Below are 123,665 nucleotides of genomic sequence, written 5' to 3'. Positions count from 1 at the left end.
AAATCTTCTTTTTTAAATTTAAAGAGCTAGAGCTTAGATATTAAGCATGAAACATCTTCTAGTGGGTGTCTACCAAGTTTGTTCAAATAAAAGTCTTGGAGTCAAAATTGGCCCCGCCCAAGGGGTTTTTGATTTTACTTATATGCATGTCGAAAAATACTTAAATATCTTCTTTAAAAAAAACCAATAAGCTAAAGCTTAGATATTTAGCATGAAACTTCTTCTAATGAGTGTCTACCAAATTTGTTCAAATAAAAGCCCTGGGTATAAAATTGGCTTCACTCCAGATGGTCATCGATTTTTCTTATATGTACACATCTTTTGGAACTGTTGTTGTCCCTTAGCAATAGTAACAAATAATGTTTTATAGTTTACAATATTACTAGTTCCTTGTCATGGAAAGGTTTTATATTTAGGTGAGCGATTTCATGGCCATCATGACCCTCTTGTTTTGTATTGTGTACATTTAACTATGTTGACATTTTTATTGATTTATTAATATGATATGTGTTCATATATATTTAGACGTTTATAATTGTGTTGATTTATTATTTTAATGTTAATGTTCGTATAGATTTAGACATTTGTTTAATTTCATGTTAAAATTTTAATGCGTAGTTAGAAAAGTTCATAGATTTAGATTTACATGAAAGTATATATCTTAATATTATTTTTTACAGATTTTTTAAATAATAAAGCACGTGACGTTATAATTGTGTTCCTTGTGTATATGTAGACTGGAATGTTATGATAGGTAGCTAATATACATCACATTAAAGAAAAACTTCTGTTACATCATTATCATCACATAAAAGCAAAATTTCTGTTACATCATTATCATCGCATTTAAGCTTAACTTCTGTTACATCATTATCATCGCATTAAAGCAAAACTTCTGTTACATCATTATCATCGCATTAAAGCAAAACTTCTGTTACATCATTATCATCGCATTAAAGCTTAACTTCTGTTACATCATTATCATCGCATTAAAGCAAAACTTCTGTTACATCATTATCATCGCATTAAAGCAAAACTTCTGTTACATCATTATCATCGCATTAAAGCAAAACTTCTGTTAAATCAGTATCATCAATTAAAGCAAAACTTCTGTTACATCATTATCATCGCATTAAAGCTAAACTTCTGTTACATCATTATCATCGCATTAAAGCTAAACTTCTGTTACATCATTATCATCACATTAAAGCAAAACTTCTGTTATATGATTATCATCACATTAAAGCAAAACTTCTGTTACATCAGTATCATCGCATTAAAGCTAAACTTCTGTTACATCATTATCATCGCATTAAAGCTAAACTTCTGTTACATCATTATCATCGCATTAAAGCTAAACTTCTGTTACATCATTATCATCGCATTAAAGCTTAACTTCTGTTACACCATTATCATCACATTAAAGCTAAACTTCTGTTACATCATTTTCATCACATTAAAGCAAAACTTCTGTTACATCATTATCATCACATTAAAGCAAAACGTCTGTTACATCAGTATCCTCAATTAAAGCAAAATTTCTGTTACATCAGTATCATCACATTAAAGCAAAACTTCTGTTACATCATTATCATCGCATTAAAGCTAAACTTCTGTTACATCATTATCATCGCATTAAAGCAAAACTTCTGTTACATCAGTATCATCACATTAAAGCTAAACTTCTGTTACATCATTATCATCGCATTAAAGCAAAACTGTTGTTACATCAGTATCATCACATTAAAGCATCACATTTAAGCTAAACTTCTGTTACATCAGTATCATCACATTTAAGCTAAACTTCTGTTACATCAGTATCATCACATTAAAGCATCACATTTAAGCTAAACTTCTGTTACATCAGTATCATCACATTAAAGCAAAACTTCTGTTACATCAGTATCATCACATTTAAGCAAAACTTCTGTTACATCATTATCATCACATAAAGGCAAAACTTCTGTTACATCATTATCATCGCATTTAAGCTAAACTTCTGTTAAATCAGTATCATCACATTAAAGCTAAACTTCTGTTACATCATTATCATCGCATTAAAGCTAAACTTCTGTTACATCATTATCATCACATTAAAGCAAAACGTCTGTTACATCAGTATCCTCAATTAAAGCAAAACTTCTGTTACATCAGTATCATCACATTAAAGCAAAACTTCTGTTACATCAGTATCATCACATTAAAGCAAAACTTCTGTTACATCATTATCATCGCATTAAAGCTAAACTTCTGTTACATCATTATCATCGCATTAAAGCAAAACTTCTGTTACATCATTATCATCGCATTAAAGCTAAACTTCTGTTACATCATTATCATCACATTAAAGCAAAACTTCTGTTACATCATTATCATCGCATTAAAGCTAAACTTCTGTTACATCATTATCATCGCATTAAAGCAAAACTTCTGTTACATCATTATCATCGCATTAAAGCTTAACTTCTGTTACACCATTATCATCACATTAAAGCTAAACTTCTGTTACACCATTATCATCACATTAAAGCTAAACTTCTGTTACATCATTATCATCACATTAAAGCAAAACTTCTGTTACATCATTATCATCACATTAAAGCAAAACTTCTGTTACATCATTATCCTCAATTAAAGCAAAACTTCTGTTACATCATTATCATCAATTAAAGCAAAACTTCTGTTACACCATTATCATCACATTAAAGCAAAACTTCTGTTACATCATTATCATCAATTAAAGCAAAACTTCTGTTACATCATTATCATCAATAAAGCAAAACTTCTGTTACATCAGTATCATCAATTAAAGCAAAACTTCTGTTACATCACATTATCGACAATTGATTTTTTTTTTTAAAAAAACATCTTCTAAAGCACACGGTACATTTTGACAAACTTTCAGAGGAGTCAGAGGAATAATCCTTGTGTGTCCCTCTGCAAAGTTTATTTTATTTCAATAGTTTCAGTCTTATTGACGAATAGCTCATATGCGCTAATAATATAATATAATCGCACAGTATGTCCGTCTGTCTCTGCGTCCCCACTTAATTCGTGTCCGGACTCTAACTTTGTCATGCATGGGGGATTTTGAAATAACTTGGCACAAATGTCCACCACATCAAGACGATGTGTCGCGTCCAAGAATGACATCCCTACCTCGTCCGTCTGTCCGTCCGTCTGTACGTCCTCACTTAATTCGTGTCCGGACTGTAACTTTGTCATACATGGAGGGATTTTGAAATAACTTGGCACAAATGTCTACCACATCAAGACAATGTGTCGCTTCCAAGAGTTACGTCGCTACCTCGTCCGTCTGTCCGTCCGTGTATACCCACTTAATTCGTGCCCGGACTGTAACTTTGTCATACATGGAGGGATTTTGAAATAACTTGGCACAAATGTCTACCACATCAAGACGATGTGTCTTATCCAAGAATTATGCCCCTACCTCAAAGGTCAAGGTCACACTATCATTTTGAAGTTTCACATTATCACAATTACAGTAAATAGGAGCACACAATCCTGTCCGGACTGTAACTGTGTCATGCATTGAATGATTTAAAATAACTTGGCATAAATGTGCATAATATAATCACACCCTCTGTTTGTCCGTCTGTCAGTCCCCACTTAATTCGTGTCCGGACTGTAACTTTGTCATACATGGAGGGATTTTGAAATAACTTGGCACAAATGTCTACGACATCAAGACGATGTGTTGGGTCCAAGAATTACGTCTTTACCTCACATTATTGCAATTAGAGTAACTTAATTCGTGTCCGGACTGTAACTTTGTCATACATGGAGGAATTTAAATAACTTTGCACAAATGGACGATGTGTCGCGTCCAAGAATTACATCCCTACCTCGTTCGTCTGTCCGTCCGTCTGTGCATCCCCACCTAATTCGTGTCCGGACTGTAACTTTGTCATACATTGAATGATTTTAAAATAACTAGGCACATCAAGTCCAAGAATTATGTCTCTACCTCAAAGGTCAAGGTCACACTATAATTTTGAAGTTTAACTTTATCACAATTAGAGTTTATAGGTACACACTTCGTGTCCCGGCTGTAACTTTGTCATGCATGGTAGGATTTTAGAATAACTAGGCATAAATGTCTACCACATCAAGACGATGTGTCGCGACTAAGACCCATGTCCCTACCTTCAAGGTCAAGGTCACATTTATAGTTTGAAGTTACTCATTCTCTGGAGAAGAGTTTGAAGATACACATTCATATCCGGACTGTTACTTTGTCATACATGGAAGATTTTAAAATAACTTGGCACAAATGTCTACCACATCAAGACAATGTGTCGCGGCTAAGGCTCATGTTCGTGTGTCCGTGTGTCCCCACTTACACAACAATCATGTACAGACTGTAACTTTGTCATGCATTGAGGGATTTTGAAATAATTTGGCCCAATGTCTATCTCATAACATTTTGTCGCGTCCAGGAACCACGTCCCTTCTTCAAAGGTCAAGGTCACGCTTATATTTTGAAGGTTCATGCTATCAAGAACAATATTCAACAATTAGTTACTTTCATTCTCTTTTCTTTTCATAATACCTGTATGCTTAAGAAACCTTTTCGGGGGCATTCGTCACTTGGGTGACAGCTCTTATTGAATATAAAACATAATATGCATACTAGTACTTTAGATGTAACAAAATAAAATATTCTTTCGTCTGATATTGTCAGCCGACTTAGAACATTTCGCCTACTTCGATCCTTATTTTTAGTTTACAATTAACATGAACTACAAGATATTATCTTAAAATATCACTTAAATTCATTCTTATTGATTTAATTCTCGTGACCCTAAAGTGCGATCGTTTGTCTGATGTTAAAAAATGCATATATGTACCTGTGTACCGCAGGTTGGACCCCAAAGTACGCAACACATTTTGTACGTTTGACCACAAACTGCTGTGTTACAGTGCTCTTAGTTTGAAAAGTCTTAATGTTTTAAACTGCTGTGTTCAGAATTTGGATATTTTACTTAGAATATTGCCTATATAATCTCTACACATTTTATACTTATCTCTAGGAAATATACTTTTAAAGAAACCAAACTTCTAAAATCGTCTCATCGGAAACCTTAATGTTACTTGTACAGAGTCTGATATTTGGTAAAAGGAAACACCATATGGCACTATTCAAAAGTAATATAAATCATGCCCCTCGGGGTCAAAATTTCCCTGCTACGGAAGAAATAAAAAGAATTACATGTACGTAATAATTTGACTGCAGTCTTGTATATAGTTTAAATAAATGTGACTGTTATCTAATGAAAAGCGACGTTACAAACGTGCACTGTTATAAAAGAAAACATACTTAAAGTAACATTATTCCCATCCAAGGGTATATAGTGAGTGAACGGGTGAAGATCATAATAAGTTTTCATTTTGCCATAATTCCTTTTAATTTAATAATAAAGTTCGCATAAACAATAAATAATGCACAGATCCAAACGAAACTTCTGTAAATATCCATTAGAATTTACCTATGACGCTTAGTTTATAAAAAGAGTGGGGCAGTCTTTTTATATTTTAGGCATATTTATATTTTTATCATCAACATTTTCCAATATCAACTGTTGGTCAAACACCATTTTGACAGTCAATCTTTTGAAATATAAAGTCAATTCAGCTGAACTTGACTATGAAAATATGAACATAATGTCATTCTATGTCTTCTTATGTTAAACTACAATGCTAGAGCCCAGTAAATAACTACAAAGGTAATATAAATATATAAACTAAAATCGGGGAAATATTTGCAAGGTAAAACGAACATGTGGTTTTATATCAATTACATCATGATAAACACAGGAATTTGTACATTTGTATCAGACTTTATTTCTGGTTTAAAAAGCATGTCATGTACATATAATGTTCAAAGAAAATGTAGTAAATAAAACATGTTTTCTAATTGTTTATTTTTATTCATTAGTTAGTTCAGAGATTATAAGATAATGATTTGACCATGATAACATTTGTCATGATATTCAAACAAAGATCGTATAGGATAACAGCGGGTATGTCTCTAAATCACAATTTAACATTGTATAGATGAACAGAGATAATATGTCGTATCACAATTTTGTAGAATTTTAATATTTGGAGTGCTTCTTATTTTGTGCCAGGTGCCTTTGTTGTCAGTACATCACATTCCCCGGTGTGTGCTAGCTCAACGCTGTTTAAACAAAGAAGTAAATATATATAAACAAACTTTGCTATACGATTCACCTCCTCATGGCCTAATAACGCTTAATTTATTTCAATGATGGTTAAACTATGCAGATAAAGTTACGTTACAACTTGAAATACGCGTTCTTTACCGAATATTAAGTAATATATGACACAGTTTGAAATAACACGCTTCACACTCTTCCCTTATCAAACAGGGCGATCAAACGCATTATTACACGATATATGCACAGTATAAAAAAAACCGAATAATTACACTTAATAAACAAATAATGTCAGGAAAATTACTTTTACGCTAAATGTGGTTCAAAATATTTTTATCAATTCTTTCAATTAATCATTTCTTGTGATTATATTCCATGCATTTTAACTCGAATCGTTCATTATTCTACAACAATGCACTCAAAATTGTTATCTATTTTCTAAGTATATAATATTATGACAGAGTCTGAAATACGCGTTCTTGACTGAATTCAAAGTAAAGCGGCTCAATGAAATGATCATCTAATCACATGAGTAAAATAAATGAGTTCTCACCACGTATGACACATGTTGAAATACAGCTCGAAATACACGTCCTTTATGTTCCTTACACGAAATATAAGTTGATGATTATGGAGAACGCGTACTTCAAGCTGTGTCATTAAACTTTATCCCAAAATAAACTATTTTATATCTCACTTAATTGGACGTTTCAAGTTAATTGTTTTACTTGAAAAAACAATTAATTCTATAAATTTCAAAGGTGAACATATCAACGTGATGGAAAAATATTTAAAAAGCACAACTAACGAGACTCAATGAAATGAGCATCTGACACTTGACATAAAAACAACAAGATTATATCTTGGGTTAAACATTGCATTGTGGTTTATAATTATATTCCTTAGTTAGAATTGATGTATACATTTCATTCCGATCCCCTTTTTATTTCTATTTTAAATTAAGATTCATAAGCCAAACACAAATCTTTTATAATGGAACATTTCAAAATTTTGGAAAACTTACTTTGCGCATTTTCTATTGCAGTCGTTGCCGTAGGTGATACCATCAACACCACACACTGGTAGATAGATGAAAGTACAAATACATGGGATGTCCTCATCTTTAGGCTCAATCTGCTCGCTTACTGTGTCCTCCTGGAGTGCACCAGTACATGCACCTTCTTGGAACAAGTCTACCCCACTTATGAAACAAAAACAGTTGTAAAATAATAAGTAAATTGTGTCTTGTTTTTATATTTTTGTAAATGCAACAAACATCTCGACATCACCGTGTATATCTAGTAACACGGGGATATCAAAATAACGCAGGAATTGTACAAAAATTTCGACAGATTTGTGTAGTTCAACGGTTCAAACGGTAACACGACCGACATTTCATATAAGAAATCAAATAGCTTTGTTGGCAACTAGTTTAACTATAGCAAGTAAGTTTTTGTATGAAAGTCAAAATACTACTTCATAAGTCAGTTTTAAGCTGTTTATGCATTGCTTCAATAGGGCATTGTTTAGTTTTGACTTATATAACGGGTCAGTTCAACAATATTTACTCTTTCTCAGAAGGAAAAAGTCAAAGTCCTCGAATACTAAAGTAGGATGGTTTACCACTGAACGGTTCATGCATGCATACATTGCTGATATTATCACAGAGAGTTATTGTGTTTTCATTTTAAATGTCCAAAACTAACAGAGTTTGAACTCGTACTGTAAAAGTTTGTTATTCCTTTATATGTGACATATTAGCCAAATGACACAAAAATAGATGTATATTTTACTTACGCACAATCTAACAGACAGTGATTATTATACGTGTTACCATCAACGCCACACACAGGTACTAATTGTTTCGTGCAAAGACACGGCACTTCAGCTGCTTTTAAAGTTGGTATGGCAACTAGATAAATATACAAAATATGTGATACGTTATGCATGTAAACATAAACAAATAGATAAGTCATTAGAAAAAATATAAAGGGTTCTTTCTCCATCACATTAACGACTACCATGCAGCGATGTTGGACGACTACCAGCGATGTTGAACAACTTCTAGCGATGTTAGACAACTACCAGCGATGTTTGGCGACTACCAGCTATGTTGGACGACCGATGTTAGACGACTACCAGCGATGTTTGGCGACTACCAGCTATGTTGGACGACTACCAGCTATGTTGGACGCTTACCAGCGATGTTGGAAGACTACCAGCGATGTTGCACGACTACCAGCGTTGTTAGACGACTACCAACGATGTTGGACGACTACCAGCGATGTTGGACGACTACCAACGATGTTGGACGACTACCAGCTATGTTGGACGACTACCAGCGATGTTGGACGACTACCAGCGATGTTGGATGACTACCAGCGATGTTGGACGACTACCAGTGATGTTTGACGACTACCAGCGATGTTGGACGACTACCAGCGATAACAGTGTGATTAGCGTATATATCTTATCACTGCTACATTTGCAGCGTAAGAAGTTCAAGTGGTCAATGTGGGATATATAACGTTTCGAAATTTCTAGATATTGTGCAAAATGGTTCATTTGGACCCATTTTAGAAAGTATTCACAGTAATAAGTTCCAAATTTAAGAAAAAAAATCGAACCGTGTTAAACAAGTGCAATCACGTATTTATAAACATTTATTTTTATGGTCATATCAAAAACTCATGATAAAAAAATAAAAATTAAACAAAAACATGTCACTTAAACTACAAACCGTTAGCAAATAAAAGAAATGCAAACATCAACCAAAATATTTATCAAAAGCTACAATTTTTCAATATATTTAGCATTAAAAAAAGTTACTATATTTTGATCATATATGGTTAATTGATATATATGAAAAGAATGTTGTTTTTTTTATTTTAATTTTATTTTTTTTTTTTATTTTATTATTATTTTTTTAGTTTCATGTAAAAATACAAAAAGGAAAAAATTACAGTAATGCAATAAGCTAACCTGTGATTCCAGCAAAACAAATGACTGCAAGACAAAATTTAGTCACCATCTTAGATCCGTAGCTTATAACTAAGTTTTTAAATGTTTAATTCGGATTAAACAGTTTATGCTCTTGTCTGAAATTTACATTTTATATGTTTTGATATTTACATGAACTCAATACGTCAGCAACTGAGTAATTGTTCATCTTCTGTTAAAGCAGCTCAGTAATAAATTGATCAAAAACTGCAAATGTTTACAAAATGGCAAATAAAATGTAGTTTTTGTGTGTAAATACGTGTTATTATTTATATGCGCAATCTTATGCATATTTCTTGCTATACTTTCTATCAGATCTCCACGGCATCACGGGCACTTGTGTTGTCAGAATGGCTATTAAATAATTTCTATAATGAAAAAATTACACCTACTATAACGATCTTTAGTCCTAAAATACCCTATATGTATAATGATACGTGTAAACGAAGTCACAGTGATATTTATTACGTGTAACTTAAGAATTAAAATAAAGTATCAATACATGAGGTGTGTCGCTTTAAAATTGGCGGCGCTGATACTGCCTGGTACCGTTCGGTTGTTGAGAAATTTGAGGTTTAAACTCTTTTAGTCTGACAGGATTGGACTTTGAACGACCAATAGATTTATAAATGTTTGTGGCAAACTAGTAAGACTTCAAAGAAAAAATAATAAAAATCATACTCATTGAAGTACTTTGTACTGATAAAGCTAAAAATGACCTGTTTTATTACAGCCACATGTTGATAAATACTCAAAAATATTGTGAAAAGTACATAATCATATATCTTAAAACGTTATCTATGACGTACTACAGTTCAAACCTTATTATGTCTGATAAATTTACAATGAAAACAAACTAATAAATTTACTTTGAAAAGAAGACGAAATACCTTTTTCGATTTTCCAATATTCTTTAAATTCAAACTTTTATCATCTAATTACAGAACAGGACAGACTTTCTTATTCTTAGCCAAATATTTTATTGCAACTTTTTTAATACATAAATACATGTAAGGTTACATGAATTATATAAAATCAAGAATTCATAAAGATGTAGTGCACATGTTAATACAACAGTAGCAACAATCCTCCCCATAAAGTCGAACTTATATATCATATTTATTCCGGTTCTTAACTACAATTGACCAACAATAACTGAAAATGATAAAAGGGAATAAAATGATTAAAAAAAATATATATAATAATGATGATAATGATAATTAATAAATGAAAAATACCGAAATTATATATACTGTATTGCACAGAGCAATGTTTAATGGTCCATCTTTTCTAACTTGAAGGTATAGATGACAATTTTCAAATGTACCATTTGTAGTAACAAAGAAGAAAAAAAAATCGCATACATTTAAAGTTCAAAATGAAAATAATTATGGAAACACGGGCACTAGACTTATATATCTAATCACATATGATGTAGGTGTTGATAATGAATGTACATGTATATACTTTAATTTGATGTAAATCCTTGAAGAGATAAGAAAGTTAAAGATCCTGTAATACAATTTTTCTATGGTTTTATATCATAAATATGATGCTCAAATTAAGATTTATCAATTTTCTAGGTTCCAAAAAGCATTATAAATAAAGACATTACCTAATATAACATTTTGTGTAAATAAAGGGAGGTAATAAAAACTTATTTTCTATAAAGACTAAGTCAAATTTTTCATACAAATATTTTATATTTTTTAATGATTACATATAATGTGTACAAATATGTGCAGTACATATTTTACATATTCTTCGATGTTTGAAAATTTTTTTATTAGCATAATTATACACATATTTTTTTAATGTGGTATACAACCTTAATTACAACATACAGAATCTTTAAAGAGTTAATAAGAATTCTGTGGAAGAGATTATTCTGGGAATATGAACGCTAGATTTACCATTGTCATATTATTATTGGTACGCGTTTAATTTTTGAGGCATGGAGGAGCACGTGACCTGTTTTCGGTACATGGAGGAGCATGTGATCTGTTAACCGTACACGATTGGTTAATTGACCTATTCGAAAACCTAGCTAAATACCGTTTCCCGGTACGTTACGGATTTACCCGTAGATAATCATTGTATACACACCGGTCTCTCGACACAATGCTATGGAATTAGTCCGAATTACACCTAATTAAGAGCGTAACACTATTACGTAGTATGTCTAATTTTCTATTATTATTTTACCGTTTAGGTTGGAAAAACTTGCATGATGTGTTTGAAAATTATCAATGTTTCTTTAATATCTATCTGAAATTTTACAAACAATAAATTGTTTATAGTGAAAATCCACAGAATTAAAACATTCGTTTGTGGCATCTGCCATAATAGATAGAGATATTTTCTGCGTAAACTTGTGTGTTTACTTTATTTTATTTTTTTTGCACGGAATTATTCATACAATGGTATTTAATCATTTTCTTAAACAGAAATATTGTTTTATTTTCGACAAAGACCAAAGATCTTCTTCTATTGATCGATTATTGTCAACTATATTCCTGATACAAACGTTGATTTTTTTCTATTTTTTCCCCAAACAATGTTGAAAATAGTTAAATGAAATATCTTTAAATCATTATAAATGTTCCCCGCAGGAAACCATTTAACTTGTTATTATGTTGGAGTTTGATGTAAATCCTATATGACATGCTTTTTAACACCGCACTTTGGGGTCAAACGCACTTTAGGGTCGGAAAAATACCGAAATTATATATACTGTATTGCACAGAGCAATGTTTAATGGTCCATCTTTTCTAACTTGAAGGTATAGATGACAATTTTCAAATGTACCATTTGTAGTAACAAAGAAGAAAAAAAATTCGCATACATTTAAAGTTCAAAATGAAAATAATCATGGAAACACGGGCACTAGACTTATATATCTAATCATATATGATGTAGATGTTGATAATGAATGTACATGTATATACTTTAATTTGATGTAAATCCTTGAAGAAATAAGAAAGTTAAAGATCCTGTAATACAATTTTTCTATGGTTTTACATCATAAATATGATGCTAAAATTAAGATTTATCAATTTTCTAGGTTCCAAAAAGCATTATTAATAAAGACATTACCTAATTTAACATTTCGTGTAAATAAAGGGAGGTAATAAAACTTATTTTCTATAAAGACTAAGTCAAATTTTTCATACAAATATTTTATATTTTTAATGATTACATATACATGTAATGTGTACAAATATTTGCAGTACATACTTTACATATTCTTCGATGTTTTAAAATTGTTTTATAAGCATAATTATACACATATTTTTTTAATGTGGTATACAACCTTAATTACAACATACAGAATCTTTAAAGAGTTAATAAGAATTCTGTGGAAGAGATTATTCTGGGAATATGAACGCTAGATTTACCATTGTCATATTATTATTGGTACGCGTTTAATTTTTGAGGCATGGAGGAGCACGTGACCTGTTTTCGGTACATGGAGGAGCATGTGATCTGTTAACCGTACACGATTGGTTAATTGACCTATTCGAAAACCTAGCTAAATACCGTTTCCCGGTACGTTACGGATTTACCCGTAGATAATCATTGTATACACACCGGTCTCTCGACACAATGCTATGGAATTAGTCCGAATTACACCTAATTAAGAGCGTAACACTATTACGTAGTATGTCTAATTTTCTATATTATTATTTACCGTTTAGGTTGGAAAAACTTGCATGATGTGTTTGAAAATTATCAATGTTTCTTTAATATCTATCTGAAATTTTACAAACAATAAATTGTTTATAGTGAAAATCCACAGAATTAAAACATTCGTTTGTGGCATCTGCCATAATAGATAGAGATATTTTCTGCGTAAACTTGTGTGTTTACTTTATTTTATTTTTTTTGCACGGAATTATTCATACAATGGTATTTAATCATTTTCTTAAACAGAAATATTGTTTTATTTTCGACAAAGACCAAAGATCTTCTTCTATTGATCGATTATTGTCAACTATATTCCTGATACAAACGTTGATTTTTTTCTATTTTTTCCCCAAACAATGTTGAAAATAGTTAAATGAAATATCTTTAAATCATTATAAATGTTCCCCGCAGGAAACCATTTAACTTGTTATTATGTTGGAGTTTGATGTAAATCCTATATGACATGCTTTTTAACACCGCACTTTGGGGTCAAACGCACTTTAGGGTCGGACCCCGAAGTGCGTTACGTACTTTGGGGTCGGACCACAGAGTACGTTACGCACTTTGGGGTCCAATTTCGACCCTAAAGTGCGTTAAACAGGTACATATGCATTTTTAACATCAGACAAACGACCGCACTTTGGGGTCATAAAAAATTAATTTTAATTATGTTTTAAATAATATATTGTAGTCAAATCCAATGGTAAACAGAATTCAAGGTATTAAAAAGACGTTAAACATGTGCCCTGAATTATAGTAGAATCAATAGGGATTTAAATGGTCTTGATCAGTAAGTGAAGAATTTTCATCAAATGAAGAATTTGTATCAATTATTAAGCTCAAAATATATTTTCTCAAATTTTCCATTTATTTTAAAAGAATGTACACCTTTCATTAACTCCAATTTTTTAGCTTATTGCATTTATTTACACATTTTATAGAAATATGATAGATTTAGCATAGTCAAATGTATAAATTCTGGGAAATCTCAGTAAGACATTTCAGAAAAAAGAGTTCTTGATAACATGTGGAAAGAGCCATTTATTTAGCTAAATGTGACATACAAGAAACTTGACTAGGTGTAGAAGTCTTTAAGTAGAAGTCCGTACAGGCAGTACTAAAAAAATCATAAACTATTTAAGTAGTCGCACCTTCAGAATAATGTAAAATTCTCACTGGGGCTATAGAGGGGATTGTGGTGAATCGATCACACCAGGGTTAAAAATAACTTAAAGGCTCATTAATTATGCTTTTATTTGTTTTTCTTAAAAGCATTTTTATTTTGATGTTCTTCTGTAACATCAAAAAAATACACATTGGCCAATTACCTGAACCATCTTTTTCATCTGTTGATTTTTGGCAGGGATGAGTACAGTTATAGTGAATTAGTATTTTATATGGCAGTCAAATACTACATTGTTTTGACTACGTTTATGACAAATAATTTCACATTTATCGCTACTTTATTCAGGTACAGTACCAAGCATCTTACATTTCTCTGATACCATTATTTTAACACTATAAAATTCATGTTTGCTCAGGCCTCTTTCTAAAGAAGTATGTAAGGTTTCCCTTAAAATAGCCTCTGGCGAACGGTTGTTACGGAGCTTTACAAAAAAGAAAAAACCCTAAAGTTTAAGTTATTTATAGTCCGATCGAAAAAAACTTGATATTTCACCAGAACATTGCAATAGAGTATATTTATAGTTCTTTGGAAAAAATATTAACTGCACATCATATTTAAATACCAAAAGTTATCAAGTAAATGACTGACAGAACGGGATATTTTTCGCGGCATCTTTTAATTTTAGGAATACTTCCACACTTTATGTACTAGAGTACTTTGTAAGACCGCCTCCTTGGTCGAGAGGTTAGAGTCGAAGACTTCTAATCCAGTTACCACTCTGGCGTGGGTTCGATCCCCGGTTCCGAGATGCTTTGTTAGTTTAGCACGGAGGAAGGTAGTCTAGTACTGGTTTAACTCTCCAGGAACGATGGTTAGGAAACTACCTGCCTATATGACAGAAATACTGTTGGGAAAAGGCGTAAAATGTAACAAACAAACAAAACTTTGTTATATGAACACAATTTTTAGATATGTCAAGTGGTAAATTTAATGAAACTTTTATCACTTAAGCATCAAACAAAGTATCGACCGCCATCTTGAACTGCACCTCAAATATTACAATGTCGCAGATCCGAAATAAGTCAGTACTCAGTATTTAAGCAGAACTCAGATGACACCTTTAGACCTCTGGAACTCAAAGTGCGTTGATATGTAGCATATTAACGCACTTTGGGGTCAATTTCTGGATTTTGACCCCAAAGTGCGTTGGACCCCAAAGTGCGATGCGAAGTTTAACGCACTTTGGGGTCGAACCCCAAAGTGCGTTTGACCCCAAAGTGCGGTGTTACAATGCTTTGAGAAAAAAAAAATTCTAGAAAAAACAAGTTCATAGGGGATATAATTCTAGAAAAAGTCAAATTAAAGTGATTAATAAGAAATGCCCGATGGTCAGCGAGGGCAGATGCATTGGCAATTAACATTCCTTGCTTGCTTCGTTTGGGTATTTTTCATTATCATTGCAGATAAACAGCTACCTAATATGTAAAATATATAATGATATCATCTTAAATATATATTTGAAAAATGTAAACATTTTCAGTGTTTGTTAATGGTGAAATTATTGAAGTTGTTGACCATTTTTGCTATTAAGGTGTAAATTTTACATGCATGTTCATTGGAAATATGAAAAATGCTGTTATTACGCTGTCTGAACAAGCTTTGAAAGCATATGATTGTTTGTTAGGGTTATTCGATAGAGTATATTTAGATATAAAAACTAAAATGTCACTTTTTAATTCTATAGTGCTACCAAATTTGTTATACAATGCAGATGTTGGGGGTATTAAATAGACAAAATGCATGCTAACTGTTGCAGGTATAATACTTGGTGTACGTCAGAAAACATGAAATGACACCATCAATACATTATCTAATGATACACCATCAATACATTATCTTATGATACACCATCCATACATTATCTTATGATATACCATCAATACATTATCTTATGATATACCATCAATACATTATCTTATGATACACTATCAATACATTATCTTATGATACACCATCCATACATTATCTTATGATACACCATCAATACATTATCTTATGATACACCATCCATACATTATCTTATGATATACCATCCATACTTTATCTTATGATATACCATCAATACATTATCTAATGATACACTATCAATACATTATCTTTTGATACACTATCAATACATTATCTTATGATATACCATCAATACATTATCTTATGATATACCATCCATACATTATCTTATGACATACCATCAATACATTATCTTATAATATACCATCAATACATCATCTTATGATACACTATCAATACATTATCTTATGATACACCATCCATACATTATCTTATGCTACACCATCAATACATTATCTTATGCTACACCATCAATACATTATCTTATGCTTCACCATCAATACATTATCTTATGCTACACCATCAATACATTATCTTATGATACACCATCAATACATTATCTTATGATACACCATCGATACATTATCTTATGATACACCATCAATGCATTATCTTATGATACACCATCAATACATTATCTTATGATACACCATCAATACATTATCTTATGATACACCATCAATACATTATCTTATGATACACCATCAATACATTATCTTATGATACACCATCAATACATTATCTTATGATACACCATCAATACATTATCTTATGATACACCATCAATACATTATCTTATGATACACCATCAATACATTATCTTATGATATACAATCAATACATTGTCTTATGATACACCATAAATACATTATCTTATGATACACCATCAATACATTATCTTATTATGATACGCCATCAATGCATTATCTTATGATACACCATCATTACATTATCTTATGATACACCATCAATACATTATCTTATGCTACACCATCAATACATTATCGTATGATACACCATCCATACATTATCTTATGATATACCCTCAATACATTATCTTATGATATACCATCAATACATTATCTTATGATACACCATCCATACATTATCTTATGATACACCATCATTACATTATCGTATGATACACCATCAATACATTATCTTATGCTACACCATCAATACATTATCGTATGATACGTTATCAAAACAGTATCGTATGCTACACCATCAATACATTATCGTATGATACACCATCAAAACATTATCGTATGCTACACCATCAATACATTATCTTATGCTACACCATCAATACATCATCTTATGCTACACCATCGATACATTATCTTATGATACACTATCAATACATCGATACATTATCTTATGATACACCATCAATACATTATCTCATGATACACTATCATTACATCGATACATTATCTTATGCTACACCATCAATACAATATCCTATGCTACACCATCAATACATTATCCTATGATACGCCATCATTACATTATCTTATGATACACCATCAAAACATTATCTTTTGATACAACATCAATACATTATCTTATGATACACCATCAATACGTTATCTTATGCTACACCATCGATACATTATCTTATGATACACTATCAATACATCGATACATTATCTTATGCTACACCATCAATACAATATCCTATGCTACACCATCAATACATTATCTTATGATACACCATCATTACATTATCTTATGATACACCATCAAAACATTATCTTATGATACACCATCAATACATTATCTAATGATACATCATCAATACATTATCGTATGCTACACCATCAATACATTATCTTATGCTACACCATCAATACATTATCTTATGCTACACCATCAATACATTATCTTATGCTACACCATCAATACATTATCTTATGATACACCATCAATATATTATCTTATGATAAACCATCAATATCTTATCTTATGATACACCATCAATACATTATCTTATGATACACCATCAATACCTTATCTTATGATACACCATCAATACATTATCTTATGGTACACCATTAATACATTAACTTATGATACACCATCAATACACTATCTTATGATACACTATCAATACATTATCTTATGATATACCATCAATACATTATCCTCTGATACACCATCAATACATCATCTTATGATATACCATCAATACATTATCTTATGATACACTATCAATACGTTATCTTATGATATACCATCAATACATTATCTTATGATACACCATCAATACATCATCTTATGATACACCATTAATACATTAACTTGTGATACACCATTAATACATCATCTTATGATATACCATCAATACATTATCTTATGATACACTGTCAATACATTATCTTATGATACAGCATCAATACATTATCTTATGATACACCATCCATACATTATCTTATGATATACCATCAATACATTATCTTATGATATACCATCCATACATTATCTTATGATATACCATCCATACATTATCTTATGATACATCATCAATGCATCATCTTATGATACACCATCCATACATTATCTTATGATATACCATCAATACATTATCTTATGATATACCATACATACATTATCGTATGATATACCATCCATACATTATCTTATGATATACCATCAATACATTATCTTATGTTACACTATCAATACATTATCTTATGATACACCATCAATACATTATCTTATGATACACTATCAATACATTATCTTATGATACACCATCAATACATTATCTTATGATACACCATCCATACATTATCTTATGATATACCATCAATACATTATCTTATGATATACCATCAATACATTATCTCATGATACACCATCAATACATTATCTTATGATACACCATCAATACATCATCTTATGATATACCATCAATACATTATCTTATGATATACCATCGATACCTTATCTTATGATATACCATCAATACATTATCTAATGATACACCATCAATACATTATCTTATGATACACCATCAATACATCATCTTATGATATACCATCAATACATCATCTTATGATTTACCATCAATACATTATCTTATGATATACCATCAATACATTATCTTATGATACACCATCAATACATCATCTTATGATACACCATCAAAACAATAACTTGTGATACACCATCAATACATTATCTTATGATACACTATCAATACATTATCTTATGATACACCATCAATACATTATCTTGTGATACACCATCAACACATTATCTTGTGATATGATTTATGTCGACAGTTATGATTATTTATAATATTTCAGAATCAAATTTGGATTCTGATAATTCATGTAAAAGTAACAAATTCAACATTCCCTTTTTATTGTCTTTTATTTCTCTAAAATAGGTTATAAAATATCATTGCTTATACTTAACAATGGGTATCATTTTTGGGTTTTTATTTAGCCCCAAACCCTTTGGGTTGGAAAACCGCCCCCCGGGAAAAATATCTTTTGGGAAAAAATTTTTTTCTTACAACATTTGGGCCCTGAATAAAAAAAATGTCCCGGTTTTGCTTGTTTAAAGGGGGTTTTAAAAAAATTTATAAAAACCCCAAGAAAACATTACATTTTTTAAAAATTTCCTTCCGCGACATATCCCCTTTGTATCCCTTTTTTGATCGATCTTATAAATGCACCAACTAAAATTAAACCATTAATAAAAAAACATTTAAAATTAAACCATTACCCACTTTTTAATTCCCCACTAAAAATGAACATTTTTTTGTTGAACATAAAATGCTACAGAAAAGGGTTTTTTTTTAAAATTTTTTAAAAAAGTTTAAAATAAATAAATTTAATATTTTTCAAATAAAATACAATAGCAAATAATTATATGTACGTTTATTCATAACTAAGCAATATTTTATCAGTGAACACATGTCATTTGCAATAATCCTAGTAATACTCGTAAATGACAATTTTGTCGTATGCCGTACTCAAAGATAAGTTTAGCTAGGTAGTTAACTATACCACAGACACTGTTTGACCATCAAAAAAGAAGCCCTTTCCAACAGACTAAACATTGATTGATTAACAAACTAATCGACCTATGTGAAGACTTTTATTCCACCTGTTTTTTGTAGAAACTTAAGTACAGTATAACTAACAGCTTCCTACCTATTTGCAGAAACCTTAGCAATATTTGACATGTAAACCGCTGTTGATTCGAATCCCGACATGGACTTTAGATTCTTCATGTGAGGAAGCTATCAAGCTAGTTTAAGTAACGTCGGTGCCCATTCATGCGTGAAATAATGCACTGAAGGTTCAGCGACCAGTAAAACTGGAAAGACGCCGTATGACCTTTACTGGGTTGGTGCGATGAAAACCCTAACAAAATGAAAATAAAAATAAGAAAAGACTTGTAAAGATGAGAAATAATATAGGTTACCTTATTGACAAATCACCAGCAGATGTATCGGGTGCCTTCCATGAAAATTTTACAGATAATTTGTCCTGATTATTGATGTGGGTTATGCCAGCCTGAAACAATAGATGTACATTGTCAAACTACGTCATATTTTGCCACTGAAACTGTTCGGGGAAGTAACCATTACGTGGAGTTTGATACATTGTTTATATTATTTAGTTTGCTTTCGGTCTTAAAGGCAAAAAAACAATATCTGGTAATATTACTTTATTATGCAAGGAACGAAACAAACATTTATAATTGTCAATTATTTGTGCATTTTATTAATTTATAAATATTTTTATGCATATGCTATATACGTGAGTCTGATATCAAGTGAAAATAATTATTCACATGTTTATTTTAAAGATAAGTATAAGCATTATTTTGATCTGTTTTATGGGGCATTCACTATGCGAAATATCATATAGAATAGTCAATTCCTGACAGCATTATTGAAAATAGTAAAGTGCCTATTGTTGTAACTATTGAAGTATAGATGCATCATTTTAACATACTTATACGGACATATAAAATAAGAAAATGCACCTTTCCGCAGACATGTTTTTGTATACCCGTATCGAGATTTATGAATTCACCCACACCTTCCTCTTTTTCTGAGACATCTTGTGCTGTTCCAACTTCTATCAAGAATCCTCTGAATTTAATGTTCTCGGCTGAGTAGAGTTCTCCTTAAATGCCACAGAATAATGCTTTATGTTATTTACACGTTCGTTTTGCAATATTGGTGTTAAAACCTTAGAAATAATGTCGGTGTTAAATAGCCGATAAACAGCACTTAGACCGATGTTATTTCGATTCTAACAAGATAAAATAAGAAAGATCACTCATGTTATTTTTTCAAGCGGAGATAACTTCCAGTGCCGATTTTCGTATAACGCTGTTCGATTTCGCACCCTACTGTTGCTACGCTGCTTACGGATTGGCGCGCCGTTTTGTCAAAATATTTGATCAAATCTGTGGCGTTAGTGTATGTGAGATATTATTTCAGTATTGCATGAAAAGAAAACATTATAAGAACTGAAAATATAAATAAAAATGCATTTTTATTTATGCTTTAAAAGGCTTTGTAAGCTATATAATCGAGGCAGAAAACATAGCCGCATATACAAGTTGTCCCTAACGAGTGTTTATTGGCATTTTAACACTGGTTTTTTTTCTTCTATGTCTATAGTGACAAAATCACGAGGAGTGTTAGAATGTTTAATAATTTATCATTATAAGGAATTCAAGTTACACGCTGAAAACAGGTGCCAAGTTTATTACGAGATAACAGTCTGTTTTGATATTCATACAATAGAAAATATATTAAGAGCATGAAGCATTTGTTAAAAATAAAGTACAAACAATTTTATTATACTACTTATCAAGAGAAAGTATAAATGAACGTAATAGAGTAAGTCCTAAAAGATAATAATTACCTGTTATAACATCGCCTGGTTTATACGACGTTACGGAAATGTTAAGTTTAAAAGGATTGTCACCGGAAGTTACAGTTGGAAGATGCCCTGGCACCATTTCTTTACATGCAATGTCAGGTGCTCCATTAGGGAAACCAGTTGCCATGCAGCAGAAACCAACCAGCAGAAGAAACTTCATGTTATAAAGGAGTCCCTGTCAACATGTAACAGTAACATTGAACATTAATACATATAATACTAATATTAATACGGAATTAGTGTCATAACTTTTATGATTTGCCTATATTTTTGGTATGAAAATGTGTTCAAAACAATTCATGGAAACATATATATAAAACAATCATGCCTTCAGTTTTCTTACGCATTTTTCTGACACTTAATTACATAAGAAAATTATATAAATGTGACATTGTAGTGCGTTAAATCGCTTTCGTTGATTTTAAAATACTTAATTTCTATCTGGAAATTTAACAGTTAATTTATAATTATCTACTACACAAACTTTTCTATCTCCAACGTTTCGAGGGGATAAACCATAATGACGTCACTTCCTGTATGCATAACATAGTTAAAGATAAGACATGTAAGAAGATAAATATGTGATATATATAAAAATAAACAGTAACTCCTTGATAAAGAGGGGTTTATCCCCTCGAAACGTTGGAGATAGAAAAGTTTGTGTAGTAGATAATTATAAAATACTTAAGTTTGCTTAAGTTTGCTTAAGTTTGCTTTGTACATTTTCCCGGTTTTCATACAGATGAATAAAAATGTTATAAAGACGTTAAAGTGAGGTGTTAGAGTGGTACAAGGACATTTTTCAGTGGGTTATAATGATATATCTTTAAATTTTGGTAATGAAATATGTCAAGGATGAAATTTTAAAATTTTGCTTTAAGATTATCTTGACGATAATTTTAATAATAAAGTTAACATAATTATTAACTGATGAAAACATGTATTATTTGTTATGATGACTGGATAAATCAATTAACAATCATTATTTATAAAATATTAGCAATAAAAAACACATTTACATTTTGTACCTGGTAATGAGAATACCATACCGTGTCATATCACATATAACACCACAATAAAACACCTCTTTTTTCTTTTTAATTTCCAATAAGTACTGAATTTCTGAAACGTGTTTACACTTGGGTTCTCGTAAAAAATTTGTTCCTTACAGAGACCCACATTTAACTTTTAACTAGATAAAGCATCATATCATTTTTCATCATGTAATGTTACAGATATTGTGTCCGGATTTTTACTTATAAAAATTATGTTGTTACTGAAATAAATTATTGTCATAGATACCAGACAATGCAGACATGTATAGAGCAGTCATTATATATATAATTTTACTTACCGTTATTATAGTGTGTCTTCAAATAAGGCTTAAACTTACTATCGTACATTAATATAGAATATTTATTCATAACATTGCTGGGACCTTACGAAATAAAGGACAACAATTAGAACTCCATATCTGTGTCAAAGTTCTAATGTATTTGTAATATACAGGGTGTTTCATAATATGTGATACACTTTCAAAGAATTGTTGCTTTACTGATTTTATAGCTACAAACAAAATGCTTATACCAAAATAAACTACACACTTCACCATTTTGAATGCGACGTAAAATACTGGAATACGTTAACGTCATGACGTCATGTATGACATCATTATTATCTGTTATTTTCAAATTGGCGTTGTCCATGGAAAAGTGTCAAGATATCATAAAATTGTACTATGAACACTATTCTATAATATCTGTAACTAGAAGAATGAGGAAAATGTACCCTGCCGATAGAAGGGTGACCAGGCTACAAGTAAGCAGAGTAGTTAAAAGATTTCAGCAGCATGGAAGTGTACTTGATCAGAGACACAGTAACCAGTGCTATTTTTTTCCAAGACCAAGACTGAAATACCGAGACAATCAATAGTGACCGCTATTTGTCTCTTCTAAAATACAAGTTTCTGCCTGCACTCCGTCTGAAAGGGGTTGATATGACACAAACATGGTTCCAACAAGATGGTACCGCTCCACACACGGTCCAGAGAGTTCTTGAATGGCTTAAAAACATTTGACAAACGATTTATCTCTCTGAAGACGGAATGCACTTCGCCACCCGACTCTCCAGATCTCAGTCCTTTGGATTTTTTTCTTTGGGGCTATCTCAAGGACAGTGTCCACAAAGTGCAGCCAAAGACAACATATCACCTTAAACAGTCCATAAGATGTGAAATAAGAAAGATTACTGGTGACATATGCAATAATGTGATGGAAAACTTCATGAAACGTGTGGAGATGGTGCGACGCCATAATGGACGTCATTTTGAGTATATGCTACAAATGGGCCCTGTTTTCAAGCGTAGCTAAAAATATTATTGGTAGGTTAAATAAGGAAAAAACTACACTTTTATAAATGGACAGCATTTCCCTTTAATATGGTACATTTTTCAATATTACTGACATTCTTACATAAATGAAACATTTGATTAAAAGTGTATCACATATTATGAAACACCCTGTAAGAGGTCAATTATATAATATTTATCAGTATATCTTGTATTACTTTGCAGCTGTTAGACGATGTTAGCATGGAGCAACAGTTAGCTCTTAAAAAAAAGAAAAATACCGGAATTTCAAGCGTAACACTTTTTGTGCTAAAATATTAAACTTATTTAAATGACAATATAAATTGTGTAAAAATGGAACATCGATCTGGTGTAAAAATGTTGACTGATATTTCCTTTTATTTGGACAAATGTTATTATGAAAATTCGTATTAGATCAGATTTCTGATAGGTTGGAGAAAATAGAGTCATATATATATATAGTCTTATGTAAAGTCCCATCTATACAATTTTTATGTTTATCAAGAATAAATCATACCTGTCATGTATCGACATCCTTTAAGAATAACAAGAATGTAATTCACAACCCTACATCTACACACACCCACTAGCTTTTATTATTTTTAAACCTACAATGCCAAAAACTAAGATATTTAACATGTGTAGCATGGTCCGGTATATTACATGTACTACAAACGTTACATAAATCATGACCCTGATGTTAAGAAATGCCCCGCCTTTGGGTAATTTAGTTTATTGCTTAAAAATCTTCTGATCAAAAGCTACAGTGCTCAGAGTATATTTTAATCGGTTTAATATGGTGGCTGATTTGTGCCATTTCGCGTTTTCGCCCCGCGACCCCGCCAAGCGAAAAGTCGAGAATTAACAAGTTAAAATGGCGGGGGCGCGGAGCGAAAACACGCTAATTAGCGGGGGCGCGGAGCGAAAAGTCGAGATTTAATTGTAAAACCGCGGGGCCGCGAAGCGAAATATTTATTGTTATAGGGCGCTAATAAGCGTGCTGTTGTTCGCGCCCCCGCCAAATTATTCTTAAAAACCTCGACTTTTCGCTCCGCGCCCCCGCTAATTAGCGTGTTTTCGCCCCGCGCCCCCGCCGTTTTATTTCTTAAATCTCGTCCCGCGACCCCGCGGGGCGAAGTTTTGTTTCTTAATTCTCGCCCCGCGCCCCCGCTAATTAGCGTGTTTTCGCCACGCGACCCCGCCGTTTTATTTCTTAAATCTCGCTCCGCGACCCCGCGGGACGAAGTTTTATTCTTAATTTTCGTCTTCCGGTTTTTAGTGGGGCATGCGCAGTTTGTTTTACACAATGTGTTAACACAGGCAAGAATGCATTCTATCTGTAACTTTGTGACATTTTAACAGGTTAAACAAAAATTCAATACAGTATAGATACCGATTAACTTTTGATTTAGAGATATTTTCTTCTATTATTCTGTGGAAATCGAAAACACGAAAATTAAGAAATAAAAACTTCGGCCCGCGTGAGCACGGAGCGAAATTTAAGGAATTAAACAGCGGGGTCGCGGGGCGAAAACACGCTAATTAGCGGGGGCGCGGGGCGAGATTTAAGAAATAAAACTTCGCCCGGCGGGGTCGCGGAGCGAGATTTTAGAAATAAAACGGCGGGGTCGCGGGGCGAAAACACGCTAATTAGCGGGGTCGCGGGGCGATATTTAAAAATAAAACTTCGTCCCGCGGGGTCGCGGAGCGAGATTTAAGAAATAAAACGGCGGGGTCGCGGGGCGAAAATACGCTAATTAGCGGAGGCGCCGAGCGAGGTTGCAAGAATGAATAAAACCGCGGAGGCGCGGATTGAAAAGACGAGATTTAATTACAAAAACGGCGGGGCCGCGGAGCGAAAACACGCTACTTAGCGGGGTGCGGAGCGAAAAGTCGAGTTTTTAAAGAATAATTTTGCGGGGGCGCGAACAACAGCACGCTGATTAGCGCCCTATAACAATAAATATTTCGCTTCGCGGCCCCGCGGTTTTACAATAAAATCTTGACTTTTCGCCACGCGACCCCGCTAATTAGCGTGTTTTCGCTCCGCGCCCCCGCCATTTTAACTTGTTAATTCTCGACTTTTCGCTTGGCGGGGTCGCACATTGTGGTTATCTACTAAAGTTTTATAAATCATGCTTTGATCAAAATCGGCCAGGTCCCTGTTGGCAGTTTTATAATTTAAATGGCTTGAAAGTTTGGATAAAAGCACATTTGAATTTTGTGGCCAAAGCTTAGATATTTGGTATGTAGCTTTTCCTAGCAGAGCTCTTTTAATGTTTTAAAATTCATGCATGACCTCATTTTTTTCTTCTGCAAGAATGGTGATCTAGGAATAGGTAAGTGATCTAGGATCACTATTTCTTCTTGTAACAATTCCGACCATCTTTACTTTAACAAATTTTTACTCTTATCAGTCCTATAGTCGTGGGCTCTAATTATTACAAACAACTTTCGGGTGTTAAACAATATCACCATGCCCACCAGCATTTTTCCGATACACAATAAAAATCTCAAAGCTCTGTGATAAACTGCATATAAAGATGAACAAGATTTTGTATACATGTATATTCCAAATGGGCGCTTCATAGCGAATAATAAGAACTACATTTTAATGATATAATTTTGTAGACATCAATCCTTGTAAGTCACTTTGAAAGAAGTACAATATCACCCCAATACAAGATGCAAACACGTTCATCATCAACACACTACTATTTTGTCAAGTAAATGTTTTAAAAAAAAGGTGTTGGGACATCAAATCAATCTACACTTAACAAATCTTGTAAGTGTGCATGTATAAATGGTTTCATAGGTGTATCAATATTTGCCCGATCATGCTGAAATTTTCAACAAATACATAAATGAGACATGTTATCATTGTTATTAAGTATTTTTTATTCAAGATACAAATTTAAGATTTAATTTCTAAAACATGTGAATGCGTGTCGAAAGTCGATGTTGCAAAAGGATGTCCATATACTGTGTGTGCCCACCCTGACTATAATTACAGCCCGGTAGTGTCGTCACATCGATCTTACATACCGTTGTAGATAATTTTGGGGTTGGTGAGGAAGGTTACCAAAGAAATTGTTCTGTTCTTAATGATTAGCCTTCTTAGGTAGTTTGGTGTACACCCATGCCAGGCGCAACCTACAAATGATACATACAAGTAATTACTAAATAAAAATATTCATTTTATGTTCGTCATTGATAGAAACTGAATTTAAACGATTTTGGGCTTTTACAATGCAAAGTAATATAAAATTACACAAATAAATTTTGTTACCAATCTCTGTTTGGTGTACACCAGCGTTGACCAATCATAGGGCTATACCATGGCACGCTGTTCTATAGCTAATCTACCCATGAGGTGTTTTTCTGATATGTGGATCTCTTTCGTATCCGAGAATATCATGTGCAATCTTATTCACCCATTCTCACATTTTTCGTGCATTGTGTTCATGGTTGAACGCACCTCATAATTAAAATTGACATGCTTGAGCACATGAAATGTGTGGAAATGCAGCCAATAGTCAGAACACAAAATTTTGTAAAAATATATTGATAAACGAAGAAGTTATAAGGACATAAAAGGTGCACACTTATAAGATATGTTAAGTGTATAAACACGATACAGAGATCTCGATTTAATTGTTGAAAGCATGTTTGAAGACATTCCACCGTTTATCTGAAGTCAATGAAGGCATTGAAAATAGACTGCTCACATACATTTTTATCTTTGATACTTGTGAATGGTTTACAGTACTACGTTTCTGACGGAAACCATTTTGTTTTTCAACTATTCAGTTCATTTTAAAATGCGTTCATACTGGTTACGCGAGTGATACTTCTCTATATATGTTTAGCTACTAATGATATTGGTAATTGGTTTATTATATTTTAGATCATAGAACCAGAAATTAAAGCATACTTGAGGAGTCATTTAACAGCCTCCGGAGGTAAATACATGTATACGAGTATAATCGGCACAAGGTGTCTTTTACCATGTTACAGTTCAGTGTTACACGACGTAAAAAATGGGAACTCTGCTTTCACACAAGATCACGGCAGTAAACCGCATTGAAATTACAAGACCACAGTTCACCCATGCTGTTTACCAGTACTAGTTGCGGAACTGAAACTTCTGTACACGCCAGAGGTACAGTGTGCTTTATATAATGAGAACGCCACCCTAGTGCGAATATAATGATTATATTGTGCTTCCTTTATAGAAATGGGTAACAGAATATTTTGTTTTGTTTTAATTAGGTTTTACGTCACACCGACACATTATAGGTCATATGGCGACGTTCCAGCTTTACTGGTGGAGGAAGACCTCAGGTGCCCTTCCGTACATTATTTCAGGCACGAACGGGAACCTGAGTAGAACCACCGACGTTCCGTAAGCTAGCTGGATAGCTTCCTCACATGAAAGAATCCAAAGTCCCTGTCGGGATTCGAACCCACAGCGGTGAGGGGCAAGTGGTTTGAAGTCAACGACCTTAACCACTCGGCCACGGGCGCCCCTATAGAATACAATATACAACTTTAGTGACAATAATATATACATGCCCCCAATATATCGGAAAATCATTAATTATACTCAATATTGTAATACGAGTTAAACCATGACTGCATAAAACTGATTTTGGCCAGAAATAATAAATAAAATAATAGCATTAAATGTGCAATTAGTTTGACTTTTTTAATGACACGTCTTTCTGATTAATAGATTAATAATTTTACATAAATACAATAATAAAGTTATTTCAAACATCTACAGCTTAATATATACTACTCAACTTTTGCTAAGCACCATATGTTTGAGTGTGAATATTTTTGGGATAATTTAATTAATGTTAACGCCGTGCAAAAGGTTTTTTTATACCCCCACCACAATATGTGTTGGGGGGGGGGCTATAATGAATTCGCTTTGCCGCGTCGGTCCGTCCGTCTCCATTTTCGTGTCCGCTCTTTAATTCCTATATCAATTGAAGGATTTTCTTCAAACTTGGCTCAAATGTTCACCTCAACAAGGGGATGTGCAGAACCCATGTTGCCCATGTGTTAGCTCAAGGTCAAGGTAATAATTGAAGGTCAAATATCAAACAATCAAATATTAGACAGTATGTCGTGTCCGCTCTGTAAGTCCTACACTAATTGAAAGATTGTCTTCAATGTTGGCTCAAATGTTCACCTCAACAAGGTTATGTGCAGAACCCATGTTACCCTTTTGCCGGCTTAAGGTCGAGGTCACACTTGAAGGTCAAAACTTGACTTAGAAAATGTTCTGAAATTTTAACATGTACTTGAATATTTCTAAAACTAGAACATATCATCATTTGAAACTTCAAATATATATGAAGTGTCGCAAGTAAGATATGCTCTTCAATTAAGAAATTTCTTCAGTTTTAACATGTACTTGAATATTTCTGAAACTAGCACAGGTATTTGCTCAAAACTTTAACGATATATGAGGTGTCACAAATAAGATATGCAGGTCAAGTTCTATAACTCTAGATTGCAATTTGACAAAGTTATGCACCTGTTTAAGTCTTTAGATTTACATACAATCAATACTAGACAATATGTTGTGTCCGCTCTATAAATTCTATCATTTGAAAGTTCTGATATATATGAAGTGTCGTAAGTAAGATATGCAGGTCAAGTTTCATAACTAAAAAAGTGTGTGGGGGGAAGAGGGTGGTGGTAACTATGGATTGTGTTTTGACAAAGTTAAGTCCGATTTAAACAGATAATTGTAAGTGTTGTTTATGTTTTTGTCTTGTTATTCATTTAAGTTGCATTTTTTCGAAAAACGCTTAACCATTATATATATACGGGCTCGTCAGGTCATAGCAAAAAACATCGTCGTTAAAGCCTAGGTTTTTGTGATAAGTACAATTCATGTTGAGGTCGACACGACCTTTTATAAACACTATTTCTTCGAAATATGTGATGTTCTGCGAATTGTGTTGTGCTAAATTAACGATAAAATGTTTCAAATATTCGATGGAATAATTAAAACGTTGAAAAAAGTTTGCAATGTCTAACAGTAAGATATTTTATAAGCTATTTCCTACAATTCGATAAGCCCGCCATAGCTTTTTTGTCAAGAAAGATACTGTGTCTCGGGCAGACGTATGATATTTTGACGTTGCGCTAAACGCCCTATCACCGTGAAATGTAAGAAATCCACCAAGAGTAGTTTATTTTGCACGAAAGACTAGCTCTTGTTACGTTACGGGTTGATATTTTTGTAAAACACTTTTTTCAAAAAATCCTATATGTAGAGCGTTTTCATGGTTTGAAGTTTGATATTTAACAGATCGTCGTTCACTTCGTCAGGGGGAAAAGTTCTGCCAGGCTTGATATAATTTTCCGTTTGTAACAGCTTAGATCATTGGAAGCCTAAATTAATCCTTCACGGAACTACATTTTCCGTTTTTCAAAAAAATGCACCTTAAATGAATAACAAGACAAAAACATAAACAACACTTACAATTATCCTTCATAATCGGCCTTCCGCTCTATCTCGGAAATGCCGTTCGCTCGTTTTACCGTACACCACAATTTTGAAGTGGAGCGACAGTTTGCCGGGCGTGCTGTACAATTTGTCTTTTTTTCACCAGAGATAATTTCTTTTATGTATTTGTATTTGTGCCACTAAAGTTATTCCCTTAACCACCTTTCCAAGTCGTCATGGTGAGGGTATGAATCGCATTCAGCGATATTTCTAGTTTATTGTTTTTTTGTCTTTGCTTTTTTACTAAATACCGTGTGTGTTGTTTTTTTTACTAAATACCGTGTGTGTTTGATCCGTGACTATCAAAAAACAGCTCGTATGCGCCTACTCATACTCCCTTTTAGGTTTCTGATCGTTCTAACGGGTGTGGCTGCATGGACCAACATGGCTCCAAGATCCTGGATTGTTCTGGGTTGCAGCTGACGAGCTGAAATTCTAACCTGCAGCTAATTCCACATGTGTTCTATTGGATTTAAGTCAGGTGAGTGAGCTGGCCAGTCCATGCATTCAATAGACTCCCTCTCTAGGTAGTCCTGGACCACCCTGGTCCTATGGGGGCGAGCATTATCGCCCATGAGAATGAACTTGACTGATCGCCGACTGCTCCAGCATCCAACTTAACCTGGTTGTCTAAGATGTTGTCTATGTATCGCTGACCTGTCAATGTGCCTCTATTTAGCACAACCAGGTTCGTCCATCCCAGCTGATGCCTCCCCGCACCATTACTGACCCACCTCCGGTCATGCTCAGAAATATTTGTAGCCTGAAAACGTTCACCTCGTCTACTCCAGACTCTAGCACACCTATCTGTGAAGTCTAGGCAGAACCTGGACTCAACAGTGAACAGAACGTGTCTCCAGTGTTGCATGGTCCACCGTGCATGCTCCATGGTCCATTCCAAATGGACCTGGCGATGTTTCAAGAGGATACTTTTGCAAGGTCTTCTCGACCGCAAATTACCTTCATGCAGCCTTCTACATGTAACTGTCTGCGTGGAACACAGACCCCTGCAGCATTACCAAGGTCATTTCGAAGTGAAGTTGCTGTCAAAACCTGAAAAACTGAGCCAAATATGAACGGCACAGTGAAATGGGAAATTATTAATGTTTTGACGCATTAAAATAATCCTCCTATAAAATATATTGTAGATTAGTTTCTTAATAAAGTGGTCCGTTCGTTTGAATTACACCAAATGGAGTCAAACATTTGAATGAACTTTATAATACTCTAATATATATGCTTTCTATATGCTGGTTTAAACTTTTATATATTATTCATATAAAAATGAAAAACTGTATTGTCAAAACCCTTCAATAGTTTCGTGTTAAATCTCTGATTAAGCCATCAACCGATGAGTATTTTACCGTGCTATTATTATTATTATTTTTATGTGTTTCACGCCAGCGTGACGCGCCTACTCTATAAGAATATGGTGAAAACAAAATACACGCATGAATGACACATATAGTGATGCACTATAAATTGAAAATGAAATATTCAAAGTGAATAAATCGGTTTTGTATTATAGGATACTCTCACAACAAGCCGATATTTGAATATCCATGATATCTTTATAAATTTAGAGACGGGATTTAAATCATACGCTTGTACGGTATGATAACGCCTATATTTATACATACATACATATTCGACAATGAGACGATGTATTTCAATTCTGTTCAGGAATTTCAGGATATTAGTTGTAATTCTAGTATGCTGGGTGACACTGAATTGTGTATTAGTAGGCACTGGATTTCTGGTCAGTACCCTTCTATTTTTATTTATTTACTGTTTCGTATAAAAAGATAATGTGTTCAAGTTTACTAGTTATTTTCTTGTTTTATCTGAAAGACCTTAATATGTTTGCAATCGTTCTGATCTAGTTTGAATTCAAGAGAAATAGATAATTAAGAAGAGAGCAATAGAACGCGTGACTACGGTAAATGTAGACTGTCTTGGTGCTACAGAACGCGTGACTACGGTAAATGTAGGCTGTATTGGTGCTATAGAGCGCGTGACTACGGTAAATGTAGGCTGTCTTATTGCTTTAAAGCGCGTGACTACGGTAAATGTAGGCTGTTTTGCTGCTATAGAGCGCGTGACTACGGTAAATGTACGCTGTCTGAGTGCTATAGAGCGCGTGATTACGATAAATGTAGGCTGTCTTGGTGCTACAGAGCGCGTGACTACGGTAAATGTAGGCTGTATTGGTGCTATACAGCGCGTGACGACGGTAAAAATTTATGTAGGCTGTATTGGTGCTATATTGGTGATATTAGCAAGTCGTTATCACTGCTGCCATTAAATGACTGTATTACAAGCTTTTTTCCGTTCGTTCAAAATAGATAATCTTTATTTGCTCCAAAAGAAGAACGCATTCTTTACAATAAAACAAATTAAGAAACAAGCAAAATATTAACTGTATTAATGAATATCTATAGTTACAGAATGAAAATTATGTAAATATATTAAACTATCTTTTTACACACATGTAAATATTAATGTTGGTATTTTGTATAAAATCAAAATAAATATCATTACATAATCGATCAATTAAATAGTTTATCAATTAATTTTATAAAAGAAGTATTTAATTGAATTCTTCTTTCATCTACCACATAAAAAACGTTTAGGCTGCTAGGCTGCTAACTTCACAAATTTCGAGGTGTCAAAATAAAAGAAACAACAAAAAAGTTCAATATTTAAAAAAAAAATAAAGATCGCGATACTGAAATAAGACGTGGAATGGTCTAAGTATGTGCTACCGATTCATTTTTTGTTCTCGTAAGATCAGTCGTAAAACAATTTCTTAGTCACGTGGTACACTTGCATTAATAACTCCTATTGACCTATAGGAAATTAACATTACAAACTTAAATATAATTTTATACATGAAATACTGAGAATCTATATAATAAAAAAATAAAGTTTCTAAATTTATAACATAAGGAATAAATGTTTGAATAATGATTTTATGATAGAGGTGGATGTGGTTTTGCCCTATGACAGGTAAAGGTTACCTTATTGTCCGTGAACTTTTGTCAAAAATCTCCCTTATATGGGCTGTCACGAAAATCTCGAGAAAATAGGGGTAAATCAATTAATCAATTATTTAAGAAAACATCAATAAATAAGATCAAAGCACAGAAGGTTCAGCTGAATTTGTTTGGGTGGTCTCAGAATGTCAGAAAGGTGAAGGTTATGAGATTATAAACTATTTTGTTTTTGTATAGTGTCACCAATGCTGTTTCCAGTGTTATAACTGTAGTAAATTGGCTATAAGGCTAATTGCAACACTGATATTCAATTCAATGTTTATTTGGCTTAAACAACTAATAAAAAAAACTTCTTTGGGATTTGAACTCCAGACCTTTCACTACCTTACCGAGCGTGTAACCCCTCGACCACGGTGAAGTTATAAGACAACAATTTGAAGAAAACCACATTATTCTAAATTAGGGTTTGCAACCCTTATTAATTTCACGGTAAACTTATTATTATTATTATCTTTATTTCCTCCATAACTGAAGAACATTTACATAATACATTATATATTACAGTTCGTACAAAGGATCATAATATTATATACAGCAAATATAAATACAAGATTTTTATGTATAAAGAAAATGCATCTATATAGCATGTACAAAGGAATAAGCTACTTAGTTGTATAGATATCATGTTCATATGTATATATCAAGAGCAACGGACATGAGCTTGTTTAGTGCAACAAAATCGCTTAGGTGAAGGCAGAGGTAAAATCCAAATCATTTAAGTAATTAAAAGTTACAATAATTTCAATTTTGAGGAAAGACAATGGATAATTTTGGGGAAAATAAATGTTATAATATATAAATGATTGCAAAATTATCAAGGCCATTAAAGTGTGTTTAAGCTAGGCAAGGTGTTGTTGTTTTATATATGAATAAGGGCACTTACGCAAACTATCAATTATTGACTATCTGTATTCTACATTGTCTATGATTTAAATTAAGCAATAGTGAAAAAAAAAGAATTCTTATGGAAAACAACACTTGTATGTTAACCTTAAACCGAAAACGAAACATTAAGATGTGTAGGTTGTGTTGTGAACAAAGAGTAATGATATCACAAAAATGTACATTTATAATAAGAAAATTCATAAAACAAACATAAATAATTGAAAATATATAACATTCAGTATTAAATCTTTATGTACACGTTCATAACTCAATATAACTTAATGCAATAAAGTTATTCGCCATCTGCTAATATCACAGTTTATTCCCTGCGGTCTGGAGACCGCAGGGTATTGGTACGCGTTTAACTTTTGAGGTATGGAGGAGCACGTCACCTGTTTTCGGTACATGGAGGTGCATGTGATCTGTAAACCGTACACGATTGGTTAATTGACCTTTTCGAAAACCTGGCTAAATACCGTTTGTCGGTACGTTACGGAATTACCTCCCTCTAGGGAATTAGTCAGAATTACACCTAATTAAGAACAAAAAACTATTACGTGATATTTCTAATTTTCTATAATTATTTTACCGTTTAAGGTGGAAAACGGTATGAATGATGTATTTGAAAATTTTCATTGTTTCTTTAATATATGTATCTCAAATTTTACAAACAATAAATTGTTTATACTGAAAATCTACAAAATTAAAATATTCGTAGTGGCATCTGCCATTATAAATATAGATATTTTCTGCTTAAACTTGACTGTGCGTTTACTTTTTTGCTTGGAATTATTCATAAAATGGAAGGCCTATTTAATCATTTTCTTAAAAAGAAATAATTGTTTTATGTTCGACCTTCTCCGGTCATCAACGGCCACCAGTTTCCAAAGACCTTCTTCTATATTGATCGATTATTGTCAACTATATTCCTGATACAAACGTTTATTTATTCCCCTCTCCCAAAACAATGTTGAAAATAGTTAAATGAAATATCTTTATATCATTAAAAATGTTCCCCGCATGAAACCATTTTACTTGTACATTGTTACATAGTGTTATAGACACTTGCTAGGAACACCTTAAAACATGATACTCTCAGGCTATCGTTCATGTCAAAAGAATCAAAACCACTAAAAATTTCTAAAAGTTGTGATTCTAGTGAAAGGGTACAAAACATTTCGAATTGTTGTATGCCTAAAATATGTGACAGGTTAGACCGTAATGTAGATCTGATACTCTCCATTTTCTCACAGAAGAAAACAATGTGTAACACAATATAGTCAGTGGGTAATTCACATTTATTACACGTTACTTCATAGTTTCTTGAGAAAAATTTAGAAAGAAGTCTGAATGCATAAACACATTGAATCTGATATGTTTTATACTCACAACATACAAGTTCATACTTTGAGTGCAAGCGGGAGAAACTAGATAGACTGGCATCGCATAATATTCTATTGCGCCATTCGAATTCAACAGTTTTGTGAATGGCTGATTTGATCGTGTTTTTCCATGCGTATGAGGATTGTATAGTTCCAGTGTTCATGTAAATTCGTAAGAACGAAGTTAGTCCATACCGACCTAATATTTTGTATAAATCTGAGATAAATCCAGACACTTTTCTGGGTTCCAGCATGTACGATTTGAAAATACTTGTTTAACTTTAAATTTTATATTCAAACGACACAGTAAACCGAAGTTTCCTTTTGTCAATGATGACGCCTATCGGATATATGCCTAGACAGCTTAACACGAAGTCTCGGAACGCTTTGTATATGTTACTGCATTGACGGTGAGCTCGTTCAAGGGGAGCTAACTGTGCGTCTGTAATTTCATTCCACAGTTCACTCCCATATAGCGCTTGATTCATATATTTTCTTAGACGTGAGCGGGTTAAACCCATGTTTTTGTATTCCACAATCCGCACAGCTATAAAATGTTTTGCGGAGTTTAGTACAACTTTCCTCTATATTTTGTGATAAGGATAAAGACTTATTTCAAGGCACCCCCAGGTGCTTCTTCGATTTCTCTGCTTCCAAATTTCCATTTACGAGGAACATTAGATTTGTCATTGAAAACAACGACTTTACACTTATCTGGATTGTACAAAATTCGTTCGTTTTGAGAGTTTGTATAACATATGTCAAGAAGGTTGTCAAGACCGTGTTTAACATGTGATATAAGCACCATATCATCCGCCGACGTTGGACAACCACATCGTATATCATGAAGTTTGAAGCAATATTCATTATTTTCTATTTCATTCATCAGCTGATTAATGAATACGATATATAGGTAGGGACTGAGGCACTGTACTTGTCTGGTATCTTGCAGAATCGGGAACCAGTCTGATGTATAGCCTTGTGATTTAACACAGCTAAAGCATTCTGTGAAAAATAATAATATTGCCTTCAATATTGTAATGTCAATACCGGTATTGTATAATTTGATTAATAGGAGAGATGTCCATGTTCTGTCGAACGTTTGCTTGGCGTCTAGGAAACACGTATATACCGGAGAATTATTTTCTTTTGCGTAGTTGATACATTCACGTAACATATACGTTGTCATCAGGCAGTTCACATTTATTTGAAATCCTCTCTGCGATTGAGTTAACCTTTAATTTCCTGCCATCTTCAGTTAACTGCATGAGGACTTTTTCATAAAGTTTAAGCAGACAAGAACACAAAGATATTGCTCGGTAACTGTTATGATCAGTTTTCTTTTTATTGGCTCCCTTGAAAAGTGTTGAAATAATCCCCTTTTTATAAATCGGTCGGGGTGTGGCCTAAGGTTAACATTCCATTGAATAACTTTATTAATACACATCGAAGTAAGGACCCACCGTGAATAATGTTTTCATAATAAATTTTGTCATTTCCTCACGCCTTACCTTTTTTATATGATTTAAGTGCTTTCAAAAGAATTTCTTAATCATGTTTATCTGTAAAGAATAACACAATATAAGAATTCTTCGACCAATCGGGAACTTTTTGTTCTTCCCTGAGAATGGCTTGAAAATTAATGCGCCTGTCATTTGACAATCTTTACGCTGTGATTTCACCTTAATTTTTCGGCGTTAAAGGGAAGTAACCGCGTCGAGGAGTTTGGACTACTTTTGGTATTTGCAAATAAGCACATCAGGGTCTGAACTTTCGCTACCATTATTTGTTTGGTCTGACGACCCAAACAAATAAAAGCTTATAAAAATTATTTCTATTTTGAAAATCATTGGTTACAACTGAAACTATCTTCTTTTTTTTCAAGAGAAGAACATAGACTTTGATGCATTGTCTTGTCTATGTTCATGTTCATGTTCATGAGGTAACATTATTGGCAACGTGATTTATCGCAATGTGTGAGACCTTATTGATCAAATTGACGGTGTTCTAAATCAAGGATGTGGAATTTTTAACTCAAAAGTGCATATCACATAACTTTTTTTCCGCATCAGAACGATCAGCCGAAAATGTAATGAAGTCCTTACGAAATGACGTCGATCATGCGTGAAGAAAATACGTTGTACATGTTGTAGTCGGGAGTAAATTATACCAGCTATTGACTCAAGCTTATGGTACTACTGGTCATGTAGGTTTACTACTATAAATATTCTGTATTGTGTCAAAGTCTTCAGTTAATTATTATACAACTTTTAACGGTAGTTTATAATGGCATTATACAGTGTTTTCTTTTTTATGCTAAAACCTGGATGATCTTTTGTTGAATATAATCATAGTATTTTTCTATTTCCTTAATTTTAGGTAATACGTTCATCCGGTGGTAAGAGAGCTACATTATACAGAATTGATGGAGATAATCAAGTATACAATACACCAGTTCGTGCCAGTCCGCAATATTTTGTGTTTTCTGTAATCGCACTGAATTCATCTGAGAATGAAAATTATGATATATTTACAGTTAACACGTGGAGTAATCAAACATTTGTTGCAGACGACATTTATTGTTGTTATCTCATGCGAGGTGGCAAACTAATTAGGCTAGGTCATCTAGGGATAAATCAAAGAAGTGAAATGTTTAACACGACTGCTCAAGTTGAGTGTCCAAATCCAACACAACAACATGAGTATGGTTATCTACGGGTAGCAGGAGTGACTGTAAGCACCCAGCATTCGTGCACAAATGAAAATATATTTAGGGAACCCTACTATCCTTTAAAAGTGACGAAGCAATTCAGTTTTGCTGTTTGTGGAAAAATAATATATGGTGACATAAATATTGCATTGACAGTTGAATGGATGGAGTATCATAAATATATGGGAGTGAACAAAGTGATACTATATCCATACAAACTATCGGTCATGGGTTCGAAATTACTTAAGTATTATCGATCTATTGGATTTGTCGATGTCGTCCATTTAACTTTGCCACCATCAGCAGGTATTCAACAAATTACTTATCATTTAAAGGCCCATTATGCTTTTACTTTTTTTCTGTAAAGTTTTTTATTTTGGGTGCCCTATTCATAGTTTTCAAACAAATACTCATTGCTCAAATTTCTGAGCTATAATTTATTTCTATTGTTTTTCGGACAAATAGTACAGTTGCACTGGTCAAGTATTTTGTATTGATGTCATAATACTACTTTGTTTTCATTTCGTTACTTTTATAACAAATAATTTTAGCATTCAGTGTTATTCAGGTAGTGAGCATCAAATATGTCTAAAACAAGTATTCAGGTGTTATACAAGACATATTTGCCATTTAAAAACGATGTATCAATTTAATGGTTTCTGGGAGCATAATGGACCTTTAATGTAATGTTAGCTTAAATCACAACTATAACCCTGCACTTCTCACTAACGATGAAGTGCATGTTGCAGGTTATATACTGATTAATTAGACCTGATTCTATAACAGGGCCTCAAAACATGAAAACAATAGTTCATTTTTCCTTGTTTAAGTACCATATCGCATGTCCTTTGATTATTTTAAATGAAATTATAGAAAATATACTCTTCTTCCCAAAAGAACGAAATCATGGTTTATATTATGTAAAAACTTTATTTTAAATTACAATTCATAATGCTTTTTTTTTCTTTTTCTTTTTAAAATTATATTTAAGAGGAAAAAACACGCGAGAAGTCAAAATAGTTTTGATGATTAATTCATTTCACACTATTATTCTTTATTTCACTTTCACTTACGATAGATTGAACACTATTTGTTATTTTCTGAATATTTTACACGCAAAATATGACGTTTTTTTTGTTTTTTTTCTAATTCTGTTTCCTATGACGAGTCTTATTTAACTGTTATTATTTATTTGATTTAATTTCATTTCGTTTATTTAGCACATGCTGCTTAATAAAAAAATAAAATAAAAATGTCAAAAAACAACAATTTTTCACCAAAATTAGGTGTATGGGCACGCGTTAACATGGAAAAACTATTTTTTGGTAATTCCAAGGTTTTCCATCATTTTTTGTTAACCTTTACCCTTATATAAGCATGTTTCGACGGCTTTTTGCCCCCCCCCCCAACCTTTTTGAGGCCTCAAACAGTGAAAAAATGCCCTATTTAGGCCCCAAACACTGTTTTTCGTTTGAGAAATGTTGTTAAAAAAAGGCGCCCCATCCAAATGTTAAATGAGGGGGTTGCCAGAAGGGGATGTGCCCCCTTCTGTTTGAGGGGTTTGAAGGGGGCGGCAGTCCCCCTCATCGCTAAGAAAATTTTGGACATGTCACAGGCTAAAAATGACCTCAGGTCGATCTTAGGGTAACTAGTAACCGACGCTGAAAAGCCTTTTACTCTACCTCAATTCATTGAGAAGTTGCAGTACTTTGAAATCAGTTTTGATGGAAAAAAACAAAGCACAATAGTTGTTTTTGGCAATTTTCAGACTTTCCCCGTTGCAATGGTAACTGGAAATTTACGATTGAGCATGCTGTTACAGAGGCTATGGTCTAGACAACATTAGTGCCCAGTTCATCAGTATTTAAGCATTTTTCATAGTTTCATAGCAGTTTGAACTTGTTACAGGAGGCTTTTCAATGAAAACGGCCATTTTTCGCAATATGCTCATGGGGTAAAAGGTTAAAGAAATGCGGCGTTAACCTTGCACGTTCATTTATGACAAACTAATGAAATGTTGAATGATAAATAAGGCTAAATTTGACATCATGGATAATAGATATGCATATATTATCGATTAAATTTCATATTTCTACATCCAAATCACGTTTCAGTTTTGCTAATTCTTATATATTTGATAACCAGACAGTGAGACTATTCAATAAACTCAGTATGATGAAAATGATCATTTTATACCCTAGAAAAAGAAACCATGACACATTTTCTTACACCAGAGTCACGTTTATTCAGCATATTTTATCTGTATGGCCACTTTTGCAGTGCTGTCTTTTGTTGTGGCTAGCGATATGATTGGTTGCTGAACAGGTCTTTGTGCCGTCATTTGTGATAAATGTGACATTCATAATTCAATTCTAAATTAATTATTGTTAAATTTATGACATAAAGCACAAATTTGTAAATATCGTTATTTTCTGTTTTATTATAGCTGATTTTATTTTATTGTTATAACAACAATTTTAAGCGGTTATGATAACATTTATATACATGTAGTGTACATTAAAACGTACCGCAGACTATGTACAGCGGCATCATCGTAATTAACCTTAAATAAATATGTATATAAATACTTATAAATACTATAAGTTTTTAGCAAAAATACGTTTGGCTTTCTTCACGTTCTCGTTATCTGACTGAACCAAATTACAATAAACGTGTTGAACCGGTAAATTACAATAAACATGAATTCAATTTAACGAATGAGGTAAACTCAGTAAGTCACTATAAATTATGCCGTAATTTGATACGAATAAAATTAAAGCCCAACACTAGAACTTTTGAATCAATGTCATAAACATCAGCTGTATGAGTTTCATTTAAAATGATATTTTATAGCAATTTTCATCAAGTGGAACCTGTGAAATCGTGTGTATGATTGATTAGTTGTTCACATATTTTATCTCGACTCGGAGAAAAAATCATTTCAAGCAATATATCTTATACGGTTGGAAAAAGATAAATAAATAAAAAAATAAATAAATAAAAAAACTCGTTTTGCATGATGCGCAGATCTTGTAGATTATGTAGAAGTAAACCACTTTTCACGGGTGTATTTTTTGCACCATGACGGTTCCACATTGTGTGATATTGTATTGTTTTGAGCTTATTTTCAGTCATTTTCTGCATGGTTTGACACACATAAACCCACGACAACTTAAATTTCTCAAAAAAGACTGCATCAAATGATAATACGTGATTGAGTAACTATAAATGAACAATATAATATAAGGTTGGCATTTCGATTTTTTACTATAAAAGTTCATATTTAACAAAAAATAACTCAATATTGTAAAACTTACCATTCATTTTCCTGAAAATGTTGTCCTCAAATGGGAGTAGACCAGCATGTGCGTTACCGGAAACCAACATATCTTTCTAACAGATGCACATTTCGGTGAACTATGTAAAGTGCGTGAAGGACAAAAGCCCTCCCGGACAAAAGCCCTCCCGTCAAAAAATGACAAGGCGGACAAAAGCCCTCCCGTGAAAATGACTGGGCGGACAAAAGCCCATTTTTTTTTGCTTGGTTGTCGCGTGAGAACTCGTACTTCAACCACCTGCCAAAGAACCTCAACTCCGCCGTACATATTTAGAAGAATGGCAAATTATCGCACAGCATCGCTTTCGTCATGTTGTGTTGTGTGCTAATAAGCCATAAATAATTGTAAATTTCATTTTTTTTCACATAGAGATTATGTAAATGTCATAAAAAGTGTGTTTGTGTATTAAATTAAAATCCTATTTGATTCGTATTTGAAATTGATAAAATTATTTGCTCTAAATTTATTAATGATATTTTTATCATATTTATTGTTAATATGACTAGGTTGTGTAAAATGAGGCATTTTCTTCTCATGTTTGACACTATATGTATACTTTAAAACAAACCTAAAGAAAAAAATTAAAATATTTCAAGTATTGTGTGCCATTAATTTCCAGAAACACACAGACCGGGTATGAAGACTAAAGAGGCTTGGAATATAGAACAATTGGTCGTTCATGATTGTCAAGGTCGGCTGAGTGGTTACCAATATGTCGGTGTTATTGACTTGGATGAGTTTATCGTACCAGTTACGGACAGAAATTTGGAGACCATGATGGTAGGTTAATCAGAATGAGATGACATTAAAAGTATTTCCAAAATATAGCTCGCTAAAATGAAGACCTGGTTTACGTATTAAAGTCGATTTTTTTGTTTGTTTGATATATTTCAATACTATTACGTATACATGTATGTCATAAGACATTTAGCTAACCTCTTGTGTCATATTACTGATAAATATGTGACGTTAACATGCCTATTTAGTGAATGATGCACCGAAGCAACGATGGTTACCTCCAAGTTTCCTTTTAGTATACATGTAGATAAGAATAACATTTATAACTTTATGTTTTAAAAGTAAATATCATGCAGTTTTATTCATTTTTTTTCCAAAGAATTCCGCAGGTTTTCGACTGCACAACAATTACGTGAAACTAGCAGTTTGGCAAATGTCTAAGGTGTACCTAGTTTCAAAGAAAAAAGTTTTAAACAAAAGTCGCCATGGATGTCATTCTCACGAATGTTTTTAAAAAGTAAACATATTCCTGTAAATATTTGTAATACTGGATAAAGAAAGATATTAGAGCAGCCAAATATCAGAACAACCGTAGGCCTGTCTTTTAATTTGATTTATGCTTACTTATCGTGTTGTCGTTTCGGCCATAGCTAAAATTCGGCGTTACTTTTTGCACAATTTAATCAGTATCTGATACGTATATTTGGAAAACGGTAAAATTGGAGTCGATCATATTTTCGCTAAAGTTTATTCCAGCCTTATTATGACCATTATGACGAAAGCATTTAAATGCGCATTATGTTTGAAAATTTGCCAAGGATGGAGTATACATATATATAAATAGAAGACGGTGGCGTTAAGTTCGGGTAGGCTCATAAGGAAACGTGTTAATTTTTGGCCGAAACTTCGAAACTACTTAATCGGAAAAGATTTCATCCATTGAGATATCTAATGAGATTATATTTTTTTTTAAATTTACATTGAAGTCTTTACACTTCAATTAGTTATAAACTTAATTATTATTATTGTTATTTTTTTTATTATTATTATTATTATTATTATTATTATTATTATTATTAATACACTTTTATGTACAATATTTTATAACAAAATTGACATAACATTAGACATATCATAAGACATAACTTAGATATAACCTTTAAGTTAAATGTAACTTTACACATAACCTTAGACATAACTTTAGACATAACTTTAGACGTAATTTTATCTGAGCTCATCACGTAAAGAATATGGTAAGTTATTTTATCACACACCCGTGCCGATTAAAAATGGCATTGCACAGCCGTGCATATATTTTGACATGTCATTAGCGTTATACAAACATAGTGTAAAGACGCGCTAAATGTTAGCATTATACTATAGGCGAGTCAATAATGACTCGTTTTTCACTTTAAACGGTCTTTATTTTGGGTATGTGATAAATAGAATATTAAATTCGTGTAAGTTCATTACTGAATTTATTGAACTTGTTGATTAAAGTAATATTATGCTCGCCAGAGGCTCGCATAATATAATTTTATTCAACTCGTGCATTGAACATACACTCATTCAATATCCTCTATATATTGAACTATCTTTGTAGAATAAGCTTTTGTACATTCTACCAAACATGTCTGCTGTTGAGGTATACGGTGAAATGTTTATACTGGACTGGCCGCCGACAAATAAAGCCGGAAAACTTGTGATATCAAAGTATGAGGACAGAACTATATCAAATGCTCCCGTCGACATAAATCAGAGAAAACTTATACACATACCAGCTAGAGTTCAGAGAGGAAGTGTCGTCACTCACGGATGTAAAGCTCACAATTCGTCATATACAATGTAAGACATGTAGGATATGCATCATTTTACATTAACTAGCTGACCTTACACTGTAAGATTTACCTCAATTTATATTTGCTAATTCATAACATTGATCAGATACAGTATAAGATTCGCATTATTTTATATTGACAAGTTTATAATGTTTTTATCTCGACTATTCAATAAGAATAAGTAGAGCTATACTAGTCACTCGAGTGTCGGCGTAACCACTTATGTAACACCTCAAATATTTTCAAAGTCCATTGACATATGGTTTTGCATCTTTGCACACTTGTTCACCATCGTAACCCCAACCTGTAAACAGGAAGAGGTAACTATCAAGCATTTTGATAGAATTATGTCCTTTTTCAACTATGAATAAACATTAAAGTTCGCATACCACCTCAGATATTTTCATGTTACATTGACATCTGGCTTTGAAACAAGTTGAAATTGTTGACTCTTCCCGAGACATATAACTGTAACATCGACTGAAAGAAAAATTTGGCCCTGTTTTAACTTTGAAAATTTTACATTATCAAGGCTCTTTTACTATCAAGCGCTAGGAATAGTCGAGCGTGCTGTCCTACCGACAACTCTTGTTTTGTTTGTTAATGTTGCTGTTTTTTTTTAAGATTCGCTTTATTTTTTTAATAAGTTTACAATTAATTAGTGAAGATACTGCTAATATGAAGATTTTACGTTGTACTTATTTTCTTGCAAAATGTGCCTTTGTACAGATTTAATGAACATTTGTTGGGTACGCTTACAAACAATATCAATAAAGTTTTTAAGAAAATACATGTAAGGAAAATACACAAGTATTTTTTTTTACAATGAATGTTTATTTGTCTGACCAAGGTGACACATCACACGATAAATTATCTCTTTTATTGTGCTTATGATATTGTCCCGGCAATAATAGATTCCGTTGTCATTCTTTATATCATGATTTTGTCCACAAGAACTCTTTGATGTCGCATTTGCTTTTCTTTTTATTGTGCAATTCACAAAATAGAGCTCCACTTTGGCACTCTGTTCGTAATCGCTAATGGTGAGGCAATACATGTGTCTGGTTTAAGAAAGATCGTTGATGACATTTCAACTTTTTGAAATTTTAACTTCATGAATTCACGATTTCAACATACAGAACTCACGACTTCACAATTTTAACTTCACGAATTAATGATTTCAACTTCGTGAAAATGAAATCTTGAACTCGTGAAGTTAAATACGTTAGGTTCACGAAGTTGAAATCGTGAAGTCGTGAATTTCATGAAGTTGAAATCGTGAATTTTTGAATTCTGTATGTTGAAAATGTGAATTCACGAAGTTAACATTGTGATTTCACGGAGATGAAATCGGAAAGTCATAAAATTGAAATGTTACCACCGGCTTTCGTACAGGTTTATATAACGACTTTTTGGTTTTTATTTTTCAGATTTAAAGATCCTCTTTCGATAATGAATATAAATCATTACAGAAAATGTGTGCATTTCCGAGACGATTGCTTTACACGTGCACGAATTAAGGACAAACGGATATCAAGATTCACGAGCAAAATTGAAACGAATGTTCAAAGAGCAAAACAAAAAATAAACAAAATGTGAAACAACACATGTAAAAACGTAGTTTTGCATTTGTTTGATTAACAGTTTGAGTTTCAGCACCATGGACGATTTCTATATGCCACCATTATTTTTTCCCGCAGTATTGCTGCTTATTCAAGGAGGACCGGCCTTATATATGGATCGACGAATTGTACTTCGTTTAAAAAAGAAATATACGAGCTTCCGGTAGTACATATCAGGGTAAAACATCCAGAGGCGGAGTGTATTTTTGAGAAATATAATCGACATGCTATTTATCTTTAATATTCGCTTGATATTTACACATTCATTGCGATTATACAACTAGATGAAATATTACTTTACACATGGGAGGAAGTGTTACACGAGGGATGGAGTTCTTATGATAACTTGTCAATGAGTTCTTGTGATAACTGTCACAGAGTTCGTCGGAAAACTATTGTATATACTGCAAAAACACTTGTCGAAAATGGTAATTTTCATCTTTAAAAAGTGAGTTTTAGGTGCTTAATTAAACTTTCATGATTAAGCTTGCCTTACATATTGTATCACATGTGTCAAGAACTAATTCATAGTCCATTTTTCATCGCCTCTTGCTTAAAATCTTGTAGTTTTCAAGAAAAATGTCAAATTATTTGCCATTTCGCAAGTATTGACCTGTTTATTTCAAGTCTTCATCATTGCCATACATAATTACCTAATGATAATACAAAATTGCAAACATAAGGCCCCGGCTAACAAATTTATACCCGATTTTTCAAATGTCCCGGAGTTCTTGTGATAACCCAAAATATGTTCTGGAATTCTTGTGATAACTTTTGTTAATGCAAATGTGTTTCTTGTGCTAACTCACGACACGTTTTATCGTTATCATTCAATAAGGTTGTAAATACTTATGTAATATAATACGCTCATCCTTTGCACACAAATGTGGAAAATGTTGGTCTGGAGTGTCTGCAAAGGATAAACAGGTGATAGGCCATCATCTACAGTAAAGATTTATTCAGCGGCAGTATCATGGCCTAAACCACAAAACAAAAATATCTCAAAACTTACACGTTATTCTCAACCATCTTTCTTAAGCAGATAATATATAGTTGTGCATCGCTTTTCTAAGGGCTAAGTAATATGTTTCATTTTATACCATAATAAACAAGAACATGTATAAAACAAGGATAATTTCTTTAAACCTATGTTACCAAAAAGTACGATAATATGATAAAAACTCAACTGCGGTTGGCTCTATAACTACCGATCTCTTGAACAAATTTGCAAGTCCCTCCGTGTTCAAACGAAATATGTTTGACTAAAAGATATTTTTATTATTTATTACAGCAAAATTAGCAGAGTTTCCTCCACTAAGATTGCATACGTTAAATGCATACGGAAATACCAATCAAACATCGGCAGAAAAAAAAATACATGAAGACACCATACTTGACAGCATTTTATTATGAAAGCCAATGCTCTACAACAATCCTTTTTCCAGTCTACGAAATCTGCGTCAGCAAAAATACCATAAAAAAAGAAACGGGGATATGATATCTCAGTACTATCTCTTTAACTAAAATACGCTCAAAACCAACATTACATATCCTCACTCTTGTGCAAAAAATGAGCGTACTAAATTTCATAATGATTTACAACCTTATTGAATAATAAAAAATGCTAAAACGTGCCGTGATTTAGCACAAGAAACACATTGGCAGTAACAAAAGTTATCATAAGAACTCAAGGGCATATTTTGAGTTATCACAAGAACTCAGGGACATTTGAAAAATAGGGTATAAATTTGTTAGCCGGGGCTTTATGTTTGCAATTTTGCAATATAATTAGGTAATTATGTATAGCAAAGATGAAGACTTGAAATTAACAGGTCAATACTTGCATATTGGCAAATAATTTGGAAATTCTACACAAAACTTCCAGGTTTTAAGCAAGAGGCGATGAAAAATGGACTATGAATAAATTTTGACACATAAATACAATATGTAAGGCAGAGTTTAATTTAGCATATAAAACTCACTTTTTACAGATGAAAATTACCATTTTGACGAGTGTTTTAGCAGTATATACAATAGTTTTCCGACGAACTCTGTGACAGTTATCACAAGAACTCCTTGACAAATTATCATAAGAACTTATTCCTCGTGTAACACTTCCTCCCCCGTGCTTTATAAAGTAATCAAAAAGTTGTTTTTGTTTACAGAAACTACTTTTACCTTTCTAAAATTTATTAATCAACTTAAGTGGGTGGGGTAATATTATATTTTTACATTGCTGTAGATCAACAATTTATTGAAAGCTCTATGTTATATGATATTAAACAGAAAATACATAATGGTTTACGTACATGTGAAAACTGTCAAGTTTCAACGTTTTATGAATTTAATTCACATTCCATCAATATTTAATGCATATATTGAAACATTTATATTAACATTGTACAGCTAGTGGGTGGGGAAATTTTATACACTTAAATAAAGGAACATTAAGGAAATTGATATTATCTATGATAATAATATTGAGTTTTATATTAACTTGAATACTTTCAAGCACATCTGTTGTATTTTTTTCTGAGTCATTATATAACATCATGACATTGGGTCAAAAGAGGTGACATTGACCTTTTGGAAGGTCAATTTCAAATATTTGATACATTTGAGCATGAAATGTAAAAAAAAAATATTTGCAAATTTTAATTTGTAAAATATCTTCGCTAAGCATAAGCACAAGAATGTCATGACTTTTACAAAGCGTCACTCGCTTCTGTAATTTCTGGTCGACCAATCTTTCACTTTTTACCACTAGATGGTAGCACCTGAAATTATTCTGGTATATCTTTTCCAGTTCTGAAATTAGAGGAGCATAAACATGTTTGATGGTAAATAGCATCGGCTACAAGCAAATCGTGAACCTGTTCTATCATTGCTCTCACTGTATCAGACAAACAGTCATTCCTCTGTATATAGTAGGTTCTAGTGTCCTTACTGGCGAAACATCACACTTCCTTGTTTTACCCTTACTTGATTGACCACAATATAAACATATATTGAAAACTTATCAGTCATTGATCTCAATGGTGTTAATGGTGGCATCAGTGTTTACTTTTTCTGTCTTAGTGTCTCTTTTAGTGTAATGTGGGTTACAGTACATCTTTCTACACACAATGTGAATATATTATTCCGATTCAACTTTTAAACTGTCATTTTATTTCTCACTGGCAGCATTTATTCCCTTGCATTCCTTTTCGTTGTCTTTAACTGTCTTTGTATGATCATCAAACAGCCGTTAACAAATCCGACAGGAGTTCATCTTGAAAAAAAACAAATTAAACAAAAAACAATAACTGATAGTGTAAGATTTATAAAATATGTTTTTTACATTATATGGAGGTTGATCCAGAATTACCCAAAATTTGTTTATAATTCTGATAACTTTTTTATGTTTTCTTCATTAGATTTATAAATGCGCAAAGATCGATGTTTCTTCTATTTAATTGCCAAATATAATTGATTATAACATCCAGTACCGTCTCAGGCCGCCTTAAATAACCATGGATACGCCACAGCAGCACAACTCAAAGAACACGTCGTTCGTTGAAATTTATAATACACCAAAGTGCCCGACACAAAAAGGGATCATGTCCAATATTTGCCGAAGGTTAATGTAAAGCCTGCTTAAATTTCACGTCGTTTGAACATTGTATTATTGTGTAATCATTTGTAATTGCAACGTTTATTTATGCAAAAACGTCTTAAGGCGTCAGAAAACGGCACTTTCATAAACATTTGTCAACTGTTTAGACAGCCTACCATAGAGACATCTAATATGATAAAAGAAATTCGACACAAGTATTTTGTTAGTCCTGCATACAAAATTTTTTGAGGGGTAAAGAAGTTTTTTACCTACTGTTGGAGTAATTTTAAAGATAAATACATATTGTTTGCGGCATCGAAGAATACGCGTGAAGTTAACGTTCTCCGTCGCTGTGGCGATTGAAAAATTCAAATATGCTGTCATATGCGGCCTTGCACAATTTCAATGCGATTTAAAAAAATGAATTCTAATTGACGATTATGTGCTGTTTTTCATACTTTATTTGTTTTCTTTTACATGCACTTTTTATCTAATTAAATAAAATGAATCATATATTTTATGCCTTCAACTTTAAGATGATCATGTGTATGAATCACAGCAATCAAAGCAATTAGCAGTTCAATAGTCATAGGTTTAAGTTGTTAGTACACTTACAGTGAATGGCATCGGGAGGATTCCCTATGTATAAGAACAATAGAACATCAACCTTTTTTGCATAATGTGACAAATTCTATGTTTGCTTATATGGTAGGCATACTGTGTTTAATTATCATATTCTTGTTTCCTTGTAAAGAGGATATTATACTCAGTAATAAAGTGTTTGTTATATGAACTTTGAGTAAATATTATTGAATTTATTGTTTAAATTATGGGTATTTCTGGATCATCCCTTGTATTCTTGTATTCTGGTTATTGGTAGCTGATTACGTATTGTTTCAGTTATCCAAGAACAGTATGTGTTATTATAAGATTTATTTTTCCTAAAAGGTTTCCTTAAAATGTTTTACGTAGGTGTATTTATTTGATCATTTAAGTTGCTGATATGACACACTTTTCTTGCATATCAGACTGGCGTTTCCGTTAGTATTACCCATGCCGGAAATTTCATCTGGCATAGGGGGTGCCAGATGAGTCGCGTGCTGTACAATGTCACGATAGGATGACGTAATTTTACCTTTATGAATGAAGTTGTAATTTCATACGCTGTTGTACGAAAATAGTTTCGGTTGTAATGGCATGAATTCCCATTGAAAATTAAGATAAATGAAAATAAATAAATAAAAATATAATGTTATATCGTAAAATTTGGAAGAAAAAATATCTGACATATGTTTGCGGTTCGGATCGGAATATCCGTCCCTCGGTAACCCGCCCATGTGCGGTAACTTGGCAAGCCTCGTTACCGCCCAATGGGCGGGTCACCTCGGGACGGATTCTCCGATCCGAACCGCAACATATGACAGATATTATTGTTATTTTCTAAGGTTTTAATCTAAAATTATAAAAATATTAAATACCTTCTGGTTAAAGTGTTTGGAAGTAACGTGAAGATAAAGTCACATATTGAGTTTAAAAATGTCACCTTTCAATTTTAAGCATTCCTAATGCCCATCCGTGCATGCATTCAAAAATATTTGTATTGATATGTTACTATATGGAACTTATGACACACTTTAAAAGTTTGCTTCTATGAAAAAAATCATTAAAGTGATTTTGTGAAACAAATGTCTCAACTATGCATCTTTACCTTTAACTCGTATACATCACAGTGTCCTCAGAACACATGATCGGGCATACCCATTGGCTCTGGCCGGTGTGTTGATGAAATCAGTAACATAGAAATTACTTAAAGTTTGAAAGGATTAGAATCTTATTTTCATATTTAAGTGAAATAAGGTTCTATAGAATACACAGATGTTTTTATTGTTACATGTATTTGCTTAAATTTTTATTTTAAAAGTGATAAAATTATACTATAGTCAACTTAGATGTGCATTCCGAAAGAAATACTAATATATCGCTGTGAATTAATCTTATACAGGTAATGCACTTTTTTTCAAATTCGCGCAGGTGCTATTGTATGCATAAAAGATTTTCTTTTAAATTATGGATCAACTGTGCATGTTTACCTTGAACTCATACACATCGTCAATCATGAACCATAACTAGCAATCACGTTTGTTTATTGATAAATTTTTCATGTCACCTTTTCATGTATAAATTTCTTCTATGTCTATTAAAAACTGAAAATAATTTCAGATATATTGAATTATGCATACGAGCTCTATTTCCTCCATGTTTAATATTCACTTAAACTAGTAAAAGATAATGTTTGATATTTGTGTTATATATGTAAAAATATTACAAATGTAAGCACAGGAAAGCAAACTTACTAATTTAGTGTACATATAGTTTACTGGATTTTTTTTTATTTTCAAAATCAAGCATACTGTACAGTACATCAATGAAGACTACCTCAAAGCGGTACCCCTGAAATAATAATAACATTACATACATTATATATGTAAAACAATTTTAAAAAACTATTTAAAAATACACAAAAAAACAACCTAGAATACACATTTAACAATAAAACATGATTAAAGTATTCAGAATTTATTTAACGTAATTCGTCATAATTAAAGTGATAATGGCGTTCCATAGTTTAAAAAAATACTGTCAAAATTAACTTGTTATAAATACACATTTTTAGGCCGTTTTTGAATGTTTACTAAGACAGGAGTTAATCAGAGTTATAATTTATATAAATTAAACTGTTTTCCATGAAAAGTATAATACAGATCGCTTGAAACACCTGTTGACCTTCAACGGATAAAGAACTGGTAAAACAAGTAATAATTTTCAACAAATACTCATAATAAACTTACAACCCCACATTAATAATTCCTATTATGATCTGTAATATTTTAAGGAAAATATACCAACCCACTTTACAGTGTACTTTACTGACATTTATTTTGTTTACACTTATTTTGTTGTTGTTGTTGTCGCCATTATGCAGTCGCTATTCTAAGTATCGGAGACGCTTTGTTCGCCTATGGAAGACCGTTGTCGTCAGAAAAAAATCACAAAAAATAACGCGATAAAAATCCGTTTTTTTCTATGTTGCGCAACTTAGATTTTGCTAGACTTTTGATATGATTCATGTTATTCCATATACTTTCCATACCATGTAAAATATTTTCTGTTGCAATTTGTTTGAGGTCGATTTACAGACTGACTGGACTATTATACGTTATATAGAGGATATTGAATGAGTGTAGTTTAATACTAAATTTATTAAACGAGTTGAATAAAATCATATTATGCGAGCCTCTGGCGAGCATAATATTGTTTTATTCAACGAGTTTAATAAATTTAGTATTGAATCTACATGAATATAATATTCTATTTATCACATATATAAAATAAGGACAGTAAACTGTTAAATAGAGAATAACATGCTAAGTACTGTCTTTTGATATCAATTTTATCAGGCGAGGCTGATATGGGCTAGAAAGGGCGAGGCTTGCCGAGCCCTTTCTGTCCATATCAGCCGAGCCTGATAAAATTGATATCAAAAGACAGTAGCATGTTTTTCTATTTATCATGTAACACATAATAACTGTCAAAATAACAAAATAATCTACTTTTAAATAGCGAATTTCGTTAAAAAGGGGGATTTTTGTTCAAAGAAATAATTCTTGAAAACAAATTCCTCCGCCCCTGAAACTTAGAATTTGTAATTGGCGGCCATTTTTTCTTTCGACTCGGATAAAAGATACAACAGAATGTAGGCCTAATACGATAACATTCTTACCTTTAATTTAAACATCGATCCAAAAATCCGCTTAGAATCACATAAACTAAACTTTAGTCTTTAATACTGCAATTTTTGTCTTGAATTGTCAAATTCTAAAGTTCATGATAATTTCAATCAAAGAAAAGTCAAATCGGCAATCAAACACAAGCTACACAAACATGCGTCTTATTTTTTAAACGATCAATTTGTTCACTTATTAAATAATAATCCGGCGAAATAAAGTAAACATTTACAACTTCTCAAAGAAAATCGTCTAGCCTGTTTGTTATGATTACATGAACATCGATGATGTCATTTGCAATATAAATTATGACGTCACTTCATTTAGTTGGTGCTAAAACTATTCGCTATCTAATTTATTCGTAATTGAAATCGAAATAATAAATAAATAAATTTCGCATATTGATTCAAGACTTGTAAGGGTATGAGATTACATTGTAGAATTCACATGCTGATGAAAATGAGAATATAAGCAATTGAAAAAAGTCCGTTAAAATGGGCGGGGCTAATTTTTGATATCAGGTTACTGACGTGATATCAAAAATAATTATCAGGCAAGTGTTATCGGCAGTTACCATAGCAGTTGCATGATAAAATGAGTAATTTTTCAATGACGCGCCTATAGTGTAACGCTAACATTAGCGCGCTTATAACGCTATGTATATATATAGCGCAAATGACGTCACGTCAAAGTGTTATTACACTAGTGTAATATCGTTTTTATTAAATGGCTTTATTACACTTCTGCGCCGCGTATTATGTGATAACAAGAAAAACAACATTGACGTCAAATATAATGCTGTTCGACTCATGTTATAACAAATATGCTAACTCGAGCTTGACAGCTCTTCGTACAAAATTTTCACATTACACATAAATCTATGTGTCGCTCGTGAACGCTTACTACTACATTTTCACCCCTGGCTATGCCACTAACGAAAATAATATTATTATATCCATCCATCCAAAAACAATGTATGATATTATAAACAAAACAAAAAAGTATTTATTGTAATGAACAATCTTGAAGTATTGACAATCAAGAAATCACCTCATGACATAGTTATACCAAGCCGCCGCTCAAACTATGTTAAAAAGAGCTTTTTGTTACAATAGTGCAAAGATTTGGAATAAAAAAAGAATATATAGCGTTCAATGTTCTTCTAATTCTAAGATAGATATAAAAATATACTGTATCATGCAGGTCAAATAAATATATTCATAACTCTGTCATCATTTTATAATACTTATTATGCATAATATATATTCGTAAAATTATTTGTCAATGAAAATTGTATGATTTTGTACCAAAATGAATGAAAATAAACTTTCTTCCTTCACTAAAAAAACACAAAACCAAGCATAATATTGACATTTCTTTATCGTAGAAGTCCATATAAAATCGTGTTGATTTTTCAGCCAGATTTTATTTGGACTTCTACAATAAAAGATGTCAATATTATGCTTGGTTTTGTGTTTTTAGTGAAGGAAGAAAGCTTGTCTTATTCACTTTGGTACAAAATTATACCGTCTCGTGTGATTTAGTAAAGCTACATTTGCAATTTTCACACAATTTAAACAATGTTATCCATGTGTTCTCAAAAACCATAAACGTAGGGCAATGTACTTGGTATTGATATTTGAAGAAAGTTACCGTGTGTCTAGTTTGTATTTAGGAAACATTTCTCACCTAAATCTATAAAAATAATGGACTTACCGATGCGCCGAAGTCGTTGTATACAAAGTCACGTGATCCCCTCATGAATATTTATTATGTCTTAGACTGGTTATAATTTAAAATATATTTGATATATATATTTTTCTGGCAAAGAATCAAAATGGCCTATCATTCAACATTTAGATCTATGTAACTTCGTGACTTCGGTCTTCTTTTATCAATTTTATCTATGATTATAATCAATCGTTGAGGTAAAGAGTTTGTGTAATTGCTATAATTGCCAAAGATCTTTCAAATGATCAGGTGTATTTTGTATAATCTATATCAATTTTCACCACAGTATTAGAATGAATAAAAATCGTACAATGTTATAAATACATTTATAATATTGATGTGTTTTTGTTACTTGTATATATGGTGGCTAATTTTGAACACTTTTGTGCGTCGTGTTGTCGCTAGCAACAGCCACTATAACTATAACATATCCTTGTAGTAAAGATAAGATCACTGATGTCTAATCAAGAAATACGTACTGATTTGTATGTTTTCATTTAGCAAACATAAATACAAAAATGTATATAATATCAATGTATTAAGTTGAAAGTTTGTCGACAAGTATAGAAATTGCATTCATAGAATTATAAATATTTACCAAATTGTACATGCGTGTGCATATTATGAATGTACGAACTGACCTTTAAAGTGAATCAATTTATGTAAGGAATATACCGGCCTAGTATATGATATACTAGTCTCTATACCTAGGTTCCCGCAAATGCTGGGGTCTAGGAGTCAATCTGCAAAGTCTTTTTATTTCAGTGGAACTTAAATCAGAGCAGTATTGCGCCGTATATAGCTTACCTTACTCGTTAGCTGTATACGTGGTTAAACGTATTCAGCTTACGGTAAGCTGTATTCGTTAACTGTCAACGCATACAGCTTACGTATACATGTACATCCATTTTCGAAAAAGGTATTGCGTCTTAAAGGTCTGTTATGCCTTACACATGTTAACTTTTTTTATTTTCCAAAACCTTTTCAAGGCGTCCTGTTAAAGTTACCAATAAGTAATTCTTTGGCCATTGAATACCTGAGCTATCTTTCGTTTCTTTTGCGTTTTTGGTAATAAGTACAGTTACTATGAATTAGAATTTTGTATGGAAGTCAAATTACAAATATGTTTACATTTTGCTAAGTTCATCACAAATTATTTCACATTTAATGTTATTGCCTTCCTGTTATCAGCATCTTACATGTTCTAAATCCACATTTTACAACAATATAAATTCGTATCTACCTATCTACAAAACGGAAAATCATTAATTTCCGAGGTGCCTTAAACATATGTAGCTCACACCTAGTGACAACATTTTTAAGTTTAGTTTCTTTATTTGGCAGGTGTATTGACAATAATCAGAAAATGACATAATTTTTTTTTATTATGGTTCCCAGGAGTCAAGTTCACTTTGTATGGTACAAAAAATAGTTTTCCATATATAACGAGTGAATTCTTTTGCTTTTTTTGCAGAAGAAGGTAAGCGATGATCAGAAAATGACACCTATTGTTATTTGGTTGTCATCATTGTCGAAGTTTTAGATGTAGTCATAATTCCAATATGTCATAGTCAGTCGAAGTCGTTGTCATCGTTGTAGTTGTCGCGTTGCAGATAGAAACCGAAGTCGTACAAATCGTAAACCTAGAGGTTTAAACTACTCGCTTAATTAACGTCGTCGTCAATAACGACATATACTTGTATAAGACGTTGTTATCGTAGTCGCTGCCGAAGTTATCGACGTAGTCTTTAAATGCGTAGTCATGTAGTTATTACAAATCGTAGTGGCTGTAGTCGTCGGAGTAGTCGTTAAAGTCATAGTCGTAGAAGTTGGGGAAACTGTCAGTGTCGTCGTAGTCGTAGCTGTATTCGTAGTGCTTTAAGTCTAAGACGTCGTAGTCGCTATCAAAATCACCGTTGTAGACGTTGTTGTACTAGGCATCTACCGTGGTCGTAGCTAGAGCGAAAAGCTGACGACAATCACCATCTTAGTCATCTTACAAAAATAAGCTTTATACGGTTGTAAGCTGCATCTAGAGGTGGATGCCCTCGCATTTCATCGTAATATGAGTGTACGGACGGACAGCGAGACAGCATGACAGCGTGATGTCCAGTGTGTTAGCGTTTCAGGCAGACAAGGACAAATTCACATGCCCCAACCCATTAAGTGGGGGTATAAAAACGTAGTGAATTGATATACTTATCATGTTAAACAAGGTATTTAACATAATTTATACAGTAAAATATTCAACCAACATTTAAAATGATTTTATTTTAGTGGCACATGATATGACGTAGCCTCTATGTGAGTTGTCAAGTGATATAGAAGAATGCCCTGTAACGGTCCTGTAACGGTCCAGATGAGAATTGGTGCAGTTTTGAAAAATAATGGTTCAAAGGGTTTCATTGTTAGACTAATAATATGTATATAATACTTTAATAATGCGCCAAAATACCAAATTCAACAGCGTACAATTTGAGCAGTTTCCTTATTATGGTTTTCACTAGAATAATATGATCTAGTTTCCGATAGAAAAGTTTTGTCAAGAATGTAGACTATGTAATGTTTAAGGAATACCAATAAAAGAAATGTTAGCAAGACACCATTGGATATACGTGTATGCTTGCCCATATGGTAATTGAGTAAACAAACTAAACACACTCAAAACTATACATTTAATAAAAGTTTGTTTGAATGATTCATGAAAAATATTTTATTTTGATAGTCGGTGTCATTTATGATCAAGAATGAAAACTTTACTGGGATCCCAAGTGAACGTCGGCCCGTTTCAATATTTTAAATCATTGTGGGCATGATGTCATCGTTTCATATATTTACAATTACGTTATTGCCCTAGTAGGCCGACTTAAGAAGTTTGTGGTATTTAACTTATCTTTATTAAAATATACATGTAAATGTTTCGTTTAAACGACAATTCTCTGATTCCATATAAAGAACTAATGACATACATTGTATATATATATAGCTGTCAGATCTCAAATCTCGAGAGAAGAAATTATACATATTCTTCCTATAGTATTGAAAATAACGAGATTCGAGCTTGTACCCGATAATCAGGTTGTTACCACTGTTTCGACGCAGCAGTGCGGGTTTAGGCTGAAGGTAAAAATCCTGCTCATTTCCACCGCTATCGCACGCACTGTCACAAAGTGGGGCGGTCGGAATTATTATTGACTGGTGCATTATTCAGATGGAAAAACTTCTGCTTGTTGTATGCAAGTGCTTTTTTTACATATATATTCATGCCAGCTCATAAAAAAACACGTGCATCGATTATTAAACATCCCGTTTCAGGGTAATCTATCGTTAAAGTATAATATGTACATTTACTTTAATTTCGAATAGGAGATTACATTAATAAATGGTACAAAAATGGGTTTTCATAAAATTGGAATGCATATCATAATGCTTATTGACAATATGTAGCGATCACGTCATTTACAAACAAAAAAGTCGTATAAGATTACAAGATATCCCATGACTTCTTTTGTACAAATTCGCATTTGTATAGTTCTTTGTTAATTTGAAATACATTATAGCATTATATTTGTGACAGAAAGTAAATTAGCCTTTTTAAAATCACTGCGTCGTTTGAATGCACAATATCAAAAAAATAACCGTTCAACTCTTCCGGGTACTTTTTGTTGTTTTAAGAAAAGGAGAGAAAGAGAGAAGAATTTAAATCAGTTCGGAAAGAAAATAGAATCGTTACGCAATATTAAAACTGCGCAGTTTCATTAAAGTTTTTGTCAGTCTTTAATTTGTGTTTATATGGACTAAAACAAGACTGGATCAGGTATGATTTATTTATTCTTATTTTATTTTTTTCTATATTTATTTATTTATTTATTTATTTTGAGTATTTTTTATTTTTAAAACAAAGAGTCCAAATACGTTTTTTTTTAATTATCCTTTTTTATAATGTTGAATTGTTTATTGATCATTATTAGATGATTATTTCAAATATGTAGTATGTAACTTTGCTATAAAGAAATATTTTGTTTCCCCTTTTTTATTTAATACTTTAGTTTTAAAGGAATCTGGAAAAAGCGTCGATTTATTTATTTATTTATTTATTTATTTATTTATTTATTTATTTATTTATTTATTTATTTCTGTTACAGAATGTTTAAGATATTGGTGAGCCTTATCATCTTGAATGAGATTCTGACAGACGTCGTAAGGTAAAATACTAAATGTTACTACTGTCCATTTACATAAATAGCTGCTGTAACCTTTCTACGGTCAATCACACTGTACCTCTACTCTGGCTTGTACAGAAGTATATCAGGTCCTTGTTCAGTACTGTTAAACTACATGAAAGTTTGTCTAGCAACTGAGCGGTTGCTGAACTTCAATTTTACTCGCTGCCATACCCGGAGCTAAAAATTCAAATATCCATCCATTTTTCAATGATAGAAAGGAAAACTCGTACATAAAATACTTTGTTTTACGTTTTTAAAAACATCTAATGTTAAATGTGAAAAGAAAATAATTGTAACATGGCTACGGTGTTGATAATTTTCTCCATATATTTGACAAATATATACAAGGACCGCAGCAATGGCCTAGTTAGATGACGCCCGCATTGTGTGTGGGAGGATGCAGGTTCGATGCGAGGTCGGGGTAAAGAAAATGATTGTCATTGCTATAGCTAGCACTCCGAATAAACAAGGTGTTAAGACTTTTTGGCTGTGTGTCAGTATATTGTGTTGCCATGGGCGATAGACATTTATACTTCCGCCAAAACTTAAATCATGAAGAATAGCCGTCTGTCAAATACAAAGTTATTATCTTTAAGTGGGGGTGATAAAAAGTTTTAATTTCAGGACACTTATGATCGATAGGTAACTTTATATTATTGTCCTGTACAATCATTTAGGTATTTTAGTATGAAATAAGGTTTTTGTTGACCTTGCAAACTAAATACACAAGCGGTATATGTGAATGCAAATTTCATGGCATTTGTTGTGAAAGAATTAGCGCAAAGTTGTGTGCTGAAGTAAAAAATAATTCACATAAAAATGAAATGAAAAAAAAAATGTAAAGAGGAATATTTTGTTTGTGGCGATGTGTAAACATCACCAATATATATTTGATGACGTTAAAAGTTCAAAATCTTTACATACATGTATATTGAAATCATGTTTACTATACTCACTTGCTATACCATATAGTTCCCGTGAAATAAGGGTATTTGTTCATTTCTGATTACATAGGCTGTTTAAACATGCAAATATAAAAAAGTTTGTCCAAAATTTGGCGGTCCATCAGCAGCCAAGAAGTTTGCCCGCTTAGTACATTAGGGAGAGCATTGTATTTGTATGCAAGGCTAAATCTCTCATTACCGGACATTGAGTGTAATGGTCATTTGTCTCTCACTCTCATAACTTATTTAGTGATCATGTGATATAACAAGTTGGTCATTACAGAAATTGGTAATTACTAGTTAGTTATCCAGGAAAGCATATTAGGTGGAAAGAGTTCCGTATTGAAACAAAAAGTGTAACAAAATGAAACAATGATGCAGTGACAAAATGGTCCGCGAAAGACTAAGCCGGACTTTCTACTTCTAAGAAACGAGTCTCCAAATGACTATCATAATGTCGCTCATAATTTAAGATATCCCAATGCGAACATATACATGTATATAGAGGAAACAAAACAAAGTAAAGGGACAACTAGTAAACAAACAAATTAAAACTGTACTGTAACTGCTATAATTGCTACCTTTTTAAGCCTTAAGCCTTATCATTTGTATGTATTTCATCGGGCTCGTCTTTGTGTGATAGTTTTATGTCATTAATGATTTAACATTTCATTTTAATGATAATAATGAAGCCAAGATTTATAATCGAACAACTCTCCAGTGAGTGTAAGTTGACGCAAAACACAAGACCTTAAAGGGTTGACTATATATTTCTATATTAAACATCATACCTTTTAACGGCTTATATTTGCAAATTACCTATAAAATGGTGACGAATGGGCGAACTTAAAAATTAAAGTACAGTGTATTGTTATGAATGATTGAAAACAACGCGATTATACAGGGTTTTTATCTTAATGTTTCAGCAGTGACGGATGTAGTTTTATAATTTGCAAATTGTTTTCATTACTTTCAGCGGGGCCGTATGTGAACAAAAATATACAGTTGAAACTTACTCCGTTGACGTTAGTTATTACAAGTGTGGTTGGTGGGGCTGGAGCAGATGTCAATCTACTAAGCGCGTTTCAACGTGAGTTTTGTGCTTTATATATACAATTTTCATTTCAATTGTCTTGTTTTTTTCTATCGCCATTCTTAAGTTGTTGTTAACACTGTTACATGTTGAAATGATTGATAACTATGTAATTGTACTCACTACCAATGCAAATAATGATTCTGCAATGAATGTGAAAAAAATATTTAAGTCTTTTCCGTTAGTGATAATGCCGTCACAAAACTCTGACGATATAAGCGATGTCTGATGATTTTGTTTTATTCACCAGGCCGGTAGTTAAGACAAGGAAGCTCTGCTGTATCGGAAGTTTCGGAGAAGTGGACATAAATGGATGCAATGGAGGTATAGTTTATAAAACAATTTGACATAATCAAACCAATTCAATCAAGGCGTTTGGTGTTTGTTTAACCCTTACCACGTAAATTAACCTTAATGGACTCGTCCACCATTCAATATGGTCACAACCATTTCATTTTTTGCGGAATTTACTGAATATGAACTGCTGAATGTCTGAATAGCGAACAGTACACACCATGAGAGGACGGTTAAACTTTCACTTGCACTGCTTCATTTCAATGCGTTTTACATTTTGTTTTAGCACTATTGAGATGAAAGTTTGAAGCTTAACTGAACCACTTTCTTGCTTCTTAGTACTGGTTCAATGTGAGGATATATGGTCGTGACCCGAGTAGGGCTCAATTCCATGTGACAAACCGTGTATGAGTTGCTGACACAAAAACAACTAGGTCATCACATGTCTTTTACAAGTTGTTTATGGTCATAAAAGTTTACACTGTATTGTTTCCGTTATTGTTTGGTAGTAGAAGTTAGTCAGCCAATATTACCTGACACGTATAAAATTATAAAAGACGAAAAGGTCATAGCCTATTATTCATTATTGGGTGTATGTTTATCCTTTCTGTGTTCTATAAGCTATGTCCCTCAAGCTAGCCTACAAGTATTACCCGACCTAAAGATGAGGGTTGCAAAACGCAGGTCTACAGATATTTTACAATTTACCCCTTTTGTCCGCGTTTTCTTGGTAAACATAATTGACCATGGGTAAACATGTAAAAACGAAATAGAGGTGACTACCTCTTACAAAGATTTCATTTATCAATATAATCAACAACTTTATTTTTCAGTATGTCCGTACAAGGAAGCCCAGCATTCTGAAGCTTGTAATGGAAGGATATGCAGAGATTATCAATGTGGTAAATCACTTGATCGCCTTTTTATGAAGACTTTTTTCACCATAACATATTGTCTTCTTAGTTTTTATATACACTGCTTATTTTGATGGATTCCTGATAAACTAATAAACCTTTACGCGATAATGTCATGGAATGGAGCAACTCAGTATTTGTCTCGTTATTGTTTTTCCATCAGAGTGATATTTGTAATTGTAACAAGTATTTATTCTCTCGGCGGATTGATGGACCGAATATAAAATAACTGTTACTGGATGCCACGAACAAGATGATAGTATTTATTAATTAATTGTTCACAATTGTTATATATACCGTGTCATTAATAGCGCTTCTTTCTAATTATTTTGCGTCGTGTTGCAGACGAGTCTAAAGTTGTTGAATTACCGAAACCAATATCTCTTCAAATGAACGAAAATGACAATCAAGAAAGTCTGCTATGGACCGCCAACACAAAATGTTTTGTTCAAGAGGCATGTCCATGTGCTGATGGCGGTTCTTGCACGTGCTCCAAAACAGTGCCGTGCACGAAATGCACAGTTCAGAGTACAGATGGAATTGCAGAAGTCCGCGATGGTAAATATATAAATTGTGTTGCTTAAATTGTGTACATTTGCCTTTTGAAATATCAACGTTTTGAATTATTTTTATACTCATTAAATTAAGCTTGTCTAAATGTACAACTACTGTTTTTGATTATCAAGGAATATTTAATGCACAAGCAAGATAATAACTGAAAAACTATTGTTTCAAAACAGTTTGAGTGTGGTTACATGTAAGGTACAATTGTCATAAATTAACACATTAGTAACATATTTGTGGAAGAAAAGTCTCGGCGCATATAATAGTTTAAATATATATGAAAAATAAGACCTTGCTGAAACTTATTACAACAATGAATCTGTGATAATTTCTTTGAAAATGAAAATAGCCATAAAAGACATTTTTTTATCAAAGGACTTATGATTATATTCTTTTTTTTTAAGGTACGAAAATTTTCCGGAAATCATGTAGCAAAACTGACTGTAGTAACTGCAGGCTTTATTCGGGTTGTCTTAACTACAATGTCAACTACCAAATCTCCGTTAAGTGCAGTGCATCCGGTTATATCGACAACGATGTAGTAGGACAGATGATTAGCTTGAATGTTTCAAAAGCACCGGAACCGGAAATAAAATTTCCTGGTATATATTTAATTCAAAAAGTGCACAGATAGATTAAGCTGTCATATGGCATATTTAAGACTATTGGTAAAAATGTTTCTAAATTTCTATTCAATGGTACAAATTACTTACCAATTACTGTTTATTTCGATTATTTTCATATTTGAATTTGACACATGGTCATCATTTGAATTGCAACCTGTTATGAGAAGAACATGCCTGTTTTGTGACAAAAAGTCTGTAGTTTCTTACGCGAATCGTTTTAAATGCTTAGATTTGAGATATGTTAATGTGTTGCTCCTCCTTTCACAGGTGAAGACGTTCCAATAGAACTTGACACGGATGCTAAAGTTGGGGACGTCTTACTGAAGTTTGACAGCATTACTATCCCAGTTGGAGAAAACAACGTGGTTTACAGTCTGGTTGGACCTACATCAAATGCAACCGGTCAATCTCTGTTCAGATACAATGGTATGAACCCGTAAAATGAATCAAGCCGTAATTTCTTTTCACTCACTCTCAGAACAGTCCGCTGTTAGTTTAAAAGACTGAAACATTTCAGTACTTAATAGTATAGAGCATGGGCATACTGCAAAAATGACCATTTTTTATTTTACAACAACAGTTAAATTCTATCTTAATTATCTTCGGATTTTATTTCATATATTCTTTGCGAAGAGATAAAATCGGGTACATGCATTACTATACATTGACAAGTCTACACTAGGTCATATTACTAAGAGATAGACCCTACATGGTAGATTCTTAAAAACTGTTTAAAACATGAACATTATTGAAAGAAAGGTAACAGAATGACATTTTCGTCGCAAAATGTCATTTAAAGATATTGTAAAATTAGTACATGTATATCAAACATATATCTTTTTGACGTAGAGACGACTAAAGAAATCATTGTCAACTCGGACCTCTCGTTAGAGAAGGGTGGCTCTTACACCGTCAAGCTATGTATAAACCTTCGCCGCAAAGCAACTTGCTTTGGTCTGGTTGTCGAGATAGGTACTTCTAATACTTACTCCGTTTTCTATACTTGTTTAAAGAGTAATTAAGATACTATGTATATAAAAAATCAATTAAAACTATTACATATAATTTCATATTTCATTTTTTGTCACTATGATGATCCAACGGATGACTTGCCGCTTGCATTCTAGTGTATTAGTGTATTCTGCTTTCAAACATAAAAGAGTTAACCCAAAGCAGTTATTTATTCATCATTTAAAGTAATTTACATTGAGCAATGTCCTATTGGTTACTGTTTATAAAACCGACGTATAATTATATGTCGCAATAATTACCAATGCTTATAACTGGGTAGGTGTATGCTTTTACTGTCGTAAAAAGTCTTTAAATTACTTGGTATTATCGCATACAATTTGATCAATCCATCTACCTAATACGACATAAGCCGTATTTTTTTGCAAAAACTACAGAACGCATCACGACAACGACGACGACGACAACAACGACAACAACAACACCAGTGCCAGCAACAACAACGCCGAAAGCCACATACCGGTGTTTTGGTCAAGGACTGTATGCATCTCTACACGGAATGGACTTTTGGTGTAACGAAGCGTGTGGTTCAGATCCGGTTAATTGCCCGTATAAGACTCACTGCGCATGCCTGGATGTTACAGAGGTGTCTGATGTAAGTTGTAAAGTGTTATTACAAGCTGCCCTTTTAAGTGACCTTACCTCAAGTAATATACTATGCTAACTTGAATACTAGTATTCAAATTTATAACGAGCTAGTTCAAACTGCTAAGATAACGTTTTTTAAATAAAACAGTTATTAAATATTTCATTCTATATATAGGATAAAATTCTATAAGATAAATGAATACTGTATTGATACAACCTTTGCACCAGAAATTTGAATTTAATTGACCTAAATTATTGACCTTTACGAAGCCTTTTCCGAATGTAGCTTCTCAACTTATTAATTTTATTATGTATTCTTTGATTATCTGTCAAACTTTTTAGGTGGCCTAAATCGTTTTGAAGTTTGATTCAGTTTGGTATTTCGATACAATTTTGTAGATTGATTTTCATTTTCATAAATATGGCCATAAAGTTACAATATAGTCTACAAAACATGGTACATGTTTCATTTTGTATCCCAAATGTATTCCTCAAAGGGAAATGTTTGCCAATTAATTGTAAATTTTTTCCCTTCTGTATAACAGAAAATGACTGAAAAATTGTGATTGCTTTCCGTGAACTTACGAAATACCATCCGTATATGACGTTTTTTGTTGTTGTGCGTTTTTTTCTAGACATTTAAATCGTTTGTATGGTCAAATGATGTTAGTACGAGTCATATAACGTCATGTTTAAATACTGCTTAACATGTTTTTATTCCGTATTCAATGTTTTATCCCGTTTTGGGAATATGAAATTTTCTAACATATCGAAGTTGGCGATACTTTCTGGAAATTGGGATTTATGTTCTGTTATGTTAGTTTTGTTTTTTCAAACTTATTTCTTAGCATGTAATTATCTCTTTCAATGATGCTTAATTATCCTTTTATGTTCAGTTTTAAAAACATCTTTTAAAAAATATACTTGGGCTATTTCTATATATATCTACCTATCTACCTATATAATTTATCTAATTTGAAAGCAAAATTCGTTGTTTTTTAATTATTTCAGGAACAAGTAGAATGTACCCCAGGTGGCATCTATGCATTGGGAGAATACATGACGCAGGTTATGACAGCTTGGTGTAACCTCAACTGTAACCATGGAGAATATTCCAACTGTCCTACAAACCTTACATTACCCGGGTATTGCAAGTGTTAGAAAATATTCCACCGAAAAGACAAAATATACAAAAATAAAGAAACATCGAAAAGAATATTATCTCTTATGGCAATAAAAATATCATATATCAAACAACGATTTATTACAAAGAAAAAATTGAATTTTGAAATCTGTTTATTTTTAATTCATTTAATATTATTACCCGTTATAATTCATAGATATTACTTATGTGTAGGTTTAGTTGTTTCGGATATTAACTTGTTTTGAAACGTTGTAGTTCCTTTACATGTAATGTATTTTAAACGACTGGTGATCTTCTACAACTAAATTTGAACATTTCTTGCTTTAAGTTTGTAACTATTTTGCTGGTGTAAAAATCATTTTCAAAATATGAACGCTGAACACTGGATGATATTGTGTAATAGAAGACTGTACACCGAGCTTCCACGTATATTCTAAATTGATTTTATTTCAAAAGATTTACATGGATAGAAAAACAAAGTATTGAAGTCCCACTTTAATAAACATAACCTTACGTTGTATATACCAATTGTTGTATTGTCTGTAATGACCAGGTCTTGTCTTCTTGTACTGTCGCTCCTCTGTATTGTATTATTTTGTCGTTGTTTCCTGTGTAGAATTTTAATGACTGGATCGTTTATTGCTCCATCAAGACGCAATGTGAGTGCTTAGAAACATTAATTTTGCTTAAACGTTTACTTAAACCTCTATTCTTATTTGTAATGAAACACGAACAATCAGTCGGTTACATATGTACAAAATAAACGTTCTTGAAATGTATTGTCATGACTTCCATTATATTGTTTTATCTTTGTAAGTGTTACAATCGTTACATTTATCAATCGTTATATTTTGGCTTGTTGATTATTATTGTACTGTCATAGGTAAGTTTTTAAACAGTATAGATAACATTAATTTTTGTTTTGAAGTTCTACGAATAAAACACATTAGCTGACTGTTTAAATAAATTTAAACGACTGATCATAAGAGCGTTTTACTATTACAAAAAAAAAGAATATATATTTAAATTGAATAATTTAATTATTTTCAAAACACAAAGTTTCATATTGCTGAGCACCAGGATAACTAAAATATTAATACACCCCCAAGATTGACGAAGCCACCATCGAACAGATCTGAAACATCGGCAGTTTATATCATACTTGTTTGTAAATCACTAACATTTGGGCAGCGTAATTACATAATATTGTTTTTATATCTTAACTTTGGAAGGGTAAAATGCTGTTTCACATCAGTTGTCATACATTGACTTTCAAGATATTTTTATATGTTATTATTTTTCTTAGGTTAAGTAACCCCCATAATAATATTTTCATTTTACTTTTTGTGTGATGTTTCAATTTTCGAAAAAGTAAAATAAATACATGGAGCTAAACCATCGTTTGCTTCTTTTGCAAATTGTACAATTATAGTAATTTTTAAAGAAAAAACATAGATATTTATTTCTTAGCCACAATGTACCTAATTTTCAGAAAAGGATTTGTTATTTATTAACATACATATATTGTATTAGCGTGCCTCATAAACATTTGCTTGAAACGTCTTAATTCAATTTGTGTGCGTTTTTTTCTTTTTTACTATTTCAAGTACATTTTATGTTAATATATCATCAGGTATGGTTTAGCAGTTTCTGTTAATATTTTGTTAATTGTTGTTTTTTTTCTCTGATTTTTGCTACTGTTGTGTTTCTTTTTTCTTAAATAAAAGTTACCTCTTTTTTACTTGTTTTCTGCTTTTATTTTAATTTTTGAAATGACAAAAAATATGCTTATAATATACAACGTGAGAACAATCCAAAGTGGTAAAGATATTTAATACTAGTAGTAACCTCGTGTACATGCTTTAGTAGCCGGAGATTTAAATGCCACACCCTGAGCCAACTTTTCAAGGAATGCTATTGTTACATGTCTGGATCAGTTCAATGGTTTCAGCTTTTCTAAAAAGCACCGAATACTCTTGAAAGGACAGCAGTCAAATATCTTTCGCGATGTGTGTACAATTAGATAAAGGTCTGGATCAGTAAGTAACTTGTATGTAACGTTTTACATATTACACTGTTATCACATACACATTTATTTCATTTCTAACATTAACATTTATATCTCAGAGCAAGCAATCAATAATACATGGCCAACTTCTAGTTTTCTATTTTGGACAGGCCATTTGTTTTGTTTATTTTCAATTTCATCGCAAAAACACATAACAAACTAACAAACTTTCCTATCAGTGAAATCCTTTAAAACACCGGTTTTTCCTTCTCCAACACTATACACTCTGAAAATAACATGAAAAAACAGGATGTGTTACCTAAACATATTTATTTTAGTGTTTTCAGACATTTTTTAAATTGACATTATGTTTATCTCTTTTTTTTTCTTTTCTTTTTTTTTTTTTTTGGGGGGGGGGGGGGGTCGTCAAGTTCAGCTGAATAAGCTGTTTATTTCAAAAGACTATTTTAATGGTTATTGACCTTTTTTCATATTAACATAGGTTTATAAAAGATCAAAACTCCCTAAAATACGATACGACTCTCCTATTCTTTTAATAGGTTTGTACATTACAGATAATTTTGAAGGATATTTATGGAAATGTTTGTAGGTTAATTAAGTTGGTTGCTACTGTGAAGTAGATTATAAAACAACTAAAAACAATCAAAGCAAAAAAATGTAAAGGTCCTTGTCGTTTACATGTACTTAAAAATTACAATTTGATGATCATAAATTCAGTCAAGTCTTTTGGGCAACGCCATCTTTTTTATGTACATCGCGCGAATATACTTGTTTAGAACTATATATTTTTTAGATTTGAGCATTCGCTCCTCATCCATAACAGGTATACATTATTGTGTCAAAGTCAAACAATATGAAATTAGGCAAAGCCTATGAACGGGGAAGTTGTTAAAAAATTTCCTTTCATTCTTTTCCGTTTTAAAGATGTCATTCGGTATTACATGCACTGCTACCGTTTTCACTCGGAACACTCGACGAGTATTATTAATCCGAAAAGTTGAGATTTGTTCCATTATCGGAATACCCCGCCTTTTATCATTGAGTTACATTGTAAATGGTGGTGCCCGACTAGAACTGACACTGAAAAATTTCATTGATAGGTATAGAATTCTATATATTTTTTTATTGTTTTTTTTTGTAATTTTTTTTTTAATAGACACGTGTAGTCTATAGCCGGGCAAGCCAAAGCCCGGACCCGCGACTTCCCCGTATAATGATATAATACAATATTTGAAAATAACAGTATCTGTTGTACATATGACAAAAGAAGGTATAGAATACACAGTATATAAACGATTTGAACCCCAACCGGATCTTGTGAGAAGATCTCAGCATCTAAACATACAATCAGGCGTAATGACACATTAAACTATTAAAAATCGGCTTGAATTTAATATGTTACGGTTTGTTAACATTTGAATCTTATTAAGAAATAATTTATCTTTGCTTAAATATACACCCATTACCTTCTTCGTAAAATATATGCGCATAAAACGCTGTGCTCTTCGCCTCATGTTTTGTTTATGTCAACACACGCCGATTACACAAGCAAATGTATGCCTAAAATTGTTTTACTTCACTATAACTCATATCTGAATCTTTAATTTATTGTCTTAACCTCATGTTACCGGACAGACACTTGTGAAAATATCTGTGAATATTGATAAAACATAGTAAATAATAGAGGCGACATTTCTGATAACTGTACCCGTCTTGCTAAAACAATTTTAATGATCTGTACCCTACTTGTGTTTTCACTGAACCATTACTTGCGAGTCACTTTTGATGATTTTTATTGTGTTTTTGTCGTATGTTCCAAATTTTATTGTGCAGAATATGAAGTTATTGTGTCACAAGAGAAGGGTACATGTTTTACATGTAATTAAGTAACTTAAACTGCATATGAATGGAGGAGCTTCGTCATGTTTTCACTGTCTACGAAAGTGGCTGTTTATACGAATCAGAAAGTCAATTATTTCTTGATAGGAATAATTAACTAACAAACCTCATCTTCACTTACCATTCATTTTTCTTTGGAAAGATATAAAGCTAAAATATTGCATAATTATGTACTATAATTTTTTTATATTTAGTTCAACGGCATTGTTGTAAGTTTTGACGTGACCATTATATAACGTCACGTATCAATAAACCTCGAAATATCATTACAAGATTTTTTTGCAGATTACTTATTTCAACATGTTGAAAGCTTTACACCTACCGTTGATTTCATTCTGCTTTTTTAAACACTGTTTTATATTCTCAGAAATTCATTGACTTTCTATTTCTGACATGTACGTCAGTGTTTCAGCAATTGGTGTTATAAACTTCTTTTTTTTTTTCGTTTACGTTATTGGCTGTGACGCTGAATTTTTTTAAGTAGGAAATTTTATTCTGATCATTTATTTATTCTTATTTTCAAGTTGCAGTCTGGATGGCGAATAATTATGTGGTCAATGATGGCATTGAAATTCGTAGTCTTTACTGAACAGTATATGCAGTTGTATTCTTCCATGGTGATCCGAAAGAAAAATATACATAGCATTATATATTTTATTAAACAAATGATTAACAATATTATCAGTTAAAAACCAATTCTCGGTAAATACCTTAGACCCCACCTTATATACTAAAATTCTATTACAATCATTTATATTTTCTGGCAATAATTGATACAAAATCGCAATGAACGTAAACTTTTTCTCCAATAAATCTTTAAAAATGCTCACAAGTCAGGGTACAGATAAAATTCGTAAACTCACAAGTAGGGTTCACAATCACCAGCAAGTAACGTTCAGTTTACGGAAATGACCTCCTTGGTAAAACTCTTAAATTTATGTTCAAGATACAGCAATATGTTATGCATATGACTAAATTATCGTTTGTTATTGATTACTTTAGTAGTTCGTTATCACAATTCAATGTTTAACTAAATCAACATTGGAATAAGACGGATTTTTGTTCGTGTTCAGTGTTGATCACCTGAAAGTTGTCCGTGAGTTTCGATTATTTTATAGCCTTCGTGCTAACGTTTATGTTTTGCATTACTTAGACGTTTAATAAAGTTTCTCTCTAATAATATAAATAAAGATTTACTAACCTAACGTCCATCAGTATCAATATAAATACCAATATCGTAAACAAGTGAAGTGGGAGAATATGGCTGACACTAAAATCTTCTCACAAGATCCGGTTGGGGTTCAAATCGTTTATATACTGTGGAATATATCAGTATCATTTAACATATAATTCTTGACGTACATGACAATAAATTGAGCACTTATTTATTCATTATTAATCTATTTATTTATTATTTATTGTAATAGATTATGCCTAGAAAACAAACTAAATTAGTCAACATTTTTCCATTTCTGGTTGACAGCAATTGGGTAAGTTTAAACATAGATGGTCTTTCATAATATTTATCAATGTAACGTTTTCTTATAAGTCTGTAGCAGGGACACACACATATCATATGGAATTCATCCTCAATGTCTCTAGATTGACATATATTGCATGTTCTTTCACCTCTTTCAATTCTATTCTTAAATTGGGGAATTGATAAAGCTATGTAATGCTTATTCATAAAATATGATTCAACTAAAATTAGGTCTGCACTGTAGGCATCCAATGGTATTTAAAGTGAAATGAGGAAAGTCAAAGTAAGTTTAAATTGTTCCACAATTCCTTTCAATTTTATGATTATCTTTGCATGGACGATAAATAGTTCGCATGGCTCAGGTTCTTTCAAATTTCTATTTGGAAATAATCTGCATGGCAAGGAAATTTCTCTAAATGTCCGTCGGAATATACCGGTAACGCTCAATTCCAAAAAAGAGAGGGGCAGTCTTTTTATGTTTTGGACAGATTAATTTATATCTTATCTTAAACGTGTTCCAGTGTATCACTATTATAACAGTCATTCTCTTGAAATACATGTATATAGTCAATTCAGCTCAACTTGAAATGAAAAAATGAGCATAATTAATGTCACTTTAAACGAAAATTAATAAATCTATCATGTTTTTTGTTGGATTGTTTATTTGCTTTTAAATATAAATATAAATTGTATATTTAATTCAGTTACCAAATAGGCAGTGGTAAATATTAATAAGAGTAGGCGTAACTCATAATCCGTTTTTTTTTTCTTAAATACTTTGAAACGTATTTTCAACTAGGCTATTGAATTTCATCAAGGCTATTGAAAAAAGTGTATCACTGAGCTATCGACTTCAAATGGTGAACCATTTAGTTATTGTTTTCTTTGAAACATTATTTCACATGTTTTCTTTGAAACATTATTTCACATTAAGTACATGTACATTGTAATTTAAATATCACACGTATTTTCGAAGTCACTGACCATATTCTGTGCTTTTTTTGATGTCACAGCTAAATTCTCTGATGACAGAATTGAATTTTGATTTGATTTTGAACTTCGATATAGAGGTAATGCCGGCTCGCCACGGCGAGCCGGTATTACGGTAGGATTTTACTGAGAAACAACCTAAAACTCCGAAGCTATCCAAAAATTTAATCGAAGCTTGGCTTCCAGCTTTCTACAAAATTTATCTATCAGGGCTAGGATCCAAAATTATTTAGCATATCAAATTTAATCTTACATAGCGTCAAAAAACCTTCAATTTTCACGCCATTTTTAAAAATCAGCAAGTATTGTTTTGAGCGCAAAGATATAATGATGATTAAAATGTTTGTCTTTATGAATTCTTTTCAATAAATCATATTTACACTGACTTCTGATTTAGCGATTTCACCTGTTTTCTCTGTGGTAAGTTTTCGTTTGGTTAATTAATATAAGTGTACATCTGGTTCTGTGCATTTTTTATTTTTCCTTTTTTCCGGTCATTTTATCCTTTCCGGTATTTAGTGTATGTATTTACTGGCCGGGATCCGGGACGCCCGGGATCCGGGATCGTATAAGATATGGAGGAAAAACCTAGTGAACTATATTTGTGTTGATTGTTGTCGTAATGAAAGGCCATTAAACGTTAATTTTTTTATTGTATGTAATGAACGTTAAATTAATTTAACTTAGAATATAGATATATTTAGAACTATTTATTAACAAACTTATTTAATGCGGAAATCACAATACTTATAATTATATGCCTAATTAATTGGAAAAATCAAAGACTATTTTCTTGAATTGGTCAAATCCCGGGATCCCTATATGTTTTAAAACGATCCCAGCTTTTCTGAAAACTATATACTTGAACTGGCCAATCCGTGAGATCTATTTACATTTTAATACGATCCCGGCTTTTCTGAAAACTATATTCTTGAACTGGTCAATTCCCGGGATCCCTATATGTTTTAATAGGATCCCGGCTTATCTGAAAAACATCTTCTTAGACTGGTCAATTTCCGGGATCCCTATATTTTTTAATAGGATCCCGGCTTTTCTGGCTGTATGATTGACAACTTGTGTTTACTTTAGGACTTGTGCCTCTCATTCCAATACTAAATAACATACATGTATTACAACTTAATTTTGTATAAAGAGACATCTTTATGAAATCTACCTATCTAACATTTTGTGGTCAAGGTCAACAGGCCATATAGTAAATGTGCATAGACATAGGTTCTTCATTCTATCTGTTTACATGCGCCTTCATATATACTCATACTCATCTTGGTTAAACTGAGAGAACTTTATATGTCACTTTCAGTCAATGAGTTTAAGATTTTGAATTTACTGGCCCGAATTCCAGTTTTGAATTTATTCTACTAAATAATTAACAAAATTTTCTTAAATTTACACTGGCCTGAACTTATATACACTGGCCATCGGGCACCGGGCCAGTGTTGACTTCACTTTTATTTTGATGTTCGCTGAAGTCTCTTCAGCTAACAGAACTGTCATTTTTACATTTAAACACACCCCTTGAAAAAAATTACGAAGCGAGTCGCTACTAGCTTTTTTAAAAGCTAACCTTGTTTTCTTTTAATTGATTCATTTAATTTAGTTCCACTTAGCCTAGAAAGAAAAGCCTCGTTTTGAAGTGCACGCGACGCCCCCATTGTTTACTTTCGGTTTCTCTTCGGTTGCATGTAAAGATTAATTTGTGACTCACAAAAATATTTTAACCATGAAAAGGTTAACTGTTTCTGCCAACTTGGTTAGTGGTTTGCATTGATTTCAAATCTAAAACATTGTTATTCTTATAGATATAGCTTTAATTGATCGGACTTCTTTTTATACGTACTAATATTCTTCCGCGACACACCTGTCGGAATAATCAACAGGTGTGAAATTTGTGGCGACACCGGATGACTGTCTCGGAAATTTTGACGTTTTGCATGACAAGTTCCAAACAACGATTACACCCTGGTATAGGAGAATTGTAATACAGGTATATTTGTGTATAATTCATTCGTTTTATCCTTTATTATTGTCTTTAAACACTGTCCTCCTTAATGAAAAAAACCCGGCTTTGTCGGTCGTGTTTAATTTCAGGAAGTAGCTTAAGCTGTTAAGTAGTCTGTACCTGTTTTCAGTGATATAATATTGTTTCCTTTGAGTAGCTGGTTACACACCCATATTGTGTTCAAAGACAAAGAAATCGAATTTTATATATCACAGCAATATACTGGCCTGTTTGCTTATTCTTTACGAAGGTTGATTTTGAAAAAAATGATTTTTATGTTTATTATTCCTTCTTAACAGTAAAATGATTATCCACATTATTCTTCTACCTGAAATATAATTTAGGATACTAGGATTGTGACCAGGCTTCTCTTTTTCTAAGTGTTTTTTTTTTAAATATCTTTTGATATGTAAATATTTAGATAACAGAGATGTACTGTATATGTTTAAAAACATCTTATAATTATGTGTTATATTGAGCTAATATTGATTACAGTCCTTTGGCAATACCATTTGTTACTTAATTGAAATAGCTGATGATGACAAAAGAAGAATGTGGATTTGCACCTGTCTGAACAAGCGAAAGGCAAAAGCATGATAATACTTTCATAGATGAACATGATAAGCATTAAGCAAACAGCATGGAAATATCAGCAACATCAGTTCTATATCAGAATGTGCACCTACATGTAGCACAACAGGTCTTACTATTTAAAACTATTTCATGTATTGAACCTAGCATCTAAACATAAATATGAGATTCTTTAATGATGAAATAATGTTATCTAGCTATTGCACTCTTTTCCAAACTTCCAATGAAGTTACCAATTTCCAAAACCCTCAGTCTGGAATTAGATTATATACCATGTCCATAGAACTTACAGACAAGCATTACCAAATCTCCCATGGTTTAAAATTTTTAATGTTTTAAAGTTTACAACTGAGTATAAATTCTATATCAAACTGATTTTACCAGTCTTCGCCTTAATTTTTTATCAGCACTAGCCCAGTCGGGCTAGCAGCTTACAAATTTCACTAGCCCGAACACATTTTTACTAGCCCGAACCAAAATGGTATTTTTTGCATACATTTTGTACAAAAATAACACTTTCTGTATGTTTTATATACCATTTAACATTAATAAAATACCAACTAATCAACTTTTCTTTCTTTCATTATTTAAATAAGAAGAGTTTAAACTACATATGAAAAGAAAATATTTTGATATTTCTGTGGCATTGTCCACAGACACTGAAAAAAATTGTTTAAAAACTGAAAATACTCTTGTCCTCATTTACTGTAACCATGTTGGCTGATACATGCATTGACAAAATATTTATATTCCTTTTCGTATTACTTTTTTTTTTGGCTTAGTGCCTTCAAAATACAAGAGAAAAGACATATTTAGAAGCATGAGATGACACCTAATAAATGTCTATAATATTTCATAACCGTTTTAAGTTCAATAAAGCTGCAAATAATTTTTAGGGCCAAGACTGACTTATATATTACCTTTACCTTCTCCTTCTTCTGAGCATTTAAGCCAAGATGGCTTGTAAGCTCCTCCTATACAGTATTATCAGGATAACTTCAGTAAATGTCACTTGTATTAAATCTTTCACTTTGCCAGCTCCGGTCAAGTAAAGTTTTAAATGTCAAAACACTTTCACTGAGAACAATGTTTTCATCTAAATTATTCCACTGGTCAATGCATCTAATAGGAAATGAATTTTTCTTAGTGTTTTATTCACACTTGGTTTATAGCTGGAATATATGTCCACGTGTACAGTTATCATTGAACACAAAAAATATATAATAAAATATTGATTCAATGTGAAATAATACAAAACTTGCTCTGTTAAGGCAGGCTTCCCTAGACTAGGGTTTGTTTAGGTTACACAGCAAATTAATGACAAGACTCATTTTTTTTGTTGCTGACATGTTGTTGTTTGAATGTGTTACATTCTTTTACAATCAGCTACATGGTCAGCATGAGGCTTTATTCATACTCTATTTCAACAGACCACATTTTAGTTCCGTTCTTTGGTTTTGATTATTTATAATTAAAATTAGAATTAATGAAAAATAAATATAATAGAATTAAAACTTTTATACACAAAGAATTAGTCTTTGAGGAAATTGTCCTTAACCGTAAACTTGGTACAAAAATATTGAGTACACAATAAACTTGGTACGAAAATATCGAGTACAAAACTGCAGATGGCAAGGGAGAAATATGTTTTCCAATAACTAAAGTGGCAAGTTCAACATTTTTCTTTATTTTGTAGCAAAAACATTATAAAATATGTCTAAACAAATTGAATATTAGGTTAAGTCCTACGATCTTTACACCAAATTTAACTTTATCAATAATTTCATTTCAGAAACTCCCAAGAGTTACCTTCCCTTTTTACTCGATGTCACTTCCTGCTACTTTCGTTTTCAACTTACAGCAGTGTTGACAATAGTACTTTTAGTTTTCCATCCAATTCAGCAGAAATATATTGTATTTTCATAAAGCCAAAACATTGCTATCTGGAGCTCTGCATATTTTCAACATTTTCTTAATTTGGATAATGAAAAAAGCCCTCGACCAGACGGGCTACCAGCTTGGAATTTTCACTCGACCACCCGCAAATTTACTCGACTCGGTCGTCGGTCGAGTGGGTTAAGTCGAAGACTGTTTTACTAGTTGTAAGCAATAATAGAATCCAGCTTGTATAAAATCTTTAGATCCATTATCTATCTATTGGATAAAGTAGACAGCTGTCAGGTTCTAAAATTGGACCTGCCCTTGGTTACCTTAAAGCCTCTACATGTGATAGTGTTAGAATTAGCATTTGATTTCAAGTGACTATATAATTTTGATATTGAAAAAAATACAAGGGGCTTTTACTGTGGTTACACATCCACACCCTATTGCTATATTTGATAGTCATATGTTACAAGTTAGCAACAAATTGTCTGTTTGAATAAATGAATGTAATTATCTCCATAATTGAACTCATGGGACCATGTGAGATTTGAGAGCCATCCCAGGTAGAACTATATAGAATTAAGAAGGCATTTAACTGCAAAAGTTAAGGGACCAAATATTGAATTCATGAAATTCTGGGTGTTAAAGCAATTCAAGACTAAGTTCAAACCATTGAAGTTCAACTTTATGAATGTATCAAAAGAAAAATTTTGCAAATGACATTGCGGACAAATGTGATTTGATTTTTTGGTTTGTTAGTATTGTTAAAGAGACAAGACCCTTGTACTTTGCCACTAATACTCAAATCTTAAAGCCTACGCCTTAACATTAAAGTGTAAGCCCTACTTTAAAGCCTATTTTAAAATTTTGCTTTAAGAGTATCAACTTAATTGTTCAGTGTTTTTTTTCACTTTTTGGGGAAGGGGGTCGGTGCCGTTTTGAGGGGGAAAATGCAAAAGGAGGGGGAATTTTATTTCAAACAAAAACGAATCCAGTGCATATTTCAATACATCACTTACCACTGTAAGATTTACTTTTGTTTGACATTGTTTCCTTTCCAGTGAGTAGAAAGGGGAGCAACTCTTGCAACACAAGTTTAAAATACATCGCTTTTTCTTAATATACAGATCTAAAATATTGACAGCAGAATTTAAAGAGTCGCATGTTAAACTTGTTGGGACGCCAGGAGTAGCTCCCCTTACATACCCGGGAACAATTTGTAAACGACTTTGCTTAACAGTAAGTCTTACAGGCTTAATATAAAACATTTTTCGGCAGTTATATGCAAAAAAAAAGGTATCCATTTCAGGCAAATTTTGGCTGCCATATGAGGGGGAAATTTTGGCTTTGAGAGGGGAAAAAAACATACTATTTTGAGGGGGGAATGGGGCCGAATTTCGCCCAATATTTTGGTGGAAAAAAAACACTGTTGTTTTATCTGAAGAATTCTCATTGTTTAATAAAAAATTATCTGTTTGGTTGATCCTCTTTTCTTTTTTAAACAAAAATAAACTTTTTTTGTCTGTGAATTTGGGATTTGTTAAAAAAATACAAAAGATATTAGAAGCTCAATTATTGGCTGTTAGCAGTCACAGTTGTCTACAACTGCTTGAAAATACCATTGTGAGTGTGATACACCAAATCTACATGTATACTGAAATATTTGAAGAATATCTTTGAATAATTCGACAGCCCTCGAATTCAATTATTGATATCCAAAATTGATTTATACCCTGCAATAAATGAATTTAAGACCTCTCCAATTTAATGGAATATTTCAAAAATTAAAGTGTATTTCAGCTGTTTTTAGAGCACTGTAATTAAATTGAAGAGGTATCAAATTCATTTGGAGACCACTATAATTGTTCTATAGAGCATAATAAAAAAATTAGTGATATCAAAAATTGATTTTGAGGTGTCTATAATTGAATTGCACTATGCTTCAATTATTTAATTTGAGAGCGACAATGTATCTGTTTCATATTGAAAATTTCATTTTTGTATGGATGAAGTTGTCAATTAGGAAAATAATATGGTGGTTATAAGTTTCTTTATTTGGAAACACAATTTGATCTGTATGCAGATTTTATTTCATAATAAGATATGGTCTTTCATGCACATAATATAACTTGATCTCCATTTATTACAACCACTACATCCATCCAATGAAGCATTAAATATTGCCAGAACTTAACTTTCTATGTACAAGAATTATTTTGTTAGGTTCTTGGAGAAATATTGCCTGCATGGAAATTTTGCCTGCAAATGATGCCACCTGATACAAGGTATTGATTTTATGTCTTGTACAGGTATCATCTCTACTACAGTCTCTGGTTAATACCTGACATTTACCTCTACATACTTAATGAGGGGCGTTTTATATCTCCTGTTTTTTTCCCCTTCTTACATCAATATTTTCATCTGCCACGGCTATTGAAGGATTTAGTTAGCTTCTAGGATTTTAATTCTTATTTTTTAATGGTTTGTATTCTTTAGTTCATCATTATAAAATGATATTGTAAGGGAATGTTGCAAAATTGATGAAAAATTGTTCTTGATCATTATGATTGTAATGTTAAGATATCTTTGTGTTGCTTGAACAAACAAGATTGGCTTGATTGTGAAAATTTAGAAGTTTTTTCACAGGAGACCAACGTTTTAAATATGCATCACCAAAATTTTATTGTTTGGGTGTTCATATGAATGTTAAACATCCACATGTGGTGCAAAATGTCATCAAATTAAATGGTGTATCTATTTCTTGTAATATTTTGAATAGCAGTTGTCAATTATAAACTTATTTTTGAAGAAAATTTTAAATGCTATTTTACACCTCAATGTTTCTTAAATTCTCTCATATCTAAACATTTGATGTGGACCTCCTCTTGTTGTTGTTGTGGGTTTAGATGTGTCCACATGATTATGTGGAAAATGTCTCAAACCAGACAACCTCTCTACATAATAGTGTAGATTATACAAATCTTTGTTTGGTCATTTCTTTGGGAATAGGCAACAAACAAACAAATCATTGTCAAATTCCATTCAGCCCTCAAAACCAACACCCCTGTTTTTGTAAAAAATCATATTTCACTGTGTCACAATAAATATTTAATATTAATATAATTAATAAGCTTAATAACAGAAGCAAAACTTCATATAATGTTTCAATGATCATCTGAAACAAAATATCAGTGTCACATTATATTTACATAGTAATGGTCTGTGACTTCCCTGTTAAAAAAAATACATTACCATGGTTACAAGACAAATCATGTTAGAATTTTTCGTTTCATCCACCACATGTTTATGTTAAGAGATGATATGCTGTTGAGAGTATACAGGTAAATGGTAGTGTGATTATAAAGCAAGATTTTTATACTTAATATTTCACATTTTTTAAATCATTGTTTCTTTTATCAGAAGTTGTTTTAAGATAAAGTAGTTATTGCAAGTATTGTTGAAAGATAAAGGGAGATAAACAAAAATGCATTCACATAAGCTGTGAATAAAACAGTGTACATTAAACACAGGCCAGGTTTAATCTTAAAAAATCAAGATATCAATTATGTTAAAACAGGAAGGTTATTTTAAGACTTCTTGGTATTTTATTTAATTAACATTGTGTGTATATCTGTTTATATTTTGTATATACATGTAAGACACAGGTAATATGGAATGTATCTAATTTTATTGCTTGTTTATATTCTCCTGTATTATTAATCAATAATATTTGTGTAAGAATGACTTTTTTACTGTCAAATTAGTAATTATGTGTTATTAGTCCCCTACCGGTTTACCGGAGGGGACTTAGGTTTTACCACTCCGTCTGTTGTCTGTCCGTCTGTCTGTCCGTCCGTCCGTCTACAAAAACTGGATCCCGCGATAACTTTGAAAAGTACTTGAAAATATTTTTAATGAAACTTGATATATGGATATATGGCAGTATGGAGATTATGCACGTCTTTTTCTTTTCTTCCTATCTTGGGAAAATTCTGGTTTTGCTATGGGCAAAAAAATAGGGCTTTTTAAAAATTGGAAATTTTACACATTAAAACTGGATTCCAGTGGAATAACCCAAAAAGTACTTGGAAAAATTTTTTTTTGAAACTTTGAAAATATGGGTAAATGGCAGTCTGGAGATTATGCAGTCTTTTTTCTTTTCTTTCCTATTCTTGAAAATTCTGGTTTTGCTTATGGCAACACATGACTGAAAAATGGCAAATTTTTTACACATACACTGAAACCCAGTGATAACTCAAAAAGTTTACTGGAAAATTTTTTATGAAACTTGAACATATGGGTAGATTGGATCTTTAGGTTTTATGCCATGTTTATCTGTTTCCCTAATTTTGAAAAAAAATTGGGTTTGCCTTGGGCAACAAATAGGTCTTTAAAACATGGAAATATTAATTTGTTTGTGTTAGTCAAAAATGAGCTGAATTTTTTTTTATGAAAATTAATTCTTTAATTCAAGAGTTATCTCCTTTTAAGAATTTTTTGGCTTTTAAAATGTTATCTTTTGGTAAGAGGGGATGTTTCAAATATTAACTTTAGAGTTTCCCTTCAGTCCGTTCGGTCTGTCTGTTCATTAAAAAAAACTGTTTTCCTGTGATCACTTTTAAAGAACTTTTCCCAACAAATTTACTTAAATATAGAAAAATTTGAAACAATTAGTGAATGGCCAATGGCCCTTAAAGAATGGATGGGGTTTCTAACCCGGTAGGGGACTATATGGATTGCTTCAATACTAGATAAAATTGCTTGTTAAATTTATGTTCTTGTCCATTCTTGGTGAATTAATTTTATTTTTTAGCCAAGCCTATTGTATTATTTAATAACTTAAATCCACATTTTAACATTGTTATTAAGAGTAAACCAGTTGAACTTGGACTATTTCAATGCCAGCAATTTTTTAGCAAAAGTTGAGAAAAATTGAATTGACTTGGGATCTTTGGGGTCACTCTTGCTAAAAGAGCAATTTGAGCGCGAAGTTGGGTTCTGAAAGTAAATGGGTTTGGGTTTTTTCCCCCTTTAATTTAAAATTGGGGGTTAAACCCAAGGCACATAACCCCTTAAAAAAAATTTTGCTTATTATAAAACTTAAAAAAGGGTTTTCCTAATTATCCCCCCGGGTTATTTTAAAATCAAACACTGAGAATAGCCACACCTTCCACTGACACTTTTTTTTCTGCTGTTTTTTAAATTTTTAAAATTTTTTGAAATTAAGGGTTTTAAAAGTTGAAGTTTTTATATAGAATAAGATATGATTTTTTTAACATTAAAATGTATTAGTTTTTATTTCCTGTCTTTATTAAGGCCATATCCAATTTATGTTTCCCTTAAACTTCCCATTTTTTTTAGTTTTTTATTATAAACCAGAGAAAGTTTTTTTTTTTGCTTCATTCTACAAGTTTTATTTTTAAAAGATCCAAATATAAAAGTTTTGGTATTTAATACTTAAGGTTAATGAAAATTTAAAGTTTGTTGTTTAAGAGATAAAAAAAAATCATTATTTATATTACTCACACAATGGACAGTTTTGAATTCAAAGTGGTATATCACCGGGATTTAATGATTAATGTTTTTTTTCAATTCATTGAATTACCTGAGGTAGGTTAAACATTATGTTTGTTTTTATTTTTATAGTGTTCATCTGTTGATTTGATACTGAGATGTTTGATGTAAATAAATGTATCACATAATTAATATACATAGTTCATGCATGTATGGTTATAGTTGTATTAATGCAAAAGGAAATAGTTATACCCCCACAAACGAAAGTTTAGGGGGGTATAATATTTTAAAGGAGGCTCAGCCTGTTATCTCAACTCCAAACAATCATGGGGTAATTCAAGAACGAATAACTAAGTTTGGAGTGAGGTATTTTAATCAAACTTGGTATATTGCAACGTTATTTGGAAACCCCAGTTGGTATTGCATTTGGACCCCCTGGGGTCAAGGTCACCAATTGCAAAAAATAGAAAAATGATTTCTGGACGATAATTAGAGTTTTGAATGAGTTATTGTAACCATATAGCAACCTTATGTGGACACCGCAGTTGGTGTTGTATACGGACCCCCAGGGGCCATTACTAAAAATAGAAAAAATGGTTTCCAGACGATAACTAGACGTTTTGGAAACTGAAGGTATTGTGAATCCATATCTTAGGATATATACAAAGCTTATAATGAGACCCCAGTTGTGTCGTGAGGTTATGGACCTCCCAGTGGTCGAGGTCAAGGTCACCATTACTAAAAATAGAAAAATGGTTTCTGGATGATAACTAGAGTTCGGAATGAGGTATTGTAATCAATCTTGGTACATTTGTATATAGATACCTTATTTGGAAACCCCTGTTGGTATTACATTATTTGAACCCTCTTGGGTCAAGTTCAAGGTCACCGTTACTAAAAAATAGAAAATTGTAGCAATGAGATAATGTATTCAAACTAAGTGTATAGCAGGCTTATATGAAGACCCCAGTTGGTATTGAATTTGGACCCTCTAGGGTCAAGGTCACTGTTAATAAAAATAGAAAAATGGTTTCTGGACAATAACTAGAGTTGGGAATGAAAAAATTTGGGTATAGCAAGATTGAAACCCACTTGGGTTTTGGTTTGGGGTTTTTGGGGTCAAGGTCCCCATTACTAAAATAGAAAAAAAGGGTTCCGTACAATAAAAAGATTGGGAATGAATTTTGTAATAAAACTTGGTGTATACCCAAAGCTTATATGAAGCCCCTTAAAAGGAAATTCCCAATTAGAAACATTATAATGTTTTTAAAATTTAAGGCGTTTTCGAAATTAACCAGTCCGAGGCACTAAATTTGCATCGGTAAAAGGGATTGGGTTTGGTGGTCGAGCCCCAGTAGATTTTTTCATTGAAAAAAATTATAAAATTATCAAAATAATAAAAGCAGGGTTCTCAAAAAGATTGATCTTTTGCCCTTTTGCAAATGAAACCCATCAATTCCCTGCCCCAAAATGTTCAAAAACACAGCGAGAGATGTTAAATTTATTGATCGAAAATGGAGGCCGCCTTTTTTTTCTTCGATTTTTCCGACCGCACGTAAGTTACAGAAATTAAAAACCCATTGTTTTATGGTATTATTTTAGCTTGATTTTTTGTAAAATATTGAGTTAAAGTAAATTTTTTGTTGAAGGGATTTGTTTGAAAAATTGCGTTTTCATTTTTCAATTCTAGTCAATTTTCCCCTAAACTTTGGCCTTATGATTTTTAAAAGCTGTCAACAAGGGCCAGAATAAAAAATATATGCTTCTTTCAAATTATCAAGGGAACATATAAAGTTTTTTCCTTTTCCCAAAATTTTTCCCTATCTAGTTTTTTGGTCGGGCTAAAACCACCAGGTCCAGTAAGATTTGACATTTTACTGGACCGAATGTCCTGTGCGTTTTAAAGATTTTCGTGAAGACTGTATAGGTAATATTTCAATCATTTACTGTTACCGGTTGTAAATGCAAACACATAAAGCAGTCTGATTGAATGTACATTTAATAGTTTGTTTATTTATTTTAATCAAGGTATCTATAGATAAGAGTAACACTTTCAACACAGCTTATTTTTACACCCAGTTTTCTCCTATCTTTGTTGTGTTAAGAGGGTTTGTATGTACTTCCTACATTTCCGTGCCAACTAGAGAATTAGTGATACATGTACATTGATTAAATTTGTGTTTGTAGCTTTCTATAAACAAGACACTGATTTGTACATTTTGGAATACATTATGTAGACAGTAGTTCACAATTGTTATTTTGTTAATTCACCATGCAGTCAATAGTTAACCAGCTGGCACCCCCTAATTAATTCACATGAAGCACTGTATTATATATTATCACAGATATATAAACAACGGATAGGAAACTCCGAAAATAGACAAGAGTCCGATTCAGACCCACAATCCTTAATGCCTCCTTTGCTGATAATCGGGCTTGCCCGCTAGTCTCCGATTTTATACGCTATCGTTAAACTTCGGCGATATCCGTGAATTATTGCTTACATTGCCGACATGGATTTTCATCAGAGAAATATTTGTGTGGAAAAGTGTTTTGTACGTTTTAGAATAAATAACTATTGATTCTTATATAAGTAAAAAATGTTTAGTCTTTTTTGTTAATGTACCTCCGGGAATTCAATATGGCGGTATTTTGGCTACTTTTACCCAGGATGCATCAAATCTCACAAAATCTTGCAACATATAACTTGCGGGAACACAATTCCGCCGATACTGATTTTAACTGTGTGACGTCACAGTCTCTTCTCCATCTTATATTTAGCTCCATGATATAATGTGTGGGGATTGGGTGGTGGTTAATGAAGTTTTTACCATCTGTCTGTGGTCAGTGTGAGGGTTTTATTATGATGCCAAAATAGAGAGAGAGCACAGTGCAGTGGTATTTAGTGAGGATTTTAACTTCATACTGTACTTGGTGAAACTTTACTGAGGGTTTTAATTATCCAAGTCAAAGTGAACAACATACATGACTGTGTAATTGTGACTGATCAAAGAAGAACCTTACATTAGTTACAATTAAATGTGCAAAAATGTCCTTATGAGTTAAATAAAATATATTAAATACACAGTAAAGATGTTTTGTCTAACAATTACTGGTACATAATTATCAACTATAAAATCACCTAGAAAATCTGATTGGTTGATATTACTTGAATACAGAATTGTACTTGAAGTTAAAATTATAAATTTAAAGTTATAAGAATATTGACATACAGCTTCTGTGTACCATTAAATGTCCATGTTGGTTTTATTGCTCTCAGTATTTGCATAATATATGTATATCAATATAAGATCAAATGTTTACAGAGCAGATTTATATTGTAGGTAAAGTTCAATATGTTATACATTATAACCAAAGATTAATCAATGAATAAATCTCTCAGTTTTATCCTTGTTAATGATTTGTTGGCCATCAATCTGGAGCAATACCAGCATGCACAATCTCAATCTGTGCATGATTTGCAACCATGTTTGTGCAACAGCGAAACTGAAAAAAATCAATCATTTTTCATATTCAAGGCTATTAATTATAAATATACTGTTGAATTAGAAAATTGTTAAAACATGTTGAGTCCAGATTTCTAAGTCTTATCTGAAAGACGTATATACAGTTATAGGTGGTAATTGTCCCCCGCCTTTTCGACGAAAAAAGGGGGATATAGAAATAGGCTCCGTCCGTCCGTCTGTCCGTCCGTCTGTTGGTCCGTCCGTCACACTTTCGTGTCCGGTCCATAACTGTCATTTATGAAAGGAATTTGAAATAACTTGGCACAAATGTTTATTATAATAAGACGATGTGTCATGCGCAACAACCAGACCCCTACCTCCAGGGTCAAGGTCACACTTGCTCATTCAAGGTCAACATTGCCTATTTGAGGGTATATGTCGTGTCCGGTCCATAAATTTCTTATCTATGAAGGGATTTTGTAAATACTTGCCATAATTGTTCACAATAATCAGACGATGTGTCATGCGCAAAAACCAGTCACCTACCTTCAAGGTCAAGGTCACACTTGGAGGTCAAATATTAACATAGTCTGTTACAAGGTATATTTCGTGTCCGGTCCATAACTTTGTCATTTATCAAAGGAATTTGAAATTACTTGGCACAAATGTTTGTTATAATAAGAGGATGTGTCATGCGCAACAACCAGACCCGTACCTTCAGGGTCAAGGTAGTACTTGCTCATTCAAGGTTAACATTGTCTATTTGAGGGTATATGTCGTGTCCGGTCCATAACTTTCTTATCTATGAAGGGATTTTGTAAATACTTGCCATAATTGTTCACAATAATCAGACGATGTGTCATGCGCAAAAAACAGTCACCTACCTTCAAGGTCAAGGTCACACTTGGAGGTCAAATATTAACATAGTCTGTTACAGGGTATATTTCGTGTCCGGTCCATAACTTTGTCATTTATCAAAGGAATTTGAAATTACTTGGTACAAATGTTTGTTATAATAAGACAATGTGTCATGCGCAAAAACCAGACCCGTACCTTCAGGGTCAAGGTCGTACTTGCTCATTCAAGGTCAACATTGTCTATTTGAGGGTATATGTCGTGTCCGGTCCATAACTTTCTTATCTATAAAGGACTTTTGTAAATACTTACCATAATTGTTCACAATAATCAGATGATGTGTCATGCGCAAAAACCGGTCACCTACCTCCAAGGTCAAGGTCACACTTGGAGGTCAAATACTTACATAGTCTGTTACAAGGTATATTTTGTGTCAGGTCTATAACTTTTTCATAGATCAAAGGATTTTGAAAATACTTCGCACAAATAGTCACTATAATAAGAGGATTTGTCATGCGCAACACCTGCATCCCTACCTCCAAGGTCAAGGTCACACTTAGAGGTCAAAAATTAACATAGTCTGTTATAGGGTATATTTTGTGTCGAATCTAGAACTTCTTCATAGTTCAAGGGATTTTGGAATAACTTGGCACAAATTGTCACAATAATAAGCCGATATGTCAGGTACAACACCTGCATCCCTACCTCTTAAGGTCAAGGTCACACTTTAAGGTTAAAGGTTAACAGAGTCTGTTATTTGGTATATTTTTTGTCCCGTCCATTACTTCTTCATAGATTAAGGGATTTTGAAAATACTTGGCACAAATAGTCACAATGATTAGATGATATGTCATGCGTAACATCTGTGTCCCTACCTCCAAGGTCAAGGTCACACTTAGAGGTCAAAGATTTACATAGTCTGTTATAGGGTATATTTTGTGTCCAATCTATAACTTCTTCATAGTTCAAGGGATTCATAGATAAAGGGATTTTGAAAATACTTGGCACAAAATTTAATTAATAGTCACAATGATTAGATGATATGTCATGCGTAACATCTGTGTCCCTACCTCCAAGGTCAAGGTCACACTTAGAGGTCAAAGATTTACATAGTCTGTTATAGGGTATATTTTGTGTCCAATCTATAACTTCTTCATAGTTCAAGGGATTTTGAAAATACTTGGCACAAATAGTCTCAATAATAAGACGTTATGTCATGCACAACACCTGCTCCCCTACCTCCAAGGTCAAGGTCACACTTAGAGGTCAAAGCTTAACATGATAAATTTTTAAATTCCATGTTTCATTTTATTTTTTTAACAAATTTATTGTTACATTTGCAGATCTAGCATTGATCATAATTTTGGACTGAATGTCCTGAGATCCATACCTCAATCTTTTGAAATAGCACAATTTTATGCTTCATAGAAAACTCCCGGGACGGGGGACGTTGGTAACTCTGTTACAAATTCTTATTTTAGATGGAGAAGTTTGGAATTAAATATGCATTTACTTAACATAATGTGTTAAGCTGTAAGTTAGCATTGTTTAAATGTCGGAGCAATTTATTAATATAGCAGGATTGCAATATTTTCAAAGCAAGTTATATATCATGAGTTAGAGGGGTTCAAAGGTTAATTAATTATTTTATCAGCTAAGAATAAAGGAATATTGATTATCAGTATATTATTAGAAGTATATTTGTATGATATTTCTAGGAAGAGAAAGGTTATTATAAAATGTTTGACTGAAACATTTGAGGTGTAATAAGTTTAAGATGGAGTCTGGCATTGTGATAATAGAATAATCTAGTTGTATATTAACACTTTAATCACTAGTTGTAATTATGCACCAGTTATACTGTTATTCAACCATAAAATCATAAATTTAATGCACCGTAACATTCATACGAAAAATATTATTATTTAGATTTCTTTTCTTGCATTTTAATAATTTTACTATTTTCCTTTATTTTGTTTTTCATAAAACCTGGGGTCAAATTTGCCCTAGGTGGCAGTTGTGTATAGGGGCTGACATTACTCAGCAGTAAAACATATGCTAACAAAATAAGGATGAAAGTCTAATTTACATTGTATATCACAATGTGTTGCAGTCTACAGCACCAAACAGAATACAAGGGTTTGGTTTGGCTAATACCATTTCAATGTATTGAACTTTGACTCTGTTATATAATTATACAGTGTACATATTGATTTACATATATGTTAAAATAGAAGCTGACAACCAGTCTCTCACCTTACTTCATTCTATATATTGTTTGTTACCTATTGATTTTTGATATCCAATGTCTACCTGCCATTAAGCTTCTATGAGAAATGAATGCATTGTCTATTTTACACACCAGGTTTACAGATATTTCCCACCCTTTCCAAGGCATATAGGTTGTACTTTGATGGTCAAAGTAGTTATGACTATGAGATCTGCAGCCATTTTATCTATGAAAGTGAACAAAAAAAATAGATTAATTTCTGCATTCAAGACTTAGCTTTATGAAGCCGGTTGTTAAACACCATCATTCTTGTCTCAGAGCAACTTCATGGATTAATTACTGATCATTACCAAGCTAATTTATTATTGGTTTGTTACACAAGAAAAAATGTTTATGTCTAATTAGACACAATTAGGAGTGTTTTAACTTGGTATGTTTTGTTTACCATTTTGCTTTTTCCCCATATTTCAGGTTGATTAATATTGCAATAATCATGTTTTTGTTTTTGGCATAATGAGCAAATAACAGTTTCACTATGAAAGCATTGTTTGAAATATATGATTTTAAATTAACAGATCTTTAATTGAAGGTTAAAAGGTTTCTAACGGTGATATTTTTTCTTCTGTATGTCTTATGTCATTAGTGTCAGCAGTGTTTTCAATATTGTTTTGTTATTCATTCAATACGCATTAATTGTGATCACTTGCTGTATTATGGTTTTTAGCTCGACTATTCGATAAGAATAAGTAGAGCTATTGCAGTCACCCGAGCGTCGGCGTCGGCGTAACCACTTATGTTAAAGTTTTTGTAATAGTTCAAATATTTTCAAAGTCCATAGACATATGGCTTTGAAACTTTGCACACTTGTTCACCATCATGACCCCAACCTGGAAACAGGAGGAGGTAACTCTATCAAGCATTTTGACAGAATTATGCCCCTTTTTCGACTTAGAATTTACGTTAAAGTTTTTGTAATAGTTCAAATATTTTCAAAGTCCATTGACATATGGCTTTGAAACTTTGCACACTTGTTCAACATCATGACCCCAACCTGTAAACAGGAGGAGGTAACTCTATCAAGCATTTTGACAGAATTATGCCCCTTTTTCGACTTAGAATTTACGTTAAAGTTTTTGTAATAGTTCAAATATTTTCAAAGTCCATTGACATATGGCTTTGAAACTTTACACACTTGTTCACCATCATGACCCCAACCTGGAAACAGGAGGAAATAACTGTATCAAGCATTTTGACAGAATTATGCCCCTTTTTCGACTTAGAATTTACGTTAAAGTTTTTGTAATAGTTCAAATATTTTCAAAGTCCATTGACATATGGCTTTGAAACTTTGCACACTTGTTCATCATCATGACCCCAACCTGTAAACAGGAGGAGGTAACTCTATCAAGCATTTTGACAGAATTATGCCCCTTTTTCGACTTAGAATTTACGTTAAAGTTTTTGTAATAGTTCAAATATTTTCAAAGTCCATTGACATATGGCTTTGAAACTTTGCACACTTGTTCACCATCATGACCCCAACCTGTAAACAGGAGGAGGTAACTCTATCAAGCTTTTTTTTACTATCAAGCACTAAGAATAGTCGAGCGTTGCTGTCCTACCGACAGCTCTTGTTATGCTATTTTGTTCTCACATTTACAAAATTTGAAGGGTATGTTTTGCTTAAGTTCTTCTGATGATATAAATTTTATTCCTCATCATATGAACAGTTTACTGTACTGGTGAGTGTGGTTGTATTAATATAATGTAAGACAATCATGATGACTGATATTTAAAATTTATATTATGATTTAATTTATTCCATTCATATATATATTTTCAGATTGATATTTGAGGAAAAGCAATTGAGTTGGTGAGCCATGGATGGGGGAAAGAAAGTATGGGTTCCCCACGCCACAGATGGGTTCAAGCTCGGGCGTATTGTGGATATTGGGCAAGAATTTATTACTGTCGAGCCTTTTGATGCTCCAGGCACGGTTAGTTGATATTTTGTTGTGAAATACTTCGATAATGATAGAATATTGTTAAACTTTTATCTTTTAGATTCTGATTTAAATTGAAAAAAAATTTTATTCATGGAAAATAATAGTGACTTCTACAACTAGGACCTAGGATCTGAGGTGTGATCATTTGGAAAGAAGGTGCTATCCATCTTTATGTTACATTTTAACTGATATAATAAGAACTTATTTATCTAAAAACATCAATGAAAATATGTCATATATGCCATGAAGTAATATTTTGTTATACAGACATTAAAGGCTATGTATGACCGAGCATTCCCGGCAGAGGAGTACGACAACAAGGATGTAGATGATAACTGTGGACTTATGTACCTTAACGAGGCTACTCTCCTTAACAATCTCAAAATGAGATACCTGAAAAATAAAATCTATGTGAGTATGTCTACTTGTAATTAAACATATTTGTCTTTTCATTTTTCACATTTAAATTGTTAAATAGACATTGACATTTAATCACTGGCTTGCAATATTGCTATTTCTAATCCAATAAAGGATAACAAAAACTTAAATTAAACCTGCAAGTACCTGGAAAATTCTACCAAATTGTTACATTGTACTTTATCATTTCACCCATGAAACTAGAAACTCCCAGTACGACAATCAAACAAAATCATTATGTCAATACAAATTAATTCATTCTTATACTTAATATTATTAAAGCTTTTAATGTAGTAAATACAGAAATATAACACATACATAGATATGATTGAATTATAATGGTTGATTGTTAAGTTGCAATTTAGTTCATGATATGGTTTAAGTTAGTGTGAAAGTGAAACTTTATTGATTTAATATTACTAAATTGTTGCAGACATTCACAGCCAACATTCTAATTGCATTGAATCCCTACGCCAAGATTCCTGACTTGTACTCGTCTGATTGTCGGCATAATTATAAAGGGAAGTCACTGGGAACCATGCCTCCTCATGTGTACTCTATTGGTAAGTTCATATTGTCAAAATCAGTTATTTGTAATAATAATTTGTCAGCAGTTATTTTCCTTGTATATAAAATAATATTGGGCTGCTTATAATTGGAAGAAATGTATTTGTATCTTGATGAAAAATTAGTTCAAAGTACCTAAATTGACTGATGTTTGTAAAGTTTACATGAGAAATCATTGCTTAATGTCAAATATTAGTTGAATATTTTGGTTTTTGGCATTTTATTCTGTTATTAAAACTCTTATTGTTAAATGATCTTGACAATGAAAAAACTTGATGGTTGTTTCTGAAATTTTCATACTATATTTTACCATTTTTAGCTTTACATCCTATTACATAAAGAGCTGATGTAATTAGGATATTTAAACAAACAATTGTATATTTTTCTTATAGTAATGTATGAATTTATTTCATTCTTAATACACATGTAGGAAAATGATGTCATACTAAGCATGGCACAGAAGGAGGGGGCAGTAAGATAAGATTTTCTAGCAGTGGTGTAAACACTAGAAAATCCTGTCTGATATGCAATATGCATATAGGTTAAAATTAATTCTTAAGTGGTGAAGTGATTGTGGCATTTTTTCTATATTACATTATATTAATAGATATTTTACCATTACAGCGGATAAGGCATTCCGTGACATGAAGGTAAACAAAACCAGTCAATCTATCATCGTGTCGGGAGAATCTGGTGCTGGTAAAACCGAATCTACCAAATATATTCTCAAATATCTAACAGACAACTGGGGAACTAAAGCTGGTCCTATAGAACAAAGAATTGTAGAATGTAAGTCAAACTATTACTGTATATGACAATCTGATGATATATAACTTTGTTGTTCAAATTGTTTTACATGTACTTCCTTAATGTATTTGTAAAATGATGAAGCAGTTACTCTTTTGAATCTAACTGTCCGTTACTAAGTACCAAGTTGTATAAGTGTAAGTTAAAGCAGCCAAAGACTGATTACTGTGTCAGAGAAGTTAAGTGAGACTAATGTGGTTACTGTATCAATACATGTATGATAACTATACAAAACAGATAACTGTATCACAGTTCATTAACCAGCCAAAATGTTCCCTCTACTAGTACTAGGGTAAGTTAACCAGCCAAACATTTATATCAGGTTTTGTTAACCAGCCAAAATACTGTATCAGGTTTAAACCGTTTTTGTGTCGCCTCTACGGAGTAGTGGCGACATATAGGGATCACTTCTCCGTCGTCTGTCTGTCCGTCTGTCTGTCTGTCCGTCCGTCTGTCTGTCCGCCCGTCTCAAAACTTGTCCGGACTACTCCTCATAAACTACTGGTGCAATTTCATCCAAACTTTACAGGAATGATCAGTACCAAGTCTAGTTGTGCATATTGTCAGGATTTTCCGGTTCAATGATTTTTGTCAGAGTTATGGCCCTTTAATAATTTTTAATTTAAAGTTTGTCCGGACTACTTCTCTTATACCACTAATGCAATTTCAATGAAACTTTACAGGATTGATCTGTAGCTCAAGTCCTTGCGCATATTGCACGGGTTTTCCGGTTGAATGATTTTTGGCCGAGTTATGGCCCTTTGATAAAAAGGTTTCTTTTTCTGTGTGTTGCCAGATACACAAAAGCTTGTCCGGACTACTCCTCATAAACTACTGGTGCAATTTCATCCAAACTTTACAGGAATGATCAGTACCAAGTCTAGTTGTGCAGATTGTCAGCATTTTCCGGTTCAATGATTTCTGTTTAAGTTATGGCCCTTTAATAATTTTTATTTTTAAAGTTTGTCCAGACTACTTCTCTTATACCACTTATGCAATTTCAATGAAACTTTACAGGATTGATCTGTAGCTCAAGTCCTTGCGCATATTGCACGGGTTTTCCGGTTGAATGATTTTTGGCCGAGTTATGGCCCTTTGATAAAAAGGAGTTTTTTTCTGTGTGTTGCCAGATACGCAAAAGCTTGTCCGAACTACTCCTCATAAACTACTGGTGCAATTTTATCCAATTTTACAGGAATGATCAGTACAAAGTCTAGTTGTGCACTGTCCGTCTGTCCGTTCGTCTGTCACAAAATTTGTCCCAACATGAAATTGGCCATCATGAGGCGACACATGTGATTACTGATCGCTCTTGTGTTAACCAGCCAAAATACTATATCAGAGTTTGATAACCAGCCAAATTCTGTATCAGGAATGTTAACCAGCCAAAAGTGAATGCAAGGACTTTTTGTACAAGTTGAATAACTTCATCTATGACTTTGAAACTTGATATGTTGCTGCATCTTGATGAGTTCTGCCTGTCACAGGTCAAACTCCATGTGATCTTGTGACCTTTACTTCAAATTACTATCCAGCACTGAGATAGGTGGACTGCACTGCTTCTCGACTGTCTCTTGCTTTTGGAGTGTTCAAATATATCTTTAATATGATAATTATGCTCACTCTCATTATATTGCCTTAAGGATATTAGGTTACAGATATTAGGTAGCTTATTACTCTTTATGTTGTAAGGTTAGACATAATAAATGATGAACAAACTGGCAAACAGTATTAGTTTGTCTCCCAATCATTATGAAATTGTATTATTGTTTGCAGCTAATCCATTATTAGAAGCGTTTGGTAATGCAAAGACAGTCAGAAATAACAACAGTAGTAGATTTGGAAAGTTTATAGAAATCCATTTTGATGGCAAGGTAAGTTAATCAGTGTTTAATCCTTGCCATGCTAAATACACTAATAAGTGTTCTTGTCCATTATTCATCTTGACAAAATCATTTTTTAGGAAGATATTTTATAATGAATAGTGAACAGTTCTGACCATGATCTGACAGCATGGATGTGCCAGATGGTCTTGGTCTGGGATTCTCACATGTGTAGAATCTTGCCACCAGGAGGCAAAGGGTTAAATAAGAAAAATGTTAACCTAAGAACCTTTACCTTGTTGAGATTGTTAAGCATTTGCTGTGAGTGCATAATACAAATAACAAATAATTCTGACACTACTGAATGAACAGTTATATCTTGTTCAGGATAAAACACACAACCTGTTTTTTTCCACTTGAATTTGGTTTTGAACTATGTAAAAAATTGAAGTCTATTGAGGCAAAATCAGCAAGTGAAGAGTTAAGGTCCCTGCATGATTCTTATTTGTATTCTCACTTATTTGTATTGGTTTATCCTAGCAAGGAAGGTTTAATTTTAATTTACAGTAAATATTCAGACAAGAGAATAGAGTCTGTTCAGACTGTAAAGATGAGGTGGCTTGCCCACCCTGCTGTTTTTGTCAACTTTTGCATTCAAAATTTATAGAAAAATATTTAGAAATTTTCCATTTGTATTTGTTAACTAAATGGTTTTATGATACATTTGTATTGTGAAAGTAAAAACGAACAGCCACTCCAGTTTTCTCTTACTGTGATTCAATAAGACATGACAGGAATATACTGCAAAGAAAATATAGTATTAGATAAGAAGTTATCTTATTTTTCATGTTTTATTTCAGAATTTTGTGGCAGGAGGTTTTATATCTCACTACCTATTAGAGAAGTCCCGTATATGTGTTCAGAGCAAGGAAGAGAGAAACTATCATATATTTTACCGGATGTGTGCCGGTGCTCCACCAGATCTCTTCAAGAAACTACATCTTGCTGCACCAGACCAGTTCTATGTATGTCTGAGTAAAGGTTTACTTGAATTAATTAGTAGGAAGTGAACTGGGTTCAGTTTAGTCACTAGGTGTTTTATGAATTAAGTGATAAATGGTAATTGACATGATATCTCAACACGGTGATGAGCAGATTCCATCCCATTGCTGTACAGGGTCAAGGTCACCCTTGAAGGTCCAGTGTCAATCCACACAATAAAAATTGGATACTCAATTAAGATTTTTTTTTCAAACGTAGCTCAGATGTTCACTTAAAATAATGATAAGATAGACATACATGAGAGAAGGTAGGGGTATTCATCACTCCTCTTATAGCAGTAGATCAGTTTAGTTTAGAAGTACATGCTGTAAGTATGGTTAAATCTATGTTTGAATATAGGTGTAGTCAGTACTGTTTAGATTAATTGTACAAGTATGGGACTTTGTTTAGTGTAGGTGCATTTTGACAGAATTGAATCATGTTTAAGGGCTCCATATATTCAAAAAAGAAGGGTGAAAAGTGAAAATTGTATAAAACAAAAATCAAAAAAGGGTTGTAACTGGTCCTTTTTTGATGGTATTGTTGTAAGAAAATTGATATAAAACTTTTGGTTTTTATAAATTTCTTGTTGACATCCTATCCTTGAATGTTCACTGTTTTTATATTTACTAAGTTGTATTGTCGGAGGTTTGTAAAAAATGAAAATTGTCGCATCTGACAAGATAAGAATATGTATGATATACATGTTGATGATATAGTAACTTGTATTGTAAATGGTGGTCTTCTCATACTAGATGGTTTAGTATTGTACAGTGTTGTATACCTGTGTTATGTTGTTTAAATATTGTCAGCAATTTCAATTTGTCAGCTGAATTTCATAACGAAAAATTAGAGATAAAATATGAAGAGTCCTGTAACAAACAATTGTATGTAAACAAAATTCACACTTTTTTAGCTTTTATATTTATATAATAGGGAGAGCTAACCTTCTCATCTGTCTGTCAGTGTCTGCATCACACTTAGTTCAGTTTTTGTACCACCCCTTCTATTGTCTAGCACACTTAGTTCAGTTTTTTGTACCGCCCCTTCTATTTTCTACACCCTTTGAGATATTGCTTTGAAATTTTCAATACTTGTAAGTGACCATAATCTCCACTTCAAGGCAAGAGGATATGATGATGTCATGGATTTTGACAAAATTATGCCCCTTTCTTTACTAAGAATTTCAGTAAAGTTTTTTTGTACTACCCAACTTATTACCTATACCGTTTGAGGTTTTGCTTTGAATACTTGTTAGTGATTGTCATCCAGTAAAACTTCTAATTGTCAAGTAGCTGATATGGACAGCTCTTACAACTACAGTCTGTGCTTTACTATATTTTAATATTATAATTCCTGCTGTTGTATAAAAAGCCATCAAAACTTCCCATGTTATTGTTGTTCTTGTTATGCTACCAAATTCCTGTGTAAATGTTTTTCTGAATTTTTGCATGATTTTAGTATCTGTCTCGTGGAAACAGTCAGTATTTTACTACAAGAGAAACAGTGAAAACCCTTGGTAATGAAAGGAAAAGTCAAATGGTAAGTAGACTGCATGAAACACCTTGTTTTTATGTCTGCTGCTAAAACTGTTGTGCTTAAAACATGATGTAATTTACTTAAAAGTCAGCACAGCAAGACTGTTTGAGTGTAAGCTGTTTTTACAAGTAAAATAAGATATTTTTATAGCAGTGATTTCTGCATAGAAAATAGCAGTTTCTAGTGTACAAATAAAGATTTATTGGTATAGAAATAAGAATATAAAATAGTAGAAATGTTAATGCTGATATGAGTCTGATAAACAGATTGTTAGCAAGTGCACATCCAATATTATTTTGCAAAACTTCTGATCATTTATTACTCTGGACAAATTTACTTGTTTGTACAATGTTCATAGTATCATCAGAGCAAGCCAGGGGTTATTGAACTATTTTTTTGGTGTATGATGATTGTAATAAGGTTTTCTACAGTATTGAAAATTTGTTCTTTACAGTGATTGGTAAGGATTGCTACATAAATTGCTAGCCTATTTGATGTTTGCTCCATTTCTTCTTTTTTATGCCCCCGCCATATAATGGCAAGGGCATATAGTGTTACCCTGTTCCGTCATTCCGTAATTCCGTCATTCCGTCCTTCCGTCATCATCAGTTTCCGTTCATTATCTTAATAACCGTTGCACATATTGAACTCAAATTTGACATATAGATATGTCATGAGAAAATACAGGCAAAGTTCGAAATTGGTCATGGTTCGATGATTTTTGGCAGAGTTATGCCCCTTTTACTTTGAAAATAATATGGATTTTTCAGTTTCCATTCATTATCTCCCCAACTGTACAACACATTCAACTCAAACTTGACATATGGATATGTCATGAAAAAATACAGGTCAAGTTCAAATTTGGTCATGGTTCGATGATTTTTGGCAGAGTTATGCCCCTTTTACTTTGAAAACAATATGAAATTTTCAGTTTCCGTTCATTAACTCCCCAATGGTAAAACACATTCAACTCAAACTTGACATATGGATACGTCAAAGGAATGCGCAGGTCAAGATTAAATTTGGTCATGGTTGATGATTTTTGGCAGAGTTATGCCCCTTTCACTTTGAAAATAATATGAAATTTTCAGTTTCCGTTCATTATTTCCCCAATGGTACACAAATTCAACTCAAACTTGACATATGGATATGTCATGAGAAAATACAGGCCAAGGTCGAATTTGGGTATGGTTCGATAATTTTTGGCAGAGTTATGCCCCTTTTACTTTGAAAATAATATGAAATTTTCAGTTTCCGTTCATTAACTCCCCAATGGTACAACCTTGACATATGGATATGTCAAAGGAATGCGCAGGTCAAGTTCAAATTTGGTCATGGTTTGATGATTTTTGGCAGAGTTATACCCCTTTCACTTTGAAAATAATATGAAATTTTCAGTTTCCGTTCATTATCTCCCCAATGGTACACACATTCAACTCAAACTTGACATATGAAAATGTCATGAGAAAATACAGGTCAAGGTCGAATTTGGTCATGGTTCGATGATTTTTGGCAGAGTTATGCCCCTTTTACTTTGAAAATAATATGAAATTTTCAGTTTCCATTTATTATCTTCCCAACAGTATTACACATTCAACTCAAATTTGACATATGGATATGTCAAAGAAATACGGAGGTCAAGTTCAAATTTGGCCATGGTTCGATGAGTTTTGGCAGAGTTATGCCCCTTTCACTTTAAAAATAATATGAAATTTTCAGTTTCCGTTTATTATCTCCCCAACAGTATTACACATTCAACTCAAATTTGACATATGGATATATTTTTGGAATGCACAGGCCAAGTTCGAATTTGGTCATGGTTCAATGATTTTTGGCAGAGTAATGCCCCTTTCACTTTGAAAATGATATGAAATTTACAGTTTCTGTTCATTATCAACCCAACAGTGTTACATATTTAACTCAAAATTGACATATGGATATGTCAAAGGAATGCGCAGGTCAAGCTGGAATTTGGTCATGGTTCGATGATTTTTTGGCAGAGTTATGTCCCTTTCATTTTGAAAATAATATAGATACATCTTAGGAATAAGCAGTTTAAGTTGGAATTTGGTCGTTGTTCAATGATTTTTGACAAACTTATCTTTCTTGAATGTTGGAAAAATTTTGAACTTTCAGTTTCACGATCATACTTTTGTGGAAATGTATATAGCCATTATTTTGGCAAATATGCAATATGCTATTTTCAAAAGGTTAAGACCGAATAATTTCAGTGCCTTGAACATTGTATAAAAATGGTTTGTGTTAACATTGAAAAGTTTTAAGGGCTTTGAACGTAGAATGAAAAAAATAATTTGTGCAAACAAATTTGGAACTAAATATTATAACATTTGAAATTTTGGCTGCATGCGGGGGCATCCGTGGCATGATGACACATTTCTAGTTTAATGAACATTTGCCTGTCCATGAGATGTCTGTTTAAATACCTAGCATGAATTTTATTCCCAATCTTGTGTGTTGAAACTGTATTTCGTTTGTGAACGCCACTCTTAAATTAAAATGTTTGTTGACTTCTCTCCTTTCAACACTATTGACAATAAAACTCTAATTAATGGATATTATGTCTCTAGTTTTTGAAGAATGGCAGTCTACACGACCCAGTTTTAGACGATGTACGAGACTTTAAGGTGTGTGACGATGCTATGAACCATCTTGGTATGTCAGAAGACGAGAGGTTTTCTGTATACACGATTGTTGCATCAGTTCTTCATCTTGGAAACATCAGCTTTGAAGACAATCATGAAGATACTAAAGGTGAAATGAATATGATATGTTGTATTAATAAAAATCATTAATATATATTTTTGATAGCAACTTGCAGTCATGATAGTTCAGTAGACTACATATGATGTTACATTGTTGTGATGAAGTTACATTACTTGAAAACAATTGGTTACTATCATTACAGCAAACGTTAGGTAGACTGTTTTATTTGCTATATATGCATCATTCTCCAACTGATTTTATTATACCTCAATATATCCTTCATTGTAAAACTTCCATAGGAATATTTCTTCTATCATCCTGGGGCACATAACTTCTGCATAACCCCGTATTCAAAATATGGATCACTATCAAATAGATAGAAATTATTGTTCACAAAGCTTCATTTCGTAGTTTGAAATTTAATATAGTTATTATGTGCATTCTATTTATTTCCTTCACTGCTTACTATATAAATATTGAAGTTGTAGATCTTTCAGTATAATAAAATAAATAACACACAGCTGTCGGGGTGATAGAGGATATTGGCAACCCTTGAACTGGCATATTACCCCTCGGCTGCATCTCGGGTTATATACCAGTTTTAGGGTTTCACCGTTACAGCCATGTGTTATTTATATAATATCACCCTGTGACATTACCCAGGGTTTTCATTAATAGATTGGCAAATCAAATCAGTGGTTCAAATGCTGTTAAAATTGGTTGTATTCTTTTAGCCTATAGTTTAACTACCCCCTTGAGCCTCTAGCCAAATCAGTTGTTTTAGTTAGCACTCAGTTAAAAAAAAGGAAAACTGATTACCAACATGTGTTTCTAAATTAAACGTTTCTTACTTGATTTTTAGATAGTTATAAAATTAGATTAAACTGGAAGACTAGGCACAAATTTAAAGATTTATTATAAAAAGATTTGAAAACTCATAAGCAAAATACAGAATAGCATTAGGTCGTCTGAATTAGCAAAAATAAGGTTTATAAGAAGATCTGTTTCATATTGTATTGTACATTTACAGGAGGTTGTATGATCACAGCTGCTTCAGAAAGTTCACTACAGATTGCCTCTGTCTTGTTGGGTGTTGAGAAGGAAGAATTGCGGGAAGCACTTGTCACACGTGTGATGCAGGCAACTAGAGGTGGTGTGAAGGGAACAGCCATTAAGTATGTAGCAACTTGATTCAGTTAGGTGTTACATAGTTTTAAAATGTTTAATATACATGCTGTTTGTCAGAAAATGGATGATTTATATGATTCTTTAGCTAGAATAGAATGGAAATATCTCTGAGAATATTATTTGGAATTATCCTTGTTTTGCTGTGATGCTTTAAATTTTTGTTCAAAATACATATAAATGCACATTAATATTGTAGAAATTTAGAATGGTAAATTTCTTTTTCAAAATGTGTTATACATCATCATATAAGATGCAGGGTTATAACAAGTCAACATTTGTGTAAGTTCTTGTGTGATCATGTTTATTTACAGATCTTTAGCCAACAGGGATCATGGAGAAGTTATTATGTAAGAGTCAGGGGTGTCATTAATATCTGATCAATTAAATAGGAGGAAGATGTGCTTACAAATGAAAGATTGATTGAATATAAATTAAGTTAAATAAATCTTAGCCTAATATATGTGTAATAGACTTGTCAAGCATTTACTTTTCAAAGATCCGTTGTTGATGAAAAGGTTTTGAAAAAACTGAAAATTGAGCAGCCTGAAATGTAGTCTTGTCAGATTGCACAAGTTTATTGTTTTTCTGGCTGACCTTTACTTATTGCCTCTAGCTTTATCCTATATTAAAGCAGGCGATAAATAGCACAAGTTTATCCAGGCTGGTTTGGCTCTTAGCTTGTGATATAGGCTAGTCATGTGCACATGTTTTAAATTATGTCTTAGTACATTGATTTATATTAAATAAAGTAAAGTAGAGTATGTTTTATAGTGAATGGATATTGAATGACAAGATTCATTTTGGTGGTTAACAGGGTTCTAATTAAAATGAAAGAAAATGTGTGTGCGCTTTTGTTACTTTATGCTTTAAAGAAGGAGGCTTAAAAAGATTGAAGTATGCGTAACTGCTAATTAGATTCAAAGTGCTTAAAGAATTATACATATTAATATTTGTTGTGCAAAAAGGTTTTAAAAGTTCAGCTTTTTTGCATTTTCCAAGGAGAGTTACAGTAGCTAACAGGTTGAATCTAAGGCATTTTAGACATAGGAAAATAAAATCAACATTTTGGGTGCAGCATTTGTTTAGTGACATGAATATTTTTGAAGTATATCTGTATTAATGACACCCCTGGAACAGAAATAATGTTTGTGTATTTATATATATAACACCTGTGAAGAAATACTATAAAGATTAAAGTTAAAAATTTCTCCCTATGTGCAAATATTCTCAACAAGAGCTTCCTATTGCCAGACTCCCTGTCATTCATGAATATCCTATTGCACCTATTCATGACATCATTCATCAACACTTATTCAGTGCAGTAGAAATTTCATATATCATTTTCATTCCACTACTTTCAAACATTACAAATTCTGAAAAGTGATTGTTACTTTGAATGCTTCCTTGTGTTGTTTTTTTTTTTGTCACACAAAAAAAAGTTTTAAATTGTATTTGTTGAGTTACTTTCTGATACTGATTAAACGTAAAGCTGCATACTATTGCAGTGATGGCATTAAAAGCAAATCATCCGCTCTTGTCTTCAAAATATCTGATGATGATATGATGTTTTGACTGGTCTGACTGAATTTAGACTGGTCTTGATAAATTGAGACCGAGTTTAGACTGGTCTGAATGACTTGTCTGCAGGAATCAAGACCGAGTTTAGACTGGTCTGAATGACTTGTCTGCAGGAATCAAGACCGAGTTTAGACTGGTCTGAATGACTTGTCTGCAGGAATCAAGACAGAGTTTAGATTGGTCTGATTGAATTTAGAAATGTCTGGATGAGTTGTGACTACTCTGAATAAGTTGAGACTGTAATCATAGTTGTATTGGTGAATTTAAATTCATTTTATTGTAAGTATGAAAAGAATAAATAAAGAAGCTTGTATTACATGAAACAAGATGGTGAAGGATATAAACTGACATAAATGTTTATATTGATGGGATATGTGATATTTGACTGACTTAAGATACTTTAGTCTTTTTCATTTACTTTCTTCTAAAGGACTTAAAGGCTTGTGTCTGTGCTTATTGTTGGTATAAACTATACTGCTTGAACTTGGAGAAAGGCATGTAGAACAGTATAAACATTTGCAATTTCTTTTCAACTGCTAGAATTCCTCTCGGGTTTATTTAAATATCATGTTTGTGTAATCAGTATATTTGCCAGATGAAAGAAAATAATTTAAGATATTTGTAAATGTCAGGTAAATGTTCTAGCTTCAAATCAACATTTTGCTGTAAAATCCATTTTTTAACATTTTTAATTTGCAGCAAATGTTTGCCATGAATTTGATTGTTATTTCCGAATGATTCTTTATTGCTTTGGTACAATCAATTATTTCCGAATGACTCTTTATTGCTTTGGTACAATCAAGTCAAGAAGATATTATCATAGTATTAGTTGTTATGTATTTTAATGAAGATCTATTTATGTTCTAATTCTCTTGAAATGAATATTTACCATACAAGTCAACTATATATCCTCCATCCCATTCAGATTGTCCTCTATCACTGCATTTAAACTGATAAAAAACCCAACACAATCCACCTTTGCCATCCATCACTAGTATTGCTAGAACCTGACAAATTTAATACAGAGTTAATACAAAAATCATTGTGTTAAAGCAATACTCTTATGTTACTTGTTTAATTTTTATTACTAACATAGAAAGAATTTGTAAGATAATATTGGAAACAGGTATTGGACATTTACCATGATGAATCATTTTCATGTCATATGTTTGTCTCAGCTTGGTAACCATAGTTACCTGTGTAACATCATAATTATGATGTAAACTTTGTATTATCATTGATTACAGGGTTCCTCTGAAGCAGTATGAAGCCTCCAGTGCAAGAGATGCCCTGGCTAAGGCCACTTATTCCCGACTGTTTGATTACATTGTTCTCAGAGTGAATAAAGCCATTCCATTTGCTAGCTCCAGCAGTTTTATTGGTCTGCTTGATATAGCTGGATTTGGTAAGTGTCTATGGCAATGTTTTTATATTTGTTGAGTGTATTTAAATAGATGTAAGCTCAGATGTGATGAAAGTTTGGAAATGGTGTCCTTCATTTATCTTAGTACTATAAGAGACTCTAGGCATAGTATACACAAATACTACTTGAAAACTCATTTCAGCGATCCATCTTTGATGCAGTTTTAGTAATTAGCCATTTGCCATGAGATTTTATTCTATATTTGAAACCAGAAGCTCTGTAGCTGAATATGGATGAATGATATTTTAATGTTTTCACATGATACCTGTATTTTTGTAGAGTATTTCCAAGTGAACAGTTTTGAGCAGTTTTGTATCAACTACTGTAATGAAAAACTCCAGCAGTTTTTCAATGACAGAATTCTAAAGGAGGTAAGAAACAAACTCCATTACTTTGTATGCAAAAGTTTTATTTATACTTTGACATGTCTTACATGTGAGAAGTTTTGAGTTTGATCACTAATGAAGACTTAATCAAGTACCTCTATAAAAATAGTAGCTTACTGGCTTGTAGCTTCTGTGTTTGATGCCAGTAATAAGAAGACAGTATTAGGATTGCTAGGTGTTGTATCTGTATGATACAGGATGAGATGTCAATGTTTAAGCATAATGTTGAAGCATGAATATAGAGTTGGGCATTAGGCTCATTATCATGGCTTTCAACTTTAAATCTGATGACCTTAAACATAATTAGCCTTTGTCATCGGTATAGAGTCAGGACAGGCTGTACATCCCTAAAATTGATATTTGACAGCTCCAAAAATGGAAACTTGACATGTAAGTATAGAAAAAATACAGGTCTACAATTTTAACATGGTTGTCTATATAATTGTAAGACTAGTTGGGGAGGATCTGAAATATCTATGTAAATAACATGTTACAATAATATTATAATTACTGAAAAAGTTATTAAGGCCTGCATTTGTAAGGTATTGAGATGTGTCAATACCTGAAGTACTGGAAATCTGAAAGTGCAGATGATATGTACATACACATGTATTTCTATGTTTGCAGGAACAACTGTTGTATGAGAAGGAAGGATTGAATGTTAAGAAAATCAAATGGACAGATAACTCTGACTGTATTGGTAATATATATTGTTTTTATATGTTTTGTATATTTTCCTGAATCTTTAACAAAAAAATTATTTAGCATGGTTCACATCGTAGGTCATTGACCTTATGTATTCAAACCAAAGGTCATTTAATCAGTTTTCCCTAGAGTTTTCATATTTTAAAGAAAGGCAACCTTTTGATTTTGTTTAATGACTTGATTGACATTTGATTTTGGCAGTTTCAAAGCTTGGTTTTACCCTTGAAGTTGTAAAACTATTCAACTACTTTTTTTTCAACAGAGTTGATTGAACAAAAGGCTAAGGGTATATTTGATCTGTTAGATGAGGAAAGTAAATTACCCACACCTAAACCTGACCATTTCACCATGGAGGTCCATAACAGAAACAAGGAACATTTCAGGCTCAGTGTAAGTATGTTAGAAGGACATCACCTGTTATGATGACATTAATTAAGGTCATAACAAACTCTGACCGTCATTTGTTCATATAAGATAATAATAGAATTTAATTCCAGATGGTTTCCAAACCCACTTTTAACCAGTTGGTATCAATCTTACTATTTTGATAATAAATGTATATCAGATCCCTTTGATTCATTTAATTAAACTGAACATAGAGAGGCTATTTGAGATTAATTGTATACATGTGTTGGTTAGTGAATCTTTTTATCATACATGTAAGATCAAAATAAATTTCACAGTACAGACATCAGGTAATATATTGTCATGAGCAAATTGGGCCACAAGTGCAAATGTAACAGCTGGTGTTCACATATATCAGTTAATCATACAAAATAAGCAAAAATTAAATCTGTAGTGGTTTTAATCACTTTGACTATTTTTTGCTGTGTAATATGCATTCTTCCTGACATCAAAGCCGGACAACACATTATTAATTTATTCTATAACTATAAGTTTTAGGGATGACAATGAGTAACCGGTTAACTGAGTACTGGATCAAACGTCTGAGTATTGCATAACAAAATTGATATTCGATTACTCAGGAAAAATATATAATTTCTATTTTTTTGCGATTTAGAAAGATTAGTGTTTCCAATTAGTTCAGAAATTTGCAGATGCACACGTATCACCATCAAGACCAGTTAAATGCAATCAAAACATCCTTGCAGAGGTGCGAAAATGATATCATAAATTTAACGAGGTGATCAACAGTGGATTAAACACCTGTGATGCTTATGTCATTCGGCCTCTTATAATATTTAAATTCCTTAAGTTGTGCATTAATCAAAATGTTGTAAAATATAATGTTGTTGATTTAATTTGTATTAACTTGTTTATTTGTTACCTCCCTTGCAGTTTATTTCTAATACAATTTCTATGAATTTAAATAGAAACAAAAGTAGCATGTAGATGGTGTTGATATTGTGTGATAAACTTTGAAGATCATTGGAAATCATCCTCGTAACCAAGATTGGTAATAATGACCGACTACTTGAGTTATTAGTTCTGGTATTTGTTGCCAACCCTAATAATTTTGGTGTTTTAGTCATTATAAACTATATTTCAGATTCCGAGAAAATCAAAGCTGAAGTCTCACCGTGATGTACGTGATGATGAGGGATTCCTCATCCGCCATTTTGCTGGTGCCGTCTGTTACCATACTGTAAGTAGACAAAACATGTGGTCATTCTGTTTAATATTTATGATCAATTTTTATTTTGACATAATGGCAATTTTGACGTTTTCATTCATTTATGAAATGCATTCATGCAATCAGATAAAGTTTGACTACAGGTACATTATGTAAGGTGATTTCACTGTTGTTATATTTGTTTGATCTACCAAGAAACTAGAATAAGAGATGTATTTTGAGATAGTTTAAGGTTTATTGTTGTAAATGGTTTATTGTTGTAAATATTAATGTTGCTCTTTTACAAAGACGATATTTAGATGATTTGAAATATTTCTTTTATTACTTTATTTATACATTTACTGCAGCATGCCAGCTTATTATGATATTTTTGTCTATAACCAAACTCACACAATATTTTATTAATTATAGGCACAGTTTATTGAGAAGAACAATGACGCTCTGCACGCCTCCCTTGAGTTCCTGTTTAGAGAGAGTAACAACAAGTTGTTGAAACAGATGTTTGAAGCTGTTGAAGTGTCCACCGGCAAACTGAACTTTATCAGTGTCGGTAGTAAGTTCCGCTCACAGCTCGTTGTTCTCATGGAAAAACTCAAAGCTACTGTAAGCTCCTTTAACTGTCTTTCTAAAATAGACAGCTTTGGAAAAAGTTGTCATGGAAATTATTTCAGTTGTAAAAAATTAAGTTCAAAATATTTTTTATAGTGTTTTTGTCTTGAAATTTTATCTGGAGAGTACACAAACTATTGGAATGAGATGATGAAGTGCTCTCTTATTATAATTGTGAACAATGAAAACCTTTAAAACTAAACATTTTTTGTGAAACCTAGAAGAAAATAACAGGAAATATTTTTTCTCAAAAAGAATGTGTAATATATTAAAAAAAAAACGATAACATTTTTTTTTTTTGCTTCTACATGTATATGTGTAAACAGATTAATTATTTAAATACAGGGAACAAACTTTGTACGTTGTATCAAGCCTAACAGTAAGATGGCTGATCACTTGGCCGAGGGAGCATCTATTCTTAGTCAGCTGGAATGTGCAGGTATTTAGTTTTCATGTTTTGTTGAGAATATGTAAAACTTGAACCAGTATATTAGTTTAACCCTGATTGTTATATTAGTTTGGAGCCTATTGAAACCAGTATTTTCTCCTGGACAAACTAGTAATACTGTCATATGAGACAAACATGGTGGTACCTAAATGCTCAAACCCAGGATCTGGCTGTTAATTGGTAGACACCGCTAAGTTATTACTACCTCAGCTATAGAGGTAGACATCCTGATAAATGCACTGTAACCTCCCTAATTCAGTTCTACTTCCTTTTAACAGTCTTCAAGTTTTTAGCTCACCTTGCACAAAGTGCAGGTGAGCTTTTAGGATGGCCAACCAAATGGCGTCCGTCGTCTGTCGTCCGTCCACATTTTAAATATTCTAAGGACATCTTCTATGATACCGCAAGGCCAATGTTAATGAAACTTGGCAGGAATACTCTTTGTATGAAGCTCTATCAAGATTGTTCAAAGAATTCCATTTCATGCAGAACTCTGGTTGCCATGGCAACCGAAAGAAAAATCTTTAAATATCTTCTTTTAAAGAACCGTAAGAGCTAGAGCTTAGATATTTGGCATGAAACATCTTCTAATGAGTGTCTACCAAGTTTGTTCAAATAAAAGCCCTAGGGTCAAAATTGGCCCCGCCCCAGGGGGTCATTGATTTTCCCTATATGCATATAGTAAAAACTTAAAAAATCTTCTTTTAAAGAACCGTAAGAGCTAGAGCTTAGATATTTGGCATGAAACATCTTCTAGTGAATGTCTACCAAGTTTGTTCAAATAAAAGCCCTGGGGTCAAAATTGGCCCCGTCCCAGGGGGTCATAGATTTTCCCTATATGCATATAGTAAAAACTTAAAAAATCTTCTTTTAAAGAACCCAAAGAGCTAGAGCTAAGATATTTAGCATGAAACATCTTCTAATGAGTGTCTACCAAGTTTGTTCAAATAAAAGCCCTGGGGTCAAAATTGGCCCCGCCCCAGGGGGTCATTGATTTTCCCTATATGCATATAGTAAAAACTTAAAAAATCTTCTTTTAAAGAACTCAAAGAGCTAGAGCTAAGATATTTAGCATGAAATATGTTCTAATGGGTGTCTACCAAGTATGTTCAAATAAAAGCCCTGGGGTCAAAACTGGCCCGCCCCGGGGGTTATTGATTTTCCTTATATGTGTATAGCAAAAACTTAAAAATCTTCTTTGAAAAAACCCAAATAGCTTGAGTTTAGATATTATACATGAAACATTTTTAAGTAAATATCTACAAAGTTTGTTCAAATAAAAGCCCGGGGGTCAAAACTGGCCCTGCCCCAGGGGTGTCATTGTTTTTAACTATATGTGTATAGTAAAAACTTAAAAAATCTTCTTTTAAAAAACCCAATGAGCTAGAACTTAGATGTTTAGCATGAAACATCTACTGGTTCCTATTTTTAGATTATTAGTAAATTTATTGTAAATTCATTTATTATAAGATCTGCATTTTCTTGTGTTTATGTGATATTTCTGTTTGACTCTATTTGTGATATATGGAATATGGAAAGTCTTCTCTATATAACTGTACAGTATTAAAGTATTAAGATTGTCTTTTCAGGAATGAATGCTGTGTTAGATCTTATGCAGCAAGGTTTCCCATCAAGGACACAGTTTTCTGAGCTGTACAACATGTATAAGAAATACTTACCCCCAGATCTTGCACGTCTCGATCCTAGACTCTTCTGCAAGGTAATGATATCATTTGAATTACAGAAATGTGGTAAAATATCAGGATAAAGGAAAGATCCCAAACAAGCACTGAAAATTTTCAAGATTACATGAAAAGTCTGTTCATGAGGGATAATGTAGAAGTGCCCCCTAACACCATCTTTCAATCTTCAACACAATGTGCTGAAATCAATGATTTGGAAGGACCAAAGAAATAAAACAACACTGGCTGTTGTTATACAGTTGGAAAGGCACTGTTGGACATCAATAGTGTTCATATGATTTAAAAAAAATATATATATATTTTTATAGTGTTAGTTGGAATATGTGGCAATTTGCATAGATTAAATTGATCAGGTGTATGTGTCCTTGGCAAGATGTACGTTCAGAAATCATCCAACCATAAATTGAATAAATTTGATCTCTGAAAATACATTTTCAAATTGTTGAAAATGGATCTTTTTCAATAAATTGAACAGTAGAGAGTATCTGCTTATGTTTCTAAGATAAAAGTGTAAGATTATAAAAACTTGATCGGTATTTGTTGAGTTCTTGGTTGATAATAATTATAAAATTATTCTTATATTATTACAGGCTCTGTTTAAAGCACTTGGTTTGAATGAGAATGATTTCAAGTTTGGTTTGACAAAGGTGTTCTTTAGACCAGGAAAGTTTGCCGAGTTTGACCAGATTATGAAAAGTGACCCGGAGAATTTGGCCGCCCTCATTGCCAAGGTGCGACGCTGGCTTCTCTGTTCTAGATGGAAGAAAGCACAGTGGTGTACACTGTCAGTCATTAAACGTAAGTCTTTCCCAGTCCTCATAAACATCTTTCTAATAAATTAACTGAAGCATTCAAGTGTAAAGAATATTATCGCTAATTTTTGAATTTCTGTTTTTTATTGTTTTTTACTATAAATGCAAGATTTGATGTCAGTACCTGCTGAGTTATAGTCTTGGATTGCTGTCCTGTAAGTTTCTTGAGAGATCTCAATATTCAAAATTATTCAAGCATCTAAAAGTAAAAAAGGTATAAGTTTCTGAATGTTTTTGTTTGAATGAATAGTAATGTCAGTGGCAGATTTCCTACCAAACTTTCTGTATGTTGATGTATCATGTTGACTGTTCATTAAAAGTTACTCAACTTGCTAGAATTTTGTCATGTCATACAATCTTGTGTCAGAATGTATGTTCAAGTGTTATACTAGTTGAAGTTTAATGTGTGTTTCAGTAAAGAACAAGATGTATGTTGTTGTACTAGTTAAAGTTTAATGTGTGTTTCAGTAAAGAACAAGATAATATGGAGAAAGGAGAGATTGGTGACCATACAGAAATCAATCAGAATGTGGACCATTGCCAGGAAGTTCAAACCTAAGTAAGTTTGTTTTAGAAACACATTTATCATAATAGTTAAGTTATCATGCTAATGCTGTGACCATAAATATGCAAATTTTGATACCACTTTACAAGAAAATGGTGAAAAGTACAATGAATTAGCTTGTATTATTTAGTGAGACTGTAAATGTGTTATAAAGTCATATTACAAGTGCTTTATCATGTCACTCTAAATTTGAACCTGACAAGTCTGTTTACAATTTCATATATATATGAATTGAATTGATTGTTTTATTGTTAAACCCACTTCCCATCATGTTATTCTATTTGTAAATTAGATATGAGGCCATAACAAAGGTGAAGGCCACAATGAATCAGTTAACCTTGATGAATGACATTGTATCTAAGATGAAGAAGGATAAAGAATCTGCGACAGCCAAGGTCAAGGAGATTGAATCAGCACTAACTGGTCTCATCCAGAAAATCAGGGTAGGTTTCCCCAGTTACTTTTATAGCAGAAATGGCGCTTGTTAACTTACATAAATCTAGTGGTGTTTAGTGTTAACAGACATTTATTACCAAGAAAGAACAAAGTTTGCATACCTTTTTGCTCCTCAGTGCTCTGGACCAGAGACCTATAGTGAGTATTAAATACTTTCATGTATGAAAGTTATTGAGGTGAAGTTGACAAATATTGGTGTTTGTATTCAGGCACTCATGCTTAAAATAGTACTCATTCAAAAGTAATAGTGCTATTTGAAGTTTTTATTGCTGTACTTATAAAAGCCACATAAAAATGAAGATATTTTGTTTACTATAGACAACTGACATGACCAGAGAGCAGATGAACAATGCTCACCAGGATCTGATAAATAAGATGAACCGTAACCTTGACGACCTGAAAAATCAACTAGAACAACAGAAGGTGAAGGAGGAACAAGAACGTCTGAGAAAAATACAGGAAGAAATGGAGAGAGAAAGAAAGAGGAAGGAAGAAGAAGAGAGAAAGAGGAAACAGGAGGAAGAAGACAGAAAACTGTAAGAATTTGAAACTTGATGTCAAAATGATTAAATACATTATCCAACAGTATTAGACCAGTCTACATGTATAAGCAGATTGGTCTGGTTTGATACTGATACAGGGACAAATCATCATTGTCTCCAGCAATTGATTAGTTCTGTTATATGTAGAAAATTTCTTTGTTTCTTGATTTAAAACACCGAAGTACCTTAAAATAAAATTTTAGTAAATATCTAATAAATCTGGTGATGATAAAAAATATGCAGAAAACTCAATTGTACAGCTTTTGACATCATTTTAGTATATACATGTGTATCTGTTATAGCTTAACACCCTTAAAACAATTTAAAGAGTCATGTAACATATCTTAGTCTGTTTTGTTATCATGTAAAAACCATTTATAATGTTTTCGTAAACATTAGCTTGTAAGAAACATTTCTTACGGTTTTGTATACATGTAGCCTGTAAGAAACATTCTTTATGGTTTTGTTTACATTTGTTTTAAAGGAAAGCAGAGATGGAAGCAAAAAGAAAGAAGGAGGAAGAAGAGAGAAAGAAGAGAGAAGCAGAGGAAAAGAAACAACAGGTAAAATTATATTGATAATGTGTTGATAAATTTCTGCTGCAATTACATGTAGAAATATGGTATAATATTTACTGGAACATTATAATTTTGTAGGATATAACTCTATCTGCAACTGAACAAATAAAACTTATGAACTAAATGATTACTCAAAACTCGGATATTTAACTAGAATATATTTTATAAACAGGCAATCTTGGATGCCCAGAAAGAAAAGGAACGACAAGAACAAGCAGAGAGACAGGCTATCATTGAACAGGAGCGTCGTGACAGAGAGATTGCTCTACGTCTAGCAGCTGAAGATCAAAACCAAGTAGAGGACGTTACTCTACCACCTCTTGTTAGGTACATTGTTGATTATATGTAGTTGTATATAAGACTTCCTTTACTTTTAGTCTTTGGTGTTGTTGCTTTCTAATCTGTTTATACATTAAGATGTCTGGTTCATACTGATATACAAATAATGGGACTTAATGAAAATTATGAATGCTTGAAATTTTAATTGCTGAATAATAAATGTACATGTGGATTTTTTCCTTTAGGATTTAAAATTCAAAAGGTTGTTGAACGTTACATTATTGAAACAATATAATTTTACTGTTGATAAGTTATTTAAAAATAGTTCATAAGATATAGCTTAATATGTTTTAACATTTGAAGATAATTAGCAATGTTTATTTAGTACTATTAAAGTGAACAAATTTTCCATAAGTTAACAAGATGAACATAGTCAACATAGATACAAAAATTCATACAATATAATATGTTAAGATACTGACATATGTTACTATCTTATATAAACACAGTGCATATTAAATTTAGACTTCAAGGCATCCATCCTTCACCCTAGTAAATGACTTAACAATTGTTCTGATTGTTATGATTAGCTTATAGGAATGACATTTATGACACAACAACTTTCAAAATGTTTTTTGTGCCCCCACTTTAGGGGGGCCATTTAGATTTACCTTTGTTCGTCTGTCCTTCCGTCTGTTCTCATTTTGTGTCGCACATAGCTCAAACAGTATTTGACCTAGAGTCATGAAACTTTACAGGAATGTTGCTCAGCATGTGAAGTTGTGCACCTTGGTATTTTCTTGTGGCTATATTTAGTATTTTTAGAGTTATTGCCCTTGACTAAGTAAAAATTTACAATTTTCAACTTGTGTCGCACGTAACTCAGAAAATATTTGACCTAGAGTCTGGAATGTTGCTCAGCATGTGAAGTTGTGCACCTGGGGTTTCGCTTATGGATTTATTTTGTTTTGTCAGAGTATTGCCCTTGACTTAATAAAATTTTTTCAATTTTAAACTTGTGTCGCACGTAGCTCAAAAAGTATTTGACCTAGGGTCATGAAACTTTACAGGAATGTTGATCAGCATGTGTAGTTGTGCACCTGGGTATTTTCGTTTAGATTTATTTAGTATTTGTAGAGTTATTGTCCTTGACTTAGTAAAAATTTGCAATTTTCAACTTGTGTGACATGAAGCTCAAAAGTATTTGACACAGGGTCATGAAACTTTACAGGAATGTTGATCAGCATGTGAAGTTTTAAATCTGTGAATTGATATGTTTTGTCAGAGTAATTGTCCTTGACTAACTAAGTGAAAATTTTCAATTTTCAATATTACCTCAAAATATATTTAACCTACAGTCATCAAACTTAACAGGAATGTTGATCAGCATATGTAGTTGTGCACCTTGGATTTTGCTTGTGGATTTATCCAGTATTTGTAGAGTTATTGCCTTTGACTTAGTAAAAACTGTTTCATTATGTTGTGTTATTTGTTCCTTGAGTGCATGAGGTAGAATCAATCAATTTTGCAGGAATAATGATCAACATTACTGTGAAGCTATGCACCTGGGATTTTGCATTTGGATTTTTTTCAGTTTTGTTAGAGTTATTGCCCTTGACTTAGTGTAAATTTGCAATTTTCAGGCATAGCTCAAAAAGTATTTGACCTGTGACTTGAAAGTTTACAAGAATGTTGGTCAGCATGTGAAATTATGCACTTTGGGGTCCACTTGTGGATTTATTCAGTATTTGTAAATTTCTTGCCCTTTACTAAGTAAACTATTTTTAGTTTACACCTTGTGGCACATGTAGCCTAAAATATTTGACATAGAGTCATAAGTTTGTCAAAACAGTGGAGTGTGGGGGCACCCGTGTCCTATGGACACATTTCTAGTTTTGTATAAAAATGGTTTAAGATATCATTCTCAAATTTCACAAAAAGGAATAGTAATGTGTCATATATATAATTTAGTGATAAATTACCTTGTATGGTAGTGATGTATAATAATGTTTAATTTAGTGGTGAATTACCTAAGTCTGGTAGTGGAACTAATCTGGCTGCAGCAGGTGGTAAAAACAATCCCTGGGTGATTGACAACACTGTCAGGTGATAAAGCATGACCCGCATCGTCCTTTAGCACTAAAACCCCAAAACATAAACATATTTTATGAACATTTATATATATGTTTACACACTTGTCACTCTTTATGTTACAGTGAAATAAAGACAAAATGTCCGGCATGGCTTAACAGTAACAATACATGTGTCATAGTTGATTCTTATGTACCTATGCCAGTAATATACAGAATAGACAGGTCTTACTAATTTAATGTATACAAAATTTATGCCCTGTTTTAAAGTACTTAATTTGATGAAGTTTCTTCATTATGTCTATATATTTTTATAAATAAATATCTCCCAAGTATTTTCATACATTTAAAGTTTGATCTGAAATAAGTGTATCCTTTATGGTTTTTAGCTCGACTTTTCTATGAAAAGGGGAGCTATCCTACTCGCCCCGGCGTCGGCGTCGGCGTTGGCGTCACACCTTGGTTAAGTTTTTCGTACCACCCCACTTTATTTCAGAAGTATTACAAGTATGGCTTTGAAACTTACCATACTTGTTCACCATCATAACCTCCATCTACAGACAAGAGTACATAACTCTGTCAAGGTTTTTGACAGAATTATGGCCCTTTTTTGACTTAGAAAGTGTATTGAGCTTGGTTAAGTTTTTTGTACCACCTCACTTTATTTCAAAACCATTGGAGGTATTGCTTTGAAACTGACCATACTTGTTTACCATCACGACCTTCATCAACAGACAAGAGGACATAACTCTGTCAAGGTTTTTGACAGAATTATGCCCCTTTTTGACTTAGAAAATACAATGAATATGGGTAAAATCCACTTATTGCCTTAACCCTTTGAGATATTGCTTTGAAACTTTTAATGCTATTTCACATCATTACCCCCATCTGTACGCAAGAGAAGGTAACTCTGTCAAGGATTTGTTTTAAAAATTAAGGCCTTTTATCGACTTAGAATCTTGGTTAAGTTTTTAGTACCAGTCCACTTTTTGACTGAACTGTTTGAGATATTAATTTGAAAGTTGGAATACTTGTTTACAATCATGATTCCCAAACATGTCCAGGAGAAGGTAATTCTGTCAAAGATTTTATTTGAATTATGGCCCTTAACTGTCAATGTTTTGTATTATAGGCAAGCACTAAAAAACTTAAAAAAATCTAAAAAAATTCATTCCTATCCACTTGTTCACTTTACCAAAAATTATGTCATATAAACATTGCTGTAATATTCAAGGGTATCAAACAACTAGTTCACTTTAAAAATACAGAGATTCTTGTATTGCCTTTTACTGCAAAAACTTTTTTTATTGGCAAGCAATAAAAAAGTCGAGCGCGCTGTCTTACGGACAGCTCTTGTTATTTGCTCTATGAGCCATTGAAATAATAAAGATATAAGGAATTTGTTTCACATTTGTCCACTATATATAACACACTTGTGCCCTTGTAAGTTATGTATTTATTTACTGCCATTATTATGAAATACTTCACTGGTATATAGAATACTCCTCAAACCTCTCCTGACACTTACCTTACACTGATTTCTATAAGTTATAATATAATAAAGTTAGTACATTGTGTACCCTCAATATCCCTGTCCTGCCTGAATAGATGTGTCCAGCTGTTGGAGATATCTAGATGAAAGTTAAAGTTAGTCAGCTAACAGTATAGAACCTGGTCAGACTCGCTTGCCTGGCTCTATGTAAAATTACCTGAGGTTCCAGCAGGGAAAGGGTTAAACTACCAACCAAATAAACCTGCTCTAGAAAAAATGTCATCTCAGGAAAAACACTTTCAATAAAAAAAAAATTATCCAACAAAAGTTCCCTTGTTTTATATGCTTTTCTCCCTTAGTTACCCAATTTTACAGCAGTTTAGTGATGGAACAGAGAAAAAGATATCAGAATGGTTTCAGTTGTTAGTGACAATAATAAGTGTTGTTTATTTTATAGTTTTGCAAGTGTTTATTTTACTTCATAAATGGTGATTATCTTCTTCTTTATTTGTACAAGAATGACACAATCACAGTACTGTATGATATAAAAATGTTGATGAATTTATTTTCTAGATGATTGAATGGCATGTTATTAGCAATGCTTGATATAATTGTTGTTGTTATAGTACTTTTAACTTGTTCTACCAAATATGAATAATGTGCTTTAAACATAGAACTGTACATACACCATAAGGAATTCAATATTAAGATACTTTAACATTTTAGCCACCAGTATTGAGTGTGGTCAGACAGTCTCTGGTGCACAGGTTGGTCTGTATATAAATACAATGTACAGAGTAACCTGTATATCAGAGACTGATGACACAAGTTATTACTACCACTAGCATTCAAACTGTTACTATGAATATGGTTAATGTATTAACAATATTCTTTAGTTTTGTTACTTATAACACTTACTGAATATTGTTTAAATGATTATGTTACTGATCTTATTGAATCAACAAGCATATTACTTCACACATACAAATTAAATGTATAGTCATTGTAAGAGATAATTATAGAAAAATTGTTATTCAAGTAGTTACATGGTGTATTTTAAACAATTACAATTAGTGATAATTGTCTGTAATGAGATAAAAAAATATTTGATGCAATATAAAAGCTAAGAACGAAAAGTCAGGGACTGCTATTTTCCTTTTGCTGGTCAGACTTTATTAGTGCACAGATTGACTAAAGCATTAAATATCTTTACTTATTTACAAAGAGTCGTCTTGTTATTTTAAACAGGTCTGAAGCTGTGATGGCCCAGCGTGCAGCCATGGCTGGTCAGAAACATGATCTATCAAAATGGAAATACGCAGAGCTCAGAGATGCTATCAACACTTCATGTGGTAAGCATACAGCCCCCGTTTGCTTTATCATTTGTGATTGTAGTTTATTCCTACACTTTCTCTTCTATCAATCAGAAACTGATTTGACAAATTATTGACATTGTACAATAACTGTGATATTGTATTTTTACAGACATGGATCTATTGGATGCCTGTCGTTTTGAGTTTCATAGACGACTCAAGGTTTACCATGCCTGGAAATCCAAGAACAAGAAACAAGGTGGTAAAACTGATGACAAACAGAGAGCACCCACTCAAGTTGTCAAAGAAGGTAAATTAACAGTGTTTTTCAAAAATTTCAATTGTCATGTTTTCAAAGTTGTTTGTTATAAAGCTGTTGAAATGTTTAGTATCTTGATAAAAAAGGACCTTACAAAAAAGGATAAATTTTTTAGAAAACAGTTGTTGCATATTCTGTTCATTTGGATAAATATCATAATCACTTGTAGCTAAAAGTCTGTCCAGAAGCAAGTGGACATCAACGTAGTTAATACTGTATTTGTACTACGTTTTGCAAATTATAGCTTAACACCCTTTCAAGTATTCACATCAATGTTTAGAGACATAAAAGCTAACTTAGATTACATTTTTGTGGGGAATTTCACAGCCAGTATTTATCAACATTTTAAATCTGAAATTGAGCCTTTGTAACTTAAAAAAGTTAGAAATATTCTCTTATTTCATATATTGATTCATCATAGCATAATGTATTTGAAATAAGGTTTTCAGAGCTAACTATAACTCATATATGTTAGAAAGTTATCCTGCTATTTTATTGAAGGTCAGTGGTTCTACTCAGGTGTGCCGCCTTGCATTGTACCTGAAATAATGCAGAGTGGAAGACATCCTGGGACTATTAATGACTTCCATTACTTTAAGAGCAAAATTCGAGTATGATGTTATCTAACCTTGTAAAATCATATTTATATTGAATTGCATTTAACGGGAACACTGACTGTCAAACCACAGCATCAACATTAACATAAATAAAAAACATTTTCTCATATTAATTTTGTGTTATCTAGTTTTGTAAGAAGTTAAACTGAATGACAGGTAGATTCTACTGTATTTGTTTACATTGACAACTGTCCGTTTCTTAGAAAAAGGGGCGACAACCAAGATTAGCACCGGATGTCTATACGCCGTTTTTTCCGGCATAGTTACTTGAATATGCGACTGAGGCCCTCGAATTCAATAAATTTCAATATAACAAGAGCGCATGACTCTTCGGCAAACAGGCGAAATCGTCATTTTTTGTTTGTTTGTTTACTCGGCCCTGTATGTATTGCGCATAGGTGAAACCGGGCTATAACAAGAGCGCGTGACTATGTTAACACATGGTTTTGGTCCCGTTATAACATGGGCAAAAGAGGCAAAAATTGCCGATTTTATGCTATAATGTATTTTATATACTCATTTAAAAAGTTAAAAGTAGTTGAACATTTCATATTGTATGAAGTGCATTTATAATATTAAGGCATTTAGACTGATAAATTTATGATAGTTTGATAGGAATAGGTATAGATTTTCTTGACCTTTATCTCCAGGTGTTGATGACCTAAACATGTGTGAGCTAAGTGTAGAAGAAACTGGCTTGTCAAAGAAGAAAGGAGCTGAAATCCTCGGCCGAGAGTTCGAGCAGGAATGGAACAAGTGCGGGGGCTCGGATTACTTACGGAAAAATGCCAACAAGATTTCATCAAAATTTCTACAAAAGAGGCTGGGTATAGCAAAGTAAATATAGGCATAAAAATTTAAACAGATGGTTGTTACATAAATATTATAGGACTTTATCTATTTATCTGTTATTTAGACACTTGTTGATATATGTGAAGACAGGTTGTATTTCTTCTTGTTTCTTTTTGAAAGTTTACATTTTGTGAAGTGAAATGTAGTGCATTTGTTTTGTGTTGTAGAAATTTTTTTTGTATATTGTAGCCTATTTGTTTATTTTAGAAAAGAAAGGGAAGATAGAAAAGGAAACTAAGTCACAAAATTTCAGGTGTACTTATGTCACATAATGTTTGTTGTTATGTTAGTGTTTATCGGGACCTTAAACTTACTTGACAGTTTATGTTGAAATTTATTATACAATATGTTATCATGTATAAATATGATTGTGGAGACAGATAATTATTGTGTTAGCTTTAGGAATTAGGGATTATCTAGAAGATAAACTATTTTATGTGCCTGGTGATAAAATTGACCTGATTACTTATATGTGTGATATTCATTTACATTTATTTATTGTGATATATGAAAACCACCATTATATATAGTTTTTGAATGAAAATAAGAAAATTGATATAAATATTTTTATTAAATTTGAATGTACTTTAAAATGAGAAAGGACATAACGGTATCATCATGTATCAAGAATCAGTGAGAGTAAAGTGTTATTTCACAAAACATGTGTACCACTATCATACAGTCATTCTTTAATTGATATAAAACTTAATTTATTACCATGGCAGGCCATGGAATGTTGTGTGTGAAGTTAACAGATTTATGAAATTAATGACATTCATTATGAACTTGTGAACGTGACATTGCATTGAATCCTATAAAACATGGATGTAAAAAGTGTTTAGAAAAGGTTTAAATTGGTATCTTATTTAGATGATGTTTTACAAAAATGTTTATTCTTGCTTCTAAAAGTAGTATGATTTTTAATACTTTTTAATTGGTGGTAAGTTATAAGAAAGTCTGTAGAAATCCAAATATGGATAATTAGAATCTAGGAGTATAATTGATTAGTAGACAAATATAGGGGTTTGTCTGTTCATCTAAACATATTTTTACAAATACTTGCACATTCCATTTATTGTGTAAATTTTTCACTTTTTTACACATGACTGCATTATTTTTAAATTGGGAACACAATCTTATAAAATCATACGTAGGATATTGCTTATCACCAAATATGAATTGCTTGCTTTAAATGTGAATTTGCTTGCTACGGAAGAAAATGTTTTTGTGTGCATGTGAATTTTTTTTTTTCAAGTTTTGCTAGTAAGTAAAATGTGTTTCAAAATAGACAAGTTAAAATGGAAACTGCATTTAGAATTATTTTATATTGTCAACTCTGCTGCAAGACTTTATATAGAAGAGAAAGAAATAGTCATTTGTATAATTGTCTTTACTGCTTTAAATGCTCTTTTCTTTTTTCAAAGATTGATAGCGTATGATTTTGCTTCATTTTGTCATTTGTTAGGCCTACTCTTTATTACATAATATACTTCTACTTTTACTGTTACTTGTTAGATTTTAATGTGGTATATATAATTGGTAAACTTAGCTTTATGTTGCCCTTGGAAACGAGGCTAGATTTTTTGTTTTATTTCCTTATTTTAAAGTCAAAACAAAAGTTGTATAAACTTCTAGAAAAACTTAATTTGCTATGTGCCTTATTTGGACACACTTTTATTGAAGACTGTTGCTTTCATGTTTCTTAAAATACATTCATTTTATATATTTTTCTAAATTTAAAGTATTGTTGTGTCTTGATCTCAAAAAATGATCAGTTGTATGTTCAACATTTGTTCAACTGTTAATGATATAGAACTTGGAGAAGCAGCACAAATAACTTATATGATCTCCCAATTTAATGTTTATTAATATATAGAGGATATTCAAGTTTTTTCTGTAAATACATGATTTATTTTCATCGAGTGGTGTGAAAATAAATATTTCATGAGTGGCGGTAGCCATGAGTGAAATATGTTAATTTTCATGCCACAAGATGAAAATAAATCATGTGGTTACAGAAAAAAACTTAAATTTTCTGTTTATTATATACATTTCCTCTTTTTGAAAGACTTTCCCTTAAATGTTGTGTACTGGCAGAATTTAAAAGAAAGTAGTCCGTCTAGACACCAGTGAAAATGCGGAAAATATGTTTCAACACAGTGAAAAATAAATTTTTACAGTGAAAATACAGAAAATGAAAATACGCATTTTATTTTATCAATATTTCTCAATATTTCATCTATAAGTATATAATAAAACAACATTATTAGTATTATCATTGCTTGTGTAAAAGGAACACATGTCAGAATATACAGGGGATTAGATATAGAGGATTATAGAGTAAATATAGACTGTGTCTCACTGAGAAGGGAAAAATTATGAACATATTTTATAACACATTGACAGAGAGGAAAGAGATCAGATAAAAAAAATTTTTCTTTCTATTTTACACTGTATTTTATAGTGTTTTTTGTTTGTTTTAAAACAAGTCCGACATTACTATAGTATGGCAACTGATGCTAATTTATATGATAAAACACAATGTTATGAAAAAATTCTTATCCTTTTTGCATTCTTCTTTCCTATTATAGGAACTTATGTCCTTTGTTCTGGTATTAATGTTGCTGATGTATATTTCTATATTTTACTCGTTTACATGATACAGATTACTTGATACTTTGATGGCCTATTTTTATATTGACTAAATGTAGAACAAATAGTATTTTTCTATATGTAAATATTAGGACCAAAGGTGGTGTTTTAAGTGCCTGTTTTTGTGGTGAAATATTTGGCAAATATTTGTTTCAAGTTTAATGATGTGACCAACTTGCAAGGAGAATTTGTGAAGAGGTAATTTTTATATTTATAAATAAAAATCAGATTTTAATTTGATTACCGGTACTAAATATAACCAATGAAATAGAACCAAGATTGTAATACTCCATTTATTATAACATATATATAGCATTTAGTATAAAACGTTTTATTGAATACTAATATTTATATTTTCATGTTCATTGTTGTATATGTAAAACAACCTTGTTTTGACGTCAGGTTTAAGACATTTTTCGGCCTGTGACAAAATAGCTTCAATTTACACATGGCTTCATAGATTTTGAGAAAGTAAGAAATATTAACTTTAAAGATATGTTTTCAGAACTAATTGATCCACAAAACTTATTATTCATCTGTATGTAACTAAAGTTATTCACTTTACTCTTTGTAAATAACAAATAGACTGTTCTCAATAAAAACATTCTTTAATATAGAATGAACTAGAGTTTGGGGACAAATCTCGCATTTCTAAGATTTGATTGATTGTTTTAATATTGATTGACCAATAATTAACATTGACCAATGATAAAGTGCCATTTTTGAGACTGGTTTATTAT

General features: G+C 32.3%; 5 protein-coding genes across 7 annotated transcripts; 3 read left to right on the top strand and 2 right to left on the bottom strand.

Moving 5' to 3' along the window:
* Window positions 1-5,841: 5,841 nt before the first annotated feature.
* On the bottom strand, window positions 5,842-9,341 carry LOC132713062 (serine protease inhibitor dipetalogastin-like). The gene is made up of 4 exons (XM_060695529.1): window positions 9,183-9,341; window positions 7,998-8,112; window positions 7,225-7,401; window positions 5,842-6,202 (listed from the first exon to the last, which is right to left on the bottom strand). The coding sequence occupies exons 1-4, from the start codon at window positions 9,229-9,231 to the stop codon at window positions 6,139-6,141; spliced, it is 405 nt and encodes a 134-aa protein (XP_060551512.1). The 5' UTR covers window positions 9,232-9,341; the 3' UTR covers window positions 5,842-6,138.
* Window positions 9,342-20,338: 10,997 nt separating this feature from the next.
* On the bottom strand, window positions 20,339-55,464 carry LOC132713048 (putative defense protein 3). Of its 3 annotated transcripts, none has more exons than XM_060695499.1 (4): window positions 55,405-55,464; window positions 21,825-22,017; window positions 20,932-21,074; window positions 20,339-20,456 (listed from the first exon to the last, which is right to left on the bottom strand). In XM_060695499.1, the coding sequence occupies exons 1-4, from the start codon at window positions 55,447-55,449 to the stop codon at window positions 20,361-20,363; spliced, it is 477 nt and encodes a 158-aa protein (XP_060551482.1). In that variant the 5' UTR covers window positions 55,450-55,464; the 3' UTR covers window positions 20,339-20,360. The 3 variants fall into 3 exon arrangements, with proteins under 3 accessions (XP_060551482.1, XP_060551501.1, XP_060551490.1); XM_060695518.1 differs by lacking the exon at window positions 55,405-55,464 and adding an exon at window positions 24,728-24,807; XM_060695507.1 differs by lacking the exon at window positions 55,405-55,464 and adding an exon at window positions 23,197-23,314.
* Window positions 32,392-47,043, top strand: LOC132713042 (uncharacterized). The gene is made up of 5 exons (XM_060695491.1): window positions 32,392-32,498; window positions 38,442-39,078; window positions 42,730-42,890; window positions 44,452-44,693; window positions 46,117-47,043. Exons 1-5 carry the CDS (start codon window positions 32,394-32,396, stop codon window positions 46,283-46,285), a joined length of 1,314 nt encoding a protein of 437 aa, XP_060551474.1. The 5' UTR covers window positions 32,392-32,393; the 3' UTR covers window positions 46,286-47,043.
* Window positions 55,465-59,078: 3,614 nt separating the features above from the next.
* LOC132713034 (uncharacterized) lies at window positions 59,079-68,582 on the top strand. The gene is made up of 11 exons (XM_060695477.1): window positions 59,079-59,236; window positions 59,565-59,624; window positions 61,566-61,679; window positions 61,933-62,006; window positions 62,810-62,878; window positions 63,236-63,448; window positions 63,859-64,056; window positions 64,348-64,506; window positions 64,930-65,052; window positions 65,487-65,704; window positions 66,709-68,582. Exons 2-11 carry the CDS (start codon window positions 59,566-59,568, stop codon window positions 66,856-66,858), a joined length of 1,377 nt encoding a protein of 458 aa, XP_060551460.1. The 5' UTR covers window positions 59,079-59,236; window position 59,565; the 3' UTR covers window positions 66,859-68,582.
* Window positions 68,583-74,984: 6,402 nt separating this feature from the next.
* On the top strand, window positions 74,985-120,258 carry LOC132713024 (unconventional myosin-VI-like; the record flags this gene model as incomplete). Its single annotated transcript, XM_060695466.1, has 29 exons — window positions 74,985-75,244; window positions 91,644-91,797; window positions 92,074-92,217; window positions 92,657-92,786; window positions 93,415-93,579; window positions 95,374-95,471; window positions 96,281-96,445; window positions 97,923-98,003; window positions 100,589-100,772; window positions 101,755-101,899; window positions 102,224-102,259; window positions 104,738-104,895; window positions 105,193-105,284; window positions 105,927-105,999; window positions 106,267-106,394; window positions 107,515-107,610; window positions 108,010-108,201; window positions 108,553-108,646; window positions 110,245-110,375; window positions 110,949-111,156; window positions 111,639-111,729; window positions 112,028-112,178; window positions 112,510-112,727; window positions 113,218-113,296; window positions 113,484-113,638; window positions 115,610-115,696; window positions 118,421-118,524; window positions 118,658-118,873; window positions 120,072-120,258. Coding segments are annotated over exons 2-29 (3,725 nt in total), but the record flags the coding sequence as incomplete, so codon positions are not given.
* Between the last annotated feature and the right edge of the window lie 3,407 nt (window positions 120,259-123,665).

The sequence above is a fragment of the Ruditapes philippinarum genome, unplaced genomic scaffold (genome assembly GCF_026571515.1).
Source record: "Ruditapes philippinarum isolate M1 unplaced genomic scaffold, ASM2657151v2 ctg1367_1_1_1_1, whole genome shotgun sequence".
Classification (NCBI taxonomy): Eukaryota; Metazoa; Mollusca; class Bivalvia; order Venerida; family Veneridae; genus Ruditapes; species Ruditapes philippinarum.
Note: the sequence above shows the minus strand (reverse complement) of the source record. Positions and strands in the feature narration are given on the sequence as shown.

Excerpts from the sequence above, each read along its gene's own strand:
- LOC132713062 (XM_060695529.1), bottom strand. The coding sequence starts at position 9,231 with ATGGTGACTAAATTTTGTCTTGCAGTCATTTGTTTTGCTGGAATCACA. Across the intron at positions 8,113-9,182 it reads TTGTTTTGCTGGAATCACAG|TTGCCATACCAACTTTAAAA; the intron begins GTTAGCTTATTG and ends ATATTTATCTAG. Across the intron at positions 6,203-7,224 it reads TGCAATAGAAAATGCGCAAA|CGTTGAGCTAGCACACACCG; the intron begins GTAAGTTTTCCA and ends TTGTTTAAACAG.
- LOC132713042 (XM_060695491.1), top strand. The coding sequence starts at position 32,394 with ATGAGACGATGTATTTCAATTCTGTTCAGGAATTTCAGGATATTAGTT. Across the intron at positions 39,079-42,729 it reads AACTTTGCCACCATCAGCAG|AAACACACAGACCGGGTATG; the intron begins GTATTCAACAAA and ends ATTAATTTCCAG. Across the intron at positions 44,694-46,116 it reads CACAATTCGTCATATACAAT|ATTTAAAGATCCTCTTTCGA; the intron begins GTAAGACATGTA and ends TTTATTTTTCAG.
- LOC132713048 (XM_060695499.1), bottom strand. The coding sequence starts at position 55,449 with ATGAGGGGATCACGTGACTTTGTATACAACGACTTCGGCGCATCG. Across the intron at positions 21,075-21,824 it reads ACCAGGCGATGTTATAACAG|GAGAACTCTACTCAGCCGAG; the intron begins GTAATTATTATC and ends GTGGCATTTAAG. Across the intron at positions 20,457-20,931 it reads AAAAACATGTCTGCGGAAAG|GCTGGCATAACCCACATCAA; the intron begins GTGCATTTTCTT and ends CTATTGTTTCAG.
- LOC132713034 (XM_060695477.1), top strand. The coding sequence starts at position 59,566 with ATGTTTAAGATATTGGTGAGCCTTATCATCTTGAATGAGATTCTGACA. Across the intron at positions 59,625-61,565 it reads ATTCTGACAGACGTCGTAAG|CGGGGCCGTATGTGAACAAA; the intron begins GTAAAATACTAA and ends CATTACTTTCAG. Across the intron at positions 61,680-61,932 it reads TCTACTAAGCGCGTTTCAAC|GCCGGTAGTTAAGACAAGGA; the intron begins GTGAGTTTTGTG and ends TTTATTCACCAG.